This window comes from Sarcophilus harrisii, chromosome 3 (assembly GCF_902635505.1).
Source record: "Sarcophilus harrisii chromosome 3, mSarHar1.11, whole genome shotgun sequence".
In the NCBI taxonomy this organism is placed as follows: domain Eukaryota; kingdom Metazoa; phylum Chordata; class Mammalia; order Dasyuromorphia; family Dasyuridae; genus Sarcophilus; species Sarcophilus harrisii.
The window spans coordinates 302,384,662-302,528,840 of NC_045428.1; the positions used below are offsets into that span (position 1 = coordinate 302,384,662).

General features: G+C 36.2%; 2 protein-coding genes across 2 annotated transcripts; one reads left to right on the plus strand and one right to left on the minus strand.

The window, feature by feature from the left end:
* Nucleotides 1–2,775: 2,775 nt before the first annotated feature.
* On the minus strand, nt 2,776–55,959 carry RABL3 (RAB, member of RAS oncogene family like 3). The gene is made up of 8 exons (XM_003763615.2): nt 55,678–55,959; nt 42,258–42,349; nt 29,278–29,407; nt 24,853–24,967; nt 16,034–16,184; nt 7,432–7,503; nt 3,635–3,673; nt 2,776–3,010 (listed from the first exon to the last, which is right to left on the minus strand). The coding sequence occupies exons 1-8, from the start codon at nt 55,721–55,723 to the stop codon at nt 2,945–2,947; spliced, it is 711 nt and encodes a 236-aa protein (XP_003763663.1). The 5' UTR covers nt 55,724–55,959; the 3' UTR covers nt 2,776–2,944.
* Nucleotides 55,960–56,022: 63 nt separating this feature from the next.
* Nucleotides 56,023–80,353, plus strand: GTF2E1 (general transcription factor IIE subunit 1). Its single transcript, XM_031959712.1, has 5 exons — nt 56,023–56,111; nt 59,592–60,071; nt 71,057–71,258; nt 76,351–76,592; nt 79,168–80,353. Exons 2-5 carry the CDS (start codon nt 59,597–59,599, stop codon nt 79,590–79,592), a joined length of 1,344 nt encoding a protein of 447 aa, XP_031815572.1. The 5' UTR covers nt 56,023–56,111; nt 59,592–59,596; the 3' UTR covers nt 79,593–80,353.
* Nucleotides 80,354–144,179: the final 63,826 nt, after the last annotated feature.

The following is a 144,179-nucleotide window of genomic DNA, read 5'->3' on the forward strand; positions in this document are numbered from 1 at the left end:
TAATGTTTATAATTGACACTAATCTTTTCAGTGTCTAAGTGTAAAGAAAGATTCTACCACATGTACAAAAATATTTATAGCAGCTTTTTTTTTTATGGGGCAAAGAATTAGAAACAGAATGTCCGTCAACCAGGCATTGGCTGAACAAGTTGTGGTATATGAATGTAATGGAATACTATTTTTCTATAAGAAATGTTGAGCCAGTGAATTTCAAAACAAACAAACAAAAAAAAAAAAAAAACACCTGGAAAGACCTACAGGAATTGATGTAAAGTTAAGTGAGTTGAACCAGGAGAACATTGTACACCAAGAGAATAGCAAGATTGTGTGATGATCAACAATGATTTACTTAGCTCTTCTCAGCAATACTGTGATCTATGATGATTCCAAGACTCTTGATGGAAAATGTGATCCATATCCAAAGAAAAAACTATGGAGAATGAAAAAAGATCAAAGCACACTACTTTCACTTTTTCTTTGTTTTTGGTGGTGTTTTTCCTTTTGTTGTTTCTTCTTTAACAACATGACTACTTTGGAAATATGTTTAATCAGCGTGCACACATATAATGTTTGTCATCTTGGGGAAAGGAAAGAAGAGAGTAGGGGAAAGAGGAAGGGAGGAAAACTTGGAACTCAAACTTGAAAACAAAACAAAACAAAAAAAAAAATCAATCATCCAAGGATAAAGCTAAACAGATGAGATAGAGGTACTGATAAAATTTCAGATTTGATGTGCCAAATCTTTGTCCCCTACTGAAACTAGAAATAACACCTTGCCATTTAACTAGTATAGCTTAATTCCTTTGGGTCTTGAAGACTTGTTTTCAAAAATTCCCTGGAGATCTTAAGTTATGAGCTCACCCCTTAGCAGAAAACACTTGACAATTGGCTGAAAGCAAAAATGGACATAGGATAGGTGCCTGGGGAAGGTTATGGGAGTTGGATAAAGCAGGGAGGAGGAAAAATGACATTGACAGGGGGAATGGAATGTATCCAAAGCCAAATTATTTCCTTCAGTTTTGCCTTAAGCTATCCCTGATCAGAGCATTGAAAATCATCTAACATAAGCTCTTTTCCTGACATTAAGCCTTATACTGCCACTACTTATTCTGGCCACACATTTCTTAGTGTGAAGGGAGTATATTATTTTGAAAATATATATACATGTATTTGGGATGATAAGAAAGAATTAAGTTAATTTGTTTTCTAAAGGAAAGATAATCAGCTCTAGAAAGGCATTTTGGTTTGGTTTGGTTGTTTTTTTAAGAGGGAATAAGCTGTAATGGGCTTTAATTTAAAATGAAGAAAAGATAATGCTTGAAATCAGAACCCAAAAAGGTAAATAGAGATAGGAATGCTATTAATTTTTTAACATGGGGAAAATGAGAGCCACAGTTGGAGAATTTTGCCCAGATATTGTTGAATCTTTGGCACACAATGCACAGTCCCAGATACAACAATTAACACTTATATCAAAATTCACATGTGGCATAGAGGTTACATGGTTCTGCCATCCCCTGACTCCCACCACCAAATCCTATTCAAATGTGGAGAAAGTGGAGAAACTACTCCCCAGAATCTTCAAAACCTCTCTTTCTTGTAAAATCCTAATGTAAACTCTTCTCTTCTGATTCTGGACTGGCTAAACGTTGAAATGTAATTAAAATGGGAGAAAAAGATAAAGGAGAAACTGGAGTGTGAATGCTTTATTTTTACAATGAGGAAATGAAGCTGTGAGGTGGGAACTTAATTAAAAAATCATGGAGAGAGATGGGAGAAGGAGATAATTGAAGCCGAGATGAACATTGGAGGTGGAAAGAGGACAGAGGGTCAATCAAGGAGATTTTGAGGAAAGCAGCAAAATCAAGATTCACTCTAACAAGGAAAAATGATGGGCAGAAATCAAAAAAGGAAGGCTGTGCAAAAAAACCTGACATGATCCTAAACCAATTATTGGGCCATCAAGAAAGCCAAGAATCCTGTTCCATAATTCATATCTATTTCCAGTGAATGTGTGGCTGTAAAGCCTATTTTTACTCCTTTCACAGTGAATCCTCCATTGTTGGCACCAAGAATAATATTCTTAATTCAATGAGTACATGCAAGTGAACTAAGATTTACTCTTCCAGAGTTGAATTTTACTTCAAATAAATAAAAAGTGAAGGAGCTATAAGTCACTTATTGCCTCTTTTTTTTTTTTTTTTTTTTTGCTGGCCTACAAATACTCCCTGCTTATTCCCAAGTAGGTTTTGGTGAGGACTGCAGTCAGGTAGCACTCAATGCTTATAGGATTCGGGAAACTGCCAGCTTCTGACCAACTTTTTTGTTTTTCTGCTTCTGATGCTGCCCATATATTATTAATTTGTATTTATATTTAACTGCAGCTCTTAGCCTCTTTTAGTCATTGAGACATTTATGAGGAAGAGGAGGGAAAGCAGACAAGACCTCTATTATGAAGAGTAACTGACTGAGGTGGAAACATAATTAATCCTGCTTTTCCTCTTTCAGAATATCAAAAAAGTATGAAAGTTAGCTACTAAAAACAATTTAAAGATTAACTAATATGACTTCTTTTAAGAGTTAAAAAACAATAGGAATTCATGTTAAATATACTTAAGTTTAGATGTACTAAGCAAGAGTAAATTTTCACTGTACTCCCAAGTCACTGCTGTTTGATACTTTAACCTGATAGTATCTTTTATTGCTACGTGACTATACAATTCACAGAAGTCAATGATAGAGAAGAAAGAAAGAGCTCTATATAATCACAAATGATTCCCTTTATCATTTTCCTTTATTTTTCCATTAGTGAGGGAAGAATAGAATTTTTAAGATAGACGCATAAAAGACTGGACATTCTGAAAGCCAATACATTGCCCCTGGAGTTCATCAGGAAGAGAAAATCTGTTCCTTCTTGTTCATTCTTTAAAAGGATGAACATATTTCAGTCGTAATGAAGGTTTTTTAGAGTTCCCCCACCAAATCTTTTTCGTTCAGGAAAGCCAGGGATCTGTAGATAGGAAGACAAAAATTATCTAAAGCAGATGTAACACAGTCATATCCTTAATAACATGTTTGTCCTTCTCTCATTTCTTGTTTTCTACAGTAAAATAATCCAGTAATATCATTCACACATTTACAATGCAAATGTGTTTATCTTGATAGGGGAAGTTACTACTAAGAAATTCAAACTGTAAGAATAAGGTGAACTAAAAATAGTACCAAAGAACAGGTACCAAATAGGTAGAACGTAAATTTCTTTAAAAACAATAAAATATAACCTAAATTAAAAAAGGTGAAAATTGAACATTATTTAACATATTATTATTTAAAATTAAGTGTTAACATTATAATAGTCAGTTCTTTAATGTCAGCAATAGAAGAAAATAGGACATGTGGTTCCTTTGGGATCAAGAGGAATCCCTGTAACTCCATAAAGAGCTTTAGAAATCAAACAATTCCAAGGCTAAGAGTAAGGTTTAATGATATAGAACTTTTGAATTCATTATGGTTATTACCATTTAATACTATGATATAGGAAGATATTTCTAATGAAGAACATAAAAAGCAAAACTTGGCACTTTAACTCTAGCTATAGGTCTTATTTTACTTAAAGAAAAAGCTGATCACGAACCTGGTTACCATCTCGAATAAAGTATCTCTTCTCTATAACCTGTTGGAAATAGAGAGATGATTTAGCATATGTAGAATATACATATCTGGAAAATGTGGTTAACTGTAATGGCTACTCAAGAGACTAAAAGATTTATTCACAATTAAGAAACCTTAATTAATCTAAAATTAAGAGGCTTCATACAAATTAAAGTGAAGTCTGCTGCCAGTTAATTTAGTTAGTATATAGACTTAATCAGGCCAAGTTTGAGAGTTTGATCTCTATTTGCAGTTAGTTATGCTCTTTTTCATGATCACAGACTGAACTCTTAAGTCAGATGTTTCATTAACTTCTTTTTCCTTTGTCACAGAGAAAGTAATAAGTAAGAGTAAGTATTCTAGATGGATAAAATTAATATTGATAGTGTTGCAGTGGCTGGAGTCAGGATAAATTTCATTGTATCAGTGGCACTCAGGCAGAGGACAAATGTATCTCCATGAGATTGACAACAATTAGGTTCAAAATCAAAGGTCAGAAATTCTATTGTTCCTTAAATGGGACTGCCTACATAGTGGTAAAGATCATAACCTACTCTATTCCTATAGATTATGTGTGAAACTTGTCTGTTTCCCTGTAGATGCTACTTGTTATTTTACTAACTAAAAGATGACAATGTTCCCCTTGGAGCCATCCTCCAGTTGTTTCTCATTCTTGATATATGCACAAGTCACTGCTGGTAATATACCACAGTCTGGTTGGCCATCATGAATCCTTCCATTTCCATCTGTTCTTTCAATTCTTCTGAGATGATAATTTATTAGTGAACAGCATTACTCCAATATTACTCAATAGTAATTCAACCTTTTTTCAGCGGTGATCAACACTGCTGTGCAATTTCCCATATACAATCCAGCCTGATAGCCCCCGTCAATTCAGTCCTCAGCCCAGCATTATCTACTGGAAGTACTTATCCAAACATATTTATAGGCTAAGTCAATAAGTTACCTGTCCAACTACATGTGTTTCTCAATCATTTTTGTCTTTCTAAGAGAAAGATGGGATAGATTAATTATGCACTGGTATGGATTTCACTAAGACAGTTTTGTAGTGTTCTACCATTGTAAGAAAAAGGACATGTGGAAATTTTACTAATTAGAGTAAAACTTTCATTTAGACTTTGTACTGGACATTTTCCATGATACCAGATGAATACATATTGATTAGTTTGTTCAAATACCTTCTCTGATGTAAGTACTTAACTGAATGCTGAACAAAGCTATCTATGTGGTCACATCAGTCATGGATTCTCTTATGATTCTGAAATATATGCAAGAGGAACCTTGTTTGTCAAGACTATTGAAAGTCAAATGCTTTTTTAAAATTAGGAAATGAAATGAGAACTTATATATACATTCTCTTAACTTTCAGGCAGTTGTGTAGCTATAGTGATATGATAATCTATGAAACACCTTCTAAATTCTGCCTGTTCCTTTTTCAGGTACTCAAAAAGTATACCCTTAATATGAACATAGAGATTTTATGAAGATAAGAAGGCAAGCAATATGGGATTATCTTCTTAGTTGCCTTTTTTTCTGTAAAACCACTTTTTAAAAAAATCTTTATCAAACTATCTTGAGAATTGGTGAAATGCTTTGAAAATTATTTTAATATCGGTAGATTAAAACATAACCTAGAATGCAAATTTCTTCTGGGTATTCTTGGTCAACTCTAGACATGATTTCCTATATCTTTTTAAGCACCATTATCAGTTTTCACCTGTCATACTGGTTACTATGTACATCTGTGGCACCATAGTGGGAATTCCACTATGGATGTCAATGAAAATAGAAATTCTAGCAGATCTGTTCTATTTTTTTTTTTTTTTTTTTTTTGCTGAGGCAATTGGAGTTAAGTGACTTGCTCAGGATCACACAGCTAAAAAGAATTAAGTGTCTGAGGTCAGATTTGAACTCAAGGCCTCCTGACTTCAGGGCTGATACTCTGTATACTGTGCCACCTAGCTGCCCCTAGATTTGGTCTATTTTGTACCTATTTTTCTCCATATTTTGTTTTCAAATGCTTTGGGATTTCTTCCTGAATTGCTTGTTACTACTATCATGTGACAATATTGCTCATAAGATATCAAGTGGCTTTCCTCATAATGTTCTGCTAATAAATATCAGGTGAGATCACCTAAGGACCTAATATATATGACAATTCTTAGATTCCAAAGAAAAATATCTGCTAATCTAACACTAACTCCCAAATTTTCTGGGGCTGAGAAATCCCCCAGGCTTCCCCCACCCTATTTTTTTATGTGCCACAGAGCATATAGGCTGGAATTAAATCAGTCAGGTAACAGGAAGTACTTTCTGATCACAGAGTCTCTCTGTAGAGAACGTGTGTGTGTGTATGTGTGTGTGTTTGTATGTGTGCATGCGCCTCACCCACATATGTGATTATATTCACTGAATGACAGGTTGATGTTACAATGCAATAAATTCCATCTCTTGATCATCCAATCCAATACCTAGTTATTAAATGTTTGCTATGTGCAAGACAAAATGCTGGAGATACAAAGGCAAAGGAGCACGCCAAGAGTAGGAATGCATAGGAAAGGAAAGATCCCTATTAATGACTTTCATGCTCAGTGTTCCATTTCTCGCCCACTGCCTTTCTCCAGCTCATGCCAACAACTGCTACCAAATTGGAGACAACCGTGACTCCTACTCAGGCTCTGCTGGGCCTGTCTCCTTGGACAGGGATGGGTAGAGAAGAGGATAATGTGGAGAGAAAGGATGAAAACGAATTCAACACACATGTAATAAGTATGTACTAAGAGCCAGAGATAGGAATAGGAAAAGATGACAATCCCAGAACTCTAGGAGTTTAAAATCTAATCTAAGGGAGATGAGACAAGTACACAAACAAGCATGAGACCAGGGTTAAAGAAGAGATCCAAATAAACTGCTCCAATAAAGTTTGAGAAAGGAGAACTTTTCTCACTTGTGAGGATGAGAGAAATCCTGGTAAAAGAAAGAAGATGCCAATTCTGGAAAGTAAAGATGAGGACAGAGTTCACTCTGCTTTCCAGTCCCCCTTAGTGGTGTGCAATATGAATACTGGGCACACAGCACTCACTTGAGCAGCATTGCAGATATGTGACTTTGACAAGGCAAAGGTGCCCTAATTTATGAGCATGCTGAGTCATCCTATATTTTTATCCCATTTCAACACTCAGAGAATAGGTCAATAACAGAAATGCAAAAGTCTTTGAAAAAGTATCAGATTAGCAAATATTTTTGCTATGGAACCCAACAAAAAAGGTTTTGAAAGCCTTTGAAAAGACATTAACTTCATAGCAACTAATAAAGTAGCAGCTACTTTAGAAATTATATATGTGTTTGGAATGAATAACTCCATAGAATTACCCAAGCAAATCAAACAATTCTTAGAATTTGTATTGACATCAAGTAAGTACCTTTTTTTTATTTTATGTTTTTTAGGAAGGTGTATACTAAGCTTAAAAAAACAAAGAAAAACAACCATTTAAAGTAAGAAGTGGGATCAGTTGCCTTAAAATGACAAAAGTAAAAAAATTTAAACCCTGGACGTCATTAGATATCCTTTGCAGACAAAGTGATATTGCTGATGGTACAAATACTTCAGCAGGCATTGAGCAATTAAATAAAGAAACAGTTCCCCAAGTTGCAAGTTCAGCCTGAAGAAATGAAGGGACATTGCAAACTAGGTCTTTAACTCTCTTAATACACAGACTCCTAGTTATAATAGAAAAGAGAGCACTAGTGAGAATTTACCTTATCAAAAAATCTACTCAGCTTGACAGCATTGGAAGATCCTGCGGCAAGGTACCGGGGATTTGTGCAGTCCTAGAAAAGGGAACAAAAAACCTATGATGAGCAGTGATTTATATTTTTCTTTTTTCACTTAGTGGTATTTTTTCACTTAGTGGTATTTTTCCCCAATTACATGTAAAGATAGTGTTCAACATTTTTTTTTTTTTTTTTACAAATAATAGCTTTTTATTTTTCAAAATACATGCAAAGATGATAGTTTTCAACATTCACCTTTGCAAAAATTTGTGTTCCAAATTTTTCTCCCTCCCTCCTCACCTCTCCCAGACAGCAAGTAATCCAATATAGGTTAAACATGTACAATTCTTCTAAACATATTTCCACATTTATCATGCTGCACAAGAAAAATAAGGTCAAAAAGGATAAAAGAAAAAAGAAAAACAAGCAAAAAAACACCAACAAAAAAAAAAATACAACAAAATTTATCTTTGTAAGATTCTGAGTTCCAGATTTTTCTTCATCACTCCTCCCCCTCCCCTGCAAAACAGCAAGCAATCTGATATAAGTTATAAGTACACAATCATGTTAAACCATTTCCACTTAGCCATACAATGAAAGAAAATTAAGAATAAAAGGGAAAAAACATGATAAAGAAAAAAATAAAAAATGTATGCTTTGATCTGCATTCAGACTCTATAGTTCTTTCTCTGGATGAGGTCAGCATTTTCTAAGTGATTTATGTTTTTCAATAAAAGTCTTTATTAGTTACAATGATTATTATTAGGTTCTTTGATAGAGAAATAAAGCCTGTTATATTTTTAGAAAGTTTCTATAGGTGGATTTCAAATTACAATTAATAATATAGGAAGCAATGAATTATAAGAAGTATTAGAGAAAGGTAAAGTTGCCTATTTTTTGGTGATCAACCAATTTATCATTTTTATGGTGGTCCTTGAATTGGTTTTATTCAAAGGGTTAGGTTTATAAGGTTGGCACTTTTTGAATGAAAAATCAGTCAACAAGCATTTATTAAATACTTACCACATACCATGGACTATGTATGCTGAAGATCCTAAGCATTTAATTAAGGTCACACCAGAATAAGAAATAGAATAATTATTAGATAAAAATTCTTTAGTTCCATTCCTCTGTGCTAATCCTCACAGAATATTTACTCATAACCAAATGTGACATGAAATAAATCATTTGAAGCTCTTATGTCAAATGCAACATCAAGCACAAGCATAATTACTTCCTCCAAACGCTTAAGGTGCCATGCTTAGGTTGGAGGCACAAAGGACACAGGGCCGCAGAACTGAGTTGTGTTGAAAAAGAAAAAAGAAAAGACTGAAGGCAGAAGGTTAAATATATTGAATATTTAGTAATCTATCTATTGAGATACATATAGGAACTTTATCAATACAGTTAATGTATTGTAGAATGCTGTCTATGGAAAATAAGATGAATCTAAATAATTAGAGAAATATTAATGAAAATGATCAACTATGAAAGATTTGGTTCTTCTCAGTGATTTAGTTATCCAAAGCAATCCTAATAGACTTTGAACAGAAAATGTCATCTGCATTCAGAAAAAGAACAAAGGAGACTGAATGTAAATCAACACATGCTATGTTCATTTTTTTGTTTGTTTGTTTTGTGTTTTTTAATCTCTCCTATGGTTATTCCCTTAGTCTGATTTTCTCCTCGAAACATGATTCATAAAACAATGTACATTTAAAATAAGTAAATAAATTTTAAAAATTGCTATTGATTAAAAAAAAAAACACTTCGGATCTCACTTATTGTTCTTTCATATTGTACTGTGTATTTAACATATCTGTATAATCTCTTATCTTCCGTAGGAGAGGAGAGAAAAGAGCTAGAAACAAGAGGGATGGCTTGGAAGAAATGGAAGGCTGGTGAACCTAAGGTTGTAGGAAAAGGCAAACAGATTTAGAAGATTTTTTCCATTAATTCCCTTGAATTTTTTTCTTAAAGAATAATTTTGTTATTATTTTTTCTAACTCTATAAAGTAATTTCTTGGCAGTTTAATTGGTATGGTGCTGTATAAATAGAGTAATTTAGGTAGAATTGTCATTTTCATTACATTAGCTTGGCCTACCCATGAGCATTTGGTATTTCTCCAGTTGTTTAGATCTAACTTTATTTATGTGAAAAGTATCACTATTATTTATGATTTTGATCATATCTCCATGATCTCAAATTCTGAAAATCCTATTTGCATAACCTATCCATCTCTCCTCTGTTGAGTACTTCAATTCATTATGATTAGAGAGAAGTTCAAGTACTGTTGGCACCCTCGCCTCCCCCTCCATTTTTCTGTCCATTGTAAATAAAAGCTCTTTCTTCTGTGCCTCTTTTATATGAAATAATTTCCCTCATTATTTCTCTTCCTTCTCCTCTCAATGCATCCCTCTTTTCCATCTCTTAGTTTTTAGATCATCTCATCATAGTCAAGTCACACCTTTGCCTCTCTGTGTATGTATACTCCTAATTGCCCTAATAATGATAGTTCTTAGGAGTAACAAGTAACATCTTTATATATAGGAATGTAAGCAACTTATTGAACATTGTTTATTCCCTTATGGTTTTTCTTTCATGTTACCTTTTTATGCTTCTCTTTAGTTTTGTATTTGAAAAACTAATTTTCTATTTAGTTCTGGTCTTTAGTTCTAATCAGGAATGTCTGAAAGTCTTCTATTTCATTAATTGTCTGCTTTTCCTTCCTGAAGAATTATATTTCTTTTGCTGGATTATTCTTAGTTGTAATACTGGATCCTTTGTCTTCCAGAATATCATATTCCAAATCCTCTGCTCCTTTCATGTGGGAGCTGATAAATCTTTGAATCTGATGGTGGCTCCATGATATCTGAACTGTTTCTTATTTCCTGAACTTTTTCTCTTTGAAAGAACTCAGGAATTTAGCTATAGTAGTCTTGGGAGTTTCCATTTGGGGATTTCTTTCTGGAGATAATTGGTGGATTATTTCAATTTCCATTTTACCTTCAGGAACCAAAATATAAAGGCAGTTTTCCTTGATAATCTCTTGAAATATGATGTAGACATTCTTTTTCTAAACAAGGCTTTCAGGTAGTCCAATAATTCTTAAATTTTATCTATTCCATCTATTTTCCAGGCTGATTGTTTTTTCCTATGACATAGTTCACATTTTTCTACTCCACCCCCATTCTTCTGAGTTTGTTTTATTATTTCTTGATATCTCAAGGAGTCATTAGCTTCTACTTGCCCAATTCTATTTTTAAAAAAATTTTTAATATTTTATTTTATCCCAGTTACATGTAAAATAATTTTTTTATGTTTTTAAAACTTTAAGATCCAGAGTCTCTCCCTTCCTGCCTCCCCATTCCCCCAATGAGAAGAAACAGTTGTACAAAACATTTCTATACAAGTCATATTGTGAAAGAAAATATAGGGGAAACTAGATGGCACAGCAGATAGAGCACAATCCCTAGAGGCAGAAGGATCTGAATTCAAATCCTGCCTGACACCTAATACTTCCTAGCTATGTGACCCTGGGCAAGTGATTTAAACCCAATTATCTCACATCCCCCCACCAAAAAAAAAAAAAAGAAAAAGAAAAGAAAATATATTTCTCTCCCCCAAAGAGGGGGGGAACCTTCAAGAGAAATAAATTAAAACAAAAAAAAAGTATGCTTTTATCTGTATTAAAACATAATCAGTTCTTCCTCTTGGTATGAAGAGCATTTTTTTTTAAATAACTTTTTATTGACAGAACCCATGCCAGGGTAATTTTTTATAACATTATCCCTTGCACTCACTTCTGTTCCAATTTTTCCCCTCCCTCCCTCCATCCCCTCCCCCAGATGGCAAGCAGTCCTATACATGTTAAAAAGGTTACGTGCAGAACCGAACAGTTCTCTTGTTGTTCAGGGAGAATTAGATTTAGAAGGTATAAATAACCCGGGAAGAAAAACAAAAATGCAAGCAGTTTACATTCATTTCCTAGTGTTCTTTCTTTGGGTGTAGCTGCTTCTGTCCATCATTGATCAACTGAAACTGAGTTAGATCTTCTCTTTGTCGAAGAAATTCACTTCCATCAGAATACATCTTCATACAGTATCATTGTTGGCATATATAATGATCTCCTGGTTCTGCTCATTTCACTCAGCATCAGTTCATGTAAGTCTCTCCAAGCCTCTCTGTATTCATCCTGCTGGTCATTTCTTACAGAACAATAATATTCCATAACATTCATATACCACAATTTACTCAACCATTCTCCAACTGATGGGCATCCATTCATTTTCCAGCTTTTAGCCACTCCAAAGAGGGCTGCCACAAACATTTTGGCACATACAAGTCCCTTTCCCTTCTTTAGTATCTCTTTGGGATATAAGCCCAGTAGTAACACTGCTGGATCAAAGGGTATGCCCAGTTTGATAACTTTTTAAGCATAGTTCCAAATTGCTCTCCAGAATGGCTGGATGTGTTCACAATTCCACCAACAATGTATCAGTGTCCCTGTTTTCCCACATCCCCTCCAACATTCATCATTATCTTTCCCTGTCATTCTAGCCAATCTGACAGGTGTGTAGTGGTATCTCAGAGTTGTCTTAATTTGCATTTCTCTGATCAATAGTGATTTGGAACACTAGTACATATTTACCCATTAAACAAAATTCACTGGCTATATCTTTATGCTTTTGGTCAGAAATTGATATGATTAATAGTAAAAGAATACAAGTATGGTCTTCAAAACATTCAAAATGAAATTTAAAAGAATCATTCTGATAATTACTTTCTATGGTAGGAATACTTTTTTTTTTTTTTTTTGGAATTTCAAAATTCATAGTACAAAAAAGAGACTGTAAATCTAAAACTATCTATTTTAGACACTAATAAATTTTTGGGAAAAACTCCTTTTGAAATCTATGCAGTCAGAATCACAATCCTAAGAACCTTCTAGAGTATTTCTAAATGCATATATACATACTTTCTAGCAAAGAATCTAAATACAGCAAGACTTTGCAAATGGATAGCTGTTAAGTTTAAGAAAGACAAGATTAAGTAGATAAGGTATCCAAACCAGATCTAATTTGATAAGAGTATAAAATTTCTTTCCAACAATGAGATGATTGATGCCAGTTCCAATGATTTTGTGATGAAGAGAGCCATTTACACCCATAGAGAGGACTATGGCCACTGAATGTAGATTTCAACATAACATTCTAACTTTTTGTTGCTGTTTGCTTGCATTTTGTTTTCTTACTCATTTACTTTCCTTTATGATCTGATTTTTCCTGTGCAGCAAGAGAACTGTATAAATAGGTTTAGACACACTTGATTTAACATATATTTTAATATATATAACATATATTAGATTGCTTGCCATCTGGGGAGGGGGTTGGGGGAAGGAGAGGAAAATTTGGAACACAAGGCTATGCAAGGGGCAATGTTAAAAAATTATCCATGTATATGGTTTGAAAATAAAAAGGGTTAAAAAAAAAGTATATAGGGGCAGCTAGGTAGTACAGTGGATAGAATACCAGCCCTGAAGTCAGAAGGACTTGGGTTCAAATCTGGCCTCAGACACTTAACACATCCTAGCTATGTGACCCTGGACAAGTCACTTAATTCCAATTGGCTCAGAAAAAAAAAAAGAAATATATATATATATATATATTTATATTTATATATATATATAATTTTATTTTGATGCCTTATTGGGATATTCTTGAGAGTTATGCCAGAAGGATATAAACTCTGACAGATTCTTCAATTGAGTGAGGTTCAGAGTTTGGACCTTAAATATGCCATATTTGTTGCCCCAAGAACACATCAGATCAATGGATAATATTAGACATGTCTCTTGAGCATGATCAATCAAATCTAAAGTTTGAAGAAGTTCATCACAGAGGATTTGTTATCATATAATGAATTTTTTGGCTATAATAAGTCATTAAGCTATCTCTTGAAGCAGCAAAGAATTAAGTACTCACAACGATGAAATCACAAATCTTTGATTACTGATGTCCAAGTGTTGTGATTAAAGACTCAAATATGAACTGTACTCTTTCATTGCTTATATGTGCTTTACATAATGTACTATCATACATCTTCTATTTAAACTACATAATTGTATTGTCGGGCTCTTTTTTCCCCCCCAGTTTAAGAAGATGTATCATTTAATAGATTTGTGATCAACAAAAATAATAATGGTATTCAAATGGTTCAATTTTCCTCTTTTTAAAGATTGAACTTGCTTATTTGTACCTGAATTTTTGTTACTTTTCTTTTTAATTGTGTTATTTTTTTTTGGTGTTAACCTCCTTATTTTCACTTCCTTGATACTAAGTGTTCTTATTGTTAATAATAAGTTCAAAGGCCCGGCATTATCAAAAGTCCAAAGCTCTTTATTGAATGAGTGAACTCTTTGGAGACACTCAAACTCTTATCATTTGAAAAGCTTCTCCAGATTCTAAAAACATGTAAAATTGGCCTCATCCCTGTGAAGAGAATGATGAATGACATATTCTAGACTAATCAGGAAAACCTGCAGGCCCTGTTAACACAAAAATATTTTGATTGAAATCAAGAACTATAAGAATAAAATAAATTCTGATTTCAACTTAGTCCATTTTTCTTCTGGGTACTGTTAAAATTGAGTAATCTTAGAACTACTAGTTTCAGGACATGATGTACTCTAAGATTGGAACTGCCCTCTAATATTTCAAAGTCCATTGCTCATTCTTCAGGCATTTACAGCAAATCCTCCATGGTGACAAATGAAGGAGACAGGAATCAGCTTTTGTTTGAAGCCTTGTTTTTCGTAAAATGAAGAGCCTATACTCCACTGCAAAATGGAATGCAAATGTTTCAAGAATTCAAAAGGAAGGTGATCTAGTTGCAGAGATTTGATAAAGTAGTGGAACTACCCACTTGTAGTGGGTCATGAACACCCAAAAGTAAATGATCTGCAAAGAGCCACCATAAGCATTTATATCTACCTCCCTTACATTGCATCTGCAACAAAAATGGTGACCACAGTTTAGGAGTAGGACTATATGCATTTTTCTCCATTTAACATTGCTTGGCCTACAAGGGAACAGTGTTGTACAGTATTGTTAGCCAATAAGCCTTAACTGTGCTAACTGGCTCAGAATGGGGCTCAGTAATCTGTAGTGTATTATCACATGGGAAAAATGAGTAACTTTCAGCTTGTCTAGTAATCCCTCTGTGTGATATTTAGTTCTCAAAGCTTATGTAAGCACTCCAAGGTTTATGGAAGAGTTTAAATGATTAGGATAGATTCTCTTCTGTGATATGAAGGCTACCCTTCACCAAATTGAAGAAACTAAGTGACTCAATCAAGGCAGGAACAACAGAGGCACAAAATCATCCCCTAAACTAAGCACTTAATCATTTTTAGTTCGCTTTACCATTTTTATAGTAAGCCCATCATTTTCCTCAGACACAAATTATCACAGTGGATAGCATTGGAATCACTGTTATAAGTTACTTTATATAATGTTAATTTTATAGACTACATGTTTAAGAGCCTGCTATACATAATATACCACATGGTACCTAGCATGAGGTTCCAGAAAGCAGGGTTAACTGCCTAATAAATTGGCACAGAGAGAATGAACTTACTCAGGTAATGACTGTAGACTTGTAAGTGATCCAAGAGTCAAAGCACACAAGTTATTGATAAAAGAACAATAGCCAGGAAGCAATACCTAGGGTATAGCTGTCTCCCCCACAGTGACTTAGCTATAAGTACAGGGCATGTTATTTCCCTTTTCTGGATCTCAATTTTTTCATCTATAAATGAGTGAGGGTAGATTAGAAGTAATTTAAGGATCAAGTAATACGGTATTGTACAGAAGAGAACAATTAGAAACTAACAAAAAACTTCCAAGAATAGAAGATGCTAACAGGGAAATGTATAATAGAATGAAAGATATTTTTGAAACAAAGGTAAGGAAGACAAGCAAATAGCCACAGTACTCCACTAATATCCTTCCAATGTTAGGAAAAATCAAGGTAGTCCTCCAGTACTTTGAGTGGATCCTCTGTGATGAACTTTGGGGGGGGGGGGGGGGGCGGGGGGGTGGAGGGGGTGAGACATGGATAAGAGCTGGACAGAAGCATCAGGCAGGGACAACTGTGATCTGTATCACTGAAGAAAGAAACCAAACTGACAGGATCACTGATCCATCAGAAACCTTTTAAGTATCCATTACATTAAATGACATATATTTCACCATCCCTTAATCTACTGAGAATGTTTTTCTAATAATACTAGACATTTACTACTGAAATACCAGAGCAGCTTGGTGCAGTGCATAGAGGGCTGGGCCTAGGTCAAAAGACTTCAGTTCAATTCAGACTCAAATACTGACTAGCTGTGTGACCCTGGACAAGTCACTTCAGCACTTAAGTCGGCCTCAGCTTCTCATTTGTAAAATGTATAATAATAGCACCTAACTCTCAAGGACATTGTGAGGATCAAATGAAATAATAATTATAAAACTTTTAGCAGAGTGCCTGGCACAAAGTGTTATATAAATGTTAGCTATTATTATTATTATTACTTACCAAATTAATCTCTTCTGCATTGAAATCTTCAGCCAAGAAAGCAATTCTAGTTAGAACTTCATTACGCTTAGCTTCATGAATTTGGTCCAGTTTGGTTCCTATTACCAACAGGGGGATTTGATTATCAGCAAACTGTTCTCGGTCATAATCCCTGTTACAAATAATGAAAAAGTGAAAATCATAGATTTTCTATTAGAAATGTCCTATGTTTATTTACTTATAACACATACATATCCTTGTATCATTTACCTACCAATTGACTATTCCATCTATTGTTTAAAAACAGTACTTTTAACTTTCAAAAATAAGTACATATATTAAAATGCATAAGGATGAAGACCACCAGAATAAGGTATATATATGCTGTAAATATAACTGTAAACTTTTATTTATAGAATATAAGTAAAAAAAATAGATTGCATAGTAGTTTTATTTTTATTTATTTATTTATTTTTTTACTTTTCAAAAATATATATTTGAAAACTGTGAAAGACAATTTGAAGATGTGTTCCCAATCACTGGCAGTAAGAGAAATACAAAATCAAGCAATTCTGAAATTTCACATCATTACTGCATAGTAGTTTTAATAAGGCAGTTACAAAATCATCTTTGTAAGACCAATTTTTTCCTTTTATGTGTCCATTTGACCAGATTCTGATGCCATTATATTGCCTATTTCTACATATCCACTGATATTTTCCCACCACTTTGCAAATTTCATTTCTTTACCCATTATTTTCTGAGCTATTCCTACAAGTTTTTTTGGGGGGGCTATTAAGGATAGTAAATATTTTTTATATAAAATTAAGAACTATTTACTTCACTGGTTTTCAAAATTTTCTTTAGTGGAAGAACCATTCACTTCAAATAAAACAGGGAGAGCTATCACAACAAAATCTTTTAAAGGTATCTTTTAAACCATATTACTAATAGTACTGAATAACACAGAGATGATTAAAATACACATTTTCAAATAAATGTAATTCTCAATTTTAACAAATCTAATACTATTGCAAAATAATTTAATTCAATGTAATTCATCTCAATAAGCACTTTTTAAAGCACTTACTATTTATTAGACACTGTTAGGCACAGGATTATAAAGATTAATAATGAGGGCACTGCTGGCCTTCAGGTAGTTTACTTTTTACTAAGAAGAAACAAAAGAAATTACAAAGTACAAAGTAAAGACAGTGAAATTTAATAGGAGGAGAAAACTAACAACTAATGTGGTCAAGAAAGGTCTTGTGTAAGTAGCATCTAAGTTGTGTCTTACAAGGAAGCTTAAGATTCTAAGAGGTGAGACAGGAAAGTATTCCAAGCACAGATAGCAATCTATGCAAACAGACAAATTGGACCTCGGATATTATATATGAATAGCAATAAGTCCCTTTTTTAGAATGTAGTGCGCATATGAAAATGATGTGAAATCAGCCAGACGGTGAAGAGTTTTAAATGACAAATATCATTCTTTATATTTAATCCTAAAGTAATTGAGGAGCCACAGAATGTCCTTAAAGGGGAGAGACATAGTCAGACTCATGCTTTAGGGAGAGCAATTTAACAAATGTACAGAAGATAAATTGGAATGGTGAGACTGGAGGCAAAAGGATCAATTAAGAGAATATTGCAATAGTCCAGATGAAAAATGATGAGGGTCTGAAATAAGGTGGTAGCTATGGAAGTGGAATGCAATTTCAAGAAGGCGGAGGGGCTAAAAGTCAGGCTGCAAGGGGCTGAGAGATGAGCCAGAACTGCAGGCATGAAGGTAGTAAGTTTAGTCAGTCCTTTTTAAAAGTTTGGCTATAAAGTGGAGAGGAGATCAAGAGATCAAGTTTGAGGGTCAAGTGGTGGGGTTTAAAAATGGAAGAGACTTTGGCATTTTTGAAGTCAATGACAAAAGGAGTTAGCAGGTAAAGAGAGACTAAAGTTAAAGAGAAAGATCCTGATTTAAGGGGCAAATTCCTAAAAGAAATAAAGGTCCAAAAATGGAAGGAATAGTGTAGTTGAGCAAAAGAACCACCTCTTCAACAGAGATTCATGCAAAAGTATGGAATAGTGGAGAAGAGAAATCTTAGCATGGTTGGCCTGTAAGATTTGCTTAGTCTAACAGGCACTTTCTGCTGAAAGGAAGGGAAGTATGTATAGAAAGGAAAAGAAAGTCTAAAGTGAAGGTTTGGAGTAGGGGGTATAATAATCAGGGAAGAATAAAAGGTTTGTAGTACAGCAGTTAGTTGAGTTGAAATTAGATAACAAATCAGTAGTAAAGTGATTATTTCCAGTGATAAAAAATACCTTCAAGTTGTCTAGTTGTCCTTCAACCAACAAGGGTGCTTCTTTGATATGCTCTTCAAGTAAAATAGGGGAAAGATAATTAAAGAATTAGAGAATTTAAAATTAATGAAGAAATCTGGCTAGAAAGGAATTGGCTTCAACCTGAGGTAAATGGCCAATGGCTTCAGCATTGATAGTCTGTTGAGAATACTGTAAAATGCTCAGTCCATCTTTCCAGGACCATGTCCTTTAGTGATAAGGATCAATGTAGTTTCAACAATACTGAGTAAATGAAAATCATACTTCTTTGCCCCACAAAAATCAGTATAAAACTGAATTTCATCTTTCTTCTTAATGAACCAAGAAACCTGCATTTTTCTAGGTTTTGTTTGTACTTTACTTTTGATGGAACTAAATGCTAACTTCTTATAGGAGGATGACCTATTCTGCTGTCAAATCCTGTGGGGAATTTGAGAGGCTCTGAAGGAAAGCATGAGAGAGAAAAGATATTAGGCTATCTGCCACACTGAAAGTATACAGAACCATTGTACTGACCTCATTGTCATATGTCTATGAAACCTAGACAGTATACCAGCATCCTGCCAGGAAACTGTATAATTTCCATCTGAATTGTCTTAGCAAGATTCTGAGGATCAGCTGCCAGGATAAGGTACTAGACACAGAGCTCTTTTCTCAAGCTAAACTGCCAAATATTCAAGCACTACTGTAGAGAATGCAACTCTAATGGACTGGCCACTTTGTTGGAAGGCCAAATGTACATTTGCCTAAAAGACTATTTTATAGAAAAGTCAACACAAGATGCATGCTCACAAGGTGGTCAGAAGAAGCAATAAAAGCACATTTGCAAGGTCTTTCTGAAGAGCTTTGGAACTGATTGTATAATGTGGTAGATGCTGGCAAAAGATCACCTAGTCACTGTTCTCTATGAGCAATGCAGAACTGCAGTAGTTCTAAAGAAATGTACCATCTTCAGTTTTAGAGACATCTCCATCCAAAAGTTTATATGAATCATTTGCACCCAACCTATGGTCCAGCCTTCTGAGCTTGTATTGGTTTCATCAGCCAATATCAATGCCCTGTAATTGGATTCCAAAAGAGAGTTATCATTTTGGTCCTCTTCAAGTATGGAGGACAACCAGACAACTGGAAGGTATTTTTTATCACTGGAAATAATTTGTATGCTATATAGCCTGGCTCTAGTAGATAGTTCACAATTACATTACCATTTTAAGGGTTTAAATTTTAAATTTTTTAGTTTTTTATTAGTAAATTCATTCCCATTTTTTTTGAAAATCATAAAATGGTTTTAAGATAATAGTAACATAATATACAGTGCATACCAGGATCACTCAAAGTAAATAGACTAGAGATCACTATTATCTTAGCTTTTTTTTTTTTTTTTTAGGATTGAGTAATTGAACTAGGTTCATAAATGTTTTGTTTCATCATCAGCATCTTGATTATGAACACATTTGCATTTTTTGTCTTTAAACTTGCTGATTTTATCCAGTAGTGTAGAATCAAAGTTGGAACAATAACAACAAAAAAAGCCAACTTTTTCCCAACATGATTTTGCCAGGCTGCCCATAGACATTCAAGTGATTATGTAGTTCATTAAATGATATAATTAGTTAAATGAGCAGCCAACTTTGGGGATAAATTATTTAAATCAAATATATCTGCAGAACCTCTTGGACTGATGAATGAAATAAAATTTGAGAAATGCAGATTTAAAAGACAGATATCTTACTGTTGGGCAGCTAGGTGATGGAATGGCTGTGAGTCATGAAAACCTAAGTTTAAATCCAGCCTCATATACTTACTAGCTGTATGATCCTTGGTGAGCCAGCCAATCTCAATTTGCTTTGGTTTACTCATCTATTAAATGAAGTTATGTAACAATAACACCTACCTTCTGGGGTTGTTGTGAAGATCAGATGAGAAATTTTTAAAATTCTTAACACAGTGCCTAGTACATGCTTAATACCATATACCTGTGAACTGTTATAATTATTATTACTCCTGAATATTGACTCAAAAGATTCATCTAGGAATTATGCTCAAAATTCTAGCTACTTGGAGACATCCTAGTATTAGAAAGTTTAAGCTAAGGGGTTCTGTAGTATAGCAGCAAGATGGGTAATTACATGTGATTCCAAGAATATACAAGAGTCTACTATGATTACTCTATCTCTGTGACAATAGGGCAAAGTGTCAAGCTACTAGGTATCCCTTTAGAAATGCTCAATGGATAGATCACAGAAAGTGGATGGGTTTCCATGTCATTGTGTATGTACACCTATTAAAAATGGAGATTGTATTAAGAAAATATCTAGACATAGAGATGACAAAGAAAAGAAAATCAAACAGATGACCTGTGACTGATTATAAAACTGGGTAAGGAGAAAAAACAAACAAACCAGATTTAGCAAATGAAAATGGGGGCGGGGAGGGAAGGGGGGGGAAGGAGAAGGATATAAAGGTGTGCAAGTACCAGCATTCATATTCCAGCTCTGCCACTTACATATTTTATAGCCCAGGAAAAGCCACTAAATATCTTTGAGCCTCAATTTTCTCACTTATAAAATGGAAGGAAATGAATTAGATTATTTCTGAGGTCCCTTCTAGTTCTAAATCTATGATCTTATAAAACTGAGATATATAGCGAATAGAATCTCTATTCTATATATGGAGCCTATATTTAAGGGAGGAATTTGCAAGTAGAATGCAAACTTGTATTGCATCCAAGCTCCCAAAAATGATCAGAAAATTTCAGTGTCCTTGGGGTCTGCAAAAGGGTTACTACTAAACTTATCCAAAGGCAAAGGAATCATATAAATGGTGCTTCATTTCACGGAAAGGAAGATGAAGCACCACGTTATCTATATTTCAAAGATAAGTCAGGTGTGGATTTTAAAAAAATATGTTACAAGCAAAAACTAAGTCAGCAGAAATGGAGTTTCAAGATAACTCAGGTTGGCTTGTGTCAGAAAATCAATAAACCAGTCAATATATCCAAATTTAGTAGTTTCCCCTTTTCTTCAATATGTCTTCCCTTCTTTCTTCCCTCCTCCTCCTTTCCTTCCATATTTTATTATTTTTCTTTTCTTTATTTCTCTTTTTTTTGAAATTTATGAATCAGTTAGCCAAACTTACTGAAAGATTATACCAAACTACAATTTTCAGAAATTTGAAAGCCTCTTGACTAGCCAGCCTTTACAACGAGTTCTACTGTTTGTAATCCACCTTCTAAAAACACTAACATCCTTCTTTTTACAATATAGCTAATTACTGCAAGAGACCTTTGACCCTTACTTCCAACATAAATACTGCTTTGAGAGACAAGATGTGAAACTGTGATTTGCCTTATTAACACTGAAATGCTATCCTTAATTTCCCCTTTTTCTCTTTTAACCCATGACACATATCCCTCTCATGTCACGTACATATTCTCCTTATTTACTCCTTACCAAATATTCCATCTATGATAAATTCATTGCAGATAAGCCATCTCCCAGTTTTATCTTCACTGAAATCTCAAGTGCTGACAACTAAGTAGGAATGCACTCACAGTAACTTAGCTATATTCCTTAACAACTGAAAAATTCCCACCAATCCTTTTGACAAAAATAATAACACTCTTCCCTGCCCTTCTTCTCCTACCTCATGTTACACTTTTAATTATTGTTGTCATCTCATCAATCATTTTTGGGAAAAACCCTGCAAAAAACCCTTTCCATACTAGACTGAGCCCCGCCTTTTAACAAAGAAAAAATATTTTATATAGTGACTATATCTGACCATGTATACAATGTTCTATCCTAGTAGTCCAACTTTTCTCAGATGAAAGAGTATGTTTCATTATGTTTTCTGGATTTTTCATCAATTTTTTTTTCAAATGTTCAGTTCTTTTTCACGATTCTTTTTTCATTTACAATATTGTAATCAATGAGTATTGTAGGATCTTTCAGTTCTCTCATAAAGTCCTCCCCATTTCTATGACTCCTTCATATCTATCATTTTTTAGTTACAGAATATTACATTACATTCATATAATAGATTTTTATCCATTCCCCAGTCAGTTAGTACCCACTTTGATTCCACTTCTTTGTTAAAACAAAAAATATGTCTATGCATATGTCCAATAGTGAGGTCATTTGCTTAAAACTGTGAGGATCATACAATAACTTTTCTTGCATAATTGCAAATTTACGCTCAGAATGAGCGTAAATTGTTGTTCAAAACAACAGCAGTAATTCCTTTTTGGTTATCTTTGCTAAACTGCATGGTGTAAAGCAGAATTGTTTTCATGTGCACTTCTCACTATATCAAGTTTTCATATCATTAAGTAGAGTTTCCATTACAATCATGTACTACAATTTGCTTAGCCAGTGCCCACCTGAGAGGGAATTTTCCCAATTCTTTGCTATCTCACAAAACTGCACCTATAAATATTTTGGGGCTTGTAGAGACTTTCTTTTTATTGATGGTCTACTTGGGGTATTAAGTCCATAATGGAATTTTTCCATTACACAGTGTGGACATTCTAGTCATGATATTTGCAAAAGTCTACATTGCTTTCCAAAACGGCTGGATTAATTGTGCCTATTTTCCTATAATCCCTCCAACTTGTTTCCATCACCTGTCATTTGCCATTTTTCAGGAAGTGAGGAGAAACCTCAGTATTGTTTTAATTCATTATTTGTTCATATTTAACCACATCTATTGAGGGATGGCTTTTGGTTATGATTAGTTATAATTTATATATAATTTGGATATCAAACTCATCAGAGAAATCTGATAGCGATTTACCCCCATTTACTATTTCCCTTCTTTTTATTGAATATCCATCTCTTTTCATTATTAGTGAGGCTTGGGTTTGCAGGATACAACACGTTAGATTGCAGCTTGAGCTCTTTTGCTCTTTGGAATAAATTTCATTGCTTCCTACAGTTTATGGTGTATGCAAAATAGTCTTTTTATTAAAATTTCATTTCTTTTATTAAATTTCAAGGCATTTCTTTTGGTTGCCTGCAGAATTTGTTATTGGAATTGTTAAATTACAACATGACTTCTGGAGTTCACAGGATATAGATTTTTGGTCATCTGTTGATCCTTTTGATTAGCACTTTTTCCCCTCTAGTCAGAAATTCTAGATAGTTTTTTCGGGGAGGAAGGGACAATGTTTCTTGAATTATAGTATTCAGATTTTTTGACTAGTCATGTCATCTGTAATCCTTAGGATGTATACATTTCCTGTTTTGTTTGTATGGAGACCATATTTTCTTTTAATATTATTGCTTTTGCTTTTCTTCTTCCAGGTTTTCCTTTATTTCTATGTATTTGCTTTCCTATTCAATTATTTTCTCTTGTTTCTTTGGTGAGATTTGCTACACTGGATTCAAATTTTTCTATTCTGCCAATTATTTTTGCTGTGCAAGTCATAAATTCTGCTTTTACAATTTCTATTTCTCTTTTAAACTATTCTGCTGCTGTGGTTCCATATTCTATTAGGAATCCACAAATTCTTCTGTATCATCAGGAATTGATTCATTTTCCTTTGTCTTGAAATATTTATTCAAAGACTTTTGGACTGTTTTAGCTGATCTGGAGACCATGTTTCCTTTTGTTATTAGCACATTCACTGTTGGTTTATCTGTTTACATACAAGGTCTTTAATGGCGTTTTCTTCTTCCTTAGATATGTTATTTTCTGTGTTTTGTTTTGTTTTTTCTTATTTTCTCCTACTGCTCATTTTCTGACTACTTCCTCTTTGATAATCTCTGAGAGTTGGTCCTCAAAGCCAGGTCCACCTCCTCCCACACTGGAAAATTCATATTTTACCAGCTTTAATATCTGCCCCAAGTGACATGAAAAATGACAGAACTGATCTCAGCTAGATGTTGGGCCTTTTCTCTACCAGCTTATTGGAGTGCTACATAGTCCATTCATGCGTCCTGTTCTATTTCTTCTATTCCTGAGTTCTCTTCGAGTGCAATTGCACCACAGTATACTGCTTTACTGTAGTCCCAAATAGAACAAGTTCTAGCCTTTAGGTTTTTTTGTGATACTGGGAGTAGGTAGGAGAGGCTAGTACTGAGTTCTGTTGCAGGTTTGTGGGTTAGTTTTTGTACCTGCTAGAGGGTGATGGCAAATGGAGGTGAATAGTGAGCATGTTAGTTCTGTGCTATTAATGGAGACACTTGGAATTGCTTTATTATTTCTTTTACCTAATTCCTATTTTGGAAAGTATTGAGAGGTTATATGAGAGGTTCTCCATCTTGTTGGTGATATGACAACATCTATCTTCCACCTTGTTGATCATAGGACATCTTATTTTCATATAAAACTTAGATTATATATGTGAATATATATGGCCTTAAAATTAGCTTTGTTCTTCAAACCACAAATTTATATTTTTGTAAAGTACATGCTTGAAGTTACCTTCATACTTGAATGAAGTAGGTAAAGAAGATAAGAATCTGAAGTTCAAGTAATTTCTTGTCTAAAAACTATATACTTACCCATTAGTAACTAAGACTCCACTTGGAACCAGATCCCTGTTGACAGCTTCCAATGACCAACGATACAAATTCTGAGATGACTTCTTATTTGTTAAGTCATGGACTAGAATAATGCCTAAAATGCAATAGGAAAAAAAAAATCAGCAATATCATGGCTCCTTTTTTCCCCTAAATTTCACTAATTCCAATATGAAAAAACCTTGGAAATTGAGAATCCTAGTATCTGATTCAATATGATAAATTAAGAAAAGATTCCTTTATAAAAAAGTGCTTTAAACCTATTCAAAATCTCTTCCATAAGTTAACTGGATCAAGTAACTTTTATAGCTCATTGATTTGTGGGGGCTGAGACAATGACATTCAAATAGCTGCAACAGCTACCTCATCATTATAGAGAAACAGAAAAGGTGTTTGAAATCAAGAATTTATAACCAAAGGGCATTTACTGAATACTACTAGATATTTAAAACATGCTATATGTAGATATTACACTAATTTTTAAAAAGTGATATCATAAAAAAACCTTATTAATCTGATACTGGTTTACTGTATACAGTCTATGGTCTGGCTCAATTTTTTTGAGGTACTGAAAAATCATATTGATGATATAAGAGAATACAGCAACTTGGTATGCATTTGGAGAAATATACCAAAAAACACAATGAAAGAATAAAAAAAAAAGTATTAAGTAACTCTTCTGATAACTAAGATTAAATAATCAAATGAACTGAAAAAAGTCAACTTAAAAAACTCATAGATACAATGACAAAAAATCTAACTGTCCTTGAATGTAGGGAACTTTTATTCTAGGGAATAAAAGACATAAATAAAAATAAATCCAGAAACTACTATGCATCTGCAAAATCTGCAAAAAAATATAAAAGAAAGACAGATTCACACATCCAGACCAATTTCTTTTTTTTTGAAACCAGGATCATATGCTTTGCCAATAAGAATTTTGTGAAGTTTTTTTAGGATTTGAATGTGGGTCTTGACATTCAATTTAATGCAAACATTTATTAAGCCCCTACTATAAGTAAGGAAAGACAGCAAAGAATATAGAGAGTAAATAGTCAGGAAGATCTGAGTTTGAATCTCTCCTTTGAAACATATTACTATGTGCAATGGACAAGTCACTATCAGAGCCCCAGGTAGCTCTCTCACCTGTATGTTGAAAAGAAGATGCTGGCTTGCACCAGTAGAGGAAGTTACTCATGTGGACTTCCCTTAATGGAAATATCACAAATGCCTGATAACAAGGCAGATATCCAAGTATCCCCATTTATCAGGTCAGACTAATGTTATAAGTGATGACTCATTACAATTATCCCTTCCACAATGTGACTTTCCCCAATGTGGTTTCACTCTATCGTGAGCTGGCATAAGAAATTAAGTGGGAATTTTGTGGGAGTTTTGTAGAAAGTACAGATAAGCAAAAGTCACCAGATGACAAAGAAAAAGTTTAGAACCTCAGAAATGCATAAAGAGTTTGTGTGTGTGTGCGTGTGTGTGTGTGTGTCTGTTTGTATGTATGTATATCAACCCAAATTTTACAATAAGGCACTGTAAACATCTCATAAAAGAAAAAAAAAATCAGACTTCTTCTCTAGCCAAAACATTTCACACAGATTTTCCAAATTGAAGGAGCATCATGCCTTTGATCTCCATGACAAAGAAGGGATAACATTCTGACAAAATCTAAGCCTATGGAGCCCAACTAAAATTCACCTCTTCTAAAAAGTGTTTCCTTTCTTTATTGTTTTAACTTTTTTCAAATTTTCTATAAATCTCTATGATCATTCACTTGCTTATATATTGCCTTGTTTTATAGTGGATCCATATTAAGTTTAATTCCTCTGATTAACTGTGCTATTTGTTAGAGAGTGAGATTGATGGATCATGGCGTACCCAGTGTGGTAATTCCTACATCCCTATGTACGTTTCTCAAAGGGCAGGGACTGTCCTTTGTTTTGTTTTGTTTTGTAATCCTATAGCTTTTCCCCCTAAGTCTATACATGCAGTAGATGCTTAACAAATGCTACTTGAATGTGGGTATAGCACAGTATTATAAAGATTTCTATATTCTAACAAAAAGCTATAATAAACCTCCTGGAAAATCAGTTACACTTGGATAACTACAGATTAGATAGAGTAGGACTCAGGTCAGGGAACTTGTGCAATTTAACTGCAATTTAATTTCAAGGCACCTTTGGCTCCCATTAAATTCAATAAACAACAACAAAATGTCTAATAATGTGTGCAGAGCATTGTGCTAGATTCTGGGAAAGGTACCAATTTTAGATAAGACAGAGCCCCTGACTTTATAGAACTGACAATATTATGTAAGAAAGACATACATAATAACTACATTACAAAATAAATAGACAGTAAAGGCAGGAGAGGTAAGTAGGACTATGTAAAACTTGAGGAGGGAGAGATCACTATTGACTGGATAAATCAGGGAAAGATACAGGAAGAAGGCAGTGTCTGAGCTGGGCTTTAAAGGACAAGCAGGGATACAACCATCAATTGTAGGTTGTTTAGGTAGGGCTCGGTTGTTTAGAGGAGAAGAAAAGATATTCCAGGCAGTAGGAACAGCATTAACTAAAACAGGAAAAATGCAGGGTTTGGGACTCAACTATCTGCTAAGAAGAGATGAGACCACCAAAAGCACAAAGAGACAAGGAAAAAATCCTGAAGAACAGCCAGCTTAAGGACATGAATGGGGTGAGGATTCAATGAAGCTGTCATGTAGAGTATGGGCTAGCTCCCTGGAGGGTCTTGGGGTCAGCCAGAGTCAGGATAAATTAAAGTCCTTGGTCTTTAGGGAGAGAAATGAAAGAGGCAGGCAAGTAGAATCCTGGATTCAGGAGTCCAGAGTCACCAACTTCTCTCCTCCTCCTCCTGCCGCCAAGTCCCTCTGGCCCTTTTCCCTCCAGGTTCCAATCCTTGCCTATGATTATCTTAACACCAAACATTCAGCAAGAACTAACAGTGAGAAGAGCCATTTATCCAAACATATGCTAATAGAGTCATTGTCTCACATCGAGGTAATTAGCCTTAAGTGCTCAGTTGTCTGATTCAAGCATACTTTTTTGGAGTTTGAGCCCTCTGCAATGTCAGAGTAAGAACTAGTGAAGACCCACTGATGGAGAATCACTAAATTGTAGTCTTTCTGAGCATTTCCACATACATCTCATTTGATGCTTAAAACAATCCATATAAATGTGTCATTAATTATCTCCCTTTTACAAGGTAGGAAAATTGGAGAAAGACAAGATTAAATAATTTAACCAAGATCCTACCACTAGTAAATGGTGGTCCGATTTTAGGAAGGAGGATGGGGGAAGAATCCAGAAGGAAGGTCAACAATGCCAAAAGCCACAGAAAAGTAAAGGAAAAATAAAGCCTTTGGAAGAAAAAAAGCCTTCAGATTTGGCAATTGGGAACCCATCATTGAGAGAACTTTGGGATTCAGAATGATAGGGATAGAAAACAGACTGAATAGGAGGGAAACTGAAGAGAGTGAGTGGTGAGAATTTAAAGGCATCAGATTAAAAAAAAATTTCCAATAAGTTTGGCACTAAAAGGAAAGAGTGATATGAGATGGAACTTAAAAGGAGCATAGGAAAGTTAAGGGAGATTTTTTGTTTTTTAGGAATTATGTACTTTATGGCTTCTCTACCTCACTTCTCTACAGAAATGGTAGATCTATAGGTGTGGTATATTTATAAGTTTTTAAATTTTTTTTCAATACATTTTTACTGATTTTCCTCTCTTTTTCTTTCTTTTCCTTTATTTTATTTTATTTTTTACATTACCTGCTATTTGACATAGATCTCCTAGAGGGGGTGGAATACTAAGAGAAATTTTAGTGGTGTAAAAAAATTATCTGTAAAAATTTATTTTAAAAAAATTAAGTCTCACTGTAATCTCAAGTTATAATTAAGACAATGATATAAATAGAAATAATGGTAGCTAGATGGTGCAGTGGATAGACCACTAAGCTTGCAATCAGGAAAACTCAACTTTAAATCTGATCTCAGATACTTCCTAGCTGTGTGACCCTGGAAACTGCCTCAGTTTCCTTATCTATAAAATGGGGATAGAAGGAAATGGGGTCACAAAAAGGTAAATGTAACTGAAACAACTGACCAACAAGAAAAGATGGGAGAACTAAGGCAAAATAATTGGTTTGATGTTATAATATATGTGTAGAAATTCAGGATCCACAAAACTGTGCTGGTCCCTGAGTTGCAAGTTCAAACTTAGGACACTAAGTATTTGATAAGCAAACATTCTTTACTGAATGGTCATGAACCTCTAAGGCCATGTGGCATTCCATGTCAGATGATCTCTATTCACAACGCACACTGGGTAAGTATCTCATTCATACTTGGGGAGTGGAAAAATCAAATACTTTACCATTTACAGAGTTGAAGAACACTGCTCGTGTGCTTTTCACACTGCTGGCACCGCCCACTGACCCTCCAACATCCCACAGTTCAATATAGAAGGTCTTTTCTTCTGGTGTTCCTTCCTTATAGTCATGAACCTGGCAAGTCAAAAAGGAATTATAGTAATTACTGAATAATGGCTTCCATGTCTATAATATTTTATGGTTACTGATCATTTCCACATACATCTCCTTGGATGCTCATAACAATCCTATGAGGTAGGCAGGGTAGTTGTCATTATCTCCCTTTTACAAGTTAGGAAAACTGGAGAAAGACAATATTAAATGACTGATCAAGAAATGATCAGTGGAAGAAAGACTGTAACCTAGATTTTGTGACTGCTATACTTGATTCTCTACATAGTCCTCTGATTTATGCTTCTTCTTAGTGTATACTATAAAATCACCACCCAAAGTGTTTAAATTTCCTTACAAATAAATAATAGCAAACTCCACAACAGGTTTGAAAGAGAGTGGGATCTAGTTCCCACTATATACCTTAAGGCTAGAAATAAAAGATTATAGGGGCAATAGTCGAAGCTATGTAAGGGAATAAAACTGCCAGGAGACCAAATTTGAAGAAAGAAGAGTGAAGACAGAACCTTGGATACCACCATGTAATAAGGTCCAGGAGACAGAAAGGAATGATTTTGTCATGTTAGTGACAGAAGTCAGAAGGGTAACAGTTGGAAGAACACAGTATGGGCATACTATATTCAAAATACTTAAGACTTATATTATATATCATTCTTTAGTATTTGATAAGATGGTCAACTTCATCTTTCCAGAACTTAACTATATGGCAACTTCTTCTTTGGGTAACTCTATCTGGTAATCTGACTTTTCTGAAAAATTCAAAACATCAAACCTTAGAAGGGCTGAGTTCTCTGAGTCCCAAGTTCTGAGAAATAATCTTCTTTACAATATCTCTGATACTGGAAGCACACTGCCTCCTGTGGTAGACCACTCCATTTTCTGGATGGCCTTTCTTTAGTTCTCAATACTTTTTTTTGTATGTATTGGGGCCATTTTTATGTATTGGGGCCAAACAGGATACATATAATACCTTCCCTTACATGACATTTCTTCAAATACTTCCAAGACTATTATCAGAAAGATAAAAGTATACACAGAATGATTTTAGATACACATATACATATATGTATATAAATGCATATTTGTGTCTAATGGTAGGTGTTATCCAAGGTTCTTTCTCCAGTTTTCCTTGAAAAGTAGAACTGTATAAGGACAAGCCAGCAAAGGTATATGAGACCAAGAAATAATAAAACAAAATAGAAAAAATGAAAAAAAAAAAAAAAAAAGAAGAGAATGTGAACCGTATCATAAGAAAAATGACTGACCTGGAGAACAAATTAAGAAGAGAAAAACATAAGAATAACAGAACTATCTGAAAACTACAATAATAATAATGAAGGAATCTTGATACAATAATAAAAGAAATAATTAAAATTGTTTTAGGGCAAGAGGGGAAAGAATAGAAATAGAAAAAAATGCAATGGTCACCAACTGAAAGAGATCCTACAATGAAAAACTATAGGAATATTATAGCCAAATTCTTAAATCCCCAGGTCACAGGGAAAATATTGCAAACAACTAAAAAAAAAAAAAAATTCAAATATGACAGTCACAATTAGAATCACATAAGACCTAGCAGCAACTACATTAAAAGACTGGAGGTCTTGGAATACTATATATTGAACAGCAAAAAAAAAATTGGGGTTATGGCTAAAAATATCATACCTATCAATATTTTTTCTTTTCCTTTTCTTTTTTAAATTAAAGCTTTTCATTTTCAAAATATATACATAAATAATTTTCAACATTCACCCTTACAAAATCTATGTTCTAAATTTTTTCTCTTCCTTCCCTCCACCCCCTCCCCTAGATGGCAAGTAATCCAATATGTGTTAAACAGGGGCAATTCTTCTATATATACATCCATTATTATCGCACAGCACAAGAAAAAAATCACATCAAAAAAGAGAAAGAAAACAAAATGGAAGCAAACAACAAAAAGAGTGAAAATACACAACCAGATCCCACAGTCCTCTCTCTGGGTACAGATGGCTTTTTTCATCACAAGACCAGTGGAACTGGCCTGAATCATCTCAATGTTGAAAAGAGCCAATTCCTTCAAGAATTAATTATTGCATAACCTTGTTGTTGCTGTATACATGTTCTTTTGGTTCGACTCACTCAGCATCAGTTCATATAAGTCTCTCCAGGTCTCTCTGAAATCATCCTGCTGATTGTTTCTTACAGAACAAAAATATTCCATAACATTCATATACCATAATTTATTCAGCCATTCTCCAATTGATGGGCATCCATTCAGTTTCCAGTTTCTTGTCACTACAAAGAGGGCTGCCACAAAACTTTTTGCACATGAGGGTCCCTTTCCCTTCTTTAAGATCTCTTTGGGACTAAAATGTTTGCGATAGCCCTTTTTGTAGTGGCAAGAAACTGGAAACTGAGTGGATGTCTATCAGTTGGAGAATGGCTGAATAAGTTATGATACGTGAATGGAATAATGGTTTGGAATATTATTGTTCTATAAGAAAAGACCAACAGGATGATGTCAGAGAGGCCTGGAGACACATGAACTGATGCTGAGTGAAATGAGCAGAACCAGGAGATCACTATACATGGCAACAACAAGACTGTAAGATAATCAATTGTGATGGACATGGACCTCTTCAACAATGAGATGATTCAAAGCAGTTCCAATTGTTTAGTGATGAAGAGAGCCATCTATACCCAGAGAGAGGACTATGGGTACAGAATGTGGACCACAACATAGCATTCTCACTTTTCCTATTGTTGTTTGCTTATATTTTTGTTTTCTTTCTCAGTTTTTTTTTCCTTCTTGATCTGATTTTTTTCTTGTGCAGCAAGAAAACTGTATAAATATGTATTCAAATATTGAATTTAACATGTATTTTAACATATTTAACATGTATTGGGCCACTTGCCATCTAGGTGAGGGGGTGGGGGGAAGGAGGAAAAAATCTGGAATAATTTTGCAAGGGTTAATGTTGAAAAAATTACCCATGCATATGTTTTGTAAATAAAAAGCTATGATAAAAATGTTTTAAAAAAAGATTTCTTTGGGATATAAGCCTAGTAGAAACACAGCTAAATCAAAGGGTATGCACTGTTTGATAGTCTTTTGGGCATATTTCCAATTGCTCCCCAGAACGCAGTTAGTTTGGGAGTAGTTTGAAAGAAGAACTGATATACAGGAATTACATTGAGGAAAAGGCGGATAGTTCTGGAACCCTATTTTCATTGGAAAGGGGTTAAAGAGGGAATAAGATATTTATATATCTAGAGGGATATAAAGTTCTTCTAAATTCAGGAAGAAAAAAAGAGGCTGGGAGATAGGGAGAGAGGAAGAGGATAACAGAGGGATTTTTAGAGGAAATTCTACTCAGATCAGGGTTAAAGAGAATAACATACATTTAGAAAGAAATAGAAGTCTTCTATATTTATAAAGAATTAAGAAGGTGAGGAAATAAGATGGGGGTATAGAAGGGTGTATAAAATAAAGGGGATGGGATAAAACAATATATTTGGAAAATTATAAAAATGTTTTCTAGCATTAGAGAGAGAAACAAAAGGGCAAGGGGAAAGGATGGGGGTAGAGAATAGTGGAGGAATTCTCGGAGGCGAGATAATTTAGGTAATAGGAGGACAAGATAGGGGTTCGTGAAGTAAAGCAGAGGAGTCAGAAGAGTGAGGAAATGAGAGATATACACAAACATAAAGATCAGGAATAGAATTTATTATGTTAAAAAAAACAAGGGTAGGTAATCATGATCTCAAAGTTAAAGCTAAAATATTTAATGAAAAGAAAAAAACAGAGAAACTATATTTGAAATAACTAGACAGTATAAGGTTAGAATATTGCTGTGATATAGGAAATGATGAATTGTGTGGGGTTAGAAAAATATGGAAAAACTTGGGCTGATAAAGATATTACCCATCTTCAGAGAAACAAAAGCCAAATCCATAGTAGTCTTACAGTCGCATATGAATGTTTATGTGTTTATGTATATATACACGGTATGTATATGTATATATGAACTGTATAATATATATGCATATATATACATATATATGCATATATATACATATGCATATATATATATATATATATATATATATATATATATATATATATGCGTGTGTATGTGTTTATTTCCACACTTAATTGCAACCTTCTTGGGGCAAGCAGGGAAGGAAGGGAAGAAAAGAGAATAAAGTAAAAAACAAACAACAGAAAACAAAAGAAAACCAACAAGAAAGCAAAGCAAAGATGGACAGCTTCAAACACAACGTGTATGTACTATTACATATTTTTTTGAAATAAAAATTTATTGTTTTGTATTTTGAATCCTCTCTTTATGTTCTGCTGTGCACACAGCAATGATTTCTTTTTCTTTTACTATTTTGTATGTATGTTTTAAAATAAATATTTTTTTAATAAAATACATTTTTTTAAAATACCCTTATTCTGCTTGGTGCTAAGACAGAACTGTGAGCAATGGGAAGAAGTCTGGGAAAATGGAATCCTGCTTTTTTATATAAAGAAAGGGAACAATAAGGCTTGTTGAAAAATAAACTGGTGGTAGAACTTTGTAAGGCAGAATGTTGCATTTGGAAGTTAAAAAAAGATTCCTACTACAAAAACTTTTTTGGGGGAGGGGGACTTTTTTCATGTTTTTATAGTATTTTATTTTTCCAAATACCTGCAAAGACAGTTTTCAACATTCACTTTTGCAAAACCTTGTGTTCCAAATTTTTCTCCCTTTCTCCCCTTCTCCCCTCTCATCAAAATAGCAAGAAATCTGATACAGGTTAAACATGTGCAATTCTTTTAAACATATTTCCATATTCATCATTCCAAGCAAGAAAAATAAAATTAAAAGGGAAAAAATAAGGAGAAAGAAAAAAGTAAGCAAGCAACAAAATAACAAAAGTAAAAATAGTATGCTGTGATCCACATTCTGTCTCCATAGTCCTCTCTCTCTGGCTGTGATTGTCATTTTTTATCATGTCTATTGGAACTGCCCTGAATCACCTCACTGATGAAAAGAGCCAAGTCCATCACAGTTGATCATCACATAATCTTGTTACTGTGTACAATGTTCTTGGTTCTGCTCACTTTACCTCAAAATACTTTTAAATACTTTTAAAAAGTATTTTTTGAAATCTTACCTCAGACATATATAAGCTGTAACCTCTAATAAGTCATTAACATAGTCTAACAACAAGTCTAACAACTTCTTTTATCCTCAGTTCCCTCATCTATAAAATAGGGATAATAGCATGAACCTCACAGAGTTGTTGTGAGAATCAAAATGAATTAAATAATTATAAAGTACTTGCAAACAATAATTATATAAAATTAGTTATTATTAGTGATTGTTTCATTACGAAGACATTTGTATATGATTTAGTTGACTGTAGTAAAGTAGATGACCTTCAAATCTAAAAGCCTATAATTCTATGAAACTAAACCCACACAGATGAAAATGCTTGAGAAATTTGTAAATTTCTCATATGCTATGTAAACATAATGTATTACTATTATTATTGTATTACAGTATAACAACTGATGTTCATTGTGATACTGTGCTACTAATAAAAGATTAAAGTAGATTTATTATCCTCTATATGAAGATAGAAAAAATATACATATACATTCATATCTTAAATTGTTACAACTTTGGAAAAGCATTGACTCTTGTTAGCTCTTAAGTTATCTAGATGATTTGATCATCTGGAACAACTCCTTTACTATGAATTCTAGATAATTAAGATTTTATGGTATTCGAGTTAATACTTTATTGGATAGCACCATCATATAATTCTCAAACTGTTTCATGTAAACCTCCCTTAAAAACTCTGCAACTATATGCAATGAGGTAGGAGGTAAAGGTCCTTTGAAGGCAGGACTATGTCATGGGCTTTCACTGAAACTTCCATAGCATATTCTAGGCACACAATAGTTAGTTGCTCCATAAATACTTCCTATCTTGAACAAACTTTAAATGACATGACTAAATAGTGCCTTGCAGAGCTGTGAGATTACCTCTGATTTCACAAGTGTGAGTAATTTCTATGAGAAAGCCTGATGTTGACATAGTAAGTGGCACCTTATTCAAAGTCATTGCTATCCTAAAAACAGAATGTGGTAAGAATGAATATAAAACTAAAAGAAATGTGCTTTTTATGGAAGGCAGGTCTCAGAGGCCTTGAAATGTATGGTCATTAAAAGATCCTACAGAAATTTTTGGAACGGCACAGTACTTCTTCACAAGCAGCACACATATGGGTTGTTCATCAAGTGAGAAGAGGCTCCTCAACATCTTCAGTCTAAAGTTCTGCTATTATTAAGGACCTTCTCATTTGCCAAAACCCTTATATTTTTATTAAACACAAATCATCAATGAATAAGTTAAATCTTTGTTCCATTTTAAAAAATTTATTTATTGTTACACTTCAAGTTCCCATCTCTCTCTCTCTCTGTACGTACACACACACACACACACACACACACACACACACACACACTATATATACTTTTATTTATCATTTCTTTCTCTGGAAATAGATAACATCTTCCTTCTTAGGGCCTTGATAAGGACAACTTGATAACTTGATCATTAACAGTTATTCTTCAAAAGCTCTTTTTGGCTTGGCTCATTTCACTTTTACTGTTTCATGCAAGTCTTTCCATACTGTTTTTCAAAATTAACTTGCTAATCATTTCTTATGGTATAGTAGTATCTCAACACAATCATATACTACAACTTTTTCAGCAATTTCCCAATTGATGGGCATTCCCTCAATTTCCATTTCTTTACCACCACAAAGAGAGCTGCTATAATATTTTAAAACATATAGGTTCTTTATTTCTTCCCTGATCACCTTGAAAAACAGACTTAATAGCGGTTTTGCTGGGTCAAAGAATATACAATTTTATAACTCTTTGGGCATAGTTCCAGATTGCTCTCCAAAATGGTTCAATCAGTTCACAGTTCCATCAAAAGTGTATAAATGTCCCAGTTGTTCCACATCCTCTCCAACAATTGTCATTTTCTCCTTTTATCATTTTAGCCAATTCGATGGGTTGAGATGATAGGTCAAAGTTGTTTTAATTTTACATTTCTCTAATCAATAATGATTTAGAGCATTTTTATATGATTATAGATAACTTTGATTTCATTAAAAAACTGCATGTTCATACGTTTTTGATAATTTATCAATGGGGAAAGACTCAGTCTTATAAATTTGATAGTTCTCTATATATTTTTAAAATGAGATCTTTATTGGAGAAACTGTCTATAAATTTTTTCTCTCTCAATTTTCTGCTTTCCTTCTAATCATATATATATATATACACATATATATATTAGTTTTTATTTGTATAACCCCTTTTCAATTTAATGAAATCAAAATTATCCATTTTACATCTCACAACTTTCTATCTTCTGTTTATTCATAAATTCTTCTACTATCCACAAGTCTGGTAAGTAATATATTTCCTGTTCTTCAATTCTTTTTTGTAATAACTCTTTATATATAAGTCATGTATTCATTTGAACCTTATCTTGATAAATGGCATAAGATATAGGTCTATATTCAATTTATGACAGACTGCTTTCCAATTTTCTTAACAATTTTTACTCATGAATTCTTATCCTCAAAGCTTAAATCTTTACTATTGTCAAACCCAAGGTTACTATGATCATTTACTACTGTGTACTGTATGTCCACTCTGTTCCACTGAACCATGTATCTATTTCTTAGCTAGTACCAGATAGTTTTTGATCAATGCTACTTTCTAATTTATTTAAAATCTGATATTGCCAAACCTCCTTCCTTCACATATTGTTTTCATTAATTTCTTTGATATTCTTGACCTTTTGTTCTTTGAAATGAATTCTGTATTATTTTTTCTAGCTCAATGAAGTAACTGTTTGGCAATTTGATTGGAATAACATTAAATAAGTAGATTAGATTAGATGGAGTTGTTATTTTTGTCATGTTGGCTTTGCCCACCCCTGAATAATTAGTATTTCTCCAATTATTTAATCTGATTTTATCTGTATACTGTTTTATAATTACGTTCATGTAGTTCCTGGGTTTGTCTTGGCAGGTATACTCACAAATATTATATGCTACTTTATTTTAAATGGGGTATCTCTTCTTCCAAAGTTGTGTGGGTGATATATAGAAATGCTGATGATTTATGTAGGTTTATTTTATATCCTGTTATGTACCAAAATTACTATTTTCATTAGCTTTTTAGAGAAGTCTCTAGAATTTTCCAAGTATATCATCCTATCACTTGCAGAAAGAGATATTACGTCATTGCCCATTTTGATTCCTTCAATTTCTTTTTTCTCTTATTATTATTATTATTTCTAATATAATATTGAATAATATTGGTGATAATGGGCATCTATGATTCACTCCTGATGTACTAGTTAGGGTTCTAGCTTATCCCCATTACAAATAACGCTAGCTGATGTTTTTAAATTATAAAAAATTATTAACAAAAATTGGATACTCTAATAAAGAACACAGGATGGGGCAAGTGTTCTCCAATATATTCAGTTAAGGAACTGTGTCTGCTGAATCACACTTTATATGCCCTTTTCAGGCCCAGGCAAAATCAGAATACTTTTGTGGGAGAGATTGAGCAAAGGAAGCAGTGTATCAATGCTGGGGTAGTACAAGAGGATGGCTGCCATCACTTCTGATGAATAACCTGATCTCTCTCTACTACTTTTCTTACTCTGCTATTTGTTATGCTTCCCTGACAGTATTTCAACGTCCACTGGGGTGTGCAATTCTTTGACTATTAACCCTCAGCTGGATATACTTGGTTTTGTGCCCAGATAGCTCACCCTGCTTGCCATCTCAAAATTTATTTGATGCAAATCTCATCATCTTTCTGAAGTCTCAGGGGAAGAGTTGGCCCTTCTCTTTTCCAAAACCAACTTCTTCATAAATTTTATCATCTAGCCCATCTTTATAATTATTTTTTCAAGCTCTCTTCCACCGTTCCTTCTCTATCTTGAACCAATAAGTTATCTTTATGAGAAGAGGAAAAAAAAACCCCACATCTTCAATTCATCTGTTGTCCCTCTAACCCAAAGGTTTTTAATCTTTTCTGTGTCATGGACCTTTCTGGCAAACTGGTGGAACCACTGGACCTTTATCTGCATAATCTTTATTTATTTATTTTTTTTGCTGGAGTAGTTGGGGTTAAGTAACTTGCCCAGGGTCACACAACTATTAAGTGTTATGTGTCTCAAGATGGATTTGGACTTCAGCCTTCCTGACTCCAGTGTCAATGCTCTCATCACTGTGCCATTTAGCTAACTCTGCATAATATTTTTAAATGCATAAAATACATATGTTTTACAAAGTAATCCAATGGTAGTGAGAAACAGATTTTAAAATATTATTTTCTTGCTCTTTTGTACTTATAACAACTAGTACATACAAATCTCTTTTTCAGCTTTGATTTTCATTTTTCTCAGTTAAGATTTCTCACTGCATCCAGGGCCATCTCCAGTTATCTTGATCTATATCTTGCCACTGAACCTAGATGGCTCTGAGGGACAGAATGTAGCTGGGGACCTTGCACATCTTTGCTTCACTTAAATCCAATTTACTTGCGAGTAATGACATCACCTTTCCAATGTCATGGTCCTCTTCAAGAACCAAAGACAAACAACAATAAAAAGCATTTAAAATATAAATGTCTCTCTTGACCTTCTCCCTCCCATGATGGGAAAACATATAGAAAGAAAAGGAAGGGAGAGATGAAGAAAAGAAGAAAGAAAAAAAAGAAAGGAGGGAAGAAGGGAAAAAAAGGAAGGGAGGAAGGGAAAGAGGGAGGAGGAAAGGGAAGAAGGGAAGGAGGAAAATCTGATAAAACAAATTCCCCATAGTAACTAAGTCCACTTCAGTACTTCCTATGGCACAATAATAATGTAATACATTCATAACATGAGGATATCCCTTAGTTTCCAGTTTATGGTCACCAAGAAAAGAGCTGCTCTAAATGTTTTTGCACATGGAGGTACTGTTTTTCTTTGATTACACTGGGATTTAGCCTTAATGGTAGCTTACGTAGCTGGATCAAAAGATATGTACAGAGTTTAATAACTTTCTGGTTAGAATTTTCATTTGCTTTCCAGAATGGCAAGACCAATTCACAACTCCATTAAAAGGACCACTAGTGGACCTATTCCCCTCCAATATTTCATTTTTCTTTTTTCTTCATCAGTGTCAGTCTTATAGGTGTGAGGTGAAACTTCAGAGTTGTTTTAATTTTTTTCTTTAATTACTAGTTGATTTATAGCTTTTCTACCAGGAAATGCTTCCCCTCCCCTCTTTAAAATTCCCTATTTATATTATTTGACCATTTGTTTACTAGAGAATAGTTCTTAGTCATATTTTTAAATTAGTTCTTTATATATCTTAACTGTGCACCTATGCATCTATGCATCTGTGCACCTGTGCATCTATAACTGTGCACCATGTTCTTCTAGTTGGTGCTACTTTCACTATACCAAATAATCCAACAGACTGTAGATGTGACTTGATTTTTCAAAAAGGAATTGCTAAGTACCAAACAGGCCAAAATAATCAGTCAAATGATTTGTAAGAACTATGGCTTTTCTTCCTACTGCTTATATACTTTCTTAGGGTGAGAACATCTAATTCTATCTTACTTTGATTCTTACTTTGAGGAGTCCTATTCTTTGAGTACAATGTACTTTCTGTGCAATAGGGAGGGAGAGGCAAGTACAAAATACTTCTAAAATTCCCAGTAAAGCTTGAAGAAGTATAATTTCTTCCTTCTACATAACATAGATTCTTAAAAGTTAATAATTAATGACAAGCAGTTTTTAGAAGATAAAATCAAAGCTATTTATAATCATATAAAAATGCTCCAATTCATTATTTAGAAAAGTGAAAATTAAAATAACTTTGAGGTGCCATTTCACACCTACCAGACTGAAAAGGAAAATGCAAAATGTTGGAGGGGTTGTGGAAAAACAGGGACACTAAAACACTGTTGATAGATTTGCAAACCAATCTGACCAATCTGGAGAACAATTTGGAATTATGCCCAAAGGGATATGAAACTGTGCATACTCTGATTCAGCAATACCATTACTAGATCTGTATTCCAAAGAGATCAAAGAAAAATGGAAAGGATCTTTTGTACAAAAATATTTATAGCATCTCTATTTGTAATGGCAAAGAACTAGAAATTAAGAGGATGTCCATCAATCGGAGAATAGTTGAGCAAGTTATAGTATATGATTATAATGCAACATTAATGTGCTGTGAAAAAATAACAAGCAGGATGGTTTCAGAATAACCTAGGAAGACTTAATATGAACTGATAGAAAGTGAAGTAAGCAGAACCAGAAAACTCCCAAATACAGTTATGGAAATATTGTACAATGAAAAACTGCACTATTTGCAGCAATACAATGATCTAAAACAATTCTGACTTATAAAGAAAAATGCTTTCCATCTCCACAGAAAGAACTGATGGAATCTAAATGCAGATTGAATCCTATTTTTTTTTTTTTACTATGTTATTCTTAGGTTTTTTTTTTTTTTGTCTATCTTTCCTTTTGCAAAATAGCGAATATAAAAAGGTTTTGCATGATTGCACATTTACAATCTATATCAAATTGCTTACCTTCTCAAAGACAGGGTTGGGGCTATAGAGGAAGAGAATTTGTAACTCAATTTAAAAAAAAATCAATTTAAGAATCTTTGTTTACATACAATTGAAACAAGTTAAAATAAATGAAAAAAAAAAAGTTAATTACTATGAAGAGCCAATTCCTTGTAATTTAATCTGTCTTCCAAGGATTCTTAACCACAAGGTTGTATTACTACTCTACTTAGAGAATTCAAAGTTTTACCAGTTAGATCTCCAACTTAACTTGAATAAGCTGTGTCTCACCCAACCCCCTCCCCCAAGTTATTAAATTAAGGCTAGTCATATTACAAAGTCCCATAAGACTTGCTGACACATCAACAGGTTTCTAATCAACTTCAGGACTATTTTACTGAAGTGCCACCTCCCCTTACCCGTTTCTCTTTGCTGATCTCAAGCATATCCTCAGTGTGGGAAAGGCTAGAATCTCTATTTTAAAGATTATGCTCAAAAAAAAAAAAAAAAACCCAAACAATTATGCTCTATGAGACTGGTTGCATGTTTGCCTAGTAAGGCTAAAGAACATATTAGGATCTTTTTCTTCTTTCCATGATTTTGGAGTGACATATTTTTGTGCTCTGCTCCCTTTCAGGAACAGGCATCTGTACTCTGTTCCCTTTAATTTGTTCAAGCTCTAAGTATGGTAAACACATGAAACTTAGAACAAATTAGTCTCAGCCATGTTTGCTAATACACAATTGTTTCTGGACTATTCCACAATTAAGACAAAAATTTCCCTATTCCCAATCCATCATCTTCATGACCAAATCAGAAGTGACTCAACTACATAAGGTAATATCTTTGCTGAGCAAATCCCAAAACTACTTGTGTGGAATAAACCAGAGTTGTGTTCTATCATATGAACAACTGCACATTCCTCAGCCTCATCAGAAACCCCAGGTGTGGACCCAATGACCAGGAAATAAGACTACATCCGCAAGCCACACAACCTGGCAGGTCTGGTAACACAATGAAACAGATGTGCATTACATAAGAACTTTGAGAAAAGTCCTTATCAAAAAGTTCTAGGACTTAACCTATTTTACAGTTTAATTTGAACTTGTGATTTAAAGGTATACAATGAATTCTAAGAGAATTCATTTCCTTAACCTATGTAAACATAGTTTTTGGAAAAACTAAAATCTAAAGATTACATACTCGGACATCCACTGAGCAGCCCACGGTCCAGGATGGATTTCCCAACACCTGATTTTGACACAAAAGATGAACAAGTGAAGATTTCCCAACACCTGAAAAAGATAAATACTTCAATTTGTGTGTATATTGGAATCTATCTTCATACTTTTCAGTACAAAATCTTGCCTCTTACTTTAGAGTTTAAAAGCATCCATCTTTTAACTTTCTTCCTGTAACTGACATCTCAAAATCTCCCTATAGATGTCTACATCCATCCCCATTCCTTCTCTGTGACATAGCTAACTTCTTCACTTGTGCCCTTTATCCTATCAGCTTCAAAAGCTTTGTCCAGTAAGCATTCTCCAACTTGCTCCATCTTCCCTTCCTCTCTCTTCAATTTTTCCTTATTTACTAGTTTCTTCTATATTGTCTAAAAACAAAGTCCAATGGTCTATTTTTAAACCAAAACAAAACAAGGTATTTGCCTTTGACCTTACCTTTGTGCCAAGTTATCATCTTCCTTTATCTTTCTTCTTCTAATCTGCTTAACTTCTAAGATGAGTTGTGTCACATCACTGCCTCCACCTGCTACTCATTCACTCCTCAACAACTTAGAATTTGGCTTCTAAACCTACTATATGATTGAAATTGTTTTCTTAAGGTCTCCAATGATGTCTTAATTACTAAATCCAAGTGCTCATTTTCCCCCCTCAGTCTTCAGTCTCCTTGACCACTGTTCCTTCTGTATTCCCTGTCATCTCCTGGCTTCTATGACAGTGATCTCTCCTAGTTGTTCTCTTCCTTATACAATTGCACTTTTTAAAATCTCTTTTGATAGCCTATCATCTGCTTGCCCCTCTAAGAATGGGAGCCCCCAGATTCTGTCACAAATCCTTTCCTCTTCTGTGATGACTGCATCTGATGGTTTGAATTCAATTATGCCCCATACACTAACCCCAGAAATCTATCTGTCCTGTGCTATTCTCATCCCTAAACTCTGGTGCTATATCACTAACTGCCCAGTGGACATCTTACATTCACCCCCACATATTTTTTTAAACTTGGATTACCATAGCCAAAAATCTCATTACCTCCTACAAAACCTATTGGTGATGATCTTAGCTGGTAGGCTGGTCCTTAGATGGCAGACAATCTCTTATATTCTAAGCCTTTCCAGCTTTGGAAAACCTAATAGAGCTTGCATCCCTTTGGGAAACCCAGGTCACCTTCCTGCCATGAAGTACCAGAGTAAGACTGCTGGGGTGGAAAAGAAGAGGGCTGATCAAGTCATTAGGGTAAGGAATAAAAGTTGGACAGGCTGACTGCTCCCCTGGTATACATGAACTACTAGAAGAAATAGACAAAAGCCTTCAGTTAGTGTTGGATGGATTCTCTAAATGGATAGTACAACAGAAAGGACATTGAATTTGAAATCGTAAGACTGAATTTTTTTTTGGGGGGGTAGGGAGGAAAGAAGACAATGCAGATTAAGTGACTTGCTCAGGGTCACACAGCTAGTAAGAGTCAAGTGACAAGAATGAATGGTGAACCCTAGCCTTGCAACATCCTCATATGACCCACAGCTAGATATTTCATTTCTTTGATTCTCAGTTTCCTCGTCCAATGATCTCTAAAGTCCCTTTTCAGTTCTAAATTCTGTGAGGCTTTTGATGAATGAACAAAAACAATTATGTGCCAATATTTATGACTTTGCTGAAAGACTTAAAACAAGAATCACATAAGATAAGAAGGAAGCGAAGTGGCACTTTACAGGGTAGAGAGAGAGTTCACTCACACCAAAGAAACTGCAGTTTTTAAGTTTTAAGCGCATTTAACTTGCAAACTTTGTCTAATGGTCAAATTAGTTGCTAAAGAAGCTGAACTTCATCCACGTAAATATCACTGTTTTAAAAGGAATCAGAGGATGTGAAATTGCAGCAAAATTGAAGAGGAGGATTTGCCCTTGTACCTAAAGACATTAAGAATTTCAGGGATTATTTGGTTACCTCACTTCAAATGCTCATGATGACTAAGCCATTGGATAATCATTTATTAGCAGGGGATTGAGAAAACCGTGATAATATCTTAATTCAGGGAACCTTTCTGGTGACTTCAGTGTGAAAGAAAAAAAGCTCAACAGCAAGAGCAGTTAGAAAAATAACATCCTCTCATCTGTATCTCGGATTTAGGGCTGAGAAATCTTCTAAACCAATCCTCTTGTTTCACAGATAAGGAAATCAAAGCTCAAAGAGATAAGTGGTTTTACTCAAGGTCACTTATGTAAGGCACAGCATGAATACTAAAAGACAGGTGCAATTTTGGGCAAATACTAAATGAAATCATAAAAAATGAAGCTGCAATTTAGCAGGAAATGTCTGGTGATCAGTCATTTCATAATCAACAATCTGTGTGCTGTCACATTATTACCTGGTTAGAGAAAAAGGGGCAAGTATTTAGTAAGACTTAGAGCAGTGGCCATCTAACTTAAACAAGCTGTAAATAAAATCTGAAAATCTTGAACTGGATAAAAGATAATTCAATTCAACAGGCATTTATTGAGCAGCTTTTATATACTGTGTGTTAGATGCTGGAGAATATAAAAAGGAAATGGTTCCTGCCCTAAAGTTGCTTATAGTATACTGGGAAGAAACATGATATACACAAATAAAGATACAAAATATATGCAAATAAAAATAGAGTTACTTTGGTGGAAGCACCAACACAACCTCTCTCCCCCAAGTCTATAGAAAAGACATCCAATACAATATGATCCAATATGGCCTTATAGGGATTTGATAACAAAGGAGGTCATTTTATGCTGGGATGAGAGACATAACCTTTTCAAATATATAGATGATGCTGAAAGATATTAATAACAATGATGATGATAAAAATAATAACTGACAGTTCTACTGAATCTACCATGTGCTATAAACTGTGCTAAATGGTTTACAATTATTATCTCATTTGATCTTCACACTAACTCTGAGAGCTACGTGCTATTAGTATACTCATTTTGCAGATGAGGAAACTGAGGCAAAGAGCAGTTAAGTGAGTTGGTCAGAGTCACATAGCTAGTATTTGAGGCAGCATCTGAACTCAGACCTTTCTGATTCCAAGTCTAGTACTCTTCACTTTACCAGCTATACCTTATTCTTCCCAAACTCAGTCTTTCTCATCATGACTTTGAAACTTATACCTCCTCACTCAGGCCACTAATTTCTATTCTGACTACATTCTTCTCTCTTTACAATCTCAACCCTTTAGTTGGAACAAGTCCAACTTGCCTATCCTGTAGTCTTCATGCTTTTACCCTGTAAAATTGCAATCCTGGAATTCGCCAGTCATCCATCCCCTTTGTGCCTCATTATGAAGGGAGCTAGAGGGATTGGGATTCACTCACTGGTGAATCTGTCCACTGTCCAATGCTGCCACCAACCCTTCGTCACCTCACCTCGGGGTCCACTACAAAATTTAATTATCTAACCTTAATACCTGGGCCCTTAATATAGTTAAGGCAATTCTTTTACTCCATAATTAATTGTCAGCCATTCACCACAACAGCTGTTTTAAATCTATCCTCAAGCCTCCTGCAGCACCTTCCCCCCCCCCCCTCCCTTCCAGATGAGGTCCTTGCTTCGTCTTTCACAAATAGAAAAAATGAGGAAAGCAAAGGAAATTGAGGTAATTCACCAAGAGCTCCCTCTTCTCCTTCCTCATCAGACAATCCCTTAATACCATTCCTGATCATTTCATCCTTAAATAAAGAGGAGATGGCTCTTTCCATCAAGGCTGACTCCTCTACACGTACTCTTCATCTTAACCTCTCCCATCTTTTCCAAAAATTGGCCCCATTTTTACTCCTCTTTCTCCTATAATTTTCAATCTTTGGTTCCTTCCCTGTTGTCTACACATATTCCCAAATCACTCTCTACTAGGTCTGACCAATCCTGCTATCATCCTGCATCTCCTCTCTATCTTAGACAAACTAACATAAAGAGTCATTTACCCATGGCTTTCTCTCTTCTTAACCTTCTGCAATCAAGCTTCCAAGTCTCACTGTTCAATTGATAAAGCTCTCTCCAAGTTACAAATGATTTCTTAATTGTCAAATCTATCTCCATTATTTAATCCTCATTCTTCTTGGTCTCTCCAACATTTGACACTATTGACTATTCTCTCCTGGATAAGTGCTGGGTTTTCAAAATACTTTTTTTCTTGATTCTGTTCCTACATTTCTGATTTATTTCTTTCTCTTCTGATAATTAATAATCCATGTCACACCCACTGTTCTAGGATTTCTTATCTTTTCTCACTATATTCACTTGGTGACTTCAAGTTCCCATAAGCAATTTTATCCTAATGATTCCTAGACTTATCTGTCTAGCCCTTGCCTCTGTCCTCCTGCCTCAGTAACTGTGTACCAGGCATTTCAAAATGACTATCCAAGAGATAGCTTGAGCTTAACATGTCCAAAACAGAACTCATTATCTTTCCCCAAAACCCATCCCTTCTTCCAAACTTCTATGACTGTCAAGAGCAGAACCATCCTTCTTGTCATCCATGTTCACAAACTCAGTGCCATCCTTGACTTCATACTTATCCTATACATCCAATCAATTCTCTACCTCTTGCCTATGTCTCTCATTCTCAATTAAACCACTGCCACCTCACATCAGGCTTTCATTAGCTCTTCCCACCTCAAGCCTCTCCTTATTCCACAGATTTTCAAAAAGTCAGCTCTGATAATGTTCTCCTACCTCCTCTGAACACCCAAGAAATTCTAGTGGCTATTTGTCACTTCTAAGGGTAAAAACGAACTCTTCTGCTTTGTATTTGAAGATTTTTACCATTCTCTGCACCTTCTCTGCACCCTGAGATCCAGCCTCTCCTGATCTAATCTTGTTCCAAATACCTGACTCTCTATCTTGATGCTTTTGCATGAGCCAGTATGGTTCCCTGAAAGACAGCCGAAACTTCTTCTGGGAATTCTTGGTTTGCATCAAGACTCAGTTCAGGTACCCCCTTCTGCATGAAGCATTTTCTGATGACCTCAACTGCTAATGTGTTTCTTCCCAAAATGACTGACTGCTGGACACACACACACACACACACACACACACACACCAATCTGGGAAGGGAAGACCTTCAGAGGTTCTGACCAGAATGGAAACAATTGCTATTTACACTCTGACACAAAAACCCCTGGCAATTATTAAGAAATAAAGATTTATACACACACACACACGAAAATTTTTTTATTTATGTAAAAACAGTAGCTAAACAAGTCGGCAGAATCTAGCAATTATTTCAGCCAGGAAACATTTTTTTCAATAAAGAGAAATATGGCAGCCAAGGACAACACTTGTTTAGCTAAGAGAACAAGCTCATTTCCACAACATTATGCAGGGAAAAAAGGTTGCCTATTAATTCTGTTAAAAAAAAAACAAAAAAAAAACTTGATTCATAATAAAATGTAGTCTTGAGGATTCTTGGCAAAATGACAGAGGCAACAACGTTGGGGATAGTTTTTTTCAACTTTCTGCTTTGTGTGAACACCAAATATAACAAGGTACTATCATAGATGTCTTGTATATTGTCCAAACTAAAAAATTCTGAGTTGATAGAGAGGCTGTCTAAATGCTGCCAAAAGACAAAGTTCTAAATGCACAGCACCTCAGAATCCCACAAAATGTTTCTAGTTAATTTCATAGCAAATCTATAAAGGAAAGCCAAAGTGGATAAAAAGACATATATTGCCCAGTGACATGTAACTAGCCAGGCAGATGACCGAGTTATATGTACTGATAGTTCTAGTACTACAAATTGGTTCTAGTACTACAAATAAGATAGTGGATTTAGCCCAAAAATAAATAGAAAGAAAATGCGCTGGATTGCATTTGGGAAACTATACAATTTTTAATGACTCCCAGATTACTGGCTGTCACTAAAGTCCATTAAAAGGAAGGCACTATAAGCACCACCCAGAACTGTCCAAATTCAAGCTCTGTCTACTTGTATGTGATGTGTCACACATCAATGACCCTACCCACTCACATGGGATGACATTGGCCCCATGTATAGAGGCTTTAGTTGAACTAGAGACAATATTCCTATCAGTTCTCCTGTATACTCTTAGAATAGGAAGGAAACCTCAGCAGCCCCTGCTCTGGCTTTCTATCCTATGGCCAGAAAGATGACTTGTGTTGTGACACCTGTCCCTGGGGGCTTTACACCCTAACCCAGTATAGAACCAAGTTACCTTAGCCGTTAACAAAAGCAACTTTCTGGCTTCTACTTACTTTGGTATCCCATTCCTTTTTCCAAATGCAACAGGATGACTTTTGGGGGTTCACAGAAAATAAATGAAAAGGAGAACTGATCTGATTTTCTTATTCATGTTATTTTCTACATCTAGCAGGGAGTTACAAACTAATAAATTATTTTGTGATAAACCAAGTGTCACATCCAGAGAAGAGAAAAAAAGAATCATAAGCATAGAACTTATAAATTTTGAGGAAGTTTACTGAAGTATATTCTCTCTAGTCATCAAAAATCTTAGAATAGTTGGAGGTGAGATGCTGCTCAGAAGCCTTGATTTAAGACAGCAGAGGTCCCAAGTATCAGATTTGCTAGCAAAATTAAAAGGAACAAAGTAGGTAAAAATGGAAGCTTCCCAAATGGCTCATAGATTATTGGCTAGTATCCCCAAGAAGTCTCAGGAAGGCTATAGAAATAGAGATAGTTTGCTACCATCTGGCATAGAAGATGCTTGGGGGGGTTGGAGGGAGTGAGGAATTGATGGTACTAGCATCTGTGTTTAGTACCTGTGCTGTCCTTTTTTTATACTCTCCCCCTCCCCAATTCTCTCTGTCATGCATTAAGGATGTCTCAATTTTCTAATCCCCAATGGTTCCAGAACAGCAATTGTCGGAATAATACAGAAAAAGTGGGACTAAAGGTTCATCCTCTGTATCTCTGCTCTGACTGCAGCAATTTCTTATCCATAAGCCTGGGACACTACAAAGAAAACAGCTTCATTCGCGCTAAGAATTCTGAGAAAATGAGGCCTCAACAGATAAGGGATATAAGGAAAGTGTTATAGGCCAGAACTACTAGCCTGTGTTACTATGTGCTTATGTAATTTATGTAATTATGTTCAATACCTCCCATATTGATGGATTTATGTATACCTCTTTTAAGAGTGAGATGCTTCAGAAACCCACTAATCTGATTTGATTCCCCATTTCCTTTGGTGTTTTCATCTCCTTTCTTGAGGAGGACATGACACTTCCTTTTTTGGTGTTTTCACCCCCTTTTTGAGGAGTCAGGGAAGGCATGATCACCTCCTTTTTGGGGTTCTCACCTCCTTGAGAAGTCAAGGAAGGCGTGACCACCTTATGTTCTAAAACAAAATAAAGCGGGAGATGTTATGGGTCAGAACTCTGAATTTGAAACAAAGGATTCTTACAATGTACTAAATGGAATTCATGAGACAATGGTTATCTAGTTTAGCATGGTTTGGTATGATTGATTTAATCTTACAACAAATAATGGTTTCCTAGTGATATAATGATTGGTTTAATACTCCGTGTGGAGCATATAAGCAGGGACTGAGAACCACAAAGGACCAGCTCATTAGAAGCTCTCAGAGCCAAGGAGACAGAAATTCATTTCACCTTCAGTCAGGCTCCTGGTGGCTGGCCTGCCTCCTGCACTTCCCCCACTGAGACCAAGGCCAGTCTGAAAGGCTCTCCAGAAAGCTGCCCAGCCCCAGGAAGAAGGTAATAAAGGATTTGGACTTTAACACCTGGCTGTTCTCGTGCTGATTACTCTGACTAAAACGAAGGCTGCTCCCAGAGACCCCAAGAAAACCGACTAGAGAACATTACAGGAAAGAGTGAAATTTCAAGGAGAGTAATTAAGGTAGTGGTAAGAAGTTTTCTGTCTCTAGCATTTCCATTGCCAATAGGAATGGTGCTAGGGCTTGTTTCCCCTCAAGAGAGCCTTTGCTTAGAAGGGTTACAATTTGGGGGAGGAAATCATTTTCCCAAACTTACTTCAACCACTTTCTTCACCCTTCTTTAGATGAGGAGTCTCCCACTGCTTCTGGGGACTTATTGGATCGATTCAGACACTGACTGGCTTAGCTCACTGCAATCCTGAATGCAAAGATCCATCAACCTCAGTTGCTTCCCTTGTAGCAACAATTACCAAGGGCATAATAACCGGGGGCCCACTCTTAACCTACAACTTTCCACTGAGAGATTCTTACTTGAGAATCAAAGCCTAGCTAAGTGGGCCAAGAGGCTGGGGGCTTCAGAGATTCTAATATTGAAGACAAAGATGCTCCAATTATCGACACAGTTATTTATACATTATAGATGCTCTAGGCCCAGGAAAGCAGGCCCCCAGAACACTAGGCAGGCTACTGGAATCCTCATCAAGGGACACACACCTTGCAGAAAAGAAACCTATCAATCCCAACATTATCAACACTGCCACTGATGAGCTGGTAAGCTAAGAAACCCAGGAATGGCAGTGCTCCTCAGTCCCACCCTGTGGACCACCAGCCCCACTTCTTGCCAGTCTCATAGGCCAGCACACAGTAAATTAACCCTGGTGCAGATGCACCCTAGAATTCTCTATTCAGAGGCAGCTACCAAAGCCCCCAAAGTTCTAGGCACAGTCAAATGGTCTAGCACCAGATACTATTTGGTTTTATTAATGGAAATAGCATTATAAAAGCTCCATTATCATCTGTTTTGTTGCACTATCTAAAGACTATGGGCCTTTTCATAAGACTTTGCTAACATCTGCATCTGAAACTTCATCTGTGCATGCATGAGTCTGTATATATGCATATACACATTTATGTATATATGTATGTATATGTATATAATCTCTTTATATTAGGATGTGAGCTCCTTGAGAACAAGTTCTGTCTTTTCCATCTGTCTCCCCAGAGATTAGCATAGTGCGACTCATTCATCATGGCTAACAATATCATTTCCTATGTATTTACTCCTGTAGTTACAAAAATCTGACAAAGTAAGTAGATTCTTATATACTTTATGAACAGAAGATACTGAACTAAACAAGCCAAGAACTATGGAAAGAACAGGCATTCTGTTAACCTGATACAACCACCCTTTCCCTATTACACCCTCTGGTCAGAAGGAAAGGCTTGTGTCCGTCCACTCCCGAGCTGGCTTTTAGGTCAACTTTCTCAATTTCCCCAACACCAAGTCATGTTTCAACAGGATTTTTATATAATCAAGTTTCTCTTCCTCCTGCTCTCTCCAGGGTCAGCCCCAATCTGAAAAAATGTTAGAGAACAGAAGAAGAATCTACCACACTACAGGCACTTACTCGCAAACCAATTCCAACTTCCTATTTCAGTGAGGGACCTTTGTGGGCAAAACACTTTCAACCTTTGAAAATCCACTCTCTTCCCTGACCAATATCTAGCCTCTTATTCCCCCTTCTCTTCCAATTCTCTCAAAAGAGGAATGAAGCTGAAAAGCCAGAATTTGACCAATCAAAACTAAAGTAATAAACTATGATGAATTTAAGGGATTGAATAAACTGACAAAGGCTAATTACGGGATTGAAGCTGTTCTGTCTGTAAAGTTCACTTTGCACAGACTTGACTGAAATTGAGAAATAAGCAGTCCAAATATAGGTGTGAAAAAATGACTCTTCGAGGCTGAATTTGCAATAGCAGGTGACAAGGTCAAGGAGCTACATGTCTATTGGGTGCAGACCATCTCTATACCTTTTCTCAATCTATTCATTTACATGAGCAAAAGGAAAAACAAAGTTTTAAAAACTGGGGAAATCCAAACCCTAGGACGATTTGACAATCGAGCAAAGATGGTCTGTTAAGAGACCTTCTAGCACTAGATCTATAATAGTATGATCTTTCAGTTTTTATATAATTTATAGCCTGCAGAGATGAACACTGGGAAAGTGTAGCTGACAATCATCATAAGCTAGGGTGAGGTTCCCTAAGATAGGGTTTCTTAAACTTGTTCCATTCGCCAAACCCTTTTTACCCAAGAAATTTTTACATGATCCCATATGTATAGGTATATAAAGCAGATATCCAAATCCCTGTAATAAATCATAATTTCAGACACCCCCACACACATTCAATTACAAGAAACCATGTGGGGTTGCAAACCACAATTTAAGAAGCTGAGCCTAAGAATATCCAGCCCTCTATCAGGAAGAAGGTAGGGGATGGTTAAAGAGAAGGGCAAAGTCTAAAACCTGTTTGCTGGCTATGATGCTGTTCATTGTTCCAGAGCTTAGCACCTGGGCTGAGAAACTCCTGCCTGAGAGAAAATAAGCCTCAGGTTAGTGACTCTAAAGAAGTGGGATGGGGAGGTATTCTGCTGGAGATTTTCTAATATAAGGGTTTCTGCCCTTTCTTCAAAAAGCACAGCAGTATTCAAGGGCTGTGCCAGAAGCTAGAGATGGAGAAGACTAAAATCAAAAAGTATTTGATATAGTTCAGCAGAGATGCTCCATCACAAAGGAGAAGAGACAGTAAGCCCACTGAACCAACACACAGTCACAAGTACTACAGCCCATGACCAATACGTCTGAAATCCAGCAGTATTAGAAGTCTAAATTGTTCCCCAGTAGGAATTCTCCAATTGTGGATTCCTCAAACATAATTTCTATACTTGCTCACTTTCTCCACTGATAATGTGTTTATATGTGCAAGAGTATATGCCTTTGACTTACTGAGGAAAGGGGGACAGTGGGGGAAATTATCAATTGTAAATTTTCTAACTTTTATTTTATTAAATGTACTTTCTTCAAAGTAATTGTGTCCTTGGGCTAACTACAGAAAAAAAAAAAAAAGACCAATAGAGGCTTCTGAATTTTTGTTTGGAGTACATGGAAATACAGAGTCTCTCGAACCTCTGGAGTAGTTAGTGACTCTGTAAGAACAATTAAGAGAGAGTGAGAAGAAATAAAGTAAAATTAGTTTGGGGCTTTTTTTTTTTTAGTAGAAAGTTTTTTGTTGATTAGAAAAAATCATGAAATTTTTAATTTTACAAAGCCAGATAGATCACAGACTTAAGAGCCAGAAAGGCCTTCAGAAGTCATGGGATCCCAGCCATACAAAATTGTACAGACTTCAGTAGCCCTCTGGTCCAATCTTGTCATTTTACAAATGAGAAAATTGAATCTGGGAAAGTTGAGAGGCTAGTTCAAAGCCACACAGGTAGTAAGATTCCTTTTTTTTTTTTTTTTTTTTTGGGAGGCAATTGGAGTTAAGTGACTTGCCCAGGGTCACACAGCCAGGAAGTGTTAAGTGCCTGAGACCAAATTTGAACTCCTGACTTCAGGGCTGGTGCTCTATCCACTACGCCATCTAGCTGCTCCAGGTAGTAACCTTCCAAACTGGGAGCTGAAAGCAGGTCCTCCTCTTACCTGCAAAGCCAATGTGTTCTTTGCACTGCACCATACTGACTCCCTCATTTTAAAGATGAAGGAAATGAGACCAAGAATCTTACCTGATGTCAAAACAAAGATATGAATCCAGGCCCAGTGGATTCATTAACCATAAAACTCCCAAACTAGCACGGAAAAGGACATTAGTGCTAGTTTGGGAGTTTTATGGTTAATGCAATAGAGAATCATGTGTTTGGTTTGAGTTAGGTAGGACCTAAAAATAAAACTGTGGAGGCCATATTAATTGTAGTGGTGTTAAAACCTAGCTTTGCTGGGTCAATGGGCTAGAGGGAAATAAATTACAGCAAGATAAAGTGTAGATTTTAGCGATGATTAATACACTTGTTGTGAAATTTAATAAATATTTTGTTAAATTTAAAATTTAATAAATATTTTGTTAAATTTAAAATTTAATATTTTGTTAAATTTAAAATTTAATAAATATTTTGTTAAATTTAAAATTTAATATTTTGTTAAATTTAAAATTTAATAAATATTTTGTTAATTTTAAAATTTAATAAATATTTTGTTAAATTTAAAATTTAATATTTTGTTAATTTAAAATTTAATAAATATTTTGTTAAATTTAAAATTTAATATTTTGTTAAATTTAATAAATATTTTGTTAAATTTAAAATTTAATATTTTGTTAAATTTAAAATTTAATAAATATTTTGTTAAATTTAAAATTTAATATTGTTAAATTTAATAAATATTTTGTTAAATTTAAAATTTAACAAATATTTTGTTAAATTTAAAATTTAATATTTTGTTAAATTTAAAATTTAATAAATACATTGTTAAATTTAAAATTTAATAACTATTTTGTTAAATTTAAAATTAAATAACTCTTGTTAAATTTAAAATTTAATAACTATTTTGTTAAATTTAAAATTTAATAAATATTTTGCTAAATTTAAAATTTAATATTTTGTTAAATTTAAAATTTAATAAATATTTTGCTAAATTTAAAATTTAATATTTTGTTATATTTAAAATTTAATAAATATTTTGCTAAATTTAAAATTTAATATTTTGTTAAATTTAAAATTTAATAAATATTTTGCTAAATTTAAAATTTAATACAATTTTGATGATTAATACACTTGATGTGAAATTTAATTTACAACTTAAAGCTCCCTTTTCCAAAACAAGGGTCAGCAAACTATAGTCTATAGGCCAAATCCAGCCGGCCTGGCCCCGGGCAGCAAGTTAATAATGTTTTTTGAATTTTTAAGTTTTTTTTCTTTTTTACACAGCCTATAATCAGTGCACAAATTCAGGTAAAAAGGTTAGGTTCGATCCTCCCTTCCAACTACTGACTTCTGTGGCTTCCTTTAAGCATCTATTGAAATTCTACCTGCTACAGGATAGGAAACCTTCCCCAGCTCCTTTTAATGCCTTCTCCCTCTTATTTACTACTAATTCTACTACTACTATCCTCCCCATTTACTATTTATTCTATGACTGTTACGGCTCTGAACATGTTTGTTCGCCAGTTGTTTCTCTGGCTGTAAGCTCCCTGAGGACAGGGACTGCCTTTCGCCAATTTTTGCATCCCCAACACTTAGCATATAGAGTAAGATACACAAGAGGTGGTTAATAAAACGTGCATTGATTAGACAAGGGGCCAAGATCATGAAGTTACAGACTTCCGTATTGGATGGTTTTGTGCTGTCACAGGTGTCACCATCTGTAACCACACCGATGCCCTTGTAGGCGTTTATCCAGTTTTTAAAAAAAGGAATGGGACAACTAGGGGTCGGCCAAAAACGAGAAGAGGGAGCCCCGCCCATCCAGCCCACCTCTCTAGCTAGGCCCGCTGGGAAATGTAGTTTTCCGTTATTCCGGAAGTTGGTTTGACTCCAGCCGAAAAGCTTAAAATTAGGAAGAGGCGCCGTAAGGAAGAAAGCGAGCTGTGGGAATCACGGCGTGATGGAGAGCTGAGGACATAACCAAGGACACTCACCTGAGTCTCCCAGTACGAGTACCTTCACTCGATCCAGCGACGCCATCTTGCCGTCTCCGGTTAATAATAAGCCCTTCCCGGTTTAGGGCAGGTTGATCGAGAACCTGCTAATCACAGAGCTTGTTTGACCAAGGCACCGCCCCATACTCTCCCTCTCCGCTGTTTCATTGACTAATGGGAATAGGAGTTCTTGTTTCCAGCAGCACCGATTGGCCAGGTATATCTTTACGAGCAGTCTTTCCTGGAAGGAGAAAAGTGCCCGTCTGAGGCAGCGGTGGGTGTGGCTATGGTTGGGGGCGTGGCCAGGAGCGGAAGAAGGGCTGTGCGGTAGGCCCCAGACGGCGCCGGCGTCGCGCTGGTGATGTATTTTGTTGTGGACGGCCCCGGGTTCACCTGGTGAGCGTGGGGCTCCCGGCTTCTGCCGCCTGCTTCTGGTGAGTGGGGCTCTGTGAGCCCCGGTTTCTCCGCCGCACCAGGCTTCCCCTTCCTCCCCCCAGCCCCTGGTGCTTCTTACGCCTTGGTCCTCTCTCCCTGCGGCCGGACTTACTCCGCAGGCCCCGCTCCCCCGCGGGCCCCTTCTCCTCCACAGCGTGCCCTGGGGCCTCAGGGCCTGAGCCGGGAGGGAGCCTCGGGTCTCCCGAGTGTATTAAGGGCCTGCTAGGCGCCAGGCTCTGCGGGAAGCGCTGCTCCTGCTCCCTCCCTAACATGAGGGAACCGAGGCTCTGAAGAGAAGGTGGCCTTGGCGGGGTCTCGCCCCAATCGGCGCCCAAGCCCCGAGTTCTGGGCTTCCAGTTCTGGCTGGGCCGCGTGGCCCTTATAATGTGAAAGAGAGGAGGGCGAAGAAGCCCCCAGGGTGGGCGTCGGGGTCAATCGGAAAAGTTGGAGCAGGTCAAGTTTTAGTGAATCCCACAGCACCAAGCATGAAAACTCCCCGGGGCCTTTGTTATCCCCAGCTTAGCCCCTTCCTGTCCCATTGCGTGGGCCTAATAAATACTCGTTAAACTGACATTATTGAAGGGTTAGGTCGCTAATTTGTGAAACACCTAAAGTGTTTAATGCTGAAGTAAAAGGAGCCCCCTGCCCTGCTCCTCATTCAGTGGGAGCAGGAGGGAAGCAGCTATGTACAAGCACGACAGAGAAGGATAAAGGGCGAGGGGTCTCTAGGAGGAACCCAGACTAAGGCGGCCTGGGGGAAGCCTCTTTCTTGCAGAAGGTGGGATTGGAGCAGAGATCTGAAGGAGACCAGGTTATCAGGAGTCAGCTAGCAGGGAGGGTTCCAGGCTAGGGGGCAAGATGAGGAGGCCGTCATCCCTTGAGCATGGAATGAGTGAGTTCTAATGAACCCTGGTACTCAGTGGGTGCCTTAGTGCTTACAGGTTCTGGATGCTAGGTGAGAAAGAGGGAATTGATAAGATAACGCAGATTAGAAAGACCTTCGATTAGATAAAGCTTTTATATTTTTTAAGGGTTTTTGTTTGTTTTGTTTTGTCTTTTATGCAATAGGGATTAAGTGGCTTGCCCAAGGTCACACTATTGTAAGGGTGTGAGGCCCCATTTGAATTTGGGTCCTCCTGACTTCAGTGCTCTATGTACTGCACCACCTAGCTGCCTCTTAAAGTGCTTACAATATTCCAGGCCTTAGAGGATATTTCACAGATGACTTACTTGTCCAGGGACACACAGTTATGTGAGTATCTGAGCTAGTATTTGAACCCACTTTTCAGGCTAGTGATATATCTACTGCTTCATAAGAATGTACTGTTTTCACCTAATTGTCACAAACAATAATGGAAATAAGGTAAACTTTTAATAATCCATTGGCATGAAATGAATATGCCTGAGAATTAGTTGACTTTTTAAAAAAATCTCTTTACTCATGTCCATCTGTGTTGCCACTTGTCTGGGGGGGGAGGCATGGGCAGAAGAGACTCACTTGTGCTGAGTTGTGAAGTATTAGCCTACATTTAGACAGAAGTGAAGAGACATTGTAGATGAAGAGCAGGGAATGGGGAGAAAGCGCTCAGAATGGGGAGTCTTAACTTGTTAATGTATTGGAAAGTAGTGTTGCAATTGAGATAACACAGTGTGTAATTATCCCTTCCCCCACCCTCCTTGACAGCTCTGCTAACTGACTCTCAGTGATGAGACAGATTTCCAGAAGAGTTGACTATGTACTTCTTTCCCCAGGATTTCACAGAAGAATGGTTAGGGGTGAATTTTCTAATCCACTGCAAGTGTATTCCCCAATAATTCTAGGCTCAGTTCAAGTTGTAGCTCTTCCATAAGACCTTTACTGATTGCTATAAGACTCAGTGAACCCCCTTTCCTATTAACTCCCTTACAGTTTATTCCACATAATTTAGCTCTAAATTATCTCTTATTATCTTGTTTTGTTTATAAGTGTAGTATGATGAAATGAGTACTACCTTTTATTATATTAAAAAGCATGAACTTATTTAGGTTTTATGAGCAGAAGGTATCATGTTAGCTCTGCAAAAACTATATTCCTTGGTGCATGCGTAGATTATGCTCTTCAATTTTTTATAGATGTGGAAAAGTAGATATAAGTTGAATTTATTCTTCAGTGACCTCAAAATTGTGTTGCCAACAGCCACAGACTCCTTGGGGGGGGGGGGAGGGTATCCTTGGTCTAGGCTAGCTGTTCTCATCTGATTTCTTCAATGCTATTTCTGTTTGTTCATGTAACACTTCAGGGACTGTAATGTTTAGAGTCCAAGCTCCACTCTCATTTGTAGTGAAAAGCATTTATTATGAGAATTTTTTTTATGTCTTTTCCTAGTTTCCTCACTATAGTTTCATCCTTAAATATTCTGAGTAATTTTGCTTATTTGGGTCTCTTTCCAAGCTTTCTATAAACTTATGTTTCTGTCTACTGTGTCTTATGTTTTAGAAGATAATATTATTCTTTCCAATTCACTAAGATATTATAAAGTGACTTTTTTTCCTGGCTAGCATTTCTTTCCACTAGGCAAGGAAATTAAATTTTTAATAAGTGAGGCGATTTCTAGGCTCTTTTGGTTTCTGTGATCATAACAATTGGTTTATATCCGATATCGGTTCAATATTCAATGTCTATAGTTTCCTTAAATAGGTCAGGTTGAAGTTGTATTAATTGAATCCTACTTATTTTTGTTCTAGTTTGGTATTAATTTTGATCTGTAGACTATAACAGGTGAACAGTCTGAATGTATTAACAATAATAGCTAACTTCTAGATAGTACTTGAAGATTTGTAGAATGCTTTACATATCTTATTTGTGAGGTATATAGTTATTCCCATATTACAGATTAGGAATTTTAGGCCAAGGGATTTACCTAGAGTCACATAGCTAATACGTTATTTGAAATAGGATTTCGAACTCTGGTCTTCTAGACTACATCATGCTTCTAGATAGTAGATAGAAAATGACTTATTACTGGTGAGACATTTTTCAATCTCCTAAAACATAGTTCACTTTTCACTTTTTTGAAGGGGGGAGGGAAATGAAACTCTACTACTCTAATTTAAAAACCTTTGTTCTTTCTCCTTGTCTTCTACATCCAGATTTGCATTGAAGTTACCAGGTTTAAAATGAGATACTTAATTTAATATTGAATATGATAGTATATAGTTTTTTCAGAGGCACTTGTCAAGGCCTTCATGGGATTTCTCTCTTGTATTTTTTGCTGCAGATGTTAATGCCACAATTATTTTAATGATGATCCTTTCACAAATTCTGTTTCTGAGCAGTGCAGTGTGAGATGGCTAAAAGATAATTTTTATTTAATGCCTTTGAACATATGTTTAATTGCCACCTTCATTTCTTCTATATGCAATAGATCAACAATTGATTATTTCCAAATTTAAGCCAATTAAATTCTTAAGCTTAGATTAATTTTTTTTTCTTAATACAGGATATATGAAAAGTGCTGGCTTTCCGCATAAAATGACTGACCCAGACGTCCTTACAGAAGTTCCAGCATCTTTGAAAAGACTTGCTAAATATGTGGTACGGGGCTTTTATGGCATTGAACATGCTCTGGCCTTAGACATCCTGATCCGAAATCCCTGTGTGAAGGAAGAAGACATGTTGGAACTGCTGAAGTTTGATCGAAAACAACTCCGATCAGTTCTGAACAACTTGAAGGGTGACAAGTTCATTAAGTGCAGAATGAGAGTAGAGACTGCTGCAGATGGCAAGACTACTCGCCATAATTACTACTTTATAAATTACCGTCTTTTGGTTAACGTGGTAAAATATAAGCTAGACCACATGAGAAGGAGGATTGAAACTGATGAAAGAGATTCCACTAATCGGGCTTCTTTCAAATGTCCCACTTGCTATAGTACTTTTACAGACTTAGAAGCCAATCAGCTCTTTGATCTTGGGACAGGTAAGATTGTGTCTATTACATAAAATTTCTTCTCAAGTCGTCATGTTTTACAATGGAAGGTAGTTATTTTTAGGGGGAAAAAAAATACTACATTTTCCAGAACACAGAACCATGTTTCTTTCTCTTACCTTTATCTTCCTGCTTTTACCACTCTGTGCCCCTTTCCTCCCCATATATACATACGCATACATTTAAATTGCTGTCTCTCATCATACCTAGTGTAAGTCTTTTTTGTACATGTGCTTGAAAATATAAATATCAGGATGTGTAAATCTGGGTCTGTTGGACTTTTTCACTCGTTGATCTAGCCCTTTTTGGAGCCAGAGAGTATAGTTCAACTGAAAGCTACAGAAACTGGATCTTCCTTTTTCTGTATCTATCTGCCTTTAGTCCTTTTCAGGGACACTGTCTATCCAGATACAGGGTTATCTCTCTAACCCTAATACTAGCAACTAAAGCCCCACTTAAAGAATTGAATAAGGCTCTGAAGTCCAGGTACTTAATGAGAGATTGGGAAGGAGAGAGGAGGGAGGAGAGTTGTACACTACTGTGAGAGAGCCTCTAGATAAAATCCTTTGTTTAACAATATTAGAGGGGAGAAATCATCAAAAATGTCTTGGGTACAAGTCACATCAAGAGAGGAACTTCATGCTTTCCACTTAATCATGAGAGGGAAATACTCCATGAAATTGGAAAATACTTTTCTTCCATCCTAAGATAAATGGGGAGACACAGTTCATTTTTCATATAGAGGATGGGTGAAGTAACAAAATTCTGTGGGAATGAGGTCATCTTCATATTTTATTATTATTCATATATTATAATCATGGCAAATGAAGCTTTTGATCTTGTTTTTTCAATAAAGATATCATTCATAAATTTCTAAGTATCCGAAAACAGTAGAATTAACTAAAGAGCTGTAAGAGTTTGGAAACTAGAAGATGAGTAATAAAAAATTCCTTAAAATCATTTAGATTTCAGAACATTCACCACTTCTGCAGGCAGCCATTACCATGGTCTTTTAAGATTCTTGCCTTGGGCATTTATTTATTTATTTAATCTTTGTTATAGGACATTCCTGGTGTAGAAACTTATAGTTTTAGAAGGTTGTCTGAGAAATTCAGGGGCTTACTTAACTTTACCGACTGATAAGTCAGAAATAGGACTTTAACATCTTTCTAACTTCAAAGCCCCCCTCACCTCCCTCCATCTGCGCTGCTCTCTCCTTGGCTCCTTGGTAAAGGTAAATGAACAAGTTTTACTTTTAGGATCTGAAAATGCCACTTTTTTATCTGGACTATATACAAAAACCTTTAATAGAGAATTTATCCTTCTATAGTGAAGATGTGCAGAAATCTGAATTTAAAACCAGTAAATTAAGGTAATAGGATTGTTTCCTTTTGTACTTTCATAAGTACATTTTAAATTGATTTATATAAAACTTGCTTAGTATCACAGCTATTGCATAAATTGAGATGTAGCTGTATACTATATTTAGCATACTTTTAATATAGTTGTATCCAGTTTTAGTCTCACTCTATAAGAATGTACAAACTAGAAAATCAGAAAAGAGCAATAAAAATGATAGTTTGTGAAATGTGTCTTTGGGATAAAGAATGAAAGGATTTGGATTTGCTTAAACCAAATTAAGGCTAAGTGATGTCTTAATTATTATTTTCAGCTTCATATATACATATGTACTCATGTATGTGTGTCTGTGTATAGATATGCATGTGAAATATTATAATTGAGACTATTGATTAGTGTTTTTAGAGGACCAAATGAAAGGAAATAGAATATTAGACATTGGATGATTTGATTTAAATTATAAATCAGATGTAATTTCAGTCATTATTAATCCATAATTATTTAATCATTCCTTTTTTTGACAGAATGTGACTGTATTTAAGAATAAAGATGTAGGTTTCATTTTTGGATATTTAATCATTTTTAAAACATTGGTGGGAGGGTTCCTCCCTTCAGATAAATTTTATTCTGTGCTGTACCTGAAAACAATTATTAGTTGAAGCATATACTTATTAAATCATTTAGATAAGTGCAGTACCAATATTAATGGGTAAGTTGGGGAAATTTAGGATCTAAACTTTTAGACAAAATTAAGAGTCTGAGACAAAGCAGTATATCTTTTCTAAACTTTGTAACTCTCAGAATCTAGTATAATGCTCTCTGAACACATTAGAAGCAAATAAAACAATACATCCTTGTTCTTTTTCTTTTTAATAAGATGTATGATTTAATAATGTTATGCTCTTTATCTTTGACTTTTTATTTTATTTATTTATTTTTAAAATAACTTTTTATTGACAGAACCCATGCCAGGGTAATTTTTTACAACATTATCCCTTGCACTCACTTCTGTTCCGATTTTTTCCCCTCCCTCTTTCCACCCCCTCCCCCAGATGGCAAGCAGTCCTATACATGTTAAATATGCCACAGTATATTCTAGATACAGAGCGTAGAAATAACCCAGGAAGAAAAACAAAAATGCAAACAGTTTACATTCATTTCCCAGTGTTATTTCTTTGGGTGTAGCTGCTTCTGTCCATCCTTGATCAATTGGAACTGAGTTAGATTTTCTCTTTGTCGAAGAAATCCACTTCTATCAGAATACAGTCCTCATACAGTATCGTTGTTGAGGTATATAATGATCTCCTGGTTCTGCTCATTTCATTTAGCATCAGTTCATGTAAGTCTCTCCAGGCCTCTCTGTATTCATCCTGCTAGTCATTTCTTACAGAACAGTAATATTCCATAACATTCATATACCACAATTTACCCAACCATTCTCCATTGGGCATCCATTCTTTTTCCAGCTTCTGGCCACTACAAACAGGGCTGCCACAAACATTTTGGCACATACTGGTCCCTTTCCCTTCTTTGGTGTCTCTTTGGGGTATAAGTCCAGTAGCAGCACTGCTGGATCAAAGGGTATGCACAGTTGGATAACTTTTTGGGCATCCAGATTACTCTCCAGAATGGTTGGATTCGTTCACAACTCCACCAACAATTATGCTCTTTATCTTTAACTTTTTTTATCATGAGTGAATTTTTGTTGGTTTTTAAAATTAAAGTAGTGTTTAAAACCAGGTGTACATAAGAAATTGACTAGTAGGGTATGTAGCACCTTGTTGATAGACAGGAAAAGAAAAACAGATGCTGTTTTGTTTTTGCCAGTTCCTAAATTCTTAATCCAAATTTAGAATAATTTTGTCCAAAGGAAGAAAAGAAAAAAGCCTTTCTATATATGAAGACTTGACCATTGTCAAAAGCTGAACTGCCACTTTGTTAGCATTTGGGTTCCATTTATTTAAGTACCTTTTAATTATTGTTATGTGTGTCAAGTCAGGAAGCATTTAAAATGTTTTCTATGTATAGACACTGAAAATACAGAAAAAGGCAAAAAAGTTCCTTTTCTCAAATAGCTTACAGTTTTATTGGGGAGATAACATTCAAACAACTCTGTACAAATGGCATATATACACTGTAAATTGGAAGTAATCTCAGAGGGAAGCCACTAAAATTGAAGACAGGCAAACTACTTTGTAGAAAGTGGAACTTTGGCTGAGATTTGGAGGAAGCCAGGAAATAGAGATGAAGACAGAGAAGATTCTAGGCATGGGGGACAGCTGGTAAAAATGCCCAGAATTCAGAGATGGGAGACAGATCATTGGGTACATGGAAGAGTATAAGACAGAAGACTAGAAAGCTGGGAGGGGACCAAGTTTGAAGGGTGTTGAAAGGCAAAGAGAGACTTCTATATTTAATCCTGAAGACAATAGAGTACCTGAAGTTTGTGAACTTCTGGCTCACTTTCTATACAGTTGTGGAGTGGAAAAAGTCGCTTTTGTCATTTCTTATTAGGTTTCTTTGGTTTTGTGCCAATTCTAGGCTTTTGCCTATGTAGGTATATAGTTAAATGATCCTCCTCTGTTTAAATAGCTATATTGGCTAGAAGTCTGCTGTAGTTCACTTTTTAAAAGAATTTAAACTTAAAAACAGATTTGTACTCTTAATTACAATAGTAATTATTAAATTAACAATTAAAATGTTTTTATTTTTATTCTAATTTTTGCTGACTTTTCATTTCGGTCAAGTCAGATAATACAGTTGTGATTCAGAAATGATTTTAACATCAATAACTAGTTAGTTCTTGTTTAAAGTATGGGTTTTTTTTTCTTTTTGAGATTAAATTTAGTGTTCATTATGCCTGACATTTTCTAACTATTCTTGAAGAAAATAGTCATAAGTAGTGTTTCATGAAGTAGTTCATGATATATTAGCATGGACTTTGAAGTTTCCAGATGACATGTAAACTGAAATTTCAATTCTTTACTTTCTTGATTGTAAGCCATATCTTCCAACATATTCTTAACCCTTCCTTCCCACCCTTCACAGCAGAGCCACTGTTATTGAAGTGTATACTGATTTAATTTAGAGTCTTATCAAATTTTTTCATAGAATTAACCTCCTTGTTCTCTCCAGCAGATGTTGGTTCATAAGCCACAGTTATCCATATTATCTTATCCTCATTATGAGCACTGTAACCTGAGGTTGCCAGGTGCCCCATATTGTTATTACCATGCAACACATGATAAAAATGAAGCTTACTAACTCCTTACAACTCTGAGGAGAATGTACAAAGCCATCCCATGATTTCTCTGTATCTTCCTTGTATGCTGTGGATTTTACTTGGAGTGAGGAAGCCAACTTTTAAGATGATTCATTTGCTTTAGTAGAATTTTTTAAAATAGAATATTTCAGTGTTTGGAGTTGAAATTAAGTTGTTATCTTGAAGGTTACAGTGACTTCTTAATTACAAAATTCAATGACCTTTTCTTGTCTTCATCATTTTTTCCCCTAGCATTTGACTGAGGATATATTCCTTTTGGATAATCTCTCTTCCCTCTTTCCATAACTCCTTCTTAATTCTGCATGATCACTGCTCAGTCTTCTTTGCCATTCCTATCCTCCAAAGCATTGTCTTCACTCTCAATATTCCCTTCCTTAGCAATCTCATCCTTTTCTGGGGCTTCAGCATTTGCCTCTATGTAGATGACTCCAGCCTTTCTTGAAGCTCTTTTCTGTAATTCTACTTCTATATCTTCAACTGCCTGTTAGATAGATCCATCAAAATTTTAAACTATAAATATGTTAATATAAATATTGACTCCCAAACTCTCCCAAATTTATTCACTTTCCTTATTTCTTTTGATGGTACCCTCACACTTCATTCAACAAGTCTTAGAGTCATCTTTAATAGTTTACCACTTATTGGAAGTGTTGAATAAAGGATTCAAGCACTCAACAGATTGTGATTATTTGAGGTTTTTTCTATCTCTGGAACACTGCAAGATTTTGAAAGGGGAAATTACAGGGAGAGATGATCAAAGAACCTAGAAGGTCATTTAGACCCACAGGTAGAGGAAAAGAAGAGATCGCAAAGGTCAGTTAGAAGGACAGTTGAATATCACAATTCAAGATATTTTCAAGAAGAATCATGGGATTTAGTGTTGGAACAATTCTTTAGAGATAATCTTATTTAGCTACTTTGTTTATAGATACAGAAATCAAGACACAAAGCAGTTAAATTATTCAGAGATCCAGAATTTAAACTCATGGAATAGTCAACATTGAATCACTACTAAAAGTTTCTGGATTTGGTAATTATGAGGTCATTATTTTATTAAATTGGATTTGGAGTAAGGGTTGGGTAAGGAAGGGATCTGAAACCAAAAAATTGTCTTGCTTATTAAAGCCTAAAAATTCATTTTCCATGAATTATGTTGATTATAAATGAAAATCAATATATTGAGTTCATTCTGGATTTGTAATATCAAAGATGAATTAGTAGTTTTGTACCCTATGATGAATACTATAGAAACGAAGTCATTCTTCTACAGCTGCTAAATATATTTGTTGCCAGTTGAGAACACTAACATGTTAGTGGAATATTTTATTTATATGCTCTATGTAAATATTAAAGGTTAGAAGATAGAGAGAAAAGATTTATTTTTGCCATTTCCATCTTACTCTTATCTTTCATTCATTTAAAAACTACTTTTAAACCTTCCTCAGTAGGGTTTAGGCCTTGCATGAGAAAAATAATTCAGAGTAGTAAAGAGTAGATAACAGGCTTGAATTGGACAGCACCTAATCTTCTGAGGAAAGTTGGTACAGGTTCTGAATTTTGAATCCAAGCAAGTATAGACCAAGGCCTAGCCTGCCCGGGTAATGGGATTTTTCAAGACCACCAAGAAAGAGTAGGCCAAGTTAAAGTAAAGTTAGGTGCAGGGAGTAGCTCACTTAAATGCATTCTCAAAACTTTGGCCTTTCATGATAATAGGGCACATTCCTAGATTTAAGTAACCTAATAACTGAGATGCATTGATAAGGTTCTGAACTTGGACACCATTCAAAAGAGAATAAAGGTAAGACTAACTGCTCTATGATAGTGGAGTAATAAAGTCTGACTTTAAAATTAAAAAAAAATAATAATTGGATATATTACTGTCTGACCCAAACTGTCAAGGTCTGATAGTTCACTACAAAACATTGTGCAAGAAAATTGTAGAACCAGTTGAATAAATAATGAAAGCAAAGGCATCATATAGTCATTTCTGTTAGTTGGAAATTTTAGATAGATCACATGAATGAATTCCACAGATAACCTTAAAGTGAGTAGTGTGTTTTTTTTTTTAATAGCTTTTTATTTTTCAAAATACATGGAACAAAGTGAGTATTTTTTGACACAGTTTCTATCACAGGTCAGTTTTCTTTGCCTTTAATTTATTCTGTCCATTTGCTGAAGATTTGTTAAATGCCTAGTCACTTATTGAGATTTTCACAAATGGGTAATTAAACCAAAAAATTTTGAGGAATTATCGATTCTGTAGTGTAGGGGTTGGCACACTGTCTTGTGGGCCAAATCTGGTCCACCACCTGTTTTTGTCTCAAAGACTGTACAAAAAAAAAAAACAGGCAGTGGGTCAGATTTGGCCTGTAGGACATAGTTTGCTGGCCTCTACTCTAGAAGCAATGTGAAGAAATCCTGTTTAAACCAGCCAAGACGGTGAAGTAAGGAGAGGAGGGGCAGCTTAGCTCCTCCCAAAGAAGCTCTTTCTCAGTACTAGACTAAGTAAAAATCAAAAAAAGAGAAATCTCAGGGAGTTATTTTTTCTGCAAAGGATCACAGATTGGATTCACAAGCAAATAACAAGTTCAGCAACTGTGAAACTGGAGTGGGCCAGGATTCCTTTCCTCCCTTTCTCTTCCCTCCATATTCCCTAACAGAACAATGCCATGGCTCTATTGCTCTTACATTCAGCTGCAGAAAAAGATCATACAAAACCCTTAAAATCTCTTCAGAAGCATATAGAGCTTAACTCCAACATAGAGTTCCAATCCTGGAAGATGAATAAACAAACAAATACAATTATTGTGATGACAGGAATACTCAAGATACCAGCCTAGAAGGAAAACTCAAAAAACATCTACTAGCATTGCCTCAATAAATTTTAGCTTGTCCAAAAAAGTGATTATGATGTTAGAATGAAATGAGATACCTGGAAGAAAGAGTTCAGAGGAAAATGAGAGCAATGGAGGAGAATTTGAAAAGAGAATTAGCAGCTTAGCACAGAGGTACAAAACAATATCCAAATACCAGATTCCCTGAAAATTAGAATGGGCCAAACAAAAGTTTATGACTTAATGAGATGACATGAAATATTAAAACAGAGTCAAACAATTGGAGAAAAAAAATCAGCTATCTTATATTTAAAAAAAAAAATCTTGAGAACAAATAAAAGGAGTGATAAACTTAAGAATCATTAGACTACCTCTTAAGTGGCCCCAAAAAGAGAGAGCCTTGGTATCATTTTTCAGAAAATCATGAAAGAAAACTGCCCAAACATATATGGAACCAAAAGACAAAGTAAAAGGGATTCACTGATTATCACTTGAAGGCACTGAAAAATTTCCAGGAATATAATAACCACGTTACAGAAATTCCAGATCAAAGAGAAAAATAGGCAGTCAATCAGAAGACTTTCAGTACCAATGAACCATAGCTGTGATAATATAAGCTTCAGTAGTTCCCACTATGGGGTAGCAGAAAGTATGGAATATATTCCAAAAGATATATAGACCTGTAACCCAGAATATGTTCATCTCACACCTGTCAAATGAACCTAAATCAACAGATTTGAAGATTGCCAGAAAATAGTTGCAAAATTGCCAAAAAAATACGTTGATAGCATATAACTTAGGTTTGCTGTAAATTGGTAAAATTATTTTGGAGAGCAATTGGAAACTATTCCCCAAAAGTAGTTATACCCTTTGATCCAACACTACTATTATTTGAACCACTTTCAAAGCAATGAAAGAGAAAGGAAAAGGTCATGTGTATGTTTTAAAATTCTTTTGTATTATAGGAAATGATAAAAAAAAATTTAGTTTCAGAAAAACATGCATACAGGAGACTTGTTTGAATTGTGTCAGTAAAATGAGAAGAACTAAGAGAATGATTTATTGATAATAAGAATAGAAAAGTATTTATGTAGTGCTTTAAGAGTTTCAAAATACAATACCTCATTTAGCCTCACAATCTCAGGTTGGCTGAGGAAACTGAGACAGATAAGATTAAGATTGCACTTTTGAAACAGGCAAAATGATAATATCTTCATTTTACAAATGAGAAAATGAAGTTCAGGGAAATTCCAAGGTTATAGAGCCGGATTAGAACTTAACTCTCAAATTCTTATTCCACTATCATATGCTACTCAGTTGAATGTTTTGATAAGTGCAAATGTATTTTGCAGATGATCAAGACTCAGCATGATAGAAGTCAATTATCAAAGGTTTCAATTGGGGACCTTGTTTTTGAAATGGGACTTAAAAGGATGGATTTGAATAGGAAAAGAAAAAACAGGAAATCATTTCAGGAGGGGATGAGCAAGAGACAATGGGACAACTATGTTGGATGGAGAGAATGGGCATTTGGCAGTTAGAACCACTAACTTTAACTAGGTAGAGTAGGCCGTATTATAGAGATCCTTGGATTTGAGCTTAATCTTATTTATAAACTACCAAGTGGGCTCTTGAGTAGAGGAGTGATATTTGTAAGCAATACTTTAGAAGAATTAGTTTTATGACTGTGAGGAGGATGGATGGGAGTGGAAAAAGACTAGAGCTAGGCTGGAATTAGGCAAGAGGTAATAATGTGGGCCAGTACAAGTTTATGGTGTCATAGTAGAAAATGGCTAGAAATAACAGGATGTGATGGCAGATTGTGTCTAAGGGATGAAGGATTGGGATGACCTGAAGTGGGAGACTGAGTATGAAAAGATGTTTAAGATAGATTTCATAACGGTCTTATTATATAGAATAATTTAGCCATTTTTTTATTATAAAAAGTCCATGAAATTGATAGTTTTATATTTAGTAGAGTGTCCTCTTTTAGAGTCTGTTATCTTAGTTCTTTTCACTTATTTATTTCAGTTGCAAGGGTCAAATGGATTTCACTGAAATATATAGAGTAAAGCTTGACTATTTCTAGTGCAGTTTTCTCCAACCTGCATGTAAATGGGGATTTTTATGTTGTTAGAAGGGAAAGGTAGATTGTAAACCTAATTTATTTCATTCTCTTATCAGTTAAAGTACTGGCTTAGACATTAGCATGTCTAAGTTTATAGTGAATAGAATTATTGAGTTGAGAGAGACCAAAATCTAGTCCAATCCATGTATTATACAGTTGAAGAAATTGAAGGGCAGAGATTTGAAATGAATTGTCCCCTGTCGTACAAAATTTAGTGTTAGAGCCCAGACTTAAACCTGGATTTCAGTCATTTTATTCCAAATCTAGCCTTTCCCTTCATTGTATGACAATTCTTCTTTTCCCTATTTAAATACAGTTTGCATCAGAACCTAAAGCCAGGACAATAATTAATCACTGTATCTGAGGCTCTTGGGCAGTGATCCCTGGTGAGGCTGTGTTAATGATTTTTACTACTTGTTCCATATGTGGTCACCACCATTCTCCAAGCACTCTGAAACTGTGGTAACTTATGACCTTCTGGTTTCCTCTGCAAACAATATAAATGTGTGGTGGTGGTGGTGGTGGTATTCCTTTCAAAGAGCCAGATGTTTGACACATTTAGATAAAATTTTATTGAATTCATTCATTGGAACTTCCTTATTGTTAAAGTTAACAGAATGATTCGGCCTTGACCTCTTACTAAATCACAAAAATACAAGATTTGAGTTTGTGTGTTTATAAAATTATTTTTTAATTAAGGTTAGGGAATTAGGTTTAAAGAATATATTGGAATTTCAATAAAATACTACAATGGGCAGAAAAAAACAAATGAAGAAAATTGGTTTCAAACTTTCTAAGAGTATAAGGAAACAATTGTGTGCTTATCTTTGATCCTATACTGTGAACCAGAAGAGTACTTCTTAAAAAATAACTACCATATTCTGACTTGAACTTTCTGGTTCCCTGTATATGCATCATCTATCTTATTCATTTGAAAGTTTGAAGAAAGGGCATTGTCTTGGTCTAATTAATCTTTGTTATCTCATCCAGAACCTCCCTAGCACAATACTCTGTACATGGTAAATACTAATGAAGTTAACATGTCAAGAAGCTTGTGTTAACACTTTTATTAAAAATAGCCAACATAAGTGGAAAGGCCTTAAAGATAAGAAAAAAAAAATGTAGTAGTATCCTAGAAAAGTATTTTCCACATTCCAGTGAGATTTATATATAGTTGCATAATTGATATTTCTTTGTGTGGTTAAATACTACCTGTGGAATGAATGTCTGGAAAGGAAGGTACACTGGGGGTGGAATTTGGTTTTGAGTTTAAAATGAACCCAAATATTTGCTTCTTTTTGAAAATGTTACCACAGAGAGAGTGATTGGGTGGCTCTGGTTCACTAATCATAAGCTTTTGTTGTCTGTGTAGGAATTTTCCGTTGTACCTTTTGTGAAGCAGAAGTGGAGGAGGATGAGTCAGCAATGCCCAAAAAAGATGCTCGAACAGTTGTGGCAAGGTTTAACGAACAAATCGAGCCCATTTATGCCCTGCTACGAGAGACTGAGGATGTTAACCTGGCCTATGAAATCCTTGAGCCAGAACCCACGGAAATCCCAGCCTTAAAACAAAGGTGGGTTATGAGGACTTATGCCCTTACCAAAGGTACTTCAATGTCTGTCTTCAGTGTTTGGACTTCTGCACCTCTAAGAGACTATCCTTCAGGGATTAGCTCGCTGATTTCTGTTGTAATCTGGAAAATCTGTAATCTTCTCAAAGTAGGCAAAGTCATTTGAAGCCCCCAAGGAAAAGTGGAGACAAAGAATTAGTTATCACTGACAACAGGGTTAAGGATGGGAAGGAAGACCTAGCAGAGAGCTGATTTGACTTTGAGACTAAGGGAGATGGTGTGAAACCAGAAGGCCAGTGATCTCTTATCTGCCAACCTCTCTGTAGCATCTGATGTTGTTGGTCTTTGCTGACATATTGAAAAAACAGGAGTTAGAAATGGAAAGATAGCAGATTGTGGTCTTAGAGGAAAATTCCTTTTCTTGGAGGTATCGCTGGTTGTGGCAGAGTGTGGCCATGTTTGTGGGTGGGCAAATTCTAGGAAAAAACGAAGGACCTTGTGGTTGGACAATTTGAGGAATGGGATTATTGTGGGTGATAGTCATAAAGAACGATTCTGAATGATGTCTGGGAAGCTGCATGATTTCCATGGGAAGAGCATATTGTAAGGTTCCAAGGAGGTGAGGTCATTAAGCAGTGTCCTCAGAATGGTGTTGGAGGAGCTGCACGGGGAGTTAAGAATTTGCTGATGACCCTGTGGCTCAGGTGGAGCTTGAGGAATCAATTTCCATAGAAGAAAGCTTCAAAAGAAGTAATATCAGTTTAATTCCCAAAGGGGGGTGAGGGTGCCTTTGTTGAAAAGCTCCAGGACATGAGGAGAAAGGATGGGGGAGGGTAAGTTGTGCATTACTGGGTAAGATTGCAAAGGACCTGGGAGAGCCCCATGTCATCCTCCTCCTAAATCCTAATGCCTCCACCCTTTTCTTACTTGTCACTTGCGTCTTTTCTCAGCCTTTACCCAGGTTCCCTCCACACAGTACTTTATTCTTGAACCTTTCCTCTTTTTGTCCACTGACAATTTATCCCTCCCCAGACCTGAGGCCTGGGTTATTTCTATCATACTGCCTTTGCTGCTATCTATGGCATTCCAGTTCTACTTCAGAGAGCACAACTCCATTGGGTTGGCCACATTGTTTGATTGCCGAATATATGCTTGCTAAAAAGATTATTTTATGAGAACTCACACAGGGCAAGTGCTCACAAGGTGGTCAGAAGAAGTGATACAAGGATGCTCTTAAGGTATCACTTATGAACTTTTAGAATTGATAATTTAACATGGGAGACACTGGCACAGACATGCCACATGGTATGCCCTCATCAGAGAAGGTGCTATGTGTGCCCTTTGAACAAAGTAGAAGTGATTGAGTTCAGAAGAAATGTGAGATGTGCAAAGTTATAGAAGCCAGCCCAAATGTTCAGAAGGACTATTTGTGTCTGACCTCTAGCAGAGCATTCTGAGCTCCTGTTGGTCTGCTCAGCCGCAGTCAGACACACTGTAACTAGACTCTAATGATGTCATTTTGGCCCTCTTCGAGAACAAAGGACAACGACCAATGTGCTGTCGAATACTGTTGGTGGTAGTGTTACAACTGTGCTGGCAGGGTAGTTATAAATTCATTGCTGTCTTCAACTAGGTCTTTACTACAGTAAGGAAATCTTTTTATTCCTCCCCAGTTTATTCCCTGTCTGTCTCTTCACCAAATTTATTCCAAGTATTCTTTTTTTTCTTTAAATCACCCATACTACTTCTGCTCTTTTAACTGAAGACTTCACCTCTTCATTTACTGAGAAAATTGAAGCCTTTTAATTCCAGGAGTTCTCCCTTCTCTGCTTTTCTTTACCTTGTTGCCCTTTCTCTCCTTTTCCTTAGGCTCCACATATGATAGCAATGCCGTCTCCCATTTTTTCCAATAGATTCCCCCTTCAGGCATTCTCTTGGTAAACCTCACCTTCAATCTCTTGTCAACTGATTTCTTCCCTACTGCTCTCAACATGCTCAAGGAGAGTTTCTAGTCCTGAGAAACTTACATTCTAATGGTAGAGAATGGAAGGCAGTCTTCAAGGAGATGACACCAGCAGCTGGTGGGAAAGCCTTCTGGGGAAGGTGGAGGCACTTAGACTGAGTCTTGAAAGAAAGCAGCGATTCTTAGAATCTGAGGTGAAGGAAAAGATATTCCAGGTATGGGAGACTCCTAGGGTAAGGAAGCAAAAGCAGCAGACAGAGCCTCGTGTGAAGAACACCAAGTTAGCCAGTGTGGCTAGATTGTCAAGTGTGTGGAGAACAGTGATGTATAAGAGAGGAAGGAGAGTTATAGAGAACTTTAAATGCCAGACGACTTCACATTTAATCCTGAGGGGGATTAGATGGACTGGGAAAGAAGAAACTTGAGGACAGGAAGACTAGTTAAAATGGTGGCTTTGAGTAGAAAGAAGAGAACACATAACACGTTAGAGAAATGTTGACAAGGTAATAAGAGACAATATTGGGCATGGAGGTATGAGTGAGGAGGTCAGGAAGGTATTAAGGATGTAAATCTGGGATGTTAGGCAGAGGGGTTGGTGTTGGGATGAATGGGATAGAAAATAGGCAGTTATGTTCTAATCATGTTGAGTGGAGATGTGTTTGAGACATCCACTTTGAAATATCCATTTAGCAGTTGTTGATGCATGACTGAAATTCAGTAGAAAGACTAGGGCTAAAAACACAGGTGTAGGAATTATCTGTATAGAGATAATTATTGAGCCCATAGGAGCTGATGGACTCAAAATGAAGAAATGTAGAACAGAAAGAGAAGAGGAGCCAGGACAGAGCTTTTCAAGGGCACCCACAGTTTTGGGTGTGAAATGGGAAGGGAGAGTGAGAAGAAGCAATCAGACAAGTAAAAGGAAAATCCAAAATGATGACTGTTATCTAAATCTGGGGAGAAAGACGAGGCAACAGTTAGAGAAGTTAAGGATAAGAACTGAGAGAAGGCCATTGATAGATCAGTTTGTGTTGATCAATAAGATATGAAGCCACATTGCAGAGGATTTAAAAGGGAAAAAGTGAAGATATCCTAATATATATATATAGTTTTTTGTTTGTTTATTTTTTCCAAGAGCTTTAGTTGAGAAAAAAGAGAAATAGGACAGAGATTAATGATTAATCTCAGTGTAGCAAAGACATTAGCCCCCAAATTCTTGTCTCACATATACATGAAATTCAAGGATGATGATATATGTATCTCTTTTTCTGATATTTTAAGATTTACAGAGTGCTTTGCATGTATCATTTCATTTACAAGCACACAAGATCATCCACACCCATACTGGAAGATTTCCATCACTTCTAATCTATCCTTCCAAATTCCTTGAATGTCAAATTAATCAATTACTGCTCTTTACCTTAGCAAAATTCAGTGCAATAAGTATTCATTGAATAGCTACTACTTTAAGGGACTGCTAGAGTAGATGTTCAAAGGAGCCTAAACAAATAGAGCAAACAAACAAACTGATAATTGGTACATGAAAAAGTGAAACAAATGCAAAAGTGAGGGACAAGTTAAGTGTTAGAAGAACTTGAAGAAAAACTGTTCATAGGGCATTAGGGTATGTGTTAAGGAGCACTTCATGGAAAAATTCCATCTGAGTTTGGCTTCAAAGATGGAGAAAGAGGAGAGTCCACTCATTACATGACAGACTGAGCAAGGAAGGGTTTGAACAGAGTGAAGAAATTAATCCTCTTTAAAATACAGAGCTTTTTGTCTCCCATCTTTAGAAATGGCACCATGGGTCACCAGTAGCTCTACTGAAACCCAAGTTTGGCCAGGGGTCTTGGTCATGCATGTTTGTTCAAACTGGCATGGCCTCATCTGCATGAGGTACAACCTGAACAATATGCCGCCAATGCTTCCAGCAGTACATAAAAGACATTGGCTGCATTAAGTTGGACTAAATATTTATGGACCTCACTTCCATGATTACTCTGACCATTAATAACTACCATTTTGGACTCTGGACAACTACTTGATCAACCTACTTAAAGATCAGTCTTATTGTGCATACTATACCAGTTTACATATATCATTTTAAAAAGTCATCCTCAGTTAAGATTTTAGAAAAAAATATATTGGAGAAATTTATGTAACAAAAACATTGTAAAGATACAATAACATTTTGTTTAAAAATAGCTAGAAGGGGGGCACAGTATGAGATGAGACAGGTAGATAAGTTGTGAAGGAATTCCAACAGTAGATTCAGAAGATTATATTTTATTTCTGAGGCATTGGAAACTTGAAAATTTTTTTAGAGAGAAAAAATTAACAGCTCTTGGCACTGAATTAGAAATATCAGTCAGCAATTTGGAAAGAATTAAACTAGATATAGATCGGAGGCATAAAGACCATTAAGTATTCCAGTAGTCTAAACAAGAAAAATTGATGTCCTGGGTTAGTAAGATAGTAGTGAGGATAAATAGGAGGGCCCATATTAGGGTGAGATTGCAAGGTTAGAGACGTTAGGATTTGGCAACTGATTGAATATTTGACATGGGGGGACGAGTGAAATGAACCAAGACATTTAGTTAGAATCTTTTGGGGCAATCACTGCACCTCTTGAGGCATTCTGGTTAGCTTTCATGCCTCATTAAATGAACAAAGACTCTGGTTCCCTTGCAAGTATGGCATCAACAATACACTGAATTAAAACAATCTTTACCTCTTTAGCCTTTTTTTTTTGTAGTGGAGGGTGGAGTATTAGTGTAATAAATCTTAGGGGCAGAATTTGCTGGATTTCTAACAGTTGCCTTTTTGGGGGCTGAAAGCAATGGAAAATCAGTGGGGTATATACCCCAGAATCCAGTAAAGTAGCAACTCTCAATAGAACCTCCAAACCCTGTCTCTAATCTGCTTCACAGGCCTCATCCAATAGAAAGGTTCTCTTCAGCTTTAAAGCTTGTCATAAAAGGGCTGTAAACAGTTGACCTCCAGCCTTACAGTAGATACCTAGCATCTCATTCCTGTCCCTCCCCTACTTTTCTGGCAGTGTTAATGCAGTGAGATTTTCATGGATTTTTTTTGTTTGTTTTTTTTTACTTTTTTTCCTCTGATTTTACATAGCAAGGAACGTGCTGCTGCTGCTGCTGGAGCTGCTGGCCTTGCAGGTGGACATCACCGGGAAGCATGGTCGACCAAGGGTCCGTCCTATGAGGATTTGTACACTCAGAATGTAGTCATCAGCATGGAAGACCAAGATGATCTTCATCGGGCAGCAGCTGAAGGGAAACCCAACAAAGAGAGGCCTATTTGGTTGAGAGAAAGCACAGTCCAGGGAGCCTATGACTCTGAAGAAATGAAAGAAGGTAAGAGGCTAATATGTGTCTCTATCTTAGGAGTAGCTGAGGATGTTTGTCTGTACGCTTGTATGGCCTCACCATTGATGTCTTTTGCTATTGTGCTTTTCAAATCAACAAGAGAACAAGACGCATTTCAGAAAATTTATAGCATACCCCAGAAGCAAGCGGCTGTAATAGCAAGTAGGGTTATTTACTTCTCTTTTTTAAAATATTTAAAATCCAGTTTCAGGGAGGAGACTATACAGCTCTGAGTTTGATTTGAGATTTTTTGCTTAGTTGTGGATAGCACTTAGTATCAGAAACATTTCTTTCTTGACCTGAGTCTGCTGAAGTTATTTGTTTCCCATTTACTTCTTACAGAGTCACTTACTAATGTACTTTCATAGCAATAGCTAGCACTTATATAGGGCTTTAATAATTGCAAAGTACTTTACATAAATTATTTGATCCTCATAAATACCCCAGGAGTTAAGTACTATTATCCCCCTCCTATAGATGAACTGACTGAAGCAGACAAAAGTTAGGTGACTTGCCCAGTGAAGTTGAATTGGAATTCAGATCTTCCTGACTTAAGATCCAGCACTGTATCTACTGTCCCAACAGGCACTTTTGATCCATATCAAATGTTCAGGACAGTATAAAGCACAGTTAAAAAGAGCCATCCAATAATGGTCCAATCCAATAAAACTTGGAAATTTCACACTATAGTAATTTCCAGACAGGATACATGCTTAGTGGCAGCTAGACTGAACTTGGGCTTAGAGAGTCGTGAATTCAACTCTTGCCTAGCTCTCTAACCCTGGGCAAATCCCTTAACTTCGTTCAGCCTCAGTTTCTTCTCCTGTAAAAGGGGATAATAGTATCTACCTCACAGTATTGTGGTAAGATTCAAATGAGATAACATTAGAGAGCTTTGCACACCTTAAAGTGTTAAATCAATGCTAACCATTGTTATTGGCATACTTATCATTCTGAGAGCTATAATTCAAGAATGCCAGTGACAGATATTATGTCACTAATTATAAAGTTATTAGAGTTCTTTAGTTTGGGGTATTGGGGTGCCTATAGGTCTAGGAATGAGGCTAACACACATCTATAAGGTATCCCAGAAAAGCAGTTCTGTGACTAGAGATTTCTATACTTCTGGCAGCATTTCACTTGATTCCTGGGCTAAATGACCACTGTTGTTTATAAGTAACTAGAAATCACCTCCTCCTTCCCATAATACCCATTCTTCCTTCAAAAGTATAGACAACTCCAAAGCAATCCCAATATTTGGACAGAAAATGCCATCTGCATCCAGAAAGAAAGTTATGGAGATTGAATGTAAATCAGCAAATGCCATGTTCACTGCATTTTTTTTTCCCCCTATCCCATGGTTTTTCCTTTTTGCTCTGATCCCAACATGATTCATAAAGCAATGTGTACTAAAAATAAATAAATAGAAGTTTTAAAAAAGAAAAGTATAGACAAAGACTGAGGGGTGGTGTCTGGGCAGAAAGTAATGATTCTTCACAGTATGACTCTCGACAATGATCTGATTTTAGTCAGAAAAAAGTTCCCTTGACAACTACAATTGTACTTCATTCCAGCTACTGGAATCTGTCATTCCTACTGATCAGGTCAGCCTTAACATTAAGGAGCCTGATGAACAGGACCAAATTTTAAGTTGTTGAAGCCTTCAAGGCCACATGCCCTTTGAGGGATTCCCTATTATCTAGCACCTACCCAGACTACTTTCCAAAATGTTGGAGTGTCTAGTTAATCTGATAGATTAATCTGTGCTGATGTGACCATGAAAGAAGGCAGCCTTTTATTCAAGGCCCTTCTAAGGATTGGGTGTTTTTGACATGGGCCTGTCTCTGTCAGCCAGTCCAAAGAAGAAAATTCTGCACCAGGCAGATGAAGGGTGTGCCCTGTAGGGTTTTATAGCACTCCTTAAATCATATTGTATAGATGGGTGCTTATTTCTGGCAATATGTACAGCTGGTCCTTCTGAGGAATGATAAAAAATTGGCACATCTGAGCAGTGACCACATTTTGAAAGGAAAGAGTCATTATATGTGAGTCATTAGGCGTTAGTGGTGTTGGAAGAGCGACCTATTTTTAAGGCTGCAAAAGATAAATCAAGTTCTATTGATATACATTTCAAGTTTTCAGCTGTACAACTATTCACGAGCTGCCTTGGTACCAGCTTTCTCATTAAGTATTTAGATATTTATTAGTAATCTTAAAAGTAAATAATACAAGTATCTTTCCACTCAAACTTCAATTATAAGAAAAATTTTCATTATTAATGAAGTAGAATATTTGTGAGGAAAATTTTCAAAGTGATAGGATGGTGAGGAAAGCCATGCTGTTGATGCTGCAGTTTTGGGGAGCACCCTCTGTGTAGAAGAAGCCCTGGGTACTTTGCTGACAGCTATTCTTTAGTCTCAGATCACTCTGGGGCCTTCTCTCCATTTATAGAAGAGCTGCTGTCTCCTCTTGGAAGGCAACTTACAAATTCTAGACTCATCCTAGGGAGTGGGCTCATCAAGGACTACTGAAGGTCCTTATTGTTTGTATTTTCTTTTTCAAGGTGGATTAGACATAGATGCTTTTCAGGAACGGGAAGAAGGCAGGACAGCCCTGGACGATAATGAGGAGGTCATGCGGGCCCTCCTCATTCATGAGAAGAAGACGCCTTCAGCGGCAGTTGGTTCAGTTGGGGCAGCTGCTCCTATAACTACTGCAAATGGCAGTGACTCAGAGAGTGAGACAAGTGAATCAGAAGAAGACTCTCCACCACGTCCATCTGCGGCTGTCTCAATGTACCAAGAGGATGAGGAAGAGGAGGAGGAGTTTGAGGAGGTGGCAGATGATCCAGTTGTCATGGTAGCTGGACGTTCATTCTCTTATAGCGAAGTGAGCCAACAACCTGAGTTAGTGGCACAAATGACTCCAGAAGAGAAAGATATCTATATTGCAATGGGACAACGTATGTTTGAGGACCTATTTGCATGAAGCTTCTCCTGTGTCTTCCATGTTGGCCAGATCAGAGAATGTATTTTTCAAAATAATTCCCAATATTTAGTCTAAAGAAAATATTCATCTCACAAATCAGGTCAAGGGTAGGAATTTGATTTTTAGTGTGCCAAAACAGAAAAAAGGAGGATGGAAGGGAAGATGATAGAGTGAATTTTATACAAACTGAGAAAATTCATTCATCTGTCACCACAGTATCAGTATTTTTCCTTTTTTTTTTTTTTTTTTTTTTTTTTTTTTTTTTTTTTTTTTTTTTTTTTGCATTATTTCTTAACTTGCTCATATCTCTGATACCAGTATGGATTTTGGTTTTCACAGACTTGTTTGTCAAAAAGATATTATGCAGCAATTAGTTCTGATATGTAGCATGGCATTGTTTCTTAATGCAGAGTTTTAAACTTATAAAAATATGTAAAATATATATATATACGCATATGTGTATATAAATATAAACTTTCCTATAGGTGCCTATAAGAGTAGTAACTTTTGTAACACTTTCTCTTACAGTTTTTAAAAATATCATTTTACAGGCCTTTGTGGACAGTAAAGATTGTGTTTCAGAATTTGACCCTATCAAAAATGATGTTTCATTTACATAGATGAATGTTAGAATTGAAAAACTATTTTCAAAATATTTTATACCAATTAAAATTTGTTATTGCTAGTAATGTAACACCCAGGGGCAAGGGTTCAAACTGGTATTTTATCTCCTTTAAAAATAAAGTTTTCTTTAAAAAATGTTTTGTTCAAGGGTGAGGTCTCTATTTTCCATTATATAAACTGATATCTGCTGGGTGCCTTTCTTATTTTTATGTGTTAAGTGCTTTTTTTCTGTTCTGGGGTGTTCCTGCAATGAAATTGCTGTTACAGAAATAACTTTCCTTTATGCTGTGATGCACCTGGAATACCTTGGCCTTTAAAGCTTGATGCTTATTAAAGTTTTCATTTTAATAATATGGTAAGCCATTGCTAACACTTGAAACTTTTTTAAACTGTCTAGTTCCCTGGAAAAGCATAATTTTTCTGTTGAAGTTTTATTTCAATCCTCTTAACCTCCTTGAATTATTATTCCATCTTGAACCCTCCTTTTATTGCCAAACTTTTCAGAACAAGAAGCAGTACAGCGTGTAACCAAAGTCTTAGTGCAATATTAAGCTTTAATTTAACTGTTTTAAAATGAGGATTTTTATATATTCCATTTACCCTTAAGAAACTTAAAATTGTATTAAGACTTTTGAAACATTCTGTATATAGATTCAGTCTATCATTGCCACAGTCACACTTAAATGTTAACTGCTCTTCACCTCCTACTAATAGGCTAATGTTACTAAAAAAATTACTTTTTTTTTTGGTGAATCTTGAGCCTAGAGAACAGGTAATGAAACCTATTTCCCTCTTTAAAAAGAAATGGGGGTATTGGGAAGATGGAAAGAATGTGAACTGAAGTTCAATTGGGAGAGGAGGATATATTGGGAGAATACTGATGTTCAAAACAAAAAGAAGTGTCTCAACTGTAAAAACTTGAATGGTTTCCAGTTTATAAAGTTGGAAAAGCTTCTTGGTATGGTGGAGAGAATGCTGGATGTGGAACTGAAGACTGAATTTAAATCTGAGTTCTTCCACTTATGTCTGGGAAACTTGAGTGAAGTCATTTTAATGCTCTTTGGGCCTCAGTTTCCTTCTAAAATGAGAAAGAAATTTCTGAGTTATCTTCCAGTTTTGAAGCTCAAAGATTCTTAAGCCTGACCTTCAAGACAAGCCATCACCTGTTCCTTCTCTCTCTGCTTACTTGCAGCTTCCACTTCCTGTCCAATTGACCTGGCTCCGAATCTTTCACACCTAATATATCCCTATTTATTTCTCTAGTCCCCAAATATACTCCCCTAGCAATCTTTTAAGGCAAAGTTCGCATCTCTCTTCTGTGAAGCCTTTTTTTAGTTTAATCAACTCAAACCTTTTTAGCTTCTGATTGTCTAGAATAATCAGTGATCTTCAACTTTAAAGATTTTGAGCATGCACTATGTAGGATATTATATATTCCATACAAACTACTGCACTGATATTGTATACTAGGAGAATTACACCAAAGCATATTGCTAAAGAATGAGTTAAAGATGAAAACAATCATTTTTTTAAAAAATCAACATTTTTAGTTACAAACAGCATGCTTGACTTGTTAAGGGATCCTCTAGACTTTTCTTTTTGAGTTGCCATATTTTCCAGAAATACTGGACTTAAGAGTATTCAAGAAGCCCTAAATATTTGACCTACCTTCCTGCTGAGCTGACACAAGTTCTTGTTTGCATCCCAACCTGGACTCCCTATGTGTCCTTGGGCATCAGGACAGGCACCAGTCATTCTGCATTAGCTGGGAACCTGCTTATATAGCTGGGACCCTTGTAGTAGATAGGTAGACTCTTCTATCTTCATGGTCTAGTAGTTCCCAAGGGTAAAGATTGCCGTTTTTGCCATCTTAATTATTTATAGTTTGTCCTCCCTTGACGCTCCCATTTAGGTAAAGATTTCTGTTTTTCCTCTGTTGCAGTTTCATAAATATTCAAGCTTTCGTTTGAATTGTGAACTCTTTGCACACGTTTACAATTCCACTTGCATGCTCATTTCTCTTGTAATAAACAGTTTTTCACCTAAGTTTCTTGAAGCTGTGATGGCTATTGGCAGAATGCTTCATTTTCCACTTTTTAAAATCTCTCTGCGTGTCCTGGAACATGGTCTATCAACAAGCGTATATGAGCTGGGGAGATAAAAAGACAGGCCCTGCTCTCAGAAGCTCATATTCTAAGTAGGAAGGCAACGTGCAAACATCTATGTTCTTATAAGGTACATACAGTGTAAGCTATTCTCAGAGGGATGGCGTTATAGGTGGGGGATGTAGAGGACCAAGAAATTCCTCTTGGAGTGGTGTTAGAACTGAGACTTGAGTGAAACCAGGAGATGGAGGTGAGGAGGGAGAGCAGGGGAGAGCCAGTGAAAGACCCAGAGGGAGAAGGGAGATGGAGTGTCATTTGGCAAGAAAACCAGAAAGGCTGGTATGTTTGCATTCATAGTGAGGGGGGGAATGAAGTATATAATACTGAAAATGTAGGAAGGCACCAAGTTGTGAAAGCTTTAAATTCCAAATAGCATTTTATACTTTATCCTGAAAGAAAGAGGGAACTACTGGAGTTTATTCATTCTTAGAGGTCTTGAAAAAATAAAAAACTAATATAAAAAAAATTTTTAAATGAATGCTAAATATAAAAAAGGAAAGAAAAAGGGGATTCCAGAAAGAGGAAATAAAGAAATGACAAAAGTCGGAATGAAGAATATTTGAGAAGTGGACAGTAAGTAAAACCAACTTGGTTAAAGGTGGAAGACTAGGTATTAGACTTAGTGAGAATTAGGATGAAAAATTAGTGAGGAGTCAAAATTACTTGACCCCAAGAAATACTGACAATGAAAAATTCAGAGAAACTTGGAAAAACCTGATAGAAAGTGGAATAAATAGAACCAGGAAAATTATTTGCATGATAACCACAATACTGTAAAGGAAAAGAGCTTTGAAAGACTTCAGTACAGTTCAGACTCCAAAAAACGAATAAGGAAATCTACCTTTTCTCTTGGCATAGTGGTATGTAATGACCATATGCATTCAGACAGCATTTTCAGAGTTCATTTATTTTACAAAATATCTCTGAAGATGAATTGATTGTTATAGATGTACGTACATACACGCACGTGTATTTCTTACACAGAAGGTGTTTACCATGCTGCCTGACATATAGTAGGTGCTTAATAATTGCTGTTGACATGACATGATGGGGTGACAATAAGTGAGCAAGAATGATAGAGATGGGAGGAAGGGGAAATAAAAGAGCATCAGTAAAACTATATATATATATATGTATATATATATATATATATATATACATATATATATATATATATGTATATCCAGAAAAAAATCATTCCAAAGGAGACATCAACAAATGGCAATTTTGTCATTTCACAAAATTTAACATAGATCTTTAAAATTATTTAACCAGTTCACAGGTTCAATCCTCTTTTTTGTTTGTGTATTGGAATATTTGTTGTTGGATTATTAAGTTCATAATTTAAAAGAATTCCATTTTTAAAAGATTAATTTATTAGATTACTTGCCATTTAGGGAAAGGGGTGGGAGGAAGGGAGGAAGAAAAAAAAATGGAACACAAGATTTTGAAAAAATGCATATTGAAAACTATATGTTTTGAAAATAAAAAGCTTTAAAAAAAAAAGATTAATTTGGTGGCTCAATGAAGGGAAGAATGGAGGTGATGGTGCCGGCCCCTTTCCTCTTCTCTCTTGACACTTTCTGCCTTGGTAATCTCATCAGTTCTCATGAACTATTGTCTCCTTTATCTATATAAGCAGCCCTGCTCTCCCCTGAGCACCAGTCTCACATCACTAATTTCCTAGTGCTTATTTCCAATAGGACGCCCTGTAAACCTCTCCAACTCAGCACGTCTGGGACAGAACCTCTTCACAATTTTCCCATCTTCTGTCAAGAGTATCACTATCCCATTTACTCTGATAGACATTTTTCTACACATATAGACTCATCCTCCCCGATCCCTAAATACTATTCATTTCAAAGCATTAATTAGTTTCTTCATTTCACTCTATTAACACAGTTACCGCCGTAGTCATCATTGCTAGTCTGGACCATCCATCAGCAATCATGCATTTACAGCACTAAGCACAGAGCTAGACATTAGGGTACAAAACCCAAAGTGAAACAGTTGCTGCCTTTAGGGAGTTTAATTTCTTCTGGAGGGAATGGCAGCTGTATGGCACAATGGATAAACACTAGATATGTGACGCTAGGTAAGTTTGCCTCATCTGAAAATAGGCAGGAAAAGGAAATGTCCAGTATCTCTGCTAGAATACCCCAAAAAGGGTCCTGAAGAGTCAGACACAACTGAATATGACTGAATGCAACACAATACTACAAAACACATACATATATAGGTACATATCGGATAAATATATGCCGTATATAAATATATGGATAAATATATAAATATATGCAAAATAAATATGAAGGAGTTAGTGGGAGAGAACGGTGTCAAATTCCATACCTAAGGATCTCTCCAGACCACATGTTAACTTAGATTAAAAATGTAATATTTTATTTTAGTTTTAAAATGTAATGCTATTTTATTGTATTTTTATTTTGTTAAATATTTCTCAGTTATATTTTAATCTAACTTAATTTGAATTCAGGTTGCACTGGAAGGAATTGTGTATTTGACACCTGGTGTTGAAAGTGATGTTTGAGTTGTATCTTGAGAGAAATTGGGATTTTGTGAAGTAGGATGGAAGTGGGAGTGCATTCTCAACATGAGGGATGGATGGGCAGGTAAAGACTCTGGCCCAGGAGATCTGTGGTATGGAAGGAACAGAGAGAAATCAGAGTTTTATGTCAAAGAAACTGGAAAGGATAAACCGGGCTCAAAGTAGGAAGGATTTTGAAGTCAAGATTTAAATCCTGGCCACTTGCCCTAGATTCCCAAATATAACAGCAGGGGTAGAACTACCCTCCCGGTTCTAATTCTGTGATTCCATGATGTGGATTTAACATCTCATTTCAACCAATATTTCTTAAATATTTGTATGCACAGTAGAGTAGGAGAGAGAATTTTATCTAGATGACAGTGATAGAAGCTATGCAAATAGCATTCATTTTGTTGTATAATTAAGATGACCAAGGTTGTTCCCCCAAAAGAAAGGAGAAAATCCTTCATTACGGAGATGTGGAATTATGGGAGTAGAATCTTTCATATCATGTCAGACTAATGATGTGTACTGGTTAATTTTGCTGAACAACTTCTCTCCTCCTTTTCCCCTTTCCCATTAATTCTTTGTTACAAAGGATGTGTCTATAATATATCAATAAATGCGAGGGGAAACCAGACATTTATTAAACACTTACTATATTCCAACCCTATAGGACAGATGCTATTATTAATCCCATTTTGCAGCTGAGGAAATTGTAAAGATGATATAAAAACAAAAGTAATAAAATTATATTTAAAAAGAGAGAATAACTTTCCCTCTTCTTGTGCCTTGAAGATGAAATATGACAGCCCATTGGGTCTTTTAGTAGGTACATTATCTATCATGGGGATTTGATAATATATGTGTATGTATATTCGTATATATAGATACACATACACATACGTACACTCTGGGCCTACAAATGAGAAACAAAAGGAGACGAGCGGGTTGTTTGGAAATACTAAAAAAGAGAATATTGCACTCATCAAAATAGGAGTACCAGGCTAGAACACAAAGACACCCCCCCCCCCCAAAGTAGCACAAGACTGATGACTTAAGAAATCAGGAAAGGGAGCTCTTAATCTCACTGCTTTAGAAAATGGATTCAGTTTGATCTAAATTCTTTGTGACTGAAAATCATTACCAGCAGTGTCCTGGGGTTTGAATTGGTAATACAGAAACCTGCTGGGAGCCTATTCACTTAGCAGGTTTGCACATTTAATCAATTAAGAGCAGTGATTTGGTTGTATTTATCTGGTATCTATACTTTTTTTTTTTTTTTTACTGGAGCCCAAATAGAATTTCAAAGCCACTAAGAAGTAGATTGAGTTTTAGAGTTTCCCTGCAATACTTATTTTTAGTAATTACATAGTTTTTTGATTCAATTGTATTTAATTTCTAATATTCTAATAAGTAGAAGGTAGTGAGAAGGTGGGGCAGTGGATAGAACTAGAATCTTTGAGTATTCAAATCCAACCTCATACTTACTAGCTGTGTGAGCCTGGGCAAATCACTTACACTGATTTGCCTCAGTTTCCTCATCTGTAAAATGAGCCGGTGAAGGAAATGGCACCCCTCGGTATCATTGCCAAGAAAATCCCAGATGGGGTCATGAACGTGGGACACGACTAGTAACAAAAACTGCAATGAGAATTGATAACTTCTGAAAGAGGTCGATAGCTTTTTTTTTTCCTTTATAAAGACAATAACTCTAGACAGCTTAGTAGGAACATTGGGTCAGAGAAGTTCGATAAATTTGGAATCATAGGATGTAGGTTTGATATCATAAGTAATTTTGCCTGAAGTTTCATAGAGACTCACAGTGTATGTCTTTATAGCATTCCTTTTAACTACCAATATAGCACTCCTGTCCGAAAAGGAAATAAAAGTAGGCAGGAATAATTTCTTTTTGATGAATTTATGCTAGCTTGTGGATGTTACTGATCCTCAAAATTAGTGTTCTAAGGTCATTTTTAGCTCTGATACTCAATGGTTTTCTAACAATGATTAATAATAGTAATAATACCTAGCATTTACAAGGCACTTTAAAATTTGCAAAGCTTTTTACAAATATCATCTCACTTGATCCTCACCACAACCCTTAATGCTATTAACATCTTTGTTTTACACTTGAGGAAACTGAGGCAAGGACTTGTCCAGGGTCACACAATAAATGTCTGAAGCTAGATTTAAATTCAGGCCTTTCTGATTCCTGGTGATGTCTAGGTGCCTATAACTATCAAGGACATAAACTTGGATTTAAAAAAAAATATGCTATTACAAAATTAAATAAATGAAAATAAATTATAACAACTAACAATAGCCAACTTATATATATATATATATATATATATATATAAGATTTATACATATGCATATATGTATAAATTATATATTTAAATAATATAAATTACTTAAACTAAATGAAGGTTTAGTGTATAAAGCATTTTTATATAAACTATATTATTCTATCCCTAATAACCCTATGAGGTAGGTCTTATTGTCATGCCGGTTCTGCTATTGTTCAGTTGTTTCAGTCATGTCCATCTCTTCAGGACCTCATCTGGGGTTTTCTTGGCAGAGATACTGGAGTGCTTTGTCATTTCTTTCTCTAGCTCATTTTACTGATGGGGAAACTGAGGCAAATAGTATTAGTGACTTGCCCAGAGTTATATAGCTAATAAGTACCTTAGGCTGGATTTGAACTCAGGTCTCCAAGAATGTAGTTCTATTCATTGCACTACCTAAACTTCACAAAAAAAAATCCTAAAGAAATTTTATATTAACATATGAACAAAATGTTCTATTAAGAGTACCTGTGCAAATAGTCATTATTAGACAAATCGATAAATAGGATTATTGGCATGTGTATGCATGTTTCTTAAAGCCAAATCAAATATATCTATTCTTAGCAAAACAGATTTCTTCAAATTCTTGCTATAATAGCAAGTGAGGAGAGGGAGCCATCTTTCTACAAAATATAGTCCCAAAAGTCCAGTGTTGATTTTTTTGTTAGTTTTTCATTTTAATTGAGAAAAAAACCAAACTATATCCTCTTAAGATACTTAATTCCAAAAGGGATGTGGATTAAAAAAATCTTTTTATCTCCTCAATGTAACAGGATTTGTTTCATCTCTTTATCTTCAAGATATCTATCATCTAAATTGTCAAAGCATATAAACAGATAATTTTTAGATGAAGAAATTAAAACCATTTCTAGTTATATGAAAAAATGCTCTAAAATCACTATAGATCAGAGAAATGCAAATTAAGACAACTCTAAGGTACTATTACACACTTTTCAGATTGACTAAAATGACAGGAAAACATAATGATGATTGTTGGAGGGGATGTGGGAAAACTGGGACACTGATACATTGTTGGTGGAGTTGTGAACAAATCCAACTATTCTGGAGAGCAATTTGGAACTATGCTCAAAAAGTTATCAAACTGTGCATATACTTTGATCCAGCAGTGTTTCTACTGGCTTATACCCCAAAGAGATACTAAAGAAGGGAAAGGGACCCGTATATGCCAAATTGTTTGTGGCAGCCCTGTTTGTAGGGGCTAGAAACTGGAAAATGAATGGATGCCCATCAGTTGGAGAATGGTTGGATAAATTGTGGTTATATGAATACTATGGAATATTACTGTTCTGTAAGAAATGACCAGCAGGATGAATACAGAGAGGCCTTGAGAGACTTACACGAACTGATGCTGAGTGAAATGAGCAGAACCAGGAGATCATTATACATGGCAACAATAAGACTCTACAATGATCCATTCTGATGGACATGGCTCTTTTCAGCAATGAGGTGATTCAAGACAATTCCAATAAATTTGTTATGGAGAGAGACATCTACACTCAGAGAGAAGTATGCGAACTGAGTGTGGACCACAATATAGTATTTTCACTTTTTGTTGTTGTTGTTTGCTTATATTTTGTTTTCTTTCTCATTTTTATCTGATTTTTCTTAATGCAACATGACAATTGTGGAAATATGTATAGAAAAATTGCATATGTTTAGCATATATTGGATTGCTTGCTGTATAGGGGAGGGGAGCAGGGAAAAGGAAGGGAGAAAAAATTTGAAACACAAAGTTTTGGAAGAGTGAATGTTGAGAACTATCTGTGCGTATATTTTGAAAATAAAAAGCTTTAAATAAAAAAAAGATATCCAATCATCTTTAATGTTTTACCTCAAGAATTTGTTTCTAAGATAAGTGGTAGTTCATAATATCACTTTGTACTTGATGTAACTTAAAAAGATTGCATTTTGTAGTACCATTTACACTAGCCAATATCAGCCACTTCAGTTTAGAGGAGAAGAGACCATTAAAAGCAAATCACCCACAGAAAATTAATCCTAATCAAAATTTTAATAAGTCTTTAATGAAGTTATTTTCACTTTACTTAATTCTTTTAGAGTCTCAAATACTGAGGGACACTGTCAACATTAGCATAGTTCCACCAGCACAATCCAACCATCCTGCCTTTTACTTTCTCCATTGTTGAAAAGTCACACAATAAAGAACAATTGTTACCATATACACAATAAAGCTGCTGCTTAGTAATTCATAGAAAAAATAGATAATTATTGCACCAATTCAAAAGAATAAACAGAAAGATTTTTTAACAAATTTTCAAACAAACTTTTTCAACAACAAATTCAGCAACCAAATTGCACAATCTGGTATTTGGGGCTGACCAAAGTGCTTTTAGAGTAAAATAAATTCAGGATCATAGAGTTAGAGTAGTAAAAGCTTTTAGAGATCATTATATCCAGTGCCTTCATTTGGCAGATATGGAACTGAGTCCAAGGGACTCGGTATCATACCCATAGTAAATAGCACAACTAAAGTTTGAATCCCAACCCGTTGACATAAAAAACAACAGGCTGCCCTTGTGTAAATTATTTTCTTCATAGAAACTCATGAAGAATATTCTTCTAAGACCAAGAGGGATTAAGATCTACTCTGGATATTTTGAAGTACGTATCCACTTTATGTGGACTGATTGTTCATTTTGTTGTTATCGTTGTTCACTAATTTTCAGTTGTGACCAAATCTTTGTGACCCCATGTGGTATTTCCTTGGTAAAATACTAGCATAGTGTGACATTTCTTTCTCCAGCTCATTTTACAGATGTGGAAACTGAGGCAGACAGAGTCGAGTGCCCTGCTCAGGGCCACACAGCTAGTAAGTATCTGGGATTATAATTAAACTCAGGCCTTCTTGACTCCAGGGCCAGAACTCTATTCACTATACCACCTAGTGCTCCATTGTCCATTTAATGAACAGTAAATAGAAGTGACTTTATGATGCATCTAGTTCATTTTATAGATGATGAAACTCAGATGCAGAAGAGGCTAAGAATTGTAAAGCTAGTTAAAACTAAGGCCAGAGTTTGCCTCTCATTGGATCATAGATTGATACCCAGAAAGGAACTTAGAAGTCATACAGCTCATCTTGCAGATGGGGAACCTGAAGCCCAGGGAGGCTAAAGTGAATTATTCAAGGTGACAAGCACCATGGGCTGGATTTAAACCTAGGACCTCTACCTCTAAATCCATCACTTTTTTCCTCTGCCTCAGTTTCTTCACTATCAGGTTGTTCTCTCTTGTGCATGCTTTCTCCTACAGAAACTGGGATTATTAAATGCACAAAGGCAGCACAGTGACAGAGATGGACCTCGCAGTGAATGTTGGGATTCTTAAATGATTTCTATTTCATCTTGGTGCCAATTCTTTTTCCCTTGGGCACTCATCGTTGACATTGCAAGAGAAGTCAGTAAGGAAATATTTTGATATGTAAATTTGCATTTTATATTAATATATTAAAAGCCTTCCTGAAACACGCCGTAAGGTCAAATGATACTGAGTTTTAGAGGACAAGTATGTGCCTTTTGACAGACACTAATTCAGTGAGAAAACCAATCAACACCAGTACCCAATACAAAGTAAAAAACCAGAACTCTAGCAAGCGTGGACCTCAGAAGGCACAGAGAGGGCATATCTCGCTCTTATCTTGGCAATCTCCTTTTGGCACGGTGCACTACCATTTGGGATGCTCTTGCTGAGGTTTTAGGGACCTTAATTCGGTCCTGATAGGGTCACAGGAATGAAAAGTCCCAGTAGTGGGTCACTTTGTGGCCCCAAATTTAATAGAAAATCAATTTCCCAAACCCTATTTATTCCAAATTAGTCTCCTGGAATCTTAAGATCATTTTACTCAGTTTATAAACCTCTTTTCTGAATAGGAACCATTTTTTAAAGATACCTTCCACATTGTGAATTTGTATATATACATTGTAAATGAATGATAATCTCAGAGAGAAGGGACCACCGGCCTGCTGGGGGATGGCAGGGAGAGCTCCTGCTGAGGCTCTGGACTCATCTGAGTCCTGAAAGCATCCAGAGAAGCCTGGAGGCCGAGGTGAGCAGGCAGGACATTTCAAGCTTAGGAAACTGAAAATATGCAGTCAGGAGTGTGTCTTGTTGGAGGAACAGCATATGTGTGGGCCCGTGAAGCTGGATCATAGAGTTGGGATGGGGGGTGGGATTAGTAAAGGTAGGGAAGGTTGTGAAGGGCTTTAAATGTGACAATCTAATATTTTATCCTGGCAGTAACAGGGAACCAGTGCAGTTTATTGAGGAGAGGGAATGAGGGGGTCAGCTTTCTCTGGCTCAGATTTGCTCTGTAGGAAAACTATTTTGATTAGTAAAACAATAGATAAAATAAATAAAGTACTCTAAAAAGGAAGAAAGGTGGGATGTGCCTGTCAAATGGTTAAAAGGCTAATAACTAATATTTTAATACTATATACTATGTGCCAAGCACTGTTTTATCACTTAACATATTAGCTTAATTGAGCTTCACAAGTCTGGGAGAGCACCTCCCAGACTATAATAATAGCACCTATTATTATCTCCATTTTACAGATAATAAAACTGATGGAAAGAAATGTGAAATGACTTAACTATAAAGTTGTAAAGATCTTAAAGAGTCACTCACTGGGTAAAGGGTATAAATTTATTTGAGATATGAATTGCTTACTGAAAAAGGGGCATCTGAGAATGGATTTTGAGTTTTTGGACCTTGATTTAAATTATAGGACTGGCAGACTCCTGTATAGGGATGAAGGGTATCTAACAAAATTTGTTCAGAATGTTATTTCAGGCATCTCAGAAAACTAATCAAATAGGCATTAGAATAAAAAAGATGCAACTATCTATGGATATGAAGCATTTTTGTTACTATAGAATATTAATGATGAAGGAAGAATAGCAGTTGAGGCAACCTAAAGTTCACAGGAAACAAAATTCAAGAAAAAGTCCAAAATCAATGGCTGCAAGTATTTGCACCGAGTTTTATCTATTAGCAAAATGAATAAGAGATTCTAATGCTAGGAAGAAAATTTGACCTTATTGATATTATGAAGACTTGTTGGATTGAAATGTATTTATCAATTTAATCATCAACAAACTTTTATTGAGCACCTATTGTCCAGAAGGTGTTGGGTTGGGTTCTGGGGTGACAAATACTAAAATTGAAATAATCCCAATTTTTGAAGAACTTTCATTTTCTTAGGGAATAAAATGTGTACATATGTAAATGTATACAGAATAAATAAATGCAGACTAAATCTAAAATAAATACATGGTAGATAGGGAGGGAAAGTGCTAGCAGTTGGGAGGAATTACAAAAGGCTCTGTGTAAAAAGTGCTATTTTAGTTGTCTTGAATGCAGTTGAAATGAGGGGAGAGTTTTTACCAGGCATGGAACATGAAGACAGGAAATGAAATATTGTGTTTGAGAAGGCCAATTTGAGTGGACCTAAAAATGTGGGAAAAGTGTAATATAGAATGAGACTGGAAAGAAAATCTGAATCAAGTTGTGAAGCAAATAGAAAACTTTACATTTTATCCTAGAAGCAATAGCGGACCACTGAGTGATGAAGATCTGTCCTTAAGGAAAATTGATAAGCTGTTTGGTGGAGGATTAAACGGGGAAATACTTAGGAGACAGAAAGAGATTAGTAAATTACTGCAATAGTATAGATAAGAGGTGATTAAAGGCATCAGACCCAAGAGAAGTAAAATCATGAATGGCAAATTTTCATAATTGTTTGGAAATGTAAAGTGATGGAATATCAAAATTATTTCCCAACATTAGTATATCATATTTGGAGTTGAGGATGTTAAGAATAATGCTGAGATTATCAACCTGAGAACGTGGAATAACGGTGGTAATCTTTTTTTTTGTTTGTTTGTTTTCTGAGGCAGCTAGGGTTAAGTGACTTGTCCAGAGTCACACAGTCAGGAAGTGTTAAGTGTCTGAGGCCAGATTTGAACCCAGGTCTTCCTGACTTCAGGGCTGGTGCTCTATCCATTGCACCACCTAGCTGCCCTTATAATGGTGGTATTCTTGACAAAAACAGGAAAGTTGAGGAAGGGGTTGTGTTGGGAGAAAGATAATAATTTCTGATGTAGATGTGATAAGTTTGATATGTGTTTAGGACATTCAATTTGAAATGTCCATTAGGTACTAAACTCAGGGCTAAAATTCAGATGAGAGTTTGCATCTCAATATAAAATTTTGCATCTGCATAGTAATGGCCTTCAAACCTATGGGAGATCAAGAGGAGGAAGGGGGAGAAAAAGACGGACAGAGAGACAGAGACAAGCAGAGACTAAGAGAAAGAGGAGAAGAAGGAAGAGGAGGAGGAGGAGGAGAAAGAGAAGGAGAAGAGGAAGAAAAGAAAAAGGAAGAAGAAGCAGAAACAGCAGCAGAAAAAGCAGCAGAAGCAGCAGCAGAAGCAATAGTAGTAGAAGAAGAACAAGAAGAAGAAGAACAAGAACAAGAAGCAGCAGCAGCAGCAGAAGAAGAAGAAGAACAAGAACAAGAACAAGAAGAACAAGAAGAAATAGCAGCAGCAGCAGCAGCAGCAGAAGAAGAAGAAGAACAAGAAGAAGAACAAGAACAAGAACAAGAAGAACAAGAACAAGAAGAACAAGAACAAGAACAAGAAGAAGGGAAAGAAGGAAGGAAGGAAGGAAAGAAGAAAGCAAGGAAGCAAGCAAGAAAGAAAGAAAGCAGCAAAGAGAAGAGAAGAAAAGGTAAATCAAGCACAAGGGAGGAAAGTAACTAGGATAGAGCCTTAAAATCACCTCAGGATTAGGGGGCATGATTGGAACCTTATTCAAAAGAACCAGGATAGGTAAATGGAGAGGGTGGGTAGTACTCTAAGTTTTACTCATGTTAGTAAAGCTAGGAGAAGCATAATAGAGAACATTTGCTTAAAGAGCACTGGAGGGAGAAATGACTTTTGTCACTGGGATTAAAAACAACTTCGATGGCAGGAGGAAATAGATGAAGAGCTTGGAAAAGAATTAATTAAATTGCTTACCAAAAAAAGAGAATATTTATTAATCACTTAACTATGTGTGAGGCATTGTGCCAAGTCCTGGGGATACAAATAATAAAAAAGAGACTTTGGGTTCTTAAGGAATTTAAACAGAAGAGAGGAGTTTATCTGGGCTGGGCCTTACAAAGGACCTTCTCTTGGTAGTTTAGGTCAAATATCTATGGGTCATTCAACAAGTAACAAAAAAGAGATTTACTTAACCATAGCAGAATAAAGATATTCGACAAGATTGGCCATTGAGCACCCCTTAAATTGCTTCTGCCCCATGACACTCCCTTGAATGAGTTACCCTTGTGTTCCAAATTTTTCTCCTTCCTTCCCTTACCTCCTCCCCTAGATAGCAAATAATCTAATATAGCTTAAACATGTGCAATTCTTCTATACATATTTCCACATTTATCATGCTCCACAACTAAAATAATTATTCTCAATATCTTTAAAGGAAAAATTAGTCTAACTTGCATGGGAGAAGGGGTTAAAATATTGTTGCTTCCCCAGGGGAAGTGAACAGGGAAAGCTGGGGGTTTTTGTTTATTTGTTTTGTTTTGTATTGTTTTCTGAGGACATTCCAAGAGGGGTTGTGAGTAAGCAAATGATGTAGCCTAGATAGATGATTGAATGGATAGGAAATTGCAGCATGGTTTGTTGTCTAGGGCCTAATTACACCTAGTCAATATAACAAGTAGGGCAGCTAAATGGTCCAATGAATAGAACCTTCACACAGGAAGATCTGAGTTCAAATGTAGCCTCAGGCATTTATTGGCTGTGTGATCCAGAGCAAGTTACTTAACCCTGTGAGCCTCAGTTTCCCCATCTGTAAAATGAGCTAGAGAAGGAAATGGCTAACCAGTCCAAGATATTTGCCAAGAAAACTCCAAAAGGGATCATGAAGGGTCAGACATGACTGAAATGACTGAACAACATATTGGATTAAGTGAACTAGATTGCACAAACTGTGAGTCACTAATCAACTGGGTTAGGTTCTAGCTGGGAGCTCCAAAAATGAGCTGATTAGCTTTCCAGGGAATAGTGCTGGGTGATGGAAGGGTTGAGGATATACACTACAAAGTCTCAGGTTCTGTATGGAAGGTCCTAGTCCAGATGCTGAGGAGCAAGTCAGCAATGGCAGGCAGATAGTGAGATGGTGAAATGGCTTGGGCATATGGGTAGGTGAAATGTTCAGAAACCTAGCACAGAATTATGATATACTAATGACTGGAAACTTCAGTTATCCATTCATCTACTATAGCTCTGTAATACCAGAGAAACTGAGGAAAGATAGAGATTGGTTTTTAATGTGGAGAAGTAGGCTTAAATTATTATTAATTACAATTATTTTATTAGAATTAGAATAATGTGGAGGACGCTGAGAGGATGGACAAGCCATAATTCCAGGAAAGGATCATAATTTCATTCTGACAGGATAGAGGTCAAGATAAAAAGATCAAAGGCAGGAGACATCAAGGGGAAGGGTAATATTCAAAAATAGGGGGAATTATCCTAGCAAGGATTGAGATAAAGCATCTGAAGTTTTGGGGTTTTTTTTGACACAATGGTATGTAAAGGTGGTCAGAGCTTCAAGGTTTTTCCTGAGCTCCTTTTTTAACCCAATTTCCAGTCCTAATGGCAAGGAAAGGAGGGTGGCTCTACAATTCTGTCTCTGACTAAAGCAGAACATCTAATAACTTTTTTGACTTTTCTTAATGATGATGTCATTCTTTAAAATGTAGTAAAACCAGCAAGGGAAAATTAAATACTAGATTGGATCTCACTAATTAGGGTGAAAATAATGAAACTATGAGGGGAAGTGGCCTCTCACTAGGTCAACAAGTATTTTTAAAGCACCTACTATGCGGTACTGGCTAAAAGCTGAAGAAATATTTTTTTAAAAAGGGGAAAAATAGTTCCTGCCCTTAAGGTCCTCAGAGTCTGTTAGAGGAGACAATGTTTAAATAGGAGATAATGAATAAAGGAAAGACTCTAGTATTAGTGGAGATCAAGAAAAACTTGTTATAGAAAATATTATTTTAGCTGAGATTTGAAGGAAGCCAGGCAGACCAGAAGGTGGAGATGAGGGGGGAAAACATTCTGGATATGGGTGACAGCCAGTGAAAATGCCCAGAGTCAGGAGATAGAACATCTTGTGAGAGGAACAGCAAGAAGTGTTATTAGATCACAGAGACCTAGATTTACAGAAGGGTGTGAAATTTAAGAATGGAAAGGTAAGGGACAGGAACCAAGTTATGGATGACTTTTTTTCTGGAGTTGAATAAGGGAATAAGGTAGTCAGACTTTATTTTTTTTTGGAAGATTAATTAGATAATTAAGTGAAAGAATTTAGGGAAGAAAGAAACTTGAGATAGGAAGACCAACTGGAAGAAAAGGACCAGCACAGTCAGAGGAAAGAGCAGGGAACATTTAAGAGAAACATTTCATAAATATAATTGACAGATTGGATACTTGCTACTGAGGGAGAGTCAGGAGTGGAGGATTTCACCTAGGTTGTGAGCCTTGGGAAATTGAAAGGATGGTGGTACCCTCAAAGGTAACAGGGAAATTAGGAAGGGAGGAGTACTTGGGGGAATAGATAATGAGCTTTGTTTTGGACATGTTGAGTTTAAGTTGCAGATTTCCAAAAGGAGGTTGGAAATTTGAGACTGGACATCAATCAGGGGAGAGGTTAGAGCTAGATAAATAGATCTGACAGCCATCTACCTAGAAATAATAATTAAAACATGGGAGTAGATATGAGATCATCAATTGAAATGGAATAGAAAGAAGGAAAAGAACCCAGGAGAGAGTCCTGGGAGATGCTCATTGTTAGTGGTTAAAACCTGGATGAAGCAAAAGAGCCTGAGGAGGATCATTCAGACAGCTGGGAGGAGAACCAGGAGAGAGTGGAATCCTGATAAACTAGAGATAAGAGGGAATAAAGGAGAAGTATCAGAGGCTTGAGGAGTGGTCGAGAGGATGAGGATGGGAAAAGGACATTAGGTTTGGCAGTTAGTTCACTGGTAACTTTGCAGAGAACAGTTTCAGTTGAATGATGAGGTCAGAAATCAAACTGCAGAGAGTTAAGTAAGACCTTAGAGAATAAGGGAAATAAAGTGGCAGCAGTAATTATAGATGATTTTCTCAAGGAGCTTAGCTACACAAGAAAGGAGAGATAGGAGATAATAGCTCGCAGGAATAGATGGATCAAGTCAGGGGTTTTTGAGGAAGGAGGAGGCATGGGGATGTTTGTAGTCAGGGGTGCAATCCCTAGACAAGGAAGTTAAAGATTAAAGAAAGCAGGGTTGATAGAGGAGGTAATCTATCAGAGAAGACTGGATAGAATAGGTTCATTACATTTCATTACACCATGATGCTTAAGACCCTCCTATTCCTTCAGCTGTTCACATTTCCCACATTCCTAACAAAAATAAAAAACAAAACTTTAATTTTAATCTTTAGAGTTCAATAATTGAGATAATTCAGAATTTATGTTTATAACAAAGGAATAACCCATTTCCCCCCAGCACTTTGAGGTTTACAAATATGCTTTCCTCCCCACAACCCTGCAAGATAAAGCACTTACCACTTTTTTTTCCTCCAAAGCTTTTGCACACATTAAATACTATTAAAGTTTGACTCTGTCCTTGGAGTCTGAAATCCCAGTGGGAAAAACAAGAAAGATTTTCAGAAAAGGCTTGCTCTCAAGTAATCTTATAATCCTATTCTGTTGGGGCCCAAATGTCATAAAGAACCACGATAAAATGATAGAGGAGGTAAGGACTGATAATGGAATAAAGTGCATATTGAGCCAAAATGGATAGGGAAGAAGAAGTGCATTAAGCTATCTGTTATAACCCTGAAGATCTGCAAGAACCAACTCCCTCATACTGAGGTAGAATGTAAGCTCTTGTTTCAGTGAAAGTTTTGTTCCCATCTCATAACAACTTTCCTTTATTTCCCTCTTGCAAAGCACAAGAGAGACATCAACCTTCCCAATCCATTAATTTGTTCCAAATATCCATGATAATAACAACTGATACTGATATAACACTTTAGAATTTACAGAGTGTTTTGCATATATTCTCATGAAAACTTCATCACAACCCTGTGGGATAGACACTGCAGGTAATATTATCCTCATTTTATTACTGAGGATTCAAATTTAAAGAGAAGATGACTTGTCCTTGTCACATAACTAGGATATGTCAAAGGTAAGATTTGAATTCAAGTCTTCCCAGATTGAAATCTTATATTATGTTCTGTTATGGAAACTAATAATAACAGTTAGCATTTATCATGTGTATATAATTATGTCATATAATCATATAATTTCATGTTAAATAATACATAACATAACCTCCCAAGGTTGTCACAAGGATAAAGTAAGATATTATTTGTAAAACACTTTGTGAGCCTTAAAATTATGTATATATATATATGTATATATGTATATCCTACATATTATTCTCATTTTATAGTTGGGGAAACTGAGGTAAGGAATGATTAAGTAACTTGAAATTATATATATATATATGTATATATGTAGAGAGAGATTTTATATATAAACATTTAATTATAGAGAGAGGTTTTATATATGTACTTATAGTTTAGAGAGAAGAAATTTTATATAAAGAGAGGTTAAGTTAAAATTATATATACATTTTTAAGATTTATAAAGCACTTAAATTATGCACATATATACATAATTTTAAAGTTTACAGATTGCTTTACAACAATCTCATTTTATCCTTGTAATAACCTTGGAAGATGCTAGTTATTATCCATATTTTATAGCTAGGGAAATTGAGGAAGGGTGACGTTAAGTGACTTGCGTGGTCATATTTGAACTGAGGTCCTCTGCATTCCAGATCAGAAGATCACTCTTATCCACTCTTGTTTATTCTTGTTGCTGGCAATGGAGGAAGTCTGGGAGAAATGATAGTAATGTTAAACACAACAAATAAAAAAAGAGCATCAATAAAGAATTTTTTTTAAAAGGAAGGAGCATAAAATTGAGTATAGGCTACCAATTAATTCATGGAATCTAACACAGGATGGGAGAGATGTGGGTGCTCATCTTGTACAGCCTTTTCATTTAATTGATGGGGAAACTAAGGTTCAAACAGATGGAGTGACTTGTCAGAGATCACATTGTTAGTGAGTGGCAGGGCTGAGACTAGGACTTTTTCTGCTCACTTTAAGTGCCCTTTCCATCAGGTAACACTGCCGCCTTATTTGTTCCCCTCCTTTCCCCTCCTTTGCACTGAACATGAAGGATCCCAGGACCACAGGATTCTGACCCAGAAGAGACCTTACAGAGCATTTCATCCAATCTCATCCTCTCCAGTTTCCTCGAAAATCGCCTCTTTACAGATGTGAAATCTATTTCTTTGATGATTATCCTCATTCTTTAGTAGTTAGTTCTATGAATCCCTGAGAGATAGAGCCTCTGGCTATTCCACTGGTTAGTAGTGAACCCTTACCATCCATAGCCAATCCTATTGATCCTCTCTTCAGAAAAGGAAGTGTTTGGAACGTTCACTGGTGCTTTTGCAGCTAGACCAGAGAAACATCACATAGGGGGAGGGATGCAAGTGTCCTCCGAGCCTCCTGGGCTGGGTGCCAGAGGTTTATCCCCTCTGGGGAAAGAATTTGCGGCTCTCCTTTAGCCCAGAGACTATTACGTGTGCAGTCAAACAAACAAAGCCACCTGCCAGTTTTCAGTTTGATCCTGTTGCTTAAGCCCTAGCCCCCCAATCCCTTTAAAGAAAACAAAGAGCAACCATTTCACCAGCTGCTACTTCCTGAGTCACCCATGTGCTTCTTCACCAGGAGGTTTATCATCTTGTGGCTTCCCTTACCCTCACTGCCAAGGGTCTGGGAGCTGAAAGAATAGAGATGCACACTCACTCCTTTTCTTCTCTTCCTTCGTAACAGCTGGAACTTTGCCATTCCCTTCATCCTCAGGGGGAAAAGGGGGCCAGTCAGTCTCAAAGACTAAACCTTCATCAATAGTAGGTGTAGAGGGGAGTGTGAAGGTAAATGTTTAACAACCATCTTTCTGGAAATAAAAAGAGAATTCTTTTTATAATTCTTTTTAAGAAATCTAAAATTCATTTTGAACTTAAATATGAAAAGAAAAAAAGGACATTTCCAAGAAAAGATTCAATATAAAACCACAAATTTCCATTTCAGACTGTTTACTTAAAAAAAAAAGCTATGACATTAATACTACACATTGTTTTCAAAATTACTTTTCTGTGTTTTCTTTTGTTTTATTTTGCTCTCTGCTGTGAACTTCCCCCCCCCCCTCCTTTTTTCCCATCCTGCCGTAGAAAAAGCTACAATTAAGCACAAATAGTGTGTGTGTGTGTGTGTGTGTGTGGGTGTGTAAAACCATGTTATACATAATTCTATTTTCAATTCTTTCTCTGGATGTGGATAGCATCTTCCTTCATAGATTGTATAGTTTGTAGTTGGTTTGACTATGTACAATAGTCAAGAATCAGGGATCCTCAAACTTTTTAAATAGGGGCCAGTTCATTGTCCCTCAGACTGTTGGAGGGCCGGACTATAGTAAAAACAAAAACTTTGTTTTGTGAGCCTTTAAATAAAGAAACTTCATAGTCCTGGGTGAGGGGGATAAACGTCCTCAGCAGCTGCATCTGGCCTGCGGGCCTTAGTTTGAGGACCCCTGGCTCAAGATGAATTAGTCATTCAAAACTGGTTTTGGGACAATATTTCTGTTATTATGTACAACATTCTCTTGTTAATTCTCATTTCAGTTTTCATTATTTCATGCTAGTCTTCCTGTGTTTTTATAAAATCAATTAGCTCATCATTTCTTATGACATAGTAGGTTTTCAAAAAAGAGGATTCTTGACATACTCAAATTTAATCTTTATTATCAACATTTTCTTCATCACTTTCTAAAGTTTTAGATAATCAATAATACAACCAAGTCCTGATTTGCTAACTTTGAGTCCAAATGTTCACAATGAAAATTTAACAATCACTTTGTCATGTTGGAGTCAGCTCCAGCATATACCTGGTAGATGACTTAGGATGTCTTTCTCCTCACTCAATTATGGACAGAGTTGTAATGGAAAGAGCACTGACCTTGAAGGAATAAGACATTGATTTGAATCCAAATTCTTCCACTTGCTGCATATTTGAACTTGGGCACATTTGTTGATCTTTCTGGACTTCAACTTGTTCATCTATAAAATAAGGGATTTAGATATTTTCCAGTTCAAAATACTATGATTTTGGGATCCTTCAAGCTCAATGAGAGTGGGGAGAAAGGAGAGAAAGAAATAAGGTGGCAAACTTACCTAATGGGAAGAGCATTGAAAGGGAGTCAGGAGTCCTGGACCAAGTCCTAGCTCTGGCATTAATTGACAATATGAACCTTGGGCAAATTAGTTCCTCTGTTTGAGCCTCAGTTTCCTCATCAGTTAAATGAAGAGAGTATATTAGTATACTAGATGAGCTCCAAGATCTTTTCAATTTTCTACATTAGATTCTATGAAACTTTTGTTGGTTGATAGCATATATTCAACTTTATTTTTTTTAAATAAATATTGCTTTATTTTTGATGCTCTTTTTAAAAAACATTAATGTGTCATTTCCCAGTATCTTCTCCCAACCTCCTGCATCTAGAACCCTGCTTTTTAATGAACCATTTTACAAAGTAACATTTGTCAAATAAAAAAAAATCTATCATTTCCCCCCTCTCTCTTTCTCCTCTTTCCTGGCTTTTAGTTGTTCCCTTTTCTGACCTTATAAAAAGATTTTGGACATGAAGTCTCAGTACTCTAAACCTGTTCCAATGGTTGGGGGGGGCAGCAGAGCAGGGTCCTCAAATCTTGCAGTCTGCAAGAAATAATGAAACATATTTTTGTTGTTGTTGTTAGCTTCTCTCCTCATTTCTCACCATACTCTGGTTCTCCTTCCCCATTACGCTGTTTGTCCCTATTTTTCCCCTTTAGATACACTGACTGACCATGTGGATCATGGCAAACAAGGTATCAGTATATTCCTTCCCTCCCAGCAGGCTCCAGATGGCAAGAATGCAGCTGGCTCAGGTTCCCTGGCAGAACAAAGTGGACATGTGTCCTTTCCAGCTCTGTCAATGACCTTATGAAAGCCCCCACTAGTCATCCTTCTGGTGGGCACCTTTTGTTCTCTCGGTAGATTCACATGCTGTAAGGATTTTGTGTGTTGGGGGTAACATCCTTAGAATTATGCAGGCCAGCCCCAACTTCTTTCATAGGAAAGGAAACTCAGACTAAAGATGTGAAGTAATTTCTCTAGCATCCTTCCCCCAAATCATTGTTAGTTGGTGGTAAAGCTGGGATTAAGAACCAGATTTTTTAATATGATTTAATCTCAGATGGATTTTCACTGAGCTATTCTGTCAGCCTTCCTTCAAGGTAATCTAAAGCACTGTGCAAATGCAAATTATTATTGTTATTAGAAGACAGATTAAACACTGTTTTTTTGTGTGTGTCCAAGGTTTTCTCTGGCCAATGGGACAACAGAAGAATACAATGAAAAAGAATTTTTTTTCCCTCCTATTTCTTCTCCTGACAATGCAATGCTGAGAACAGAGAAAGATTTTTCAGGCTTTTAACATTACTAACAGCCACTCAGGGGTTGATATCAGAAATCACTGAGGATTTCTAGACATTTAAAAACCTATTCAGAAAGTAAGAGGTAAAGAAGCCATGCAGAAGAAAATTCAGAGAATTTTGTATTTTCAGCTATCATTAAATGCTAGTGAAATATAGTCTTGATCCAATGCCCACTGGCTAGAATATTTGTTGTACTGGAGAAAGTGTGGCAGGTAGCATCAATAATTATTTTTGTTCAGTTATTTCCAACTCATCATGACCTCTAGATCTCTATCCATAGAATTTTCTTGTCAAAGATACTGGAATGGTTTGCCATTTCCCTCCCCATTATTAAGTGACTTGCCCAAAGTCCCACAGCTAGGAAGTTTCTGAGTTTGGATTTGAAGTGAAGTCTTCCTGACTACATGTCTACATTCTATATACTCCCACTGTACCACTTAGTTGCCTCAGAAATACCTGGATTTAGATGCTTTTCAGTCCCTAACTATCTGTGTGACAGTGGGCAAGTACTTAATCCCTACATGTTTCAGACAACTACCTGTGTTTTGCAATCCCTCATTTTTGTTTTGTTTTGTTTTTTGTAAATTTTAAAATTTATTTTAAACAAATCCAAAATGAGAAAAGAAAAATTTTTTTGACATGTATAAAGCAAAACATAAGAGGATTCAACATAAAACAATTACTTTCGATTTTAAGAAAACCTATATGATAAATACTATATCTTATTTTCAAAGCCGCCCAACTTTTCTTTTCTTCCTTATAGGTTTTCTTTTGTTCTCTTGCATGCACTTTTTACTTTATTTTGCCCTCCCTCCTTCCCCTCCCCTTAACATAAAGAAGGCTACAATTAAGATCAGATAATAGATATAGATATGGATATTTATACAAATATGTGTATATCTATGCATGTATATGTATACACATGTATACTTCTACACATATATGCAAGATCATGATATTCTTATTTCCACTTGTCATTTAGTTCTCTGAAGATAGATAGCATCTTCCTTCATAAGTCCAAGTCTTGCCATGTTTTTCCAAATCAACCAGCTATCATTTCCTCTACTGCAGTAATACCCAACCCAATCACATCCTGAGAAATTGTCTATGAAAGTTTTCTCTCAATTTTGTGTATTTCTTCCATTCTGGATGTCCAAGTTTTATTTATACAAGGAAATTTTAATTTAAAATAATCTAAATTATCCATTTTACACTTCAACAATGCTCTCATAATATAGTTTAAGGTCTGATATTACTGAATCTGCTTCCTTTATTTTTCCTTTGGTTTCTTTGAAGAAACTTGTTGACCTTTTGTTTTTCCAAATGGACTTTATTATTTTTTATAACTTAGTAACATTTTTTTTAGTAATTTAATTGGGATAGCATTACATAAATAGTTAGGTAAAACTGTTATTTTAAAATATCATATTGGTTTTATTTATCTGTGAACAATAATTTTTACTTCAATTATTTTAGATCTGACTTTATTTGTATAAAATCTTTTATATTTATTTTCATTTAGTTCCTGTGTCTGTTTTGGCAAGTATATTCTCAGGTGTTTTATACTGTTTAATTATTTTAAATGGTCAAAAGCATTATTAAATAATATTACTGACACATAGCATAGTTTCCCTATTTCCTTCTTTTGCCTAATTTACTTTAGCTTTAACTTTGTTTGAAATCATAATTACTACCTCCACCTTTTTACACAATAAAAATTCTATTTCTGATCTTTATTTTATGTATGTATCTCTCATTTTTATAGCATTTCCTGAAAGCTTCATATTGTTAAGTCAAATTTTTAATCTGCTATCACTTTCCATTTTATAAGTAAATTCATCTTATTCACATTCTAAGTTATAATTAGTTGTTGTGTATTTTCCTCCTTCCTATTTCTCCTTATTCTTTCTAATACTATTTACCCTATTCTTCCTCACTCCTTTACTTCTTTCTGCTATTTTGCCTTCCTATTCCTTAATTTACCCACCCTCCAAGAGCCTCTCCTTTATCCTCTCCTCCCAACTCTATCTATCTTGCCCTCTTATTTCTTTCTGAATTTAGAAAGTTTTTATTCCCTGCTAGATATTATTCACTTTCCTTAAACCATTTTTGATGAGAGTAAGGTTCCAGAACTATCCATTCTTCCCCCATCCCCAGCTTTTTCTGTATCATTTTTTAAAACTTTTATGCTTCATTTGTATGAGACAATTGCTCCTTTTTATCACTCCCTACGATTTTGTTGTTTTAGAATCAAATCATCAAACCCAGCTCAGCCCAAGATTTTCTGTCAAACTATTCAAATAATAATGACAATCATAAAAGTACTGATAATATTTTCACATTTAAGAAGTAAACAATTTGACCTTATTGAGTCTTTAATAGCTGGTCTTTAATGTTTACCTTATTTTTCTCCTGAATTTTAAATGTCAAATTTTCCCTTAAGTTCTAGGAGTTTTATCACACATACCTGAAAGTCTTTCAGTTTATTGAATATATTTTTTATTTTCACACAGGATTATACTTAACTCTTTTGGGTAAGTTACTCTTGGTTATAACTCAAGCTCTTTTGCTTTGTGAAATATAACATTCCAAGACCTACGTCTTGTCAACATAGTAACTTCTAGGTCTTATTGTAGCTCCATGATATATAAATTGGTTTTTTAGTTGTTGTTTCCAATGTTTTCTCATTAACCTCACAGTTTTGTAGATCATTATAATATTCCCGTAAGTGTTCCTCCTGGAATCTCTTTCAGGTGGTGATTAGTAGATTTTTTTCTATTTCTATTTTGTCTTATTCTAGAACTATGGGGCAATTTTTTTTTATAATTTCTTGTAATATTGTGTCAAGATTTTTTTAATCATAATTTTCAGGTATACTATTCTTATATTATCTTTCCTTAATCTATTGTCCAGATAATTGTTTTTCTGATTAAATGTTTTATATTCTTTTCTATTTTTTCATTCATTTATTTTGGGTTTTTTTGGTCATTTCTTGGCATCTTAGAATGTCATTAGCTTCTCTTTGGTTAATTCTAATTTTCAAAAATTTATTTTCTTCCTTAAATTTTTGATTCTCTATTTCAAGTTTGTTGATTTTCTTCTCATAAATTTTTTGATTTTCTTGGATTACTCTAATTTTGTTTTCTAATTTTTTCTTAATCTTTCTTATTTGTGTTTAAAAAAATTTTTATGTTCTTCCAAGAACGTGGTGTGTGTGTGTGTGTGGGGGGGACTATGTGGTGTTTCTCCTTGAAAAAGGAGTGGCTTTTTTTTAGACTCCATTGTCTTCATCTGAATATGAATCCAAATCTTCACTAACCCAAGTAACTATCTGTAGTTGGGCTTTTTCTCCTTTGCTTACTCATTGTTATTTTTTTATTTTTTATTTTGTTTCCAGCAGCCATTAGTATAATAAGTTCTAGTCCCAACATATGCCTTACTAATGATTTTCTCCTATTTTTAAAAATGCATAAATAAAGTGAGATCATAGGATTTAGAAGTGAAGAAGAGGTTCTTAAACATCATCTCTACAACCCTTTTATTTTACAGTTGAAGCAACTGAGACCTGAAGAGATGGGAATCTTTGCCCAAAGTCACAGATTTCCTGATTCCAAATCCCTGCTGTTCCAACGTACAAAATCAACAAAATTGTCAGTTTATCACCTGCCCAATGAGGAGAATTAAGGCAGGTTCCATATTTTACAGTCTCTATTGCTATTTAGGACATAGTACCTATATGCTATTTGCTAAGCACTGTTCTGGGCACTGGAGTCATATACAAAAAAGTGAGACAACCCCTGCCCTCCAGGAACCTACAATCTACTACTTTGGTGCTTCAGAGGGAGGTAGATAGCAGTGCAGAATAATGGAGCTCAAGAGTTTCCAACAGAATATATTCCCCCTAGTGAAGATTTCTGTTAATAAATTTAAGGACAACTTTGCATCTGAGAGGAAAATAGCAATGATAATACCTTAAATTTCTGTCTTACTTTACAGTTGTCCAAGCTGTTGTATATGTTACCTCTTCACAGTAACAACAAAAAATGACAGCAGGTTTACAAAACTTTGTGCATATCTGATCTCATTTGATCCTCTTCTCTTTTATAGAGTGGATAATCTGGGCACAATTCCCTATCCACCCCCTCTTTTTAAAGAAGAGGTAACTGTGTCCCAGAGAGCCTAAGTGACCTGCCAAGGTCACACAGGCGTAGCACCTCGGCTTTCTGATGCCAGATCCCAGGGTACTTTCCAATAGCCTTCCTGCTTCCTGTAGCCAATGAATTTCTCAAGAAGTTGGAACAGAACTGTGTCATTACATTAAGTAGCCCTTCTGTGGTTGTACCTGTTATTGGTAATGATTCACCCCTGCCTCCCTCAGGGACAGACTGTGCATTGTATACTGTCTACTCACTAACTCCTTCCTCTTGTGGTGGTCCCTTGTGGTGGCTAGTTGCCCAGCTTCTCAAAGACCGTGGAAAGACAGTTTGTAGCAGGTACTAATACATAGGAAAGGAATTGAGTATAGACTGAGCATCTGCTGTACAAGGACCAACCCAGACAAAAACAGAGAGGTTCCCATCACAAGGTGAGAACCAAGTGATGAATTATTCTGGCACAAAGTTAAGTAAAAATGATAATAAGAACTAGCAGGTACACAGTGTTTTAAGGTTTACAAATGCTTCTCAGATATTATCTCATTTGATCCCCACAAGAACCCTGGAAGTTTGTTACTCCTACTATCCTCATTTTACAGATGAAGAAACTGAGGCAGGAGTGCTCACGACGAGCAGGTGTCCAAGCCATATTTGAAGTCCTGCTTCAGACAAGTCTCCAGCGGTCCGGATGCTCTTGCCGCTGTACCTGCTAGTGGAGGAGCTGGGATCCTTATCAGGCAAAGGATTCCACACTGGGGGAATCAAACCACAGATACCTGAGGGATTTCTTGAGACCCTTTGGGGACCATCGACCTGATTTAGCCCGTCTTCTGAGACGGTTCCCTGGGGTGTGGCTGCCCCACGTGCTGCAGCTGCCCCGGGGAGACTTAGATGGATCAGGACCCCAAAGGTGGAAGCACCCCGAGAAGGGCTCAGCGGCTCTCACCCCAGAGTCGGTGTCTATCCTGGTGGAAAGGGCAGATCGGAATAAGTTGTTCCAATGTCTCGGAAGGCAGGTGAAGCAGGTGCTGGGGAGCACTCAGAGCTGGGTGAGACAAGGTCATCCACTGTATCTGGAGCCATCCCAGAATCTTGTTCTGTCCGGCCACTGGATGCTGAGCACTGTGGCAGAGAGAGAAAGGCTGAAGATTTTGTGCAACTGCTGCCCTTTCAGCCGATTCACCCCCAAATCAAAAGAAATCATCCACCACATCATTTCACTTAAGCAATTGAGGAATACTTTGCTCAAAGTCACAAGAGGGAAGGTGATTTTTTAGAGCAGGTGGGCTTTTCCCCTGGGATCCGATGTAATATTTTAAAATATATTTTGATAGATGTTTATAATTTTTTTTTTCTTTTGCAGCCCCATGCATTTTATTTTATGCATTTAAAACCAACGTTCTGAGAAGGGGTCCACAGATTTCAGCAGGCCTCCAGAGGGGCCGTGACACATACAGAAAAAGGTTAAGAGTCCCTGGTGCAGAGAATTTCCCCACCCGAGGGTCACCTGTGAGGTAAGCCAGGTAATCTCAGGGTCCCAGCCTAACACTGCTCCCTCGACTTTTTACTGTTGCAGCATGGGGGAGAGCTGCCAAGCTGTCAAGTCCTGCTTCAGACAAGCACAAACACTCATTCTGTCCAAACACGATATGATGGCATAAACAGGGGCTATTTCTTCCCAGTCTGTACTTTGCTGGAAGCCTTCCCAGCATCAGGAACGGGGATGACAGGCATCCTGACTGACGGGCAGTGCCCTTCAGGACGACCAAATGCTCGGCACGGCAATTTGCACAGTGTGGAGTCAACCTTTAATCAGGCTTTTTCCACCAGCTTCAAGGCTGGAGGCCGGCTGCCTTTTATGTTAGAGCAGCGAACCCCCTGGGAGGGCCAGAGAATGATCCTGGCAGCCATCTAAAGGAATGATCTCCTTTCTGCTCTCAGGCTTCTGTGTGTAGGTGTGGGTGTGAAGGTGGAGGAAAGAGCAGGTGGGGCAGTCTGCTAATTGGGTGGGTGGGTGGCAGATAAATATATCACTCTGTACAGCCATTGCATTTCATAGTTCTTTAAGTTACAGTTTCTGATAACTTTGCAGAGAGCTTCTGCATTAATGGATAAAATCATGGAATTTGGAAAATACCTGCATCTACTGCAGATGTTATAGAGACAATTAGTGATATCGCAGAAAGGATGTTGGGCCTGGAGTCAGGAGTAGGTAAACTCTACGCCTGCCTCAGATACTTGGATGTGGGAACAAATCACTTTAATCTCTTTTAACCTTAGTTTCCTTATTTGTAAGTATATGATGATATCCTTATTATTCTTATTTGTAAGAATACAATAATAAAATATAAAACAACAATAAAATGTAAAATGGACATAATAAGACTTACCTCCCAAGCATCTGAAAATCAGATGAAAATATATAGCATTCACACGTGTGTACATTATACATACATATATGTTCTCATTTGATCCTCACAACAGCCCTGGGAGATAAATCCTATTATTAGTCATATACACATGTATACACACATATCTATATCTATATCTACCTATACATATACCCACACAATGCTTTGCTAACCTTGAAGCACTACCTAAATGCTAGCTATTATTATTCTTGAAGGCTTATTTTAATCCCTTCTAACAGACACGAGAATTAAAAGCTTTCACAAAAGAGTTAGCCAGGTCATTAATCCTAAAAGCAATAGACCTTTATTAATATCTGGACTTCAACTCACACAAGGAAAAGTTTTAGATCTAACATGAGCTAAGGGGAACAGGGAGAACGACAGAGCAATCTTATAGGATTATCAGGGTACCAGTTGGGAGTTGGGGGAGACACAGTTATCATGGTGCCTTGCATACAGCAGTTTTTAAACTATGGAAGGAGAAAGAAAAAGGTTCAGTGATGATCCTTCAAGAGGGACAAATGCAGCTAATGCCATTTTTTTTATTATCCCTCCCAGTTGATTAATATGATGCCTGATTTGTTCTTTACTTCTGTGCAAGAGCTGCTCAAATTCTCTGGTGAAGGTTCATGGGCTTTATGGGAATGAATGAATGAAAAGGAGAGGAAGGAAAGGGAGGGAGAGAGGGAGAAGAAAAGGGAGAAGGGGAGAAGGAGGCAACGGTAATGATGATGAGGATAGTTTGGGGTCAGTTTATGAAGGGCTTAAAAAGACAAACAGAGGAGATTATATTTGATCCTAGAGGCTATCAGGAGTCACTGGATTTGGAGCAGAGGTGTGCTATGGTTAACCCAGTACTTTACAAAAATCACTTGGGCACATATATGGAGGATGAATTGGAGTGAGGAAAGGAGACCAGTTAAGTAGCTATTGCAACAGTCCAGGGGATAAGGGCCTGAATTAAGACAGTTGCCATGTGAGTAAAGAGAAAGGGGTAGATGACAAGAGAGTCATCAACAACAAGGTTTGGCAACTGATTGGCTCTGTGGGACCTTCCACAAATCTGTCTCAGGGATTTCCTATTGTGATCCCAGAGTCAAGAAGATGGTTGGTTTAACCAGCAAGGTCTGCTCTGGAAGCATCTCCCAAATATGTTTCCAGTGAACAAGACTCAGAGAAGGTCATGATGAAGGGTAATAGATAACAGGAGAAGTTAAATGAAGAATAGCTAGACCTCAAAATAGCTGACGTGTTTCTGGCACTGTGCCTTTACAATTATTATCTCATTCAATCCTTACAACAGCCCTGGACAGAAGTTAAGCAGATTGGAACTCCTTACAGGAACCCTTCCTCTGAACAGCTGCCAAAGGGATGCCAGATATGCTTTTTCCTCATTTTACAAATGAGGAAACCGAGGCAGACAGAGATTAGGCTGCCCAAGACTACACAGCCAGCCAGTATCTGAGGATGGATTTGAACTCGGCTTTTCCTGATTGCATATTCTATCCACTCTGCCACCAGCTGCCTTTCACAGGGTCCTACCTCAAATTTGTCTCTCCCTGGTCTCACAATCCTTCCTTCTAGCACTTCCATCAAACCTAGAACTAAAAGTCAATATAAAATGATCAGTATTGCTTTCATCTCTATTTTATTTTATTTTTATCATCTACTTAAAGTTGTACTGTTGAAATTTGTTGCTTATACCTGCCATTCTTCTTTATCCTCCTCTCATTGAGGCAGCTTGCTTAGACTTAGAGTTGGGAAGACCTAAATTCAAATTCTACCTCAGACATTTCCTAGCTCTGTGATCCCAGGCTAGTCATTTAACCCTATTCACCTCCATTTCTTCATCTGTAAAATTAGCCAGAGAAGGAAATGTCAAAGCACTCCACTAGCTTTGTCAGGAAAATCCCAGATGGGGTCATGAAGAGTCGAACATGATTGAAATGACTGAACATCACACACATGAACATTTTGCTACTTATAGCACCTTTCTTTTGGTCATTGGCCTTCTTGGAGTATATTCTGATTGTGTGATAATTAGGTGAGAGAATATGGAAAGCTTAGTGATTTTAAGATGATGATAGGTAGCATTTACATAGCACTTTTAATGAAATTATTCCATATGACTCACATGACAATTGGCAAGTGCTATTATTATGCTAATGTTTTATAGGAGGAAATTGCGATAGAATTAAGTTACTTACTAAGGGTCACATGGGTAGTAAGCTTCTGAGACCATCTTTGACCATGATTCCAGATGCAGCACTCCATTTTCTATGTCACATAGCTACTTTACAAACCTCTGTTAGCTCTCAGTAAATGTTCATTTTTATCATTAGATAATGGTGATAAAAACAGAATAGTCCCTGACCTATGTTAGTCTAGAGCTGGATGACCCACCTTCTCCCCATGCCATTAAAATTTTCCCCTCTTTCAAATATTTTGAAAATAGATCCTTCAATACTTGAAAATTATATTACTTCTAGTTCAAATATGTATATACTAGTTTAATCCACCTGTTATTCTTAATTTTGGGCTTTTTTTGGTGCCAGTTCTTTCTAATATTGCATATAGGGATGTGATGCGTTATTTTTTTCCTCTAAATGTCAGTTTTATTGTCACTGATGAAGAAACTAGTTTTGTACAGAAACCAGCAGATTTTCTGCATTTTTGTCTGTTGTTTTCTTTGTAGCCTAATCCTTTTTTTAAAATTAATTTTTTTCAATGAACAAAAATAGCTTCCCCCCTCTCCTTCCTACCCCCCTTTCACTCCAGTGGAGGAAAAACACAAAACCTTGTAACAAATATGCATAGTCAAGAAAAATAAATTCCCATTTGGTCATTTTCAAAAATCATAGTTCCCTTTTGTACTGTGAGTCTACTATTTCTGTGTCAGAAGTTGTATAAAATATTTTTATCACTCTTCTGGGATTATGGTTCATCATTGCATTGATGAAAGTTTGTTAAGTCTTGCAAAGTTGTTTTTAATTGTTGTTTATATGCTATATATTGTTCTCCTGGTTCTGTTTATTTCATTCTAAATCAATTCATATACACCTGGCCCTTTCATCCTTTCTTATAGTCTAATAGTTTTTCATTACATTAACATCACAATTTGATCAACCATCTCTAAATTTATGGGTATCTTCTTTGTTTCTACTTCTTTGCCATCACAATATGAGATGTAGTAGTGGTATTGTTGAATCAAAGAACACACAATTTAGTAACTCTTTGGGAATAGTTACAAATGCAATTCACAACTCTACCAACAGTACATTAATGTGTCTGTTTTGAACAGTCCCTCCCGCATGTTTTTTTCCCATTTTTATTAATTTTGTCAATATTATGGGTGTGAGATGGTACTTCAGAATTGCTTTAATGTTCATTTCTTTAATTATTAGTGATTTGGAGCACTATTCTATCTATATATTCCATGTTTTTTAAAATATGGTTTCTATATTATTTTTAACCTTTCACTTGGACTACTACTATAGTCTCCAATTGGTTTTCTCACCTTTAGTTTCTCCCTTTACCAATACAATCTCCATACAGCTTCCAAACTGAAGTTGTTAAACATGAGTCAGAACATTCCCTCTATATTTAAAGCCCACACAATCTGACTTCAATCTGCCTATTCACATTGATTTCATATTCCCTCATATTCTTTACATTCTAGCAAAACTGGTCTGCTTGCTATTCCCAACTTGCCATTTCCTTCTTCCAGGCCCTCATTCTCTTTCTCTCTCTCTCTCTCTCTCTGTCTCTTCTCTCTCTCTCTCTCTGTCTCTCTCTCTCTCTCTCTCTCTCTCTCTCTCTCCACACACACATGACATAGTTCAAGTGCCACCCATTGGTAAAACCATCTCAGCAGGCAAGTTAAACCAGGTTGAGGATAAGCAACAGGCCTCCGACCCATTGGTCAGTTAGGAGGGTGTCCGCCCCAAGCATGTGAACACTTCTCTGGTAGAATGGGTAGATAGAAAATTTGTTTCCTCGGTCATGAAGACAGCCAAAGCAGATTCTCTGGAGAGCTTAGAGATTGGACAGACACAAGGGGCAAGGTCATCCACCACATCACGGGCCATTGACAGTCATCTTGACTTCTGTCTTACTGCTGGATTTTGATGATTCTGGAAGAGAGAATGAGGCTGATGAGTGTGCAATTCTGCCTCATGTTAATCCAATTCATGAGCAAGTCAAGAGATCACCCCAAAATGTCACTGATCTTTGAAAACAAAGGATGAACAGCAACAACATAGTCCTGCACCCTTATAATTCCTCATTGCAGTGATTGTGAACCACATTCCAACTGCACTCTCCCTGATGCAGTGGATAAAGTGCTGGACCTAGAGTTGGGAAAATCCAAATTCAAATCCATCCTCAGATACTTATTAGTCTCACCAATGTGTCACACTAATTAGTCACACATAGTCATATTAATGTGACCATGGGCAATTCAATTAGAATCTATCTTCCTCAGTTTCCTCAACTGTAAAATGGAAATACCCACCCACCTTCCAAATTATTTTAAGAATCAACTTACATAATATTTGTAAAGCACATAACACAGTGCCTGGTATAGAACATGTAAGTGCTATATATAAATACAATTCTGTTCCCTTCAACCCTACCCCCCCAAAATGTCCCACTCCACACTTTGGAATGCCGGCTCTATATTTAACAAATTGGCTTAGATCTTAAACCTTTTCTTTTTCTCAATCCTTTCATCTTCTGGCACTCACTGCCTTGGCTTCCTCCTGATGGTACAGCATCATTGTTTACCCATTCTAGTACTGGCTGTACTTTCATTCACTTCATCTAGATCACTGGTCATGGTAGGAGAGTCAGAATACATTGCATCTAGAATGTGGGACTGTGCTGGGTAGGAATTCAGCCAAACCATGAAGCTAATCCCCTTCCCCACTTTAGATTCGGTGGAAAACATTTCTGTATTTTTGTTGGCAGAGTCTATTTGTGATTATTCCTTTGAAAGTAAATATTCCTTTATAAAAGCTAATACAACTATTAGTGCTTATATGTAATTAGGGTACCAGGGACTATTTCTAAACTTGGGGGAGTAGCACTGATGGGAGCTGGAGCCTCTGGAAGAAAGCCTGGACATCCCACCCGAAGTCTTCTTAAGAGCAACAGAGAAGCCTAGGGAAGAGATGAAATCTAACATATCTGGCCTTCTAAGCAGTGAGAGCCAGTATAGCAGTGCTACTCAAAAATCTGACCATGTTACCCCCTCCCCAATCCCAATGAGCTCTCTATTAACTTCCTCACCAAATAGAAATTCCTCTCTTTGGCATTTACAACTCTTGAAGACCTGATCCCTTTATTACCCTGAATGTATTTTATTTTATTTTTTATTTTTTTTTGTTTTTGCCTCTGTTTTAATTCAATTTGAAAATTTTATTTCATAAAATAAAATCAATTGTTAGTCTCAGTTAATCTTTTCTTTTCTTTCTTTTTTTTTAAATAGCTTTTTATTTACAAGTTGTATGCATAGGTAATTTTACAGCATTAACAATTGCCAAACCTTTTGTTCCAATTTTCCCCCTCCTTCCCCCCAGCCCCTCCCCTAGATGGCAGGATGACCAGTAGATGTTAAATATATTAAAGTACAAATTAAATACAAAATAAGTATACATATCCAAAATGTTATTTTGCTGTACAAAAAGAATCGGACTCTGAAATATTGTACAATTAGTCTGTGAAGGAAATCAAAAATGCAGGCAGGCAAAAATATAGGGATTGGGAATTCAATGTAATGGTTCTTAGTCATCTCCCAGAGTTCTTTCTCTGGGCGTAGCTGGTTCAGTTCATTACTGCTCCATTGGAAATGATTTGGTTGATCTCGTTGCTGAGGATGGCCAGATCCATCAGAATTGATCATCATATAGTATTGTTGTTGAAGTATATAATGATCTCCTGGCCCTGCTCATTTCACTCAGCATCAGTTTGTGCAAGTCTCTCCAGGCCTTTCTGAAATCATCCTGTTGGTCATTTCTTACCGAACAATTATATTCCATAATATCCTGAATGTATTTTATATAGCTGCCTTCTTGATGGGCCTCACAGACAGCCCCTCGCCTTTTCACTGATTGTCCCCTACGCATAGAACATTGGGTCTCTCCTCACCTCTTCAGCTTCCTTGGAGACTCAACTCAAATTCTACCTCCCTTAAAACTATATCTGTATCTATTCTGTATATCTTTTGAAAGTTCATAGTTATTTGTGTACCATCTCCTCCATTAGAACATAAGCCCCTTGAGGGAAGGGACTATATTTTTGCCTTTCTTGGTACTTTGTAAACTGAGGCAGATGTTCTTTCTAGAAAATTTGTATCTTCCTTTCCCTAAAAGGGAGAAGAAACTAGGAGAGTGCAAAAACCATTTCTCAATAGCCAAATCTCCTTTTTTTCCTAGAAGGAAGAAAACCAGAGGAAGATGATGACTGAAATTAAAGAAGATTTTTATTCAGTAATGGATGTGAAGGACACACACAATATACATTAAACAAAGGAAGACAGGGAACTGGGGAGAAAGGTGGGAATTGAACAGGTCCTAGCAAGTGTGTAGGACAGTGATCATTAACCCAAAATAATTCAAATAGATGTTTCTCAGAGCCAGAGCAGAAATCATTTTATTCAATTCCTGCAGGAAAGGTTCATCATCTTCACCAGGATAGTCCAGTGAAGGGAGGCAAAGCACAAGAAACAGAGCAAGGTTTTAAAAATCCTAAAACAACTTTATCACATCTTGGGCCCCAGCTGTAGCTGACTTAGTTATCAGGGCTCCCAATCTGTACTTCACCCTCAGGATACAAGAACAGGGGGACTATAGATTACAAATTTGGTTTGTGCAAGATTAAGCAAAGGTACAAGTAAGCGGGGTTTTCCTGGAACCCTAGCCCCAAATTATGGCAGAGGTCAGTTTCCTGCAAAGGCCTCACATCCATTCCACTTAATCCCTCCTCTTTTTTATGTCCCTTTGAGGACTTCTCACAACAATCCCTATACAGTTCCTAAACTTTTATATGTATCTCACCTTCAGGACTTCCCCTATCTTCCTGATTTATGGGATCCCATCCCTGATTCCCCGTTAACTGGATTATAGACAGGACATGAAAGTCCACCTCTTATTACATAGCTAGTTCCTGCTCCAAGGAGCTTACATTCTTTTGGGAGAAAATAGACTCCTCCTTTGATTATTCCTTGATGTTCTTGTGGATTTCAGTTTTTCTAATTTAAGTTTTATTTCTCCAATTTAATTGTTATAACTGTGGAAAACAGATGCCCATCCATTTCTCACAATCCCATTTTTCCTTCTTCCCTCCTTCCTTCGTTCCTTCGTTCCTTCCTTCCTTCCTTCCTTCCTTCCTCCCTCCCTCCCTCCCTCACTTCCTCCCTCCCTTCCTTCCTTCCTTCTTCCTTCTTTCCTTTCTTGCTTTCTTCCTTCCTTCCTTCCTTCCTGAGGCAATTGGGGTTAAGTGACTTGCCCACAGTCACCCAGCTAGGAAGGGTTAAGTGCCTGAGACCAGATATGAACTCAGATTCTCCTGACTTCAGGGCTGATACTCTTTTCAATGTGCCACCCAGATGCCCCTACACTTTTTTATTTTGCATAATTTGGTATCCACATCCTTTTCTAACCTCTCACATTTAGCTCCTTTTTTTTTTACATCCCATTTCATAAAAATCTATTAACCCCTGCATAGCTCTTCTTCCACAGAATGAATAATTAATCCCTCAATTCTCTGCTAATTCTTCTGATAGGGCTGTACTAGAAGTGAAACTTCCAGTTGTAACACATGTTCCTTTTCTTCTTGCCATTAACTTTTCTAGAATCATTTTATTTTCTCATGCCATTCTGTTACTGACATCTAACTATTCTGCTATTCCCTTCTCTGCTTCTTTGGTGTAACTTATCCAATAATATTTACTCACCAAAGTAGGAATGATTCAAAGAACTGGATTTATACTCTTAAATTCATCAGTTACTATCCTTGACTTAATTCTTCCTGATTCAGTCTTTCTTACTTCATCAAATGCCAAGATAAAATGAATAGCCAATTGTTTTGGTGCTCAGGTACCTACTCAGTTTCTAGGCAAAGCAGGTTTGAGAGTGCTACTTCCACAATACTCCCCAAGATCTGCCTGGGGTATGCTCATCTGAGAAATTGCCAGAGACCCCATCAGTTACATTCCAGACTAGGGTTTATACTACTACAGTGCCTAGATTTTGGAATCTTTCACCCTGTCATGAAAGCAAGCTGATTAATCTCCAGAGATAAGGGACTAGTATAAAGCATTGCAATTCTCCCCAAGAATGTTATTTTAGGAACAGGAAATATTCACTCTCATGTTTTTCCATACCTAAAGGAAATGGTACTACCTGGAAATGGAGCAACCTGTAGCCCAGCCATAGAAATTGCTTTTTGTTCAGACTCTTTACAGAATATTTTACCATTTCTACCCAAGCATTGGTGTTTATTACTTGCCTTAAGTTCTTAACTTGATTCCAAATCTTCCTAAGAGATCTATAGCTATTACATGTATAAGCAACTTACTTTTTGATTTGTATTTTCTAAATGTTGAATCCTTGTAGCAAACCAAACATTATTTTGAATTGGATAGGCAGTTCCATAAAAACCTCTTTCTCTATTAGAACATAATTGTACCTACTTGTCAAGGCTAGTCAAGCCTCTATAATTCTATAATTTGACAGGGATCAAACTGAATTGTCTATTCAATATGCTTTTCCAGTACTATTAACCCAAATTTTAACCCACAGTCCCCATCCTAAACCCCAAATACAATTGCAGCAGGGGAATAGGATTAATTCTACATAACCTCCCCTCTTCAGAGATTGATGGACTCCTTACAGGGATCCCACTCCGGGGTAGAATCCTATCACAAATGACTGCCTTAAATCAACCACAGACCTGAAAAATAAAAACAAACATTAAGTTATTAACACCTTGTAAACACAAGCTATTTCTTTAAACAATAGAAGCAATTAATGTTGAAGCAATTTCATTTAAAAGGGGGTGGCAGAAGTTAAAGGGGTGAGCTCCAGTAAGTGGGTTTCTTCTCTCACTTCTAAGAAGCAGCCACATTCAGGGAGGGAAGGGTGGACTAAGCCTTCGCCTTCCCAAGGCAACAGATCATTCCCTTTCCCATTCCCCCACTCCATGTGGTTTCTCTCCTAACTCCATTATGCTTTCTGACCCCACTTCTCCACCTTATAAATAACTCTTTTAGGGGGCAAAGTCCCTTTCAGGACTTAGCCTGCCAGCTAGGGACACATCCCAATCCCATAGGGTGTTTCCTTTCTCCTGGCAAATGGCAAGTTCCATTAAGGAGCTTGTCCCTTCCATCATTAATTACTTCTATGCTCTCCTACTCTATGCCCCCTTCTATGCTCTCCTACTCTATTTTATATTCACCATTTCTGGTGTTTATTCTACCCCTCCATTTTGGGGACCTAGAACCACATCTTTTGATACTAACTAAAAATATCCTGCAGTCCTCTCTGTGCCCTCCAACATCTCCCCTGTCTCTCCAGCAACCTATCACATCAATTATCCTTAACAATTTTAGGTTTCACTATTACGCCAATAACCTCAAACAATTAATTAGTAATTTCACAATTTTCATAAGTGATAACCAAATAGATATAGCACAGCCTATTACAAAAATGGATAGGAATATCATGTAATTTACAGTCAAGTTCTTAATTTTAACATACACACCAATTGAGAAAAAATATTTAAAAATTAATATTTTAGCTTGTGAGATTCTAACTGGATGTTCCATTCAAACTTTCAATTGCTTTTGCAAATCAATCTTTTTTGTCCCTTGTTTGTTTTTTAAACCCCTTTTTTTAAAAAAAAAAAGTTTAAGATTAAATAATATAGGTAATATTTAAATAACTTTGGACCAAATTTCATCAAGCTTATTCATATGTCCAGCAGAGCTGACTATATTTTTAAGCATAGCTCATAATATTTACAAATTACCCAACATACAATTTAGAAAGCAACATATTTCATCTAATTTGGAGATATAAACATTTACTTTAGGTAAATTACCTTTTAAAAAATTAAAATCAAATCAAATACCAATTTAAACTTCTAGCAGCAATACTACAATACTAATGCATGCGAATTTCTAATATTTTATTTTCCAAAGCATCAATTGAAAGTAATACTATCATATGCCATTTAAATTTAAATACCCAGTAATTTAGTTCACATTTTGAGAGAAAACTCCTCTTCCCCTTCAAAACTCCCATTCTTCTAGACTGCCCAAAATTTTTGAAATAAACTACGAGACCTGAGATAGAAACACAAGCCTCTGGGAATAAAATGGCAATGGCTCCTATTTCCCACCACTAAATTTTGTACTCTTCTTTGCGTGTAGACTGCTGTCCACAAGCCACATGGAAATAGACCACACCCTTTTACAAAATCCAGAGTCCCTTGAAAAGTTGGGACTCTAGGGGTTGGGGAACATAGCGACCCATCTAGAGAGAAACTGAGGCTGATATAGAACATGGGGTTTGGGGGTAGCCTACCATTCTTTGGAGAGGCTGAACTGGATGTGAGTCCACACACAGCAGCCCTGGTCATTAGCAGTCTCTTCTAGGGAAAGAAGCTTGAAAGCTTAAGAAAAATTCAGATTACTTTGCATCAAGATGCATAAAACAAGCACTTTTAAATCCCCAAATGGTCATTTCTTTTACTTTGTAATTCAGCTGACTGAGAAAAACATAGAAGACAAAACACAGACTCACATTCACACACAAACACAAATTGCTTTTAAATTCCTTTCTTTTTATTTTCCCCTTTACACCTAGGGAACTCATCCAAATTTTGCAATTTGTTTCTTAGGTTCACACTCCAATGTATCAGGCTTAATACTGTTCCTTGTCCATTTTACTAAATTTGGTCTATTATGGTGGGATCATCCCCTTTCCTCAGTCACCAGAGGGACTTACTAAGTGCTGCCCCTTTCTCTGGATTACTATCTCTCCAATGACAATGATCCCAGGATCCCAGTTAGCTTTTCCTGCAGGTTATATGCATATATCTTAGTGACTGTTCCTCTCATGGCAGGCCAGGCTTTCTCTCTATTAGTCTGTCGGAGCTTCCTCTGGTTTTTGCTCTGGTGAGTCTGTTTCTACGGGATCCTCTTTCCCACATCAGGACCAAAGTCTACTGGGGCTGCTTTCCCAATAGGCCTTTGGGAGTGACCAGAGAGAGTGGCCAGTGAAAGAGCATAAGTCCCGGATGAGCCCCCAGAAAACTGTATGGGACAGTGATCATTAACCCAAAATAATTCAAATAGACATTCTCAGAGCCAGAGCAGAAAGCAGTTTATTCAGTTCCTGAGGAAAGGGGCGTCACCTTCACCAGGATAGTCTAGTGAAGGAGGCGAAGGAAGGCAACCCTGGACTTGAGCCCAGATGTCCCTGATTTAGTACCAGGGCTCACAATCTGTGCTTCATCCTCAGAGTACAAGAACAAGGACTTTATAGATTACAAAGCAGTCTGTGCAAGATTAAGCAAGGGTACAAGCGAGGGGGGTTTTCCTGGAACTGTAGCACTGAACTATGGCAGGGTCAGTTTCCTGAAAAGACCTCCCATCCATCCCATTTCAAAGGAATAAGGTAGAGACCCCCATTCCCAAAGAGAAGGAAAGATCCAGGAAACAGGGAGAGTGAGGAATTCCAGGGGCCAGAGCTGTGGCCTTTAAATGCACAAATAAGTAGACATTTGTGATGATAACCAATCTTGACAATTCAAGGTTTGAGCATGAACAGTAAGATAAGGGGGTACTTCCAAAAACCATAAAACAAGTTATGTCCAAGAGCCCTAGTTAGGGGAGTCTCTGAAGATAAGGATGTCTCTTGAATATACAAAAACCTTCATATTGCTCAAGGTCTGCTTCCAGACTGTATGAGCTTATTTGGCTTCAGAGGTGCTGATTTTCTGCACATCCAGTTGGATTTATTCTCAGTCCCTGAAAAGGATTGTTAGTATGTCAAGTCACTCTGTAACTTAGTTAACACAGCCAGTTACAATTTAATGGGGGAAGAAAATACACAACAGGAGGATGTTAAATGGATACCAGAGAGGGTCACCTTGTTCCATAGAGTTAAAATCAGGCAGAGATGCAGATGGTAAATGGAGAATGAGCTGGAACTTTGCTCTCTACAAAGGAAAACTTTAGGAGGAGTTTAGTGCTCTACCTTCTAGTCCTCCAATCAGAGGGGAGAGGACATAGTGATGAAATTTCAATCAGAAACATTTCACCGAGTCACTTGTTTGAACACTAAAGTAAGCTAAGAAATCTGAGGAGCAGAGGTAAAGATGGAGGACATTGTCAGACACAGAGTGGGCCATTTGCTTGAGGAAATGAACAAAGGTAGACAACAGTATGTTGAGTGATAGAAACAAAGAGTAGTACAGTTGGACTATAACACACAATACACACATAATTTAATCTTAATAATGATGTTGATGAAGATGATGATGATGATTCACAGTTAAAGTTTACTTTAACTTTAAAGTTCACAAAATGCCTTAAACACAGTACATCATTTGAAGGGGAATAAAACTGGAAAGTTGCCAGAAAGAAAGATTGTAGAAGGCTTTCATTGCCAGGTATAGAAATTTAATTTTACCCTACAGGTAATAGGTTGCCTTTGAATGTTTTTTAGTAGGAGAGTTACGTGATGGGACCTATTCCTCTGGAAAAATTATACTCTGTTAGCTTTAACCTACGTATGACCTCTTCTCTTCATCTCTTCATCTTACACAAACTTTGTTCTCCACAGATCTTACCTGCCACTGTCCTCTTCCAAAGAGACTAATATTTCCTCCATGGGAGAGGATCATAAAAGGTTGGAGGTAAAATGCTAGTCTAATTCTCTAACTTTACAGATACAGAAACAGCAACTTCTAAAAAAGAAGTGACTTTCTCAGGATCACAGAGGTAGTATATTATAGAACTGTCTGATTTGAACCTAGTCTTCTGACTTCAAATACAGAGCTCTTCTTTTTTTTTTTTTTAACATTTTCTTATTTTTTCTTCATTTTCTTATTTTAGATAATCTAGTAATCCCCTTAACATATCTGGTAGCATCTTCTCTTAAAACAATCCCCCTCTACCTCCCCAAAATGCCAACTACCTATCCAAAGCTTAAAAATTTAGGCAAAACTATTCAGTACAGTAAATGCAACTGATAGAATCTATATTTTATATCAATAATCCACTATCTCTCTGCCAAGAGGAAGCAAAAGGAAAATGAGCATTTATTAAGCTCTTAATATGTGCCAAACACTGTTAAGTACTTATAAATATCTTCCTATTTGATATTCAGAACAATCCTGTGAAGAAAGTGCTTCACATTATCCCCATTTTACAATTGAGGAAATGAAGGTAGATAGAGATCAGATTACTTGCCCCATGGATTAAGAGACTAAATACTATCATCAGAAGCAGGTTATTACTAAATATATTATTCTATTCATTATATATTTTATTTTATAGTTATTGCATGTGTTTATTGTATATACTCTGGTCTTACTGATGTAATATAGCTTCTAGAGGACACAGCAATGATTTTAAGGTCCCCTGACCTGAGGGGGCTTCTGTTCTAACAATAAGTCAGTGATTCTCAATCTTCTGGCTTTGAAATCTGTGATCCTGAAGTCCTCTAACCTAAGAATGCTATTATTAATGTCAATGATTATAAAAGTCTTCTGGCCTAGGAATATAATAATATTTCTTCCTTTAGACTTTAGGGAAGATACATTAGTGATCTAACAACCTATCTGTCAATGATTTCAAATCTTCTGGCCTTAGAATAGTTCTACAAACATTACTGACTGTGGGTCAGTGATAACCAAATTCTTGAGACCACCCCTTGGTTCTACCTCTAGGCCATAAAATTAGCATATCAATGACATGAAGAACTAGATAAATGTGCTTCTTTGCTTCTGTTTCTTTGCTAAATCTTCTGGACTTTAGCCTGCTTCAACTGGTTACAATTACAATAAACTTTGCCCCTTGACTTGGATACAGGTTCAAGCTTGCAAATTCTTTTGAGACCCCTTGCCACACTGGTCTGTGACCCCAACTTTTTGAGGTCCCTTCCCAACCTCAACATTACTTTCTTTGCTCATTCAAGTCTTTCCATGTTTCTTTGCCTCACATTCATTGAGCTTTGTGCCACAATAACTTTCTATTATATTTTCATATCATAACTTATTTATCCATCTCTATTTATTGACACCTACTTTATCTTCAGGGCTTTTGTCTGTTTGTCTTAGCTACTACAGAAAGTGTTTCTATGAAGAGTATTTGTGGGACCCTTTCTGTCATTGACAACTTTGGGATATATTCTCAAATGTGAGATGACTGGGTCAAAAGATATGAAGAGTTTAGTAACTTTTCTTCCACGGCTCTAAATTGATTTCTGCAGTGGTTGGATTAATTCACAGCCCCACTGATGATGTATTGATGTGTCTACATTCTCACAGTTCTTTCAATACAGATCATTTTCATCTTTTATCATTTTTCCCCATTTGTTTGAGATGAGATGCTGATATTCAGAATGATTGAAATTTGCATTTCTTTGATCATTTGTGGTTTCAAACACATTTTCCTGTGATGATTGCATTGCTTTTTAAAATACATATTATTTGTCCTTACCTTTGACTAATTATCTATAGGAGAATGGTTAGGAATTTTTGTCAGTTCCCTATATATCTTGGACATCAAACTTTTATCATATATGCTTACTACAAAGATTTTTTTCTTGATTGAATAACTTATTTTTTTAACCTAACCACACTGAGTTGTTCCTGCAAAAGCATTTTAATTTTACATAATTATTGGTTTTGTCTTTTGAAATCACTTCAGTCCCTTTACTGATTGCTAATTCCTAATCATGGTTGTCAAAAAGGTACTTCTTTTCATTCCCTCTAAATTTATGATGTTATTTTTTTAATACTTAGATTGCTTATTCATTCAGTACTCTTTCTTTTACAAGATGCCAAAGCTACCCTTCTCCTTGCTTCCCAGGGATAACTATTGATTCATTACCCTGTCTCCACATTTCATCATTTAGAGTCCATGCCATCAATCTCTATCACCCACTTCCAATCATTGCCACTGTTGCATGTTGCCTCCCACAGACTCATTTCTGCCTTTTAATTTGACTTTGCCTCCAGCTCACATTCTCCCAAGACTACCCCATGATTCTTTCCCCCCCCTCCCCAACACCTCTGATTTCCTTATTCTTCTGACCTTTTGATGAGCCACTGTAATACATTAAATTCACAGCAATCCTCTCTTGTACCTACTTCCTGCCCTCTCTACTTCTACTACTGGACTCCAAAATAGGGGACTCACCCATTATATATTCATGCTGTCATCTTCTACCTAGAGCTTGTTGCTGTCCAGCAATCTTATTTCTCTCTCACTGTCAATCACAGGATTTTGCTGCTAGTTTCCAAGCCTTGGAGAAAGGAAACCTTTAGTAAGTTGTGCTTCTGGCATGGGGCACACATGGCAAGCAACCAAGCAAACTTGATAGGCAACTCTCAGGTGAGAAGCAGCAGAGTATAGTAGAAAGAATACTGGAATTTCAATCAGGAAACTGGGCTTTTAGTGCTAACCTCACTTAATTTTGCTTCATTATGTAGGTGGTACAGTGAATAGAGTGGTAAGGCTGCAGTAGGGAAAAAAGAGCTCATAACAGATATTTAGTAGCAGTGAATTAACTTCTGCCTTAGTTTCCTCAATGGTAAAATGAAATAATAATAGTACCTTCCTCCCAAGTTGTTGTGAAGATTAAATAATATCTAGGGATCTTAGTATATTTTCTGGCACATAGTAGGTGCTATATAAATTCTTCTTCTTTTCTTCCTCTTCTTCTACCTCTGTCTCTTTCTTATTTTAGGTAATCAGTTTAATGAATCTTGATCCAAGTACATTTAATTAAATCTTATAAAGAAAAATCTAATAAGAGTATTCAAATTTGTGTAACATCTGTACAGGTTTTCGGGGGTGTAATAATCAATTTCCCCCCCTAATCTTTCCCAATCTAAAGGGACACAATATCTTTAACACTCAAGGTACAATGGTAAAAGTTTAAGGTCTCATGACATCCTCCTCATGGGGTTTTGTGAAGATCTCTAAAGGCTGGTGACAATGTGTAGAAGCCTCCTAGGTCAACAGACTTCTTCCACCATTGCTGGGTACAGAGAGCTCCTTCTGTCTTTCTATTCTGATTAATCAATCGACAAGCATTTATTAATTGCCTACAATATGCCAAGTGCTATGCTAGCTGCTAAAATTAAAAATACAAAGAATGAAATCATCTTTACCAGTAGTGTGCTAGCAAATGTTTAAAAATTGTCAGTCTGGGGAGGGGGGGGGAGAATGTCATACTTTAAGTTTAATTTGCATTTTTAACATTTTTAATGACTTTATTAAGTCTTTTTTTTTTCCTTTATCCAAGGATGTTATTTTTTTTTAATTTAATAGCCTTTTATTTACAGGATATATACATGGGTAACTTTACAGCATTAACAATTGCCAAACCTCTTGTTCCAATTTTTCACCTCTTACCCCCCCCCACCCCCTCCCCTAGATGGCAGGATGACCATTAGATGTTAAATATATTAAAATATAAATTAGATACACAATAAGTATACATGACCAAAACGTTATTTTGCTGTACAAAAAGAATCAGACTCTGAAATATTGTACAATTAGCTTGTGAAGGAAATCAAAAATGCAGGTGTGCATAAATATAGGGATTGGGAATTCAATGAAATGGTTTTTAGTCATCTCCCAGAGTTCTTTTTCTGGGCATAGCTAGTTCAGTTCATTACTGCTCCATTAGAAATGATTTGGTTGATCTCATTGCTGAGGATGGCCTGGTCCATCAGAACTGGTCATCATATAGTATTGTTGTTGAAGTATATAATGATGTCCTGGTCCTGCTCATTTCACTCAGCATCAGTTCGTGTAAGTCTCTCCAGGCCTTTCTGAAATCATCCTGTTGGTCATTTCTTACAGAATAGTAATATTCCATAATATTCATATACCACAATTTATTCAGCTATTCTCCAACTGATGGACATCCATTCAGTTTCCAGTTTTTAGCCACTACGAAAAGGGCTGCCACAAACATTCGTGCACATACAGGTCCCTTTCCCTTCTTTATAATCTCTTTGGGATATAATCCCAGTAGTAACACTGCTGGATCAAAGGGCATGCACAGTTTGATAACTGTTTGAGCATAGTTCCAAACAAATGTTTAAAAATTGTCAGTCTGGGGAGGGGGGGGATAATGTCATACTTTAAGTTTAATTTGCATTTTTAACATTTTTAATATGACTTTATTAAGTCTTAATAAAAAAATAATAAATTAAACCCTGATTTGTAATTCCTAAGAGTAAATGCTTACATTGAAAATTTAGCAGTCAGTTCTCCTGAGCCAGTACAAGCTGGGCTCCCTGTTGTAAGGAATTCATATCTAATAGTTGAAACAACAAAGTTATATATAAAGTGCATTAAAAAAAGAAAAAGAGAGAGAATAAAGACAAATAATGTAATTGTAAGGGAACTGGGACTGAATGTACAAGCTGGCTGTAAGACTAAGAAAATATTTCATGTAGAAAGTTGTGAATAAGTTGAGCCTTTAAGGAAGAGGATTCTATATGGTGGAGATGAAGAAGAAGCATATTTTAAAATAGGGGATGGTCATTGCAAAGGCCCAGAGGTAGGAAATGGAATGACCTGCATGAGGAACAGAGAAAAGGCCAGACTAATTGGATCAAAGTTTCAGATGGGGAGTAATATTCAATGTAATTAAAAAAAAATCAACTAGGACCGGGCTATGAAGTTTTGTAAAAGCTAAACAAAAGACTTTGTATTTTATCCTAGGGACAATAGGGAGCCATGGTGTTGATAGAGTCAAGGAGTAACATAGTCAAATGCATAAGGAAAATCATTTTGGCAGCAGTGTACAGAATTAGATTGAGGCAGAGAACACAATTAGAATACTCTTAAAAACTTTTAATTAAAACATTTTTCCAATTAGAAGACTTTTGCAATAATCCAGGTGAGGAGTGGTGACGGCCTCAACTAAGTTAGTAACTATGTGAAGGGAGAAAGTCAAATACAGGAGATATTGTAGAGGTAAAATTAGGAAGAATTGGTACATGATTATATTTTGGGGGTGCAGGAAATTCACCATTTGAGGATAATGGTAAGATTAGAAACCTTGGAGACCAGAAAGATTATGGCGCCTTTGACAGAAGATAGGGAGAAAAAGGGAGGGAGTAAAAATAAGAGTTCAGTTTTGCATATGGTGAGTTTGAGATGACTCTGGGACATCAATTTTAAGTGATATCTATATACACATACATATATACATATGCATAAATACATATATGTGTGTTTACACAGACATTTACATGTACACATGCCTCTGTTTTATGTGTGTGTTGTGTATGTGTATGCATATAAATTGTTAATGTGGTAGAATTTTAGGCAAAAGACTGAAGCTGGATATAAAGAATTATGATTCATCTGAAAAAAAGATGATAATGAAACTCTCTGAGGAATTCTGAAATCTGCAGCTTCCCTCTCCTTTTTAAACAGATGGTACTTCCCTCCTCCTCCAACCTGTGACGAGACATACATCCTGCTGGAAAATGTAATCCTGGGAATTCTTTCTAAACATTATAGGAATTGAAGACCCAGTGACATTTTTCCTCAGTTGTGTCCACTTCATGACAAATATGATGAAATATTATTCCTTCCTCACAGGAATTTTTATTAGATAAGTATTTTATAACCTTTAAATCACTATATAGGTGTGAGCTATTATTACAATAAAACAACCCTATTTATTAGCTGTTTCCATAGACCCAGACAGAAATGACTATCAGAACTCTCACAGCCCATTCCCAAGGGAACAAAGCTACAGGACTCGGTCCCTGGGTGCCTCATGGAGCCAATTAGACCCCAAGAGGAACAGAAACTCATGTATTAGTTTTATACATACCCAGAGAAATCTCCATGGGCCATATAAGTATACAAAGGGAGAGAGAGAGAATTCCTCACTCTCTCTCTCTCTCTCAGACTAATGCACCTCAGCAAAATGTCAGGTGGCCAGCCTCAAAATCAGCAAGTTTCCTACTTCTGGAGCCTATATTAAATGCTCCCGGGAAGTGGGGGGGGGGAAGTGTTTTTTAATAATTATCTCCATTTTTTTCCCTGCTTCATGCTTTTCACTCTTCTTTTGTGTTGAGATCATTCGGCATTCTTGCATGCAAAATGTTGACAGACTCTCTAATATCCTCTAGGATTCCTGCTGTCCAATCTCACTGCTTATTTTTTATGAATATCCTTACTTTTAATTCAATATATAAGGTGTCCAAAAGCCCAAGTACAATTTTAAGTTTTAATATATTAAAGCTTTAATTACTTACAACCTCATTATGATTTTTGGGATACCTCATAACTGAGAAACTTCATTTATTCTCTAAAACTTTAATTTCACAAGAAGAGAGTTAATTTCTATACAGCATAAGAAACATTTATTGAGTGCTTTGTGTGTGTAGCTTGTGTGGTCATATAAAAGAGAGTTTATTGTCTTTTTGGAGAGACAAGATTAATAATTAGAGAATATAATAGTGTATGTTAAATAACTTAAATTGAATATAATTGTTGAAATTTTGATCCAAATTTATAATGCTGTGAGATGGAGGGCACATTAGGGGAGTATGTGATAGTTGTTGCCTAAGTTAATTGGAGAGATAGCATACAAGAGAGGATTCTCCACAATCTCTCTTATTCAAGTGTCTTTCATTTAGTATTTACTTTCTATTTATCCTGTATATATCTTGTTTTGTATATATTTATTTATATGTTTTCTCTTCCATTAGTTTGTAAGCTCTTTGAGGGCAGAGATTGTCTCTTAACTCTTTTTGTATCCCCAGTGCTTAGCATAGCATATGGCACTTAAATGTTTATTGATTGATTGGTTTTTCCCCCAGTGATCCTTCTTCCTGTAATTACCAACTACGGAGATAGCACACACAATACTGTGGAAAGAAGGCTGTATTGTGGTCAGAGGACCCTGGGTTTAAATTCTGTCTCTGAGACTTATTAACTGTTACTTTGGCCAATTGACTTAACCTTTTTGGACCTCAATTTCCTCATCTGTAAAATGAGAGTGTCTGAGGTTCCTTCTAGCTCTTCATCTTTTATCCCTTGATCCCATCCCCTGCAGTTTCTTTAAGGAACTCACTTCTCTGATCATAACCTCTCTTTCTCCATGATTCTATTGACACATTTCATTGACATTTTTGATATATTACCTATATTTCTGAATATATCTTTCCTTGATCCAATTAACCATCTTTTAGAACAAGATATTTTTTTAAAAAGACACTGTCCTGTAAGGGGTCAGCTAGTTGGGACAAGTTGATAGAATACCAGCCCTGAAGTCGGGAGGACCTGGGTTCAAATATAGCCTTAGACACTTGACCCTTCCTAACTGTGTGACCCTGGGCAAATCACTTAACCCCAATTGCCTTATGGGGGTGGGGTGGGGTGGAAACATTGTAAGACATGACAAAAGAGATGATTTTAGAGAATCCTGGGAGAGCTGATTTGATGCAGAGTGAAATGAGAAAAAATAGGAGAACATCTTATATAAGGACACTATAAAGAAAAACAACTTTGAAAGACTTAACTCTGATCAAAGCAATGACTAATCATGTTAGCTGAGGATCTATGATGAAGCATGTGACTGCTGATAAGAGGTGAAGAACTCAAGGTATAGAAAGTAACATGAGTTTTTGAACATCGCCTCTGTGTAGATCTCTTTTGTTTGATTATAAAAATTTATTTGAGTTTTTTTTCTTTTCTCTAATTTTAATTGAGAAGAGAGGAAGTTGAGGATGGTAATACTGATGGCAAAAAGATAGAGACAGAAAGGGAGAGGATGAGAGCAAGAGTAAGAGAGTGGGAGAGCAAGAACTTAAACATTTTTTAAATGCACAGGAAAGAACAAAAAATAATTTCAGAAGGAAGCACAGGCAAGCAAAGAAGCTTTAAGAATCACATGAAGTTATTATTTAATTTTTAGAAGGGGCATATGGTATGAAAAGGGGATTCATGGCTTCCTGTGAAAATTTGTGTTCTGCATTGTGGATGAAGATGCTCTTTTTTGGAGATATTCAGAATAAAATATATTTATTGAGTTATTACAAAAATCATGGAATATTAGAGCTGAAAAGAACCTTAAAGAACATTTAAATAATCCTCCTCATAAAGTAAGACTTAGATAAGTAAAGCAACTATCCAAGTTCATACAAGTCAAAACTCAAACCCAAATCTTTTGACTCTTTCCAATACACCATTGCCTGTTCAAAATGCATGAGCTATTACTAAAATTGGATGAAATAATAGACATTATAATAATAAGCACTATAATAATAAGTATTTCTTTAACATTTCTACTCAAAAAAGCATTTTACTAGTATTATCTCATTAAAGTCTTATAACAACTTTGTCAGCCAAGATTCAAATCATACCTCTGACAATAGCTGTGTAATCACAGGTGAGTTGTTTACTTTATCTGACCTCAGTTTTCTCCAACTGATATTATGTATAAAATATTCTTGACAATCTTCAAAGCATCACATAAGTTCCAGTTCTCTCTTATTATCATGATCATTAATATTATTCTATTCTTTCTCTCTGTCTGTCTTTGTCTCTGTCTCTCTGTTTCTGTTTCTGTCTCTCTCTTTCTCTATCACATGTCTCTCTGTTTCTTTGTCTCTGATTCTGTCTCTCTGTTCTCTCTCTCTTTCTCTGTCTCTGTCTCCTTGTCTCTTATCTCTCTCTCTCTCTCTTTCTCTTTCTCATGTCTCTCTCTTTCTCTCTCATGTCTCTCTCTGTCTCTGTTTCTTTGTCTCTGATTCTGTCTCTGTCTCTGCCTCTCTTTTTCTCTATCTCTCTCTTTGTATCTATCTCTGTCTCTGAAATGATCTGGGACAAGAATAGCTTCTGTGTTCTCTTATGTTTAGTGTCTGATGATCTATTGTGTGGGTAAGTAAAATGGTTGACTTTTGTAATTGAATGAAAGTGTTGAGATGCAGGCATACCTTCTGGAGATTCATTAAAAGCATCTTTGAGACTTTTGGCAGGAGTGCAAGTTGTATTAATCGCATTTAACCATTAAAGAAACTATCACCCCCTCAGGGGTTAAGTCACCTGTTCAAGGTCACCCAAGTCAGTGGCAGAAGCAAAGCTTTCCTCTAGGTTGCCTGTCTCCCCCATCAGTGCTCTCCCCATTATACCCGATAGAAAAGATGCTTTCTTTCTACTTCTGTTCTGTCCCCTACAACAGTCAACACAGTAAATCCTTGTTGACTTGAATTAAATTGAATGTATTTGAGGTGAAACTGTTTGACCACACAATGAGCCAGGTTTCTCTGCTCATCAACGCTTCATCAAAATTCTGTCACATCCAAGGATCCCAATCGAGTGTTTTCAATATGTGTTTTTAAAATACATTCTGACTAAAATATAACTTCCATCTGTTTGCATAGACTAAGCCTGATGAATCAGCCGGAGAGGAAAGAAGCTAATCCAGCTGCCAGACACTGATTGAGCCCTCAACACTGTGTAGGAGAGAACCTTCTCTCCTTCTGACATTCTGGAATGCTCTCACCTTAGGGCCTAAGACAAAAAGGAGAAAGGGGTTCTGGGAGCTGAGTTTGATAAAGCTGAGGAATACAGAGCAAATTTCAAGGCAGAGTCTGATGGAGCAATCAGCGAAGGAATCCTTCAACAGCTCTGCTTCCCTTCCCTCCCCCCAAACCTGATGTTAGCCAGTTTTAGAGCAGGACTTGGAGACCCCAGGGATTAGGCCTTTTTGGCTTGAACAGTATTCCTGCTGCCCCTGGAATTTGTGTTCATAGAATTATGGTTTATTTTTATTTTTTGAACTGTATTTATTTTGGGAGCCATCAGTAGCAAGTATGACAAGGACTTAACAAGAAGTAAAATGAAATCCAGAAATGAAATACGGAGAGAGCTATGTCCATCTAAGATACAAGAATGGTATTTCATACATATGTCTGCTACCATTAATACTTATTCAGTCCTATATTTTCAAACTCTTGTCTTTGCTGTCAACATTCATCCCTTTTCCTTTTGTTATTTTTTCTTAACTTCCTTAAAACACTTAGGTTATTTCTTGCACACCTCATTGATTTGGCTGTCTCCTGCATTAAAGTATAACAAGTTTTACCAGAGGCCACAGGGACCCAGATCAACCCACATTGTAGAGATTTATTTAGAAAGAGAAGATCTAGGATCAGGATTACCCCATTTTACATTTTCAAGAGTGGCTGTGACTTACCTCTTTGGAACAGCAGCAAGTGGGCTGTGACTGGCCACTTTCTCCTCCATTCTCCTATCCTCAAGAGATAGGATCAAGAGATTGGGCTAGAATTATATCTATCTATTTATTACATATTGAATATTTGCAGTCCAGGAGTATGATTTTTTTTGGAGGAAGATCAGGATATAAGTCACTTTCCTGCTCACTCTAAGGAGGACAGTTAGCTTGGTCTCAAACAACCTTAGTTCCTTTCCATCAAATACTTGTTACACAAGACAACCACAGATAACAAAACAAATTTATTTATCCAGGATAGTGAGGTGGTACAGTGCATGGTGTTAGGCCTGGAATCAGGCAGATCTAAATTCAAATCTGACGTCAGATACTTTACTATGTGACCTTGGGTAAGAAAGTCATTTAACTTCTTTCTGCTTCAGTTTACCCAACTATAAAATGAAGATAATAGCACCTCCCTCCCAAGGTTGTGAGAACCCTATGAAATAATAATTGTAAAGCATTTAGTATAGTGCCTGATATATAGTGTCATAAATATTAACTATTATTATTTATCAAAAAATCAGTAAAAACAGAAATTGGGAGTTTATGCAGATTATGATAGACAATAGAAAACACAAGAGTAGATGAGATATTAGATTCAGGAGCTAGATAAAATCTCAGTTCAGTGAAGGAAAGAACAATCTCCCCAAAGAAGTCTGCTTTTAGCAGTTTTTGATGGTGCTGGGGGATAGTCACTGAGAATCAAGAGACAGGCTAACAGAACAGCTTTTTCCACATCTACTACACAGAGAACTTCCACCAGATATACAAAACTTTGTTTCTTCTCAGCTCTTTCTTTTTTCTCTTGACTCCTGTGCTGCCTTCTCTGAAATATCTTTAAAGGTTCTCCATATTGTGCCATATGCAGCATCCCAGGCTCAGAAGCCTTTCAGTCAATCAGGAGTCACATCTTCTTACATATACATAACATCACAGGGCTGTCTATTATATAACTTCCCGAACCACCTGAGGCTGAAGTGTGTTATTAAAAATATCACCCTATTTTTGAGTCTTACTCAAGTATCTCTTTTAAAAGATTACCAAAAAGGTTTTCATTTCAGCTCCACCCTTTTCAGGTTTACCTCTCTCCCCATCCTTTATTCCATAGACAGAGAGGAAAGTATACTATGGGCTTCTATTTTGTACCCTCTGTTATTGTTACAACAATGGTAGTTGGACTAGAACACTTCCCTTCTGAGCTGGACATGCACATTTTGTTCTCTTCCAGTGGGACCTGTGGTCTTGCTCCTTATTAAAGAGCACATGAATCTAGCAGCTCCTGAATAGTCCCTTGGTCCTCATGTCTGGGAGATTGCACTTCAGATGAGTAGTGATCAAGCTAGGAAAAGCTGCCTCCTTCAGTGGGCTACATTAAAGACTGAGGGAAAATGCATCTCTCTCTTTTGAATGTATCACGTGGGACTCAGGTAGATTTTCCTTTGAGTTTTCAGCTGAGGAAACAGATTTTTCTCCTTTCCTTTCCCCTTCTCCCAGTAGCAGTTACAATTACTATTCCAGGATGTGGCAGTTGAATGGGTTGATATGGATAGATCTGAGATTGGTCCTCAAGATCTTGGTTGCCTCTTCTGTTTTGTGAGGGCTTCTACTCCCTCCCCCCAAGACAGGTGACTGAACTGTGATCCTAAAAGGTGGATGTTTCCAGTATTGGTGGCTACCTCATTAGTTCAAGAGTTATAAGATTCCTGAATAAGAAATAGCTGTCCAGGATGAGAGGTTTCTTACAACTATACCAGTTCTTGGGTAAGAATAAACACATATTAGGATAAAATAGTAAGAGGATGCTGAAGCCAGAAGAATTAAAAAAGAACAAGCCATACCTTGGATTGCCAGGAGATCCAGTTTCATGAAATTGTCAGGGGGGAAGTGAAATAAAGTGAAATGGAGCTGTTCAGCAGCTCCATAAAGTGTCTTTTCCTTTTGGAAGGTCATGCCATGTTAGCTTGTTGCTTTCTTGTGAGCTAAGGACCATTTTAATATATGATACAAGTGATTCTTGATGGGGATGGAAATGTACTTCTATTGAATTATGATTAAGAGATCTCTAATAGGTTTTGAGTTACAAGTTATTTTAATATTTTAAGTACTGAAGAAGTAAACCTGAGAATGACAAAGTTTTAGTTTAACATAAAAGACAAATTCAACTTGCTTTTCAATCATAGTGGCCAATTGCTTTTCTTTTCCATCATGCTTCCAACTTGCTTTTATTCTTGACCTGCCCTCTCTTGCCTTTTTGCTATGACTTATACCTTCCTGAATTTTTTGAATGGATTTCTTACCATATCCCACCCAAATTTCTTTTTTTTTTTTTACAATATTAAGATATTATTGCAATATTAAGATATTATTTTTTAATGAACAGAAATCTATTTTTACCCATCTCTATCCTACTGGAAAAAAAACAAATTCCATCATTAGCTGATTTTTTAAAATGTGCCAACCTGCATCCTGAATCCATCACCTCTGTGGCAGAAAGTAAATAGCATACTTCATCACTGATCTTCTAGAATCATGGAGTTATCTCTTAAAATTGATTCTAGAAGAATCATGGAGTTATCTTCTATAATTGATTCTAGAAGACTCTAGAACTGATCATGTAAACTCTCATGTAGTTTATTTTTACAAGACTGTATTCAAAGTCTTCAAAATTATTTGATCTTATAATATTGATGTTATGGTATAATTTTTTTGTTCTGCTCATGTCACTGCATCAGTTCATACAAGTCTTTACATGTCTCTTTGATTCTTATAATATCTTACAGATACTAGTACAGTCTCTGTACTTTTAGGTATAAATACAGTATTTTATGATATCATCCAGGACCTATATCTTTGACCTATCAATGACCTATATCACTTATGTATATATATATATATATATATATATATATATATATATATATATATGTTTTACACCTTATTATATTCTGAGCTCTTCAAGGACAGGGACCATTCCTTTTTGTATTTCCAAAGCACTTAACAATCTCTTGTCAGTTGAATTAACTTCCTGTTTCATGGAGCTGTCTTTTTCTTTGCCCTACATATCCCCTTCACTTTTCACTCTGATATCTCTATGTCACATTGCCCGATCCAAGATCTCAGGCTCTTTTTCAGTATTCCATTTTCTTTCTTTTTTCTTTTTAAAGAGGTTGTATGGTATAATGGTCTAAGTGCTAGACTGTGATTTAGGGGACCTGGATTCTAGTCTCATTTTCTGTGTCACCTCTATTAAATCACTCCACATCTCTTTACCTTAATATCCTCATTTTAAAAATAGGCAAAATCATTCCAGCCTTTGTTTACTTCTTATAGTTGTCATGAACATTGCATGAAATATTGAACAGGAAAGCATTTTAAAAATGCCTAACAATATTAACATGTAATTAAGCTTTCTAGTCCACCAGCTGATGTGAAGCACATTTCTGTAATTTTCATGGGAAATGGGGGTCATTCATTCATCAACCACCACCACTAGACTCTAAACTCCAAGGGCAAGATGATGTCATAAACACCATTGTGTCCCACGCAGTATCTCCCATGGTGCATGAGCACAGGATGGGTGTTTGATAAATATTTGTTGAGTGAATCAATGTACAGATATTTATTGAGCAGTGACTGCAGAAAGAGAATTACTTATTGGAACAATTGACATGGAGGGCAAATTGTGAAAATTGCTTTTAAGGGATAATTGGCAATGTGAAAATTGTCAGCCTGATACACTGACCAAGCCAGGCCAACTAAGGCTGCCTAGTGAAAGCAAGGCCCTGACATTGACAGATCTAGAAGCATTTTTGCAATTGTAATTAACCTTGGTTCTTGGAGAAGGTCCTGCATGAATGATTACACCAAGATAGATGGGGAATGGAAACAACCTGAAGCTCACAGTGCAGTTTTACTCTGGGAGAGAATTCCTTTGTTCCATCTAAGTACCAAGGACAGCCACCTGTTCTCCAAGATTGTTTTCCCTTGGCAAGCCTAGGGCAATGTACTTGCTGTATCTGGGGCATCAAGTTGGGGGGGAAGGGAGAGGAGATTGTTGACAACCAGCTGAGAGCAATATTAAACATAGATTTTTGATAAGAAGTTCAAGGTTAAGGTTCACTGCCTCAAGAGTGTGATGAATGAATGAATATTTTACTAAACACTTGCTTTGTGCCAGACACTGTACTCAACACTGGAGATACAAACAACAAACAGTCAGCATTGGCTTTCAAGGAGCTTCCATTCTACTAGGGGGACATGGCACATAAAGCAAAATAGGAACCAGGAAAACTATTTTGGTTTGTAAAGTTAAAGGGAAGATAAATAATACCTCAGAGAATGACATACCCTTTTCAATAGTGATGACATTATTGATTTCATTATGGCTCAAGAACTGGAAAGCTAGAGTGAGGGAAAGAAGGAGGAGAAGAAGAAGGAGGAAGAAGAAGAGGCAGTGTGGGTATCATGTGAAGTGGCAAGGCAACTGATGAAAAGATGAGTGGGGAATTAAGTAGTTGGTCTGGACTGATGCATTAGACCATATGAAGTGCAGGGCAATGGGGCCTTAGAGCAGAAGTCCCAGAGGTGAAATATTTAAATCTTCTAGGATTTGGTCTCTGGTCTAGAAAGCAAGGTAGCAGATGAGAAGATAGCTGGGCTCATCTACATCTGTATGTGTGTATGTGTGTCTCTGTCTCTCTATCTCTGATTCTCTCTCACACACATACATACTATAGGTCTATGTGTATATGCATATATATGTATACAAATGTACACATGTTGAAAGCAGAAACCCTTTACATATAAACATATATGCATATATACATATATGTAACAATGGAGACAGCATTATACTAGCAATCAAGAGATCTGATTCAAGTCTCAGCTTTGTCAATTCTGGGTTATGTCTCCTTAGGTTGCCTAATCTCTCTGAGTTTCAATTTCCTCATTTATAAAATGAAATCATGTGATCTGGGCTTAGTATAGTGCCTGACACATGGTAAGTAAGTGCTTACTAAATTTTTATTGATTAATTGATTGGTCTCTAAGGATCTATCTAGTTTTGACATTCTGTTGTCCCATTTTTACTGTGATAATTCTTTCTCATGCACTATAATGAAAACTAAGCAGAATGTCATTATTTCACAACCTATATTTTCATAATGGTCCTTCTGGTGAGGGAATACCCTTTATTAAGTGTAGCCCAGAAACTGTTTTATAGAAAGCTGCCTGGGACACTGACTTGCCTGTGGTCATATAGCTAGTAAATGTCAGGTAGTTTTCTATCTACTACCATACAGTGCTTGTCAGGAACATAGTGATTCTATTGAGAAATGACTAGGATCCAGAATAAAACTTTATGGCTTTCAAAATATGTGTGCTGGTTTCCCTAAACTGTCCAGAAGATACAATGAAGAGTTTATGCAGTGTTGGCAGGATGGCATGGTATGGATAAGACAGTCCACAGGGGAATAGATTCCTGCTGGTAGGGACCAGAAGCAAGAAATATGTTGTTCAGAATATAAGGATTTATGATTGAAGCATCTAGGCATGAAATAAAAAGCAAATCAGAGCCAGAGGGAGGAGATGTTGTCCTGCATTCAGAAGAACAGTTTGCCAACATAATAGTGACATAATACAAGAATATACAGAAAATCTGGTCCAAGGTCAGTGAAGAGTTCAAGAAATCAAATGTCCAAACAAGCTCAAGCTTGAACAGAGAGTTCATATATAACTTGTTCAACACTGCGGTATCCTTTTCAACATAATGGGATCCTTTTAAAGACTGAATGTTTACTAACCTCAGTTCTTTACATGCAGTATGAGTTTCAGCTATGGACAGCTCCCAGTATAGCTATAACTTGCAATTTTAGCCTCTATGTCAAGTAACAATTTCATCAAATGAATCTTTTAAAACCAATTCAAACTGGGGCACAGGGGGAGAGGAAGGTTTGATAGAGACATTTATCCACAAAGCCCAAAGGGGAAGAGAGGGCTTAGCTCAGTGTTAAGTAATTCATAGGTGGAGGTCCTGGGACACTGTGAAGTTGTTGATAGAAAAGACAAACTTACCCTGGAGAAGGAACTCACCTAGGGGCAGTCCTCTGGTACCTTCCTATTTTTAACTAATTATTTTTGTTACATAGATGCTGGGAACAGTTGTTTCTGCCTTGTTACAAGGATGTTCGTGCTGTCAGTATCCACTACTTTTTGATATGTTGGGGCAAGATCTTTTTTTAGTTATGACTCTGGATCCTACTTGTTGCTACTATTTCCTAGACAGGAAGCAGGTATGTTTAGTCACAGTAAATACCAAATTACTAAATTGGAGAAGGCAGCATGTCATATGGAAGGAATATTGAATCTATAGTAAAAGAACATGGGATTTTTTTTTTGCCTCCCATTTGGAAAGGGAGGGAAAGTGCAGAAATAAAGTACTAAATCCAAGATCATTGACTTCCATCTATCTATCCACTTTCTTGCCTTTATTTATCTATCTATCTATCTATCTATCTCTGTTGCTATGTATCTGTATGAATAGATATGTATATAGATATAAATAAAACTGGTCACATGCATGCATGGATGTAGATACACACCTACAACTAATCACACATATGCTTTTTTTTTTTAACATTTATGATCCTATGATCTTCTACATATCTTCTACATTCAAAATTAAATAAGAGATACTAGGGGAAAAATCAATCATTGCATCTCAGATTTCATTCATAAATTTATATGTCGAAGACATTTCCTGATTCACTTGTATAATTATGTTATTTATGTTATAAAATGATTTTGTCTTACATTGGAAATGCTGCAAACTAACAGACTCAAATCTATACCCACCACATTCATAATTGTGATAACCTGGGCTAGAATCATCAATATGGTTCACGGAGTCCCAGAGATAATCACCTAACTTTTTTGTGCCCCAGTAACTCTCTAAGGCTTTAAATTACTGCCTTTAAAAAAGAAATAAGTTGTCAGGCAAAAAGAGAATGAGACTTCATTTGCTACTCTAGAAGACAAAAACTAGACTCTGGGTTGATATTATTGTTGGTGAGTTCATTTTTTGAGTCATTTCTGATTCTTCATGATCCCATTTGGGGTTTTCTTTGCAAGAATACTGGAGTAGTTGGCCATTTCCTTCTCAGCTCATTTGATAGTTGATGTAACTGAGGCAAACGGAGTTAAATGACTTACCCAGAGTCACACAGCTAGTAAATATCTGAGGCCAGATTTGAAATCAAGATTCCTAACTCCAGGTGTGGTGCTCTATGCATTATGATGCCACCTAATTGCCTTTACTTGAAAGAGCTCTCTAAATCTTCCTACTCCTCAGCTTTCTCATAAAGTGACATGATTAAATTATCTAGTTTCTGAAGTCCTTTCCAGATCTAGGTCAATGATATTCTATGCCGTAGGAAAAATGGGTAAAAGTTATGGATGGATAGATTTATGCTCAAAATAGAAGAAACATTTCAAATTATAAAAAAATGATCAAAGTGCTTAGGAAGACAATAGAATCCTTCTATATTGAGGTCTTCAAATGAAGGTTTAGTAATCACTTATTGGAGTTTGATATTATTAGTCCTTATTAGTCAATATGGCATCTGTTGTCCTTTCTCTAAGATATACAGAGGTAGGCTGTTTTGACTACTCTCAACCAAAAAATCCTCGAAATAGAAAAAAAATAGGGAAAGAAACACCTTCTGAAGTGACCTTTTAAAGCTTTCCAAAAGAGACATTGCCAAAAAACATCTTTCACAGAGCTAGAAAGAAAAAGTTACTAACAGAAGAAAAAGTCACTTTATAGGAAAACTAAAATTGTTATAAAATCTTTGTGCTGGAAAGGAAAATCTTTGTGCTGGAAAGGACCTTCAAGGTCCTCTCTCTGTCTATCTAGATATCACAAGATGACTTATAAATATGTATACTTAACCCCAAAGCCCACTGGTGTTATATTCCCTCCTCATTGGTGGAAATCACTTTTCCATGCCTATGTGAGGGACAAAGTGGAGCTAGTACCTTGTGACTAATGGAATAATTCATTCAACCTGCATTATTTGAAATATATTCTCATATGTATACTTTCTTTGACTTCTGTTTTGCTATCAACTTAGATACATATATTTCTTTATGATTCGCTATATGAGTTCACTTGGATTTGTTATCTGGTGGGAAAGAAATTAAGCCTTGGTTATAAAGCTTGAGTCTCTCCTTCACCACTTAGAAATAGCAATCAGGAGTTTAGCTAGAAGGTAAAAATTACCCTAGATCAAAGCTTCTTACATTGTGGATCACAACCCCAACCGGAGGTTGCATAAATTAGTTGAGAGTCACAAAATTATGATTTATTATCAATAAATTTTTTATTTGTGCACCTATTTTATATATCTATATACCCAGAGTCATGTAAAAATTTCCTGGGTGAAAAGGGGTCACAAGTAGAAAAAGTTTAAGAAGCTCTGCCCTATACTAATCATATTTAAAGAACCAGATAATTATTATGTTAGGCTGGTACCTCTCCTTTCTGAGAAGAGCAGAAAAAGCTCTGGCCCCAAAATCCTGCTTCTCTTCCTGAAAAAAAAATCAGTCCCTCTTAGAGAAGAGTGGGGGGATGAAGGGGATGCTAAAGAAGTACCTATTCTTGCCCCCTTTTGAGTCACACAGAGACACTCTTTGCTACAAGTGCATATTAGAATAATTTCACAAAATCATTTTAAACAGCATTAATTTCACAACTTTTTCAATCTAGCCCTCTAGCTTTCCCCCAATACCTCACCTGTCTTTTTGGAGAGTCCTTGTTTGCAAAGGAAAGAATAATTGGTTTATAATTAGAAAACCTGGGTTCATATCCCAGGTCTTCCTCTTACTACTTTATGGCCCTTTGGGATCTCAGTTTCCTCATTCCTCAAAAAGAATGAGGTAGAAGCAAATAACCTCTATAATCCCATTTAGCTCTGTATCTGTGATTCTATGATACTAATGCTTTCAAAACTCAAGTTAAATTGGGGTATCCAATTAACACTTATACTTACCAAAAATTATTTTTCAATAGGGAAAATGTGTTTTTCTGTGTATGAGACAGACAGAGGCTCAGAAAAGAGTGTTATTATTCTTTTGAAACATTTTAGTACTGGGTTTCTTATAATCTAATGTATCAGTGTAATGAGGTTGTTTTTCAAATGCAAATGAGGCTGCAAATCCTTTAGATGAAATAGAGCTGCTGTCCCTGCACCCTCTCCTTAATTATGGTTACTTTGTTATAATAACACTTCCCTGGGAAAGGGTTTGAACTTTTCTCCCTGCCACTAGTACCTTATAGATAAGAAGGAACAGATTTCTGAGTAGGTGGGGGAGTCAGAAGACAGATTGCTGCTGCTAGGGGAACAAAAACTATTCCAACCTCTATCACTGTGCCCTGATCCTCTTCTGGAACCCTAATCTTCATGGATTCCCTGAGGCATTTCTTCTATCAGCTTTTGCAGACTTTCTATCCCTCTTCAAGCTCCAGATCCATAGCTCTGTTTTTGGTCTCAGCAATGACCTCACCTCTTAACTGAGAAGGCTGAGGGCATATAACCCAATCTCCCGCCTACATCCTGTCTTCTTTGTGATATATGACAATCCCTACACCCTCTCACTCATTCTGCCCTTCAGTCTCCAAGGAAGAGAATTCTCTCCCTTCTAACACTAAATTTTCTGCATTTGCTTTGGTATTTATTCCCTTTCAGTTCCTTGGGGTTCTTACTTTTCACTTATTTCTTTCCATCATCTTTAATCTGTCTCTGTCCATTAGCTCCTTCCCTTCTTCCTATGAACCAACTCAAATCTCTACTCTTTTGAGAGCTTCTTTAAATCTCACTGACATGAATTCCCTCAATTATTAGTGCTCCCTCACCCCAAAATTACTTTGTGTGTGTGTGTGTGTATATATATATATATGTATGTATGTATATATACATACATATATATATATATATATATTTTATACTTGTGACACCTGAGACTATTCCCTCCAACTCATAGGATAGTTTCCTTATTGGGTTCAAAGTATTCTGTGGGTTTACATCTAAAATGATCTATCTTGAGTCTCACTAATTTGTATTTTTTTAATATTCAGTCAGATGTTACAATCAATTCAAAAGAAATTATTTTATTAAATGTCATTTATAACCAATGAAGTAACAAGATATTTATTTCTCAAACCTGAGATACAATTTCTTCTAAATAGAGAGCATCAGTGGAAAGAGTAATTACACACAGAGGGACATATACATAGGGAACATAAATGGCAAGGATGCATATCTTTGATACTGGAAGGCAATTCATATCTTCTTGTAATGTCATTGTACCTACCCAAGTTGCTAGTTTCATTATCACCCTGTCAAATATTCCAAATGTGTGACTGACTATCTTGAGAAGGGGGCAGGGGAGAAAGGGAGGGAGAAAAATTTGGAACTCAAAATCTAAAATATTCCTGGGACCAATAAAATCAGCTTTCATTCTATACTCTAAAGGCCAACAAAGCTGACAGTACTGAGCCTCTAAAGACTCAGCTGTGGATGCTCTGTGGGTCAGACTTCTCGGGTCATGCTTTCCACTACATCCCTATATTGTTTCATTCTGTCCAGTCCAGAATCTCATCTTATTATGGATAGCAGCTGCAGAAGAAGGGGCCCATGTCTATCCCATGCTTTCATCTATAAAACAGGGAAGATATTTCAAGCATTAAAGATTCTTGATATAAAGTCCTTTGGAGTAACACTGCTGAGTCACACCTCATTCTATGTTCCCCAAGCCTTGGTGGAGGAGCTAACAGATATTTTCTGCTGCCTAGGTGACCACCTCAAATTCAGATTTCAAAATACTGTTGGAGGGAAATATTAGTTTATTGTGTTGTCTTAGGTCCCACCAAAGTGATCCCTAACCTCCCTCCCTTCCCCCTCTTCCATACACATATTGGAGGCATTGGACCCCAATCAAAAACTATCTGTCCCCTATTGTGGGTATCTCATCTATGTCCTCACTTGTAGGTTAGTTAGCGGAGTCTAGCAACTTCACTCCACTTTGGTGAGTGGAAGTTTAACCAGTGCTAGGAAA

Bases quoted from the DNA above. Each gene is read 5' to 3' on its own strand.
- RABL3 (XM_003763615.2), bottom strand. From the start codon at position 55,723: ATGGCGTCGCTGGATCGAGTGAAGGTACTCGTACTGGGAGACTCAG. The intron at 16,185-24,852 runs GTAAGTATATAG...TATTTGTAACAG, and splicing joins GGAGTCTTAGTTACTAATGG to GGATTATGACCGAGAACAGT. The intron at 3,674-7,431 runs GTAAATTCTCAC...TATTTCCAACAG, and splicing joins TGAGTAGATTTTTTGATAAG to GTTATAGAGAAGAGATACTT.
- GTF2E1 (XM_031959712.1), top strand. From the start codon at position 59,597: ATGAAAAGTGCTGGCTTTCCGCATAAAATGACTGACCCAGACGTCCTT. The intron at 60,072-71,056 runs GTAAGATTGTGT...TTGTCTGTGTAG, and splicing joins GCTCTTTGATCTTGGGACAG to GAATTTTCCGTTGTACCTTT. The intron at 76,593-79,167 runs GTAAGAGGCTAA...TTCTTTTTCAAG, and splicing joins CTCTGAAGAAATGAAAGAAG to GTGGATTAGACATAGATGCT.